Source organism: Gymnogyps californianus, chromosome 5 (genome assembly GCF_018139145.2).
Source record: "Gymnogyps californianus isolate 813 chromosome 5, ASM1813914v2, whole genome shotgun sequence".
Classification (NCBI taxonomy): Eukaryota; Metazoa; Chordata; class Aves; order Accipitriformes; family Cathartidae; genus Gymnogyps; species Gymnogyps californianus.
The window spans coordinates 10,857,570-11,001,748 of NC_059475.1; the positions used below are offsets into that span (position 1 = coordinate 10,857,570).

Genomic DNA, 144,179 nt, shown 5'->3' on the forward strand with positions numbered 1-144,179 from the left:
TATTCTGTGAGCTTAAATTCAGTTAGTCAAGAAGGTAGACTGTGCCTTTTAGGTATCCTTTTAGGGTAAACTCTTCCTATTAGGCACAATATATTATCTAGGGATCCAACCTTAACTCACTTGAGATCATGGAAAATTTCCTGTGTCCCAGCTGGGATCACAAGTATGTCCAGAAAGATGAAGAACAGAGGCCTATTGCTTTCCAGGATATCCTGGCATTGAGTGCGCACATAAACAGAGCGCACCAGACAGATGGGTCATGATTTGTTTGTACTACCTATATATCTCTATGTTTCTTATTTATCTTTATATATATTTATTAATTTGAAGACGATTTACAATGATTCCCTTTATTTAAACATCCTCTAGATTCTATCTTCTTGTTTGTGCCTCCAGGAAAATCAATCTGTGTAGGGTACTGAGCACAACTGTAATAAAGGAGAAAGAAATAAAATAGACAGTGAAATATGACGTGCTCTCTCCAGAAGGGAAAGTAGAAGCCTCAAGCCAAAGTCCAAAGGTTATGTACTGTGGTAATGGTCTTATCTAACCTGGTTATACCTAGTACTTGCAGGTAAACAGATTGAGACATGCTGCAGTCATGAAATGACTACAGCAAAGCCTGATGAGACTCACTGCCACCCCATGCTCTACGTTAGACTGCGTTGCAGCAGCAAGCACCAGAATCCTTCAAGATCTCGCTGTTGTCTTAGGGCCATATCCTTCTCTTGAGCATCCCCAAAGATTTAGGGCACTTCGGTGGAGGGGCTGAGGAGAAAATTTGGAACATGCATGAGCCTCTGGGGCTCCTGGTTGAGGGACTTTGTCAGATGTTCAGATCACAAAGTGATACTTCGTATAAGCACAAACCCCAACTTTGTTATCATATGGAGGCTTAAATCCAGTTATTGTAGGGATTGATACAATTTTGAAATGAAAGGAAGTAAGAATGAATGTTTCTTTTAAAGGCATTTTGGGTTGTATCTTGGTCAGACTTTCAAGCTCTTTTGTTCACTTGCTGGCAGAGAAGTTTCTACTCTTTTGCCTCCTACCGTGGCCTCTCTGTATGTCTGGCATTTCCTATATGATGTGGGGCTGTGCACACTCTCAGCACCAAGGCTGTTTCCTAGTTCTCAGCAGCACTGAGCAGCACATACTCTGAGCCCAGAGTCCCAGCTTCTCGTCAGGTGCTTTTCTAATGGCTGAACAGCATCTTTGTGTTTAACCTTTGAACAGAAAGCTTAAATATTATACAGAATTCTTCTTCTTCTGTTTGTTAAAGAAACTGGACACCCCCCCATTACATGATTACGTGCCTGTTGTTTGGGGACTACGAGGGTAACAAACCATCCACACTGCACAAATTTCTAAATTATATTGTGCAGGTATCAGTGTCCATCGATCTCCTTTGTAATCATGACCATCTCTTACGCATAAATACTTGTCTGTCTCGTCAACAGGCAGCTGAAAACGAGCTCCAGATGACGTGTTGTTTTTTCAGCCATGAGTGTGTGTTTGGAGAGCTGTTGTTAGTCTCACCACTTCCCTGTTCCCCCTGTTTTGCAGACACAAGCACACCACGCTGCCTCCTGCCACCGCACGCTCTTCTAGTAAGGAAGAGCTGGTTGCTGGAGCTGACAGACCACTTCACAGGTCCGTACTGTGCAACTCTATCTCCGTGCCTTTAATCTCCTTGCTCCCCTCAACCTCCCATCTGCCTCCCTTGCAGGGAACCTGTGGGCAGCCCTGATCTTGAACTCTCCACCCCCTCCCAGATCTTTCTTATCTGTAAATCTGTCTACTGCTGCATCCACCGCTTTCCCATGCATCTCACAGGCACACCCGAGAAAGCCTAATTTGTGCAGTAACTTCTGACGTTGGCAGTGGTCACTCACAACTATCCAGCCACTTGAACACACAGAGCTCTGCACGTGTTCTTTCAGTATTTCAGGGATTGTCTGATGTTCTCCCCTTCCACCACTCAGTGGTTCCCTACCAGGTTATTGGCCATATTCATATTAACTCATATTAATGAGCACCCTGTACACTTTCCTCAGGCTGGTCCTCTGGGTTCATTTCTCTTTCTTTGGTACTTTTCCAGCTGCCTCCAGTTGATTAACACCGACTTTTGTCTCTGCTCTTTTATGTGTCTGACCAGAGGTAGTGGAAAAGCCTTCTCCTCTGCAGTTCTCTGAAACAGCATTTACCCTATCTCCTGCTTCACCAGCTTCATCTTCAAATCATGGCTAATTCCCATGGTTAATGCTTCCTTTCCATTAGAATTCAGGTACCTTCAAGCTAACTTTCTCCACTGTGCTTGTACCTGTTTCCTTGGTGCTACAGTTTGCAGGGGGAGACAGTTCTCTTCCCACCTCCTCCCAAGCTGAGAAACCACACTGGCCTAGAGCAGGGCACATGGAGAGAGCCTGCCTGACCACCCGTGGCTGCCCTGTTTGTCTCCTCTCAGTGGCTCTGGAGCCCTTAGCCTTGCTCTCTCAGAGTGGCCGTTACCTTTGTACCACTTCCAGCACTGATGTTCTTAATGGGCAGATGTTTTGTTTGCGTGGAAAAAAATGCTAAGCTGATGCCATAGTTGTGTCTGAGTGCTCTGCATGCCCTGCGGTGCCTCACTCAGAGTGAAGAGGAATTGTGAGCCTGGTGATCCTAGTCTCAAGTAATAGCCTTTTAGAGAAGGGAGCAGTCGGAGAAAAATTCTGCAAAAAAATCTCGAGATCTGAGACCCCCCATTCAGTGTTAGTTCACTGACCGCATCACATTGTGTCCTTTTGTTGGCTGGGAGACGGGTGAAAGTGGGCAGGAAAGCCAAAGGGTTTGGAATTTGCTTGTTACTGCACCACATCTAACTGCTCCTTCGTGCTTATCCAGAGCCTATCGCTGGAGAGTCTTGGGGCACCTCCCAAACATTACTCACCTCCACCTCCCTCAAAACAGGAGATCATTGGAGGAGATAGGGGAGCGCAAACCCTGCTGAGACTAGTGTTCTCTCTCCCACATTATTGCTGTAAATTCTGGAGGTGAACTGCACTGTCGAGTTTCTACCCATCATGGTGTTCTCATGATAAAGCTTAGATTAACCCGTATTAAAAATACAATATAGTCATAGTAAAACCAATACATATATTTTACAATGAAGCCATCAAATTCTCTGTGCTGTGGAATTGTGTAATATGCGTGCAATGTGGTTGAATCTAGTACTTCATTGCCTGAGTTTGTCATATGTGCGTTCAGTTTAAAACTAATGGAAAGGCCAAATGTCACGAAGACACAGGTATTCCCCCCTCCATCCCCTTCAAATAATGTAGAGCTGCTTCAAAAAGGAAGTGTTCTCATAGCGTACTGAAGAGAACAGTTATAACCTGAATGCTGTTCTTGTACATTTTGCCAAGTATAATGCTCACTAGGAAGTTCAACATCACAGGTGAAAGGATAAGAAAAGACAAGTATCTTGAAAAAAGAAAATTCTCTGATAACACTGTAGAGAACATATGATCTTAGCAGAAAGGAATTTTTAAAAGTCTGGAAAAAACCCTTATTCTTTGGGCTCTGCCAACAAAGAAAAAAAATTGAGAAGGATCTTTAAATATGGCTAATAAACTTCTTACATGCTTGGGGCAGGAAAAAAAAAAATCAGTTTGTTAATCCACTGGCAAAGTCAGCTGCACATACAGGTCAGCGTTCTGTTCAAACAGAGAGTAAGTCTGAAAGCTGCTGCCATATTCTGTCTTTGCTGGAGGTCCAGAAAGCAAAGCATTACGGTGCATTGCAAGGTAAGCATGAGTAGTGAACTAATCCCCTCTTTGAACTGAAGTAAGAGGAATGAAAAGGGACATGTGCATATTAATCACAGCTCCTGCACCATTTGCTCTGATGGCCCCAACCTCCACCCTTAGTGGGACATTGACTTTACCAGAGTTAGGGAAAAGCTATAATGCCTAAGGCTCCAAAACTGCTCCCTGTGTGTGGACATCTCTAACGGCTGATAAAGTTTGGAAGCAGACTTACGAAAAAACATTTTTTTTTTTTGGCTTTCTGCTGCAATTTAATAACATCAAGGTTACCTGTTTATGCTCTCACCTCTAGGATAGAGTGAGGGGCATGGAAAGCAACATTTTTGAAATTCATCACCCTAAACCTATAATGGACTCTGCACATGCACCCAAACCCACACATATGTGGAAGGAAGGTGGCTTGAGAAATCACCAGTGCTGGATAAATTGAGACCAGTCACTTGCACTCAAGTGTCTTTGCTCAGCTGATTGTTTCAGATACTCTTCTGACTATTGCTCATGCTCACTCTCTCTCTCTCTCTCTCTCTCTCTCTCTCTGTTTTCCAACCGAAACCAAGCTGACAGCTCTTCATCTGTCAGGGAGGCTACAGGGTGCCTTGCTGCTGAGATTTTTGGGCTTTATTGATTCTCCGCAGTGAGGCACACAAGAACGGAGGCCTACAGCAGCCCTTTCCCTTAAGCTTAAAGAGGATATGTCCCAAAACTGGAAAGGGCTAATAAGAAGCAATACAGGAGAGAAAAAAGCCTAAACGAACAATTCTATTCACTGACCTAGAAGGTGAATGTCTGTCTGTTTTGGTGTAGCCTTTTTCTTAGCCTTAGTTCTCCCTCCTTCTTCTGATGGACTTTGTTGTGGTTGGTAATCTTCAAATGATCCTTTTCCTCCTCAGCTTTTCATTTTCTTTGAAAAGCAATACCTGCTACTCATTTTTCACGGTCACTTGCACTCTGGGTTTCTACAATTTTCCTTTTCCCTCCACTCCTAGTACAGTCTCTCTACCCACTCCCTCCTGGCCTTCCCGTCTTCACGAAGTTTCTAGTGTCTCCAGCACAGCTCTAGCTCTCACAAAGCAACAGCAATCATATCACAATTTACAACCATTAACCAATTAAGTGTCACACCTCTCTACAAGGTAGGTAATTATTTATGAACATTGCTAAGCTACCACTGTTTGGTGTAACAGATTGTTCAGCTGTTTCTGCTCAAAGGGCCCCAGACAACAATAGTAAGGCCGTGAAAGGTCAGGGTTGGGATGAACAGCTAGAGCTGTGTGGGGGAACTATAAACATCTGCTAACACACTGCTTAGCTCTGAACCCTCCTTTTACTCTTGGGTTTGTGAACATTAAATGTGTTCTGTATTTGTAGTGTCAAATAGGCTGCATCTTTAAAAAAAAAAAATCCACAGAAAAGTCTGTGGACCACGTAGAGCTCATCATTCTACACTTCATAAAACGGCACGGAGTAACTGGTCTGTCTTCTTTGTTCCCTGCCCATGCTGCTGTGTTCGCGTAAGCCAGACTGTGTGTAGTCAGGGAGCGGCTGTTCCTTCTGCTGAAGGCAGCTCGTTAATAAACTAATGGTGTGACATTACACGGGGACTCCCAACCTGAAATGCTGCATGACATTTTTCCCAAAGGTGGAAGATTTATAGTTTTTAACCTAAATTAATTAAGAAGCAGACCCTTAATTAAGAAGCAGGTTGCTTCTGAAACAGCTAACCCACTTCAAAGGGCTGATGCTGTATACTTAATGGGGAACAAAGAAGAGAAAACAGGGTCAAAACAGACCATATCTGTGCGTTGTTCCAAACCCATTCATCTTCCACATGGGGGGTGCTCTGCTGGCATTTTAAAAATGGCAGTGGAACATCTGCCACCCAAAAGGAGAATTGGAGTGTGTGGGAGGGGCATGTGGTTTATTCAAAAGCCACTGCTCCCCTTTTGAAGCAGAAGATGAGCCAGATGTACATTTTTTTTTCCTCTGCCAAGTCCTGGTCATATTCTCATTGATTTCAGTTGATCCAGGCTATCCCTCTTATTCTCTTTTTCTTTTCTTTTTTCTTTTTTTTTCCCTAGCTAGGTGAATTTTTTTCTTTTTTTTCCTACTTCATGAATGCGGCAGGCAAGTTGGTCCAGTTTCATCCTCTCATCATACCAGGTACAGCTGCTAGCTGAGGGGCAAGTGGTTTAAGAAAAACAAGAAACCAGTCTCTTGAAAAAGATGTCACATGTTTAGGACCTCAGTTCCCACAGAGCTCAGTGTCCTTTTGGAAGAAACACCTCAACTCAGATAACTACTGTGTTCCTCAGTCAGTTCTAGTTGCTAAGTTAGTGATGTATTTGATACCATTTATCATGTACGATTTTGAATAGGTCATTTCTGCTTCTGGAATAAAGGGGGATGGGTGGCTTTTCCCATTAAAACAGTATGGTTTAAACGATGTTTCAGAAAAATCCACCACTGTTTCTTTAGGAAGACACACAAGCTAGAGGTAGTCACCTTTCTTGCTGATAAAATGCCAGACTGCACACGAACTCATTGCTGAACACGGCTTCTAGATGTGCCAGCCTTGAGTGCCATCCCTACAGGTTTTTGTAAATCCTGCTGGATGTCCATTGCACCTTTAGGTAGATACACAGATATTGCTGCAAGTCTGGCCTTGTGCTACTCTGGAAAATGCTTTTGAAAGTTGCACCGAACATTAAGACGAGATTGACGTAAGAGATTAAGATAAATGCACAAAACACTTTCATTTTCTTTATTTTCAATCGATACTGTATGAATACAAAGTTTCTAGAAAGCTACAAAAATTCTACCACTTTATCAAGAAGGCATCAAAATGTGTCACTTTGCAAAGACATGAAAACACCTGCAGTAACCGACACAAAAATAGCATTTTTAGAGTGATGAAATAATTGCACTTAACTGTCATGGATATTAAAGTTATCACACATATGTACCGCGAAAGCTAGAATACATTTTTTTTTTACAAAGCACTTTATAAAAAAATTCTCTGCACACAAAACCTATAATTTTCATATTACTATCATACTAAAGATAAATTCACTTTAAAGCCAACACTTAAAACATTTTAAACAAAAAAAGGTACCAGTACCTACACACAGACAATAACAAATACAAGAATACTGTACTGCCAAGAGGTTTGACTGAAACTCCTTTTGAAAGCTTCTGCAAATATGTTAAGAAAACATTGGAGAACATTCACTTTTTTTCAAAGAGCCTTCCCTCACTGTCTAACCTAGAGGTACTTTATCATCAAAAGGCAAGTTCTACATCAAAAGTTACCAGCAGCAGTACAATATTAAAGTAACCACTGACCATATATGAATATGCTTAAGTCACAAACCCATTTTATACACATTACACAAATAAACATAAAGTGAGAATTCCATTAAGTCATTTACAAATGTGAACAAATGCACATGGCAAAAAAACCCCAAAACAAAACAAAAACCCAACCTGTTTTACATAAAATGTACTGAAGAATTAAAGGCTATTCAGGCTTTCAATGTTATAAAATTCTTTTGTCTTTTTATTTTTCAGGCACATATTGTATTTTTTGTCTGCAGTCATGAGCCTGAATCAGAGGCCCATAAAACAAAACAAAACAAAAACAAAAACACATATTCTGTAAGGAGGTAACAGGGATCCATCTCCTTTTAGTCAACTGAGTGCATTTAAGATTTAATTTACACACTAAAACTAATTACATGATCTCAGCAAGAATGACCTGAAAAGTTAAAAGATGAAGATGTCCAAAGTGTTTCTTGTACTTTGACTTATCCAGCCTCAATCTTTTTTAGGGGGCTAAGCATCTCGTTATGAAAGATAAGAGGGGGAAAAGAGGTCATCCTGAGAAAAGTACAAAACTGGACTCTATTATACACATCTGCCGTGTGAGCGGGTACGTGTGTCAGTACGGGTCAAGCAAAGGGTAGACAAAAGGTTTCTCAGTACGACTGAGTGAGTGATCCAGGAAAACTATAAGGGGAACTGCTTCAGAAAGCAAGTATGCCCTAGGACTTGCAGTGGAAAAATAAATAGATACGGATTAGTACGTCAAATGTTGTATCTGCCTTGAACTGGCCAGTTACTTACATTCAACATTAATGTACACCCTTCATTATTTCAAATAGCCTATACCGTGGAGGTTTTAACGGAAGAAGCTACTGCCAAACTTAAAGAGCTGTAGCTGTGGTAGAAAGGGAAAGTGAGAAACAGGCATTATATCTGCAATTCCTTCAAAATAGTGGTGCAGTACCTAAATAAAATCATTTTGGAATTCAAGTAAGTAAAACTACCTTTGTTAGTAGTAATTTTTAACAGCCCCAAATGGTACCATTATGCTTATTTTAATATTTTAATGAGACAGAAGTGTAGTTTATCACAAATACTGACTAGTACAGCTGAAACGTTTGGTAATAACTGAAAATATATGCTCTACTTGTGGGGCGAAAGTGTCTTTGCCCTACCTCAGTCTCATTGAGTTCAACAGGATTACTTATCTTATAGAGGTAAGTGAGATTTAGACCTTGAAGGAATAACAAAAATAATATTTTAGAGACAGGTAACTTGAATTATCACAATATTTACCACACAGTGTCACAATATTTCTATATATAAAAAGTTAATCTTAGTTTTCATCAAATACTTTAAAAATCAAGTTAAAATTGTATTCACAACTATATAATCCCTCTGACAGCTTTTGGTTTTGCTGATATTTGTTCTTTCTAACATCGTTTTCGTAAAATCTTGCTCCTCTTCCCATCAATTTTAGTTGTAGTGTACAGTATGGCCCCCGTTCACAGAAGGTATCAAATACAGACACATTATTAGGAGGAGCTAATTTTTTTTTTTCCAAGACGTCATCTGGGAGAAAACCAAAACAAAACAACCCTGTGTTTTGAATCGTGCTGGCCAGAGTTTCTCTAACAGCACCTTCATCCACAACGCTCACACTCAGCATTTCAATGCTTAAAAACACACAATTGCATTTACCCTAGCTATTCTCTGTTCTCCATTTCCATCGTTTCATGCATCTGACTTTCAGCATGCGCAACTTTGTAAACAAAATCTTCTGTCTGAACAAAAAAATCTTCACAGATACCAAAATATTATTAGAGGAGAACAATAAAGTCACATTTGTCCACTGTCTGAAATTCTGCAGTATATGGATCTCATTATGCAGATGCACGACTGGATGAAGAGAATATAAATGTGAATCTTTTTCATTTTTATATCGCAGACAAATCAGTTGCCGGTTTGCAATGCTGTCAGAAATGGCAAACAGTAGATTATTATTCTTCAGCAGGCTGATCATTAGCAAAATTACTTTGCTATAAATGGTGCTCTTTTGTGAATGGAGGCCTGTAGATTCAACTAATTCCAATAAACCAAAGGCATTACGGTGATAACTAAATATTTTTGGTCTCTCTACAAATTGTCATTATTATGGCAGCACTTTTCTAAGCTGGAATTTCAAACCAAAGGCACTTTCATGCTAGAGTGCAGAAGAGTCACAATTAATTATTTGGTCATGAAATTTAAAAAGGCAGCATTCATTAATACAATTCACTTTTCACGGAGAACTAAGAATCTGTAACCTTTCCTTTTGGTATAGGCATTTAACTGCGTAGTAATGGGACTGACTTATACAGAAGGTTGGTTTAGACCAAGCAGTCAAAGAGCGTTTCTGTGGGAAAAAATACAGATATTTTTAAAAATGGAACCAATTAATAAAACAATATATAAAACTTTTGTTAAGAGGCTAAAGGTACTTCTAATATAATGCTAAGGCACTGCATATTGTAATGCTTTGGCAGCTTTCAATTAAAAGGTTCCTACAAAAAAGTAACAGTAACAAGATAAGTACTTCCAGCTTACAAAAGAGCTCACAGTTTACAGGCAGCCTGTTGGACTACACACCCCACACTGAACAGTTGAAGGATTAAGGCTTTTAAGAATTAACATATACAGGGTATGGATCATTTACAGAAGTGTAAAGAAAAGACGATGGAAGTAGTTTCCCTAATATTACATATGTGAACACCAATAAACATTGTGACTTTTTATACCCTATAGTTATGGCATATGTAGTGTGCCAGATTCTATTAAAAAAACTGTACCTGGTTTTGCAAATTGACTTACATACTTTATATGCCTCAAAGAGTTTGCTTGTTATTAAAAAAAAAAAAAATCACCAAAACCACAATTCAAACCCTAAATAAAAGACAACTTTAGAACAAAATAAAACAAAAAAGTAGTTTTCGACTTGTAACACCAAGTGCTTAGAATAAAGGGCTACCGTTAGGCTGTTACAATGCAGTGCTTTTCCTGATGTGATTGTTAGTGTTAAAAATGAATGTTAAAAGAGACCTTACCATGGACATATTTCTCTGTTCATTTCACGGAATATAAACCGAAAGATCACCAGCCCTAATATCCACAAGCAGGTAACAGCTAGACATCACAGCAGTCATCCACCTACTAGAGTTAGATCAGAGGCAGGCTAAGGAATTTAAGCAGTCGCCCTTCCCCTCGGTGATGTTTGTATCGTCCTCTAGCCTGAGTCCTCACCAGTGTTCAGTATGAACATGGTTTGACGCAGACGTACAGCAACCCGCTACCTTGTCTAGGCTATATTCTAGTCTAGATAATTCAGCAATGGGCAATTCTAACAGAAAGTACTATGCACAAATATAATATAAAAAAAATAAGACCGGCTTTTTTGAAGACTACAGCACTGTGCCCGGGAGTAAATTCTAGACTTAAATTGTGCATGGGCGCGTATCGGTAAAGGGCAGGGAGAAGGGACCTGCGAAACGTTAACTTCGATTCAGGACTGCAGAAGACCTTCCCAAGAACACTCTTTGCCGATACCTCGTGACTGATCTTTAAGGTGGCTTGTGCTTGGCCGGGCAGCCCTCAGCCTTTCAGACAAATGTTTTGCGTGGGAACCCGCTGCTGGCCCAGCACCTGCTGAAACAACTGCTGCTGGGGCAACTGAGGGCAGTGCTGGGTGTGCAGCAGAAGGAAAGAAACGGAGCAACGCTCTCTGGTGTAGCCAGGAGGAATGAGACTACTTCTGTCACATGTGCGTACCTCAGACAATCACTCACACCCACATCCATGGTTCGAATCCTTACAGTATTAAAATATCTCCAGCTGTACTTCACTTCCTGGAGTCTTCCCTGAATATATCAGAAGGATGAATACTACCACATCCAGATGCAAAAGGACATCAGACCCCACGTGGTACGTACATGTTTGTTTCATATAAGGTCTTCACCAGTTGGAACTGGAGAGACAACTGGGAGAGGTGTAAGAGCACCATGATAAAGAGGAAAAGGAGAAAAAAAAATCTCCACTTTCCAATCTTCTTTGCCTGATGTTGGTTGTGATTTTCTAGCGTCTCATAGATATTAAAGCTGTTGATCCTTTCAGAGGTGTACGTATTCTTCTTTCAAACACATTAGTGTTTTGCTTTCAGTTTACAAATTACTCGATGCTGTCGCAATGTCAGTTGTTTCCATTCATCTGTTAATTTCAGAGTTGCAAGTTTTTCGCTCAACTTATTAGAAAACGTAGTTGTCCATATAAAATATAACTGCACACACAAGACTACATATAATGCAAGTCTAAATCTTCAGTATTTACCTACTTATTGCAAAATGAGCCATCTTTTTCATTAAATAATCAAATTTTCATATTAGTACAATACAACTTTATACTCTTTTAAAATACACTAGATATGTTAGGGATAAGGGATGACGTTTTCTTTCTCTGCAATACCTGTTTGAAAGTTTAATGGATTAGAAGATTAGTTTTAGCGTTGAGAAAAAAATACAAAATTTGCCTAATTTTAGGACCTGTCTGTTTCTATCAGGCATTTCTTAAGGCTATATTTTTCATTTGGTTTCAAACAGAAAAATGTTTCATTTTAAAAAATAATTTAGTGAATTACATTCGTCCATATCTTCCACCCTAATTAGTTACAAAGATAATTCTATAAAGATTATTAACTTTGTGTACTCATTTACAGTTATAGCTAAAGATTCATTTCAATTTCACTTGCATTGTAAAACAAGTATTTCATGTTGGAAAAAAACCCAAAATAAATTCTTATAAATGCTGTCAGTTTTTCCCCATGGCAAATGCTCTGTCATACATTTTTCTATCAGAATTAAAAATAGGCCTCCACAGACAGAGGCGTTAGGTTCTTAAATACAGTCTTCCCAAAGAAGTGTGGTTTACAAATTTGAAGAACACTTAGTTTTAGAAATAATTTTTACAACTGTACCAGAATTTCACAGCTACAATTATATATGAACACATTAAAAATGACTTCACTAAAACAAGATTTAGAAAAATGTGGGTGAAAGTTGGGCCAGAGGCACTGCCACTTAGTGTTGAGGTTTACAGTCTGTGTTTTGATAAAGAAGTGAAATGAAGTGTATATATAAATAACTGCTCAGTCCTTTACAAGCCTGTAGATATGATGCTGTGCTCCATGTTCGCTGTTCGACACTTCAAATACACAAGCCATGCAGAGCAGGGTTTCTTGCGTATCCCTGTTTGTTACAACCTGTTTGAGGGGAAGGAAGAGGTAGACAATATATTACAAACTTGGAAACATCAGGGCCAAAACAAGAAATGACTGGCTTAATCTAGACAGTCTTTAGAGGTGATGGAAATGTGTGTCCTCTCGCTCCCTCTTTGGCCATTTAAACCGATCTCCGTGACTGTGCTCACACACTGTGCTCTGGGGCTGAGCTGCGGGGCTGTAGCGCCCAGCGGAGGGCACTGAGATTCATCCCGCTCTGGCTGCTTGACCAGGAGCCGCCATCACGTGGCCTTGGCTCAGCCTTCCTCAACCTGAGCCCCGCTTCAGCAAAGGGAAACCAGCGCACCCTTGTCAACTTGTGTTTGCTTGCCAAAAGGCAGCTGAGCGGGGAGCATGTGGCTCTGTGCTCGCAGCCCTACCTCTTCCCCATGCTGCCAGCCCGTGGTCCTGCCTGAATCCTATGGTAGCAGCAGCAGCGCGCGGCTCTAAGTGCTTGCCTGGGGTGCCACCACAAAGCCACAGTGAAAGCAAGCTGGGTAACTGGATGAAACTGGCTTAAAGGCCACTATGTGGACCATTCTTCATGCTTTAGATCACCTGTTGGGTGTACCCATTACTGCATGCTTTCCTGGCCCAAGAACTAATTAACATCACTGACATTTGCAGTATTATAACTGACATTTGCAGTATTATAACTGACATCTCAGTAAGAACACATTAGATGAATGGGATGGTTCAAAGTTACTGCCTCAGGCTCTCTGCAAACACCACAGAGAGACTTGTATGAAAAAAAAGAGAGAAGTAAGCTGAATTTTTGGAAAGTAACAAAGATGTTTGTTCATGTTCTCAGCCAGCTTAGCCTTTTCATCCTTAGCGTCTATAGTGCACAATTCCAAGAGTATTACTCTGAAGTCAATGGGATGATTTGTTTAGTAAGCAATATGACTAAGGGATTCAGAAACTGGTTCTAAATATTACAAGTTAAGCAAGCCATACAAAGCCTGAGAGTATTTTAGAAATGGAAAAATAAAAAGTGAGTCCATACCAATAAAATTGTAAAATTTTCCAACACGCTGTTCATCATGTATTTCTCTGGTAAATGCTTCAGCTTGTGTATGAAGTTGATCATATATTCACACATTGGAGAGCGATTTATTCTGTACACAAATCGGCCATTCTCAAACCTTGCATATTCAGTCTAAAAAAAAAAAAAGCACTTAGAATAAGATAATTCAGAAATAGCAAAAAAGTGTATACTAAGTTTGTTTTTTTCTTTCTTTGTGTACACAGAAAAAAGAGAAAGTGGCTCTCAGACACACACACACACACCTACTTGCTACCTCCCTGCCTGAGCTATGCAGTGCCTTGCTAGAAATTCAAGGGCCCTTAATTATTAAAAGTTATAATATCACTACTTGTTCTCTAACCTATGAATTAAAAGCTGGACAGATGAGGATTACACAAAGGTAAGTCCAAGTCAAGTTAAAATGAATTAAGCAGAAAACTTTGTGGTAAGATGATTTTACAGTAGTTTCGAGGCAACTGTCTGCAAAGGGAACAGCAAAACTAAGCTTATATATTTATGCATAAATATGCACATATAAACATAGCTATGTTATCGCGTGATTTAATAGGCAATTTATGAGTTACAGAAAGATGCAAGACTATAGTCGGAAGAAAACCAGACTGATTTAGAATGCAGGGGCTCACAAGGGGCTGAAGGAGGGTAAGGCTGTGACTCTTGGACTCTTGCTGCCCAGCTACCAATTGCTCAGATGTGCTGCTCAGTGGCTTGTGGGGTTTTTTGGCTTTCTCTAAGCTTAGAATAACGGAAATGATGGAAAACTTTTTTTATGGTCACCATGCACAGAAAACATATTTAATATAACAAGGATATGAACAGTGACCAGGACATCTATAAAGGCTCAACCTGCAGCTCTAGACTAAAATTCCCATACAAAAACTGTATTGCAAATAACAGATGTGGGTGTGGGGCTTAGTACACAGAAGACAAGTTAAATAGCTGCAGTACCGTTGTACAATAAACCAACTAGCTACCTGACCATGCCATACAGTTCTGTGCTTAGAAAAGAAAAGGTAAAAAATAAATAAAGGCCCTTGCATGTTAAGAAAATATGCAACTTTGTATTCAAAAGCTGCTGGTGAGTGGGGAAGGCATGCCTTTCTGTGCATAAAATAAGATAAAATAAGCATGGGTATAGATGAAACATAGCACACCACCCATGGCTTTAAAATGTTTAAAAAATCTAGATGACAGAGAGTAGCTCGGCACTGTAGTATGGTTCCAAACAGGCTACGAGGCTGGCCAAGTGTTTGGAAACGACACCAAAAGCATTTTTGCTTCAGCTTTTTTCTGCCAGGTGATGGAGGTGGCGGCACCGATCTCAGCTGCAGGTTCCCCACCGAAGGGTGCCACAGGCAGGGTGGAGGAGGGTCTCCAATGCAACAGGTAACTGTAGCGTCACCATTCACACGGTGATTTAACATGAACCCAAACACTTCTGGGAAGGAAAATACTCTTTCAGGCAGGATTACAGGAAGGAAGGAAAAGCCAGGTAAAAGCAAAGTGAAGACAAGAGAGAGAAAAGCCTAAGTAAAATGAAAGGGAACCAGAGAATCATCCCACACATCCCATCACAACACCCACCTCTACTTTTTCTACTACTTGCTTTCCAAATGAGCAGACTTTGGTGGAACAGGTGATTGTCATGTTTTCTGAGCTCTCATACTGACTAGTGACTCCATAAAACGCTCCTGTATCATCTTGAATGTTGCAGTTTAAGTCAGCCTGTTGGAAAAAAGTAATAGATGTTGAAGATTTTATTTTTCATTTGACAATGTCAGTAGCATAAACTGTAATTAGCTCACCATTCTTTTCAGAAATAAGGGAGAGGGGGGGAGTTTTATAGTGACAACAGTGTCAGTGGAAAAAGTCTGTCAGGAAAGTACCTCCCTGATTGTTGCAGTAAAAACCTTAGGGAAGCAGCAATTTCTTCAAACTTTAAACAACAAAAAGACAACTCAGTATTTCTCTGGGCTACAGGTGATGTTCTTGTCTGGCAGATAGCTGATGAAGTCCCTGAAGCGAAGGGAATGATCACCTGCAAGGAGCCTGGCTCCAGAGCTGACTCCTCTGGAGGGAACCTGTCCTGCGGCCTCGAATTCAACCGAGCCATCCCGCTCCTGAGGGGCCATAGTTCACTTTCTTCTTTCCCTTTCTTAAAGCAATGAAATCCTCATGGCAAAGGGAGACAGCTGCGCAACATGGGAATCGATCTCTGATAAGACTCTGTCAAGCCATATGTCCCTGATTCAGCAAAATACTTGACTTCACAGAGCTGTATGACGCAACTCACAGGCTTCACGTGAGTTGTGTGCGCATTGAGCCGTGCCTACCGCACCAATAAAATATTACTGAAAGCATTTGATTTCTTTCAGTATTTCTCTGCAGCCTGAATAACTATCCAGCTGCCTTTGATATCTAGCAACAGAGACTGAGACTTGCAGGATCAAGTGAGGAACAGTGCTACCTTTAATTATTTATGTCCAAATCCAAGTCCTGTGCACAGCATGATTAATTTGGCTACAAAGCAACAGCCCAGGTCACATGCTGAATCCGGCCTCCCCAGGCCTGCAGCAGCACTGAAGCTGTTCTGCCACTGTGCTCTTTGTCATCATGAAACCATTTTCAAAAGCCCTCAACTTAAAAGAGCACTAATATGGGTACAGGCAGAGTCTAGGGATATCCACAGCTGGATTTGTTGATTCAGGCATTAGCTCTGCTGACATCTTTGGTGCCCAAGGAGAGAGTGGGCAGGGTTTTCTTTTTATGTGGAAATAGACTGCAGAGTAACATCTAAGAATTGCCTGAATTTTTACCTTACTCTGAGACGAGCATTTTAGCAGGGAAATGCACTTTTGCAGCTGTTTCACTTGCAAGTCTAGTTCTGCTCGTTTTTATTGCTAATACAGAAACGTAACACAAAAATTTTGACAGATACCTTCATGTCTACCTTGAGACTTTTTAAAAACCCAGTTTACAGGTATGTTTATTTACTAGTTAGTGTGGAACCTTTATAATCCTGCCTTCACTATAGTTCAGGCCATTTGTAACTGCTATTTAATTTTTAACTAGGCAACAACTCATTAATTCTACTTAGTGTCTACACTCCTTATTTGTGGTACAACATTCTGAGGCAATATGCTGATAATAGCACATACTGAGCTAGTCTGTGGTACGGAGGAGACATAGGTCTAAGATTATTTCAGGCTGGCTTTGGTAAATTAATCAGTGGAGAAGTCTCCTGAGGTTTACACACAGTAACACAAACAGCCCTACAGTCACGTATTTTGCATAACAGAAAGAAATCCTATTGCTGTTACACCTTGTTTCTTGCACATGTTTTGCATGAGGTCAGCAGTTAATGTTTAATGTACGTCTAAAGCAGTGTGTTCACAGTGAGCTGTAAGAAATTGTTCCGAGCTAATAGTAAATAAGCATTTTGCCATCACAGCTGGCTTGCAATCGAAACTTGACAAACATCTAAACATGACAAACTGTAGCAGCCATCAGCCATGCCACAGCTGCTCCACTGGAATTTCTGAAGAACAGGGATTTCTGATAAAACAATTGCATTGTTGTAAATAATAATAATAGTAGTAATCTCTTAAAAAGTGGTTATTCCTGCTGCTACCACAATTACAATTTTGCTATCAAAACATTTTCTTTTTTTTCCTTTCAGATACGGGCAAAATGTTCAAGAAATCGTAACTAAAACGCTCCTCAAAATTTCACATTGTCAAAAGAGTCAACTGCATAGGCCTTACATTTCAAGCTGCAATAACAACTATTTATAGAGTTAAAAAAAGAGAAAAACTTTTTATCTGCTGCCTTCTGACTTTGAAGCCCACTGAAAAAAATATCTAATTGCTGTATTTATATGCTGACATTTAACCTGGAAAAGTAACACATGTGGCCATCTGGCACCCTGTTGATCACTCCCACAGCTCTTCCAACTCTTGCTGAAATCACCCGGAGTCCTGTGTACACAAAAAATACAGGCTGGGGCCCTGATGTTTGAATGAGGAACGCTTGAAATTATCACTCAAATGTCATGATGTACTCTTATGTAATCACGACGTTGCACAAGTCCCATGATGATAATATAGACGTGAATTATCTTTATTTGCTTTATTTGCTCTTTGATTTTTTTTTTGAGTCTAGCACACAATAAAGGTGTTTTCAAGGAAGGACAGAATTTTCCTTTTAAACAACAGTTTCATATTCAACTAATCACAGACTGCTGAGAGCTGAAGCTTTAAGACTCCTCCAAAAAGTGTAACACCAACATAAAAATCATAAGAGTTGGCAACGGCAAATAATACAAATAATGAAGGCTTCACCAAAGCCTCTTTTAATACTGAAAGAATTTTGTCTCTTCTCACATACTAAAACAAATCTTTCCCCTCAGTCTGGATTCCACTAGGGAGGAGTGCCTATCATTGCGAAGAGGGGATTGTCACATCAAGGAAGTATTCTGAACCAGGTGTTGAAAGCTTTGTTCCATGCTGAATACCCTTAGAAAAGAAGGAAAGACTATCACTGCTGGTAAAATACAGAACTTTGGTTAAAAAATTATGGTGAAGGACTTGCTAATTATATTGTTATGGCTTACATAGTAAGGGGTTCGTCTAAACCCAAACATATGAAAGCAAAATTGTATTTCTTGAACAGATGAAAGCAGGTCACAATTAAAATTCAGGGGTTTTCTTTCTTGTCCCCCCCCAAAAGTTATGAGACTACAAAAAAAAAAAAAAAAAAAAAAAGGCTGTGCTAAAAATGGGCACTGCTGTGGCTATGAGAGTTGTAGATGTAGCTTTGAGCAGGAATAAGGTGATGTGTTACCACGGTATTCATTTTTAGCAGGCTCCTTACTACAGTATTGATTCCAGTTTTTGTGTCTACATTTTAGAAAGGATGTTGGAAAATTGGAAAGTGTTCAGAAAAGAGTTACAAGAATGATTTCAGGTCTGGAAAAGATCCTTTGTAGTGAATGACTAATGAAACTCCATCTACTTACTTTTTCCAAGCGAAGTTTTTCCACAACTTTGTCATAGCCTACAAGTTGCTACAAGGGGAAGAGTCTTCTGCTAGATTAAATCTTGCAGAAAAGGACATTAAAAGACAAAAGGCTAAAGCTATGCAAAAGCTAAATGAGAAACAAGGTAGAGGCTGGTAACCCTGATGGCAATGAAATGCTGGCATAATTTTCAAATGTGGTGGAATCACCATTACTTGGGGTCTTCTTTAACCAAGCTAAATATCTAACGAACAGGGATGCCTTAGTTTAAGTAGGCTTATTGTCCGGAGGCAGACATTACTTAGTGAGGTTCACTGCCTATATTACAGAAGAGGCAAGACTAGATAAATACAATAATAGCAAAATTGAAATATAGAAATTTATCTTATTAACCTCAATTAACCCTCTCCTTATAATTTCCTTTTTCAATGATCCCTGTGAAAAACGTGACAACAGTCAAGCTTCTGGAGCGCTGTGCTTGCAGCCTCTCATGCTGCAACCAGCTTTGTCTCATTATTTCCTTGGTACTCTGTCTCTAGCTGTTCTCTTGCATTGCAGACTCAGATTGCAAGTTTTCCTGGGCTGTAAACAAGCTTTCCCTTCTGTACAGCTTCTCATGCAACTATGCTCTGACCCGTGGCTCCAGGAATTAGGGTTGGTGAGCCCTGTTGTAGCATATACAGATAAATAACCTTTTGAATGGTGATTTCAAATATATTGGCATGATTTCAAATATTATGGTGTTTCAAATATTATGGCATGATCACATGTGATGAACAGGAGTCCATTTACTCACTGAATTTTAAAATACAAGATCAATACAATTTAGGAAAAAAACCCCAACAACTTAAAACCATAAATTGAATTTTTTTTTTTCTTTCAAGAGTAAAACTCTAATTTTGATTTATTTTTAAGAGCTGAGATTTATATTAGCTGAATGCATTTGGAGGCAGGAGAGGCACTCAGCTTTCTGGCACCCTGTCTACAGTGGTTGTGTAAGAGCATGATTAATTCATTAATAAAGCATAGCTTGTCAATGGGTAGCACTGAAAATATTACATATTAAGAGCACCAAGTGTTCGACATGCTGCATGGAGAAGCCTCTGCCAGTGTGCCAGAGCAAGCACCAAAACAGAGCTGGCTGCAACCAAAATAAAGAGTAAAAATAAATAAATAAAAAATCTTCACATTCACTTCAGAAGAGCTCTCAGGCTCTGTGTTAAAGGCGGGGGGCAGAGGGTAGAGCGCTTGTGTAATAATAACAACTTTGGCTAACAAAAAAGCAACTCCAGCAAAAATTGCTGAGAAGAGTCTAAATCCTTCCTGCTGAGTAGAAGGAAAACAGCACCTACTGGAAACAGTGGGATTTGGGGAGGGCCAGAACAATTTACACTGGCATTCAGTAGTTAACATTAAGCACATAAGGTCACTTATTAACAACATATAGGTTTTAACAACTGCTGACTGCAGGGAGGTGTGTTACTCATATGACCGCATCATGCCTCCCCTCCTCCTCTCCAAAGAGTGATCAAAGAGCAGAGATTCCAAATTGTGAAGCAATTTTTTCCAACGGGAGCATCTGGGTCGTTGGCACGTTTCACCGTGCGTTACACTGCAGCTCAGGAATTGCGTCCAGGTCTGCCACATGGTTGGGCTTGTGATGGACAGGCCAAGCTGCTCCGGCTTCCCAGCTGCTCGGCCCCTTCCACTCATTATCCAGCCTCAAGCGCTAATGCCCTTGCATCAATTTGCGAAGGGGTCCTCCATAAGCACCGCGTGAGCTCCCTGCGCCGAGAGGGTTGTGATGGGGAAAAGAAAATGGATGTCTGCTTTCTTCCATATCTAATTTGTTTTGCATACATTTGCATGCTGGCCATAGATCCATTCACATTACGGATCCCATTTGTGAGTTGCAGATCATTTGCCAGTCAAAGCTGGCAAGTGTGCATGTGTGTCTGTGTGTGTGGAGGGAAATCCAAGATTCTAGATTGTGCAATAGAAATTACATGTAAAAATAGAAAGAAAAAAAAAAGGCAGTAGCTACAATTGCACAATTGTGTGTGTGTGAATGAAGGGCACAAAGAATCTCTGCACCTTTTAAGACGGCTGGAGGCACATGGGGATAAATTCAGGAGGGGTGGGAGGAGACCACAGGCACAAGCCATTTCTGAACACTGATTACATGGGTAAATTGTTTGTTCCAGTGTATCACAAAGAGAAGGAGCATTATTTTTCATGCCACAGCTGTTTTGAATAAGAATAGGAATAAACTTAACCATCCTCCTCATGTTACTCACCACTAATTATGGCATATATTTACATCTATAAAACAGTGAAATTTTGGGGGACATAATTTAATGCCCCTTTATTGTGTAGATTCCTTTATTTCCATCCCACATTTGAATTTCAAAAATGTTTAGGACTTCAAAGCATCTTTAAAAGCTTGCCCTAATTATAATATGCATTACTTTCTAAAACTCCTAGTTTGCATTGCAGATTCCTGCAAATAGAGGCATTCATTTTAAACATCAATTAATATCATCCATGCATCTTCAGATGAGTTTGGGTCTTTATTTCAGAGTTGCACTGAGCTCTGACTAAGCTTTCCTCAGTTTGAAGAATAGTTCAAGCTACTGCAAACATTTAAAATTAAGCCAGTGGATCAGATCTGTAGAAAGCCTGACAGCCCAATATTAATTTATATCAGCTGTTTTTTTTCCTGTGTCACTAGTTAGAAAACATCCCTCCTCCCTTCAGATATATTTGTTTCCCATATCTGTTCCTGTAGCCACAGAAGTCAGAGTTCATGTTGGCACAGAGCATTTGGCAGTGTCAGAGACACAAAATCCACGGCCACATTATTGCAAGGTGTGCTTACACCAGCACTAAGGATCCCAATGGAGGCACGGACCCACTGCACAATACTGTAGGTTACATAGAAAAGTCACGCAAAAGGAGAATCCCTGCCTCAGAATTTGCAATCAGGGGGTGAGGCAAAACATGAGAGAGAAATAACTAGCTAAAACAGAAGAATTTAGTCTAGGCTGCAGTGGACAGATACGCACTGCTGAATTAACGTTAAAGGTGCTCCTAGTAGTGAAAAGTGTTTGCCAGATGAACTAGCGCTAGACAGGGGCAAGTTATACAGCCAGCAAAGGTAGCAGGGGCATAAAGGGAGATACAGAGTTGTGTCTTCCTAGAGCAATTCCCTTGCCAGAGTCAATGGAGATGTATGTGATCATAATAGCAGAGTCAAAATGAAGGTATTTGTTGGAGATGTGGCTGAGAGATACTGGATTCAAAAGGGAGGTGGTGTGAGTGGGACAGACGTACCATCAACCTCCTGCAAGAGAAAGTAGGGAGCCAGGGGAGGCAGAGCACTGGGCAATCAGCACTGTGGGCCAAGAAGGCAAGGCCAGCAATAATGTTTTAGACAGACGTTTTGGGGTAAAGCTGGAGGTGCAATCTATCATTTAGTTTGAACTCTTTCAGGAGGCCTAAGTGCATTATTTAGTATTAGATAATTTAAGAATAGTAGTGAGTAATCAGTGGGGATAGCATTAGATATCAATATGAGTAGAATTTCAATGAACAAAAGAAACCAACAGAGGCAACATGTGTTGACTTAGCTTTTAGATAGGCTAATCAGAACTTCAAAGACCAGAAAACTTCGGGGCTTTTCTCAAGTCACAAAAACAGTTTAAGTACAAACTAACCAACAGGTATGTTGATCTTACTCAGATTAAGATTAGATGGCATGAATCATACTTGATTGTTTTACATAGATTGGGCTTATTCTGCTAGTGACTAAGGTAACAGAAGCAGGATTGCGCCCTCAACCTGCACCCAGGGAAAGGTTTCATCTGCAGATATTCTGCAGCCTCATCTGAATTCCTCATCAGTGTTCTAGAAAATAACTTTTACATTTATTTAAGAACATTTATTCTTGTTTTCATTTTATATCCCTGTAATCTCCGGTTTCGTATCACTGTCACACAAATTTCCTGTGCCATATCATTAGTACGTTGTTCCTTGTTTACTCATTGTACTGAGCACACAACATACCAAGTAAAGCTCCTTCTATCTGTTACTGTAAAAGCCTGTCTCTGGGGTGACTTCCCTGAACTCTCTGCTTCCCAGTGACTACCTGGGATAAACAGAAGAAAAGAGTCACTGCATTCAAGGTACAAGACAAGGACCAGGAAATTGCTTTGCAGGGCTGTATAGTTCGTTGTTTGAGGTGGTGTAAAAGGAGAAGTCTCTTCCTTTTACACTTCCTGCACTGTTAGGTAGGAAGAGGCCCAAAAGTGTGACATCCAGATGTGTCACCAGGACTGAGGCCAGAAGCTCATCCATTCTCAGCATCAGGCTGTATTTCACAGGAGATACAATCTGTATGAACCAATAAACCTCTGCAAAGCAAAGCATCACTTTGCTTTGTACTCCATACCTGTGATGCTTTGCAAAGTCAAGTCCACAACTGCCAAATGTCTTCTTGCAAGACCTCAGACCTTTCCCTCCCATTTTTTTGTAATCAAACCTTGTTACCTTTACCACAGGGAAAACCATGCTGCTGAGAAGCCTCAAGCAGAACCAAATGGGAAAGAGCAAGAGGAGTACTCTTTCCGGCTACCAGAGCTAAGCCGCTTTCTGCCTTGGTCATCCTCAATGCGAGTGCTCGTCTCTGGTCTTCCTGCTTCCCATCTTTCCTTTCCACACTAGATTTAATGTCTAAACAAAATACTCTATGTGCTGCCTCCAGCGACACGCCGACTTCTTTTTAAATCTGTTTACAGGCTCACCATCCCTTCTGGCATCAAATCCTCACCTTCACTTTGAAGCTTCCGCATGCCACGACACCTGCCTGCTTTCCTTCTCTGGTTTCCCTTGACTTCTTTCACTCAGAGTCCCTGGTTTTCTTTTGTTGATTCTCCTTGCAGTGCTTTCTCACCTGTACTTATTTGTGCAACACAAATTCATGTTCCTCTTTTACTCACGTTACAATCAAATTCCACCAAAACATGGACTGTCACTGGACACTGCTGCTAGGATGCACAGGCTTACAGCGCTGAGCAAACTATCGATGGTTAAATGATAATGAAGGGAGAACACAACAAAAAGGATAGGAAGGGGGAAATGGTGAAATAAAGGGTGAGAGAGAGTATTGTGAGTAAGCAATAACCACGCAATGTGAACAGAACCTGGGAGAAGCTGAACTTTCAGAGTAGGAGGAGGTAGCAGATGATAAGGAGAGAATGGATACTGATTCAGAAATGGATACTTAATTTAAAAGAAAAGGACAAGAATATAAAAATTAATCTATTTTCATATTAATAAACTTGAAGTTACTAATAGGGTCAAAAAGATTGTCAACAACCTTTGCCAGCTTTACATTGGTAATATATAACTGTTTAGAACAGCTTCTCAACAATCCCCATAAAAATGGGAACAGCATCCTTTTTTCTGAAGAAATGTCCTATTGGGGTGAAAGAAGTTATGGACAGTGAGCTGACAGTTTAAGATCTAATCCTCATGACTAATTACACAGCCATCTTCTGTTTTTCCTATACATATTCCTAGATGGCGGGCACTGGTGTGAAGTTTATTCCTAGAAGGGCATTCATTGTAACTCTTGCTACACCCAAACACTGCCCCTGGCACCTTCCCTCTGCCTCACTCAATGAGAGAGAAAATCCACTGGCCTATTTTAAGGTCATGGCTAGGAAGGCATTCTCACCACATTTTTGATGTATAACTCAGAAGGATGTTAGCACTGTATGTTTTTTAATCTCTAAGTTAATACAACACAAAATTGTATTAAAAGACCATTATGTTGGAAGGTACAGTGAGGTTAGGAAATGTTGGACTGAAGTTGCCTGCACATCCTGACTGCTGAACTGCATCATGATACAGTCTTGAGCTACACGACTGCACACTCGCCCTCTGAGCATCTATACAATATTTCTTTGTCTTCATTATTCAGTATGGCCCAGTCCCTATTTCCTGCACACTACTCAAAACCTGTGCTGAACACAGAATTATTAATTTTATAACAGTTTTCTTCATGGCATTAACTTGATTCTTTATAAACAGCCATGAATTTGATTTCTCAGTGACCACCTGAGGTGAAGGGATGGTATCACCTCCATATTACAGATGGGGAACTGAGGCAAGAGTGTTAAAGGTGTGCACTGCTTGTAGGAGATCAAGCAGAGAAGGCTGGCACTAGAATTTTCAAGAAATCATTAGTACAACACAGACCTTAACGATCCAAAGAAGATCTCTACTGGCTTTAGATACATCTTTGAGCATTTGGCACGCCTGAAAATCAGTTTCCACATTGAGAAAAAGCAGAACATACAATACATCAGTGACCATATCACAAATTTCTGCTGCTTCCATGTCTAGTATAAAGTCTGAGGCTTGTCATTCTCTTTGGGAACTGAGAACAGGGAAGTGACATTCTTTTTTGCCAGTGGGTTTCGCAAGTATTTATTATGCAAAGTGGACTGGTGAGATGATGGTCCTCAGTTCAAGCTCAAGTTTTGCAAGGAAATGTATTTAGTAGTCACAAACCCTTAACCTCCAAGCTCTATTCCTCTGCAGCCAGATTTCTTCTGCCCTTACGCTGGTCCTGTTCCCACCTCTCACATCATACCTGTTTCTGCTGTGTGCCTCCATCTCTATGTTTCCCCGCAGGCTCCTTATCCCAAATGCTCCCTCTTCCCACTGCCTCCCTCTTTTTGACCCTGCAGTCTCACCTGCCTTTTCCAGGCTCCTGGTGCCTGCTGTCTTTCAGCTCCCAGCTCTCTGCTGCCTCCTGTTCCTGGCCTCTTTGCTCAGCCAGCCCTCAAATGCTTGGTCTACAGCACCCATGCCCAGTTTTAATCCCCATGAATCTCTCAACGGATTTCTTCTGCAGTCCAGCACAGCTCCTGCTCAGCGGTTTATCCCTTCTACACCCAGAGAAGTGTAGAGACTCTCTTTTTGAGAAAAGAGAGTCTCCCTCATTTCCAGTTTCCAGTTCCAAATCTGGTGCCACAGAAACTCTTGGCAAGATAAGAAGTCTGGGGTATGTACAAGGTGAAGAGTATTTCGGGTCACATAGACAAACTTGAACTGAAAGCACTAAACACCAGGAGATCTGATCATAAGCAGTGATTCCAGATCAACCTTTTCTGATTTCAGCCTCAACCTGTCCACCCTGTAATTAAACCCTGAATATGCCCCTTTCACTGAGGTTTTAAAAGACAAATTTAGAATGTTTAGATGATAACTGTTGCTATGAAAAGGAGTATACCACAAAAAATATCCCAACAAATTAATGAGTAGAAAAAGCTTTAGTATAAGCATAAGGTCCAGCCTGGAGATTTGATGATCCTTTTGGATGACCCTTTAGCATCACTAACATGAGATTTTGTAAATACTATAAGAAAAATCTGATGTGTCAATGAAATTTATCACAACTAGATCAATATACAACATCTCAGCCTTCCATTCAAATTCTTTTTTCACTCTTGCTCACAACTGATATGAACAGATATAACTTTTGGAGCAGAGTCCCATGGCTGACTAACAAAAAGGCAAGGGGAAAGTAGATGTGCTCTAGCAACCAAAAAATGTTTAAGAAAAACCCTGCAATCCTCCCAGGCTCACAGTCATCCTGCTGCACACTCGGTTGAAATCCTACTTGGTCCTATCTGCATAATTGTGGACTGATTGCAGGACTGATACTTGTACTATTTGCATTTGGCAAGAGTTCAATATTTGAAACACTAAAAAGCAGTCTCCATTTCTGCGGCTTCCCCGTTTTTTCTTGCACCACTAGATGGCAGTTCCCCATTTACAAATGAGGGCTCTCTTTACCTGTTTGCTCCTGCCCAGCAGCTGTGTCAAGCACAGTTGAGGCATGCATCTGCCTTTGCATGTCGTCTGCAACACAGACTTCTTGTGGAACTGTCAACAAGAGTGGCTCTGGGCCAGCGTCCTACCTGAAGGATATACAGCTTTGCACTTTTAAATGACAACAGAAGAAATTTCCACAAGCACCCCGAAGAGTGAGCAATACTAAACACAGGCCTTATTGACAAGAGAGGTTCTCCACGTCATGTCTTACTCACCCAGAATTTTACGAGGAAGAAAGCGTTTTGAGGCCCCTTCCCAAACAGTTCCTTTAGACCGCCCTTCTTTTCAGGAAATTTGTCATAAATCTGACGAATGTCCACTGATTCAAGCAACGGGTCACTGTAAGAATGGTTAGCGTGTCCAATGTGTACGAAGAGGTGTTTATTGTACTGCAAGAAAGAAACAGGAAAATCAGTGCTGTACAAAAGAACAGAGGTTTATTATGGCATGGGTCTGCGTGTGCTCCTGCAGAGGGTAGCACCTTTGATGGATTAAATGACTCGCACATTACTCCTGGGACTATGATTTTCTGCAGTGTGATTTCCATGAACAACTTTAGTTATTGTGTTGTAGCCCATTGTGAACAAGGGTCAACATCAAAAAACCTGTGTCCCTGCTGCAAACCACAAAATGTGGTCATCTTCAAGGGAGTAATTTACACTGAAAGACGCAGCGGCAGCATGGTGATAAAGAGCCCTTCGTAGAGCATAATAAGATGAATATGCTCATGAGGAAAGCCTATTTCTCCCTCTTTAAACCATGCCTTTTAATGTCCCATGTCCTCAGAGCCTGAATTTCTGCTGGTGCCACAGAGCCCACACATATACACCTCCTGTTTGTCTATTTAAAAACCCCAAACCTCTATCTATAGCATATGCTAATGCCACTTAACTAAAAGAGGTGGAAGGGATTTTCTTTTAACTCCAGAGCGACAATAATGAGAAGGCCAGTTACTCTGTGTTGCTGTTACTATAGAAGTGGTCCTCATTGTATGTCCTCCAGTATTTTGACCGATGTAATATTTAAGAGCCAAACTTTTACCACTTCCCTTGGGAGCTAGCTCTATAGATGACCATCTCTGCCAAAACACATTAAGCTTCAATTTCCTATTTCTTAACTTCATCCCATTGCACCTCATTATAATCACGGGAATCACCTCAGCAACCCCTTTCCTGCCTGGGGGAAATCCTTGGCCCTGTGAAATCCACAGCAGCCCCCTGCTGTCCAATATGGTCTTTTAGGGGCTGCCATTTCTCCAAGACGAGAGCACCTTTCAGCATCTGAAATGAAAGCGGAAGGACAAACCCCAAAGACCCTCCGCCAGTCAATCAGCAGCTCACAGTGTCATGCTAGCAGAGTGAAGGAGCTCGAAAGTGGCAGGATTAAACATTGGGGTTTTTAACCATGCAGATCACAAAACATTTTGCTAACTCAATTAAAGGAAAGCTGATATGCAGTCAATGAACACTAGAAAACCCTGTCATATTGAACAGATGCTGTATATAAGGGGCAATTCCCAAAAGCTAAGCACAAATAAAATATTTTAAACCCCAAAGCAGACCTCATTTAAGCTACTTTGCTTACAATATACCTGCTAAACGAACAAATTGAAATGACAAATTAATTGGACATCCACTCAGAGCCTTCCTTTGGTGTAAGCAGTCTTCCCTAGAAGATGCCCAAAACTCTGGGGAAAAGGAAATGGACTAGCTAGATTTCTGCACTTAGGAAATTAAATTGAAATCTATTTAAAAACCATCTAGCACAGTTAAATCTGAATTTAGAATCAGAGAACACTCATCTGTGTACAGGGCCAAAAATGAGATACGGTCCATGCTTTTTACAGGGTTGTATTTCTTTTTTAATTTTGTGGAAGGAAAAAGGAAAGTGTAACACTTTATTAAGGTGTTTGCACAAGCAAGTCCAAGTCTGAGAGCACCGGTTCCACAGATTTTCCCTGCAGCCCTCTTTCAAAATAATGCCATCCCAGCTTCTTCTGTGCACAAGCAGAAAACTTGGCCAGCCTTTAGTTAGTGCATGTGGAGCCCAAAAGGGGCAGAGCTGATCCAAAGAAGCTGTTTCTACCTTGAAGAGGAAAACAGGCATGGCAGAGAAATAAACAGGTGGTGGGGAGCTGAATGCATGCATGCAGGAGTGAGTGTGCCCGCGAACATGTGCCAGCTAGCCCTCACCCAGCACTGGTTTAGCTTGCACGTGGATCATTTACACATGATATAGGAAACCATTGTACTGGTTGGCAACCATGAGTGCCTACCATAACAGTGTCCACGGTCAGATTTAGCATGTTACTTTACTCAGTAGTGGCAAAAGTGGACTAAGGAGACATTTTAACATGACAAAACAAACAAAACAAAAAAATGCAAAGTAATATGAGAAAGCACCATGGCTCCAGCTTCTGGGTTTTTGGCACCGTTGTCACATATTTAGCTTGCAGTACTGTGAGTAAATAACTAAAAGTCATGCTGAACATTTCTTACGTATCTTGCTGCCTACTGAAAAACTTAGATCTCAGTAAAATGTATCAGCACCCCATATACCTGAGAACTGCCAGGAATGCAAGAAAGGGAATCCAGAAACCTGCTCCTGTTGCTTTCCTAAGCTACCAGGAGTGAAGTGCAGGAGGACGGGGCACGGGCTGGGTCACCAAACGTGGCTATCGATGGAAGCCTTTCTGCGATCAGGCAAACATCTTCATTTTTCAAGGAGAATGATGAAAATTCCCTGGTAGAGGTAAGCACTTCAGCCTTCTCCGAAAAATTAAGCAAAACATTTCCCTTACCCCAGCATCCCCATAGCCTGCCTAGGAGTGCCCAGCAGCTGTGCTCTCCCCTGGGGATGCGAGATGCCCCAAAGCATCTCTCTGGTCTCCCTCGTTCAGAGTAAGGGCTTGAAAAACCATCCCCATCATTAGTGACCAGGTTTTTATTTATTTTAGGATTGTTTTCTGTCAGTCTTCTCTGCTGGAGTTGTTCCAGGTTGTACAAATAACCACATTTTTATAGGAACAGAACTGAGGGCTCAGGTTCTCCTGCACCCAGGGAAGTGTCCTCCCCAAAAGGGTGTCTCTCTCCCAGGCCCCAAGGTGGCTGTGGAGTGAAGGAGGAAGGGAGGGCTGCATTTTACAGTTTGGCAACTGCAAATTCCCAAGACAATTCACACACTGTATCTTATTCTGCAAACCAGGAAAATACACAAATTGCTCAATATCCAAACTTTAGTAAAAGCAAATACATTTATAGGAACATGGAGCATGAAGTCTTAATACTGTTTAAATATAACAGCAAAGTTAAAGGCAGCTGTAAAGCTGCCACAGTTGTCTGTGGAGCTCGCCAAAGTACCAGATGCTGCTGCAGCAAAATTTCCGAGCGGGTACAGTAGGACAGATGGTATGACATCACCTGACAACATTCTTAGGACAGAAATGTTTATTTTGATATTGCAACGTGTGATTATTTTCTCCTGATGTTGCTGCAATTCCTATGCTAAGTACAATCATTACTAACCTAATTAGATATGGCATATTTCTATGAACTAACAAACGATAATACAATATTCAGAGCAGGGTAAATGGATACTGAAATGATCCCTATCGTTTTTATACAAACATACTCCATGACAGAAATTTATGCATAGATAAAAGCAAAGAAGCTAACTTTTATGACTATTTTTGAGCCCATTAGTGTCTGAAAAGCTTAAAAACATCCTCATTATATTGAGAATTCAGTGTTATTTTAGACTAAGTACTCCAGAGTCATTGAAGTACATTAGGTGCTGAGGAATTTATTCATGCTACAGCATTTAAAGGATTTGCATCCGGTATTGGGGTAATAACATGCTTTAGATGCTGTAAACCATCATAGGTCAAATCCCGTATTTTCTGAGGATAAAAACTACATAAAAATACAAAGAACATTTTCAGCTGTCTTCAGTGTCTGCATTACACGACATGCCCTGGAGATGGCTGCCTCTTACTGAGCTCCTTTCCTCAAAAAAATTCTAACTATCCAAAGAATGCAGTAAAGCCATGAAATATGACTGTTGTCAAATAATACCACGAGAAAAATTATAATCCACTTAGGAATTTAAAAGAACCAAGACAAATTGCCAATGGCAGGGGATGCAAGCATTTAAGCTGGTGCAGAACAAAGACAAACCACCTACATTCGTTTTATCAGCCAGCATATATATTTGTAACAGCTCCTCACAAATTTTGCACTTATATTCTAAGGCGACAACCTTTCTGGTCCATGAAACGCAGGTTTGCAAATTGCTACAGCTCTCTCTGCGGCATCCCTGTGCTTCCCCACGCCTGTAGAGCTAATGCCAAGCCTTGACAAGCCTGTATAGGACCAAGTTTTTTATTAAACAGTGGTGGCCAAGATGCACATGGCAGGAAGCCAATCCTGTCACTCCTGGTGCAGGTGAGCTGGGCATGCTGAGCTGCTGGGGTATCCACTCCGTTGCCGCTCCTGTCCATTGGGGCTGTGCGGCCCTACATAACCATACTGAGCAGGATGCAGGGGGCAAGTGGCTCCCCGGGCCCTGCTGAGGCTGGGTGACATGGATGCGGAGCAAGGTGGAAGGCAGGTGGCCTGAGAGAGGGCCCTCGGCAGCTGCTTCTGCAGGGATGACCTTGCTTATGGGCCCAGCACCCTGACTGCAAGGGTGCCGCACCCTCCTACTGCACCCAGGGGCACAGCCGTGATTTAACCCCCCCGAATCACACTCACATGCCTGGGAGTCACGCTCGCACCGGTGCGGGCGGTGTAAGCTCCTCTGTGAACACCCCTGGCCCTGCAGCGGGACAGCAAGCTGGTGGCTTGCTGGACCTCACACACCCATGGGACAGTTGAGCAGGACAGGGAGGTGGCAGCATGCCGCTGCCTTGTCTGCCCTGCAGAGCTTAATAACAGCACCTTCCTAGGTGGGCTGCTTCATGAGATCTGTAGGTTCCTGCAAATTTCAAGCATAACAATCACAAGGGTGAGGCCGTCTATATCATTACTTGCAGCAACAAATCCCTATGAGAAAATACCATGTGGAGAGGCTGGCAACTTGAATGGATCGTAGTCTTGTTTGCCCAAAGAAACTCCACCACCCAAAGGAGAAGTACATTAAAAAGGCTCTGCTGCAGGTCTTCTCTTTCCCTGACACAGAGGGACAGCCTCTCGGCTCTCTTTGGACTGAATATATTCTGTACTGGAGGTCACAAGGACTACCGCCGCAGCTCAGAGGGACAGGTGAGTGGAAGGCGGGTGGGACAGACTGAGCTTTTGCTGAAATGAGAGAAAACAGCACTGCTCAAGTGCCTGGCACCGTGTAGTGATTCCCTCTGTACCTCCACAGACCAGTCCAACCCATCTTTTAAAAATGTACCGCTGCCTGTGCAGCAACTGCACTTTTGGAGGAAAAAGGAGCCAGGTGGGCGGACTGATTAAAAAACAATTACTAGTATATCAGCAGTCTGCATGCGGCTCTAACCTGTACCCTACCCAGCCTCAGCTCTGCTGTCTGGCTGTATCTGGTAAATCTGACACTCTTTAATTTCCTGCTGATGTAAGAAAATCACTTGCTCTGCCAACAATTTTTCTTATTTCTACCAAAACACTAGTAACTGAATATTTCATTCCTGTTGTTGTTGTCCTCCACTGAAGCAGCTTGGGAGTTACATTTATAACATTTTAATGCTGTAACTGGAGTCTGTACCAACTCCTGTTATTAAGGTTTTTAACACTTTCATGTGAAATGTTAATCGAACTCTCTGTGCTTGTATGCTACGATACAACTGCATGGTCAACCTAGTCTTTCAAGAACCTCCACCCATTCAGACTCCTGCCCACATCTGCTCAGGGATTGAATCAGGAATGTCAATTAAAAGGAGATCTTTGGCTACTTTATGGTTGCAGAAATGGGGAGGTGATGAGCGAGGGCAGTTCCCAGCCCTGACACATTAATGTTGCCTAGCACTTCCCAGCTACTGCCACAGGAGTCCCAGTGTGAAACTGGGACTTGCTGGTTGGGCAAGGTGCTCGCACAACATTTTCATCAGCTTTCCTGCAACAGTGAAGATGCATCCTGCAGTTCTGGCCTGTCTGATTTGAGACCCTGCGGTCCCAATTCCAGAAATGCTGAGTGCTCAGATGGGAAAATTATGCCTGAAAATAGGAAGCTCTCAATAACGTTAAGTATTCTGCAAAATCAGGCTCATGACAAATCAAAAGGGACCCTCAAAATCAGTGGCCCATTCATTCTTTTGCACCTGAACTTCTTGGTTTGTCAAATGTGAGTAATAATGCTCCTTCATCTAAAAAAGGACTGCACTAATACATCTGTGAAATGCAAATGGGGGGAATTATTAATTCCGTTTGGAGGAGAGGTTAGACAGTGTGCAGCGAGCAGGGCATGGGGCCACGCATTTCAACAACAGAAGAAAACAAACTACTGAATAGTTGCTTATCAAAGAAGGGCCATCTACATCTACACTGAATGAAGCAGGAACAAATAAATGCGTGAGCATGTAATTAACTGCTGCATTGTAGAGCAGACGCACGAGGACATTTCCCAACTTCTGAGAGCTTGACTTTGCAGCCCAGCTAAGCAATTTTGGGGTGGGTGTGTGTGGGGGGGAAGCTGCAGTGGAACAAGATGGGAAAATGCGGGGCAGAGGTACAGCCAGGTGCAAAGCCCCTTGGGGCGAGCACGAGGGTGGACGCTTGGGGTTCAGCACACAGGCAGGGCAGGCAGTGCAGAGGAGATGCACAGCCATAGCCCACCGCACTGCCAATGCCAGCCCGACCCACGCATCCCCCCACTCCTCCTCCCCACAGGAACAGCACAGCACTGTGCAAGGCTGTGGGAGGCAGAGGGCCCCCCACTGTGATGACTCCCCTGATTCTATGGCTCTCCTGGGCTCATCGCAGGGGCTGCGCGCCCGGGCTCTGCTCCAGCTACCCCACAACCTCACTCACTCGCTCCTTCCCTCCTCCCCGATTTCACGTTTCCTTGGTCAGATCCGGTGCCCTGTGTAACGTCGGGTAACTACTCCCACCCTGGCTATTTTCAGCGCCCTGGCTTTGTGAGAGCGCAGGCTGGGACATGGGCAGGCTGGGGCACCGGCTGCGGCGCAGGGCCCGGCAGAGGGAGCTACCATCGCTGCTGGCGCCGGCGCTCCTCTTCAGTTATGCAAAAGCAGCTCTTTTAATTTTGCTGGGAAATTTCCGGCAGCACTGGTGAGTTTTGAAAAAAGAGAGAGAGCGTGCACGAAGGCAGCAGCGAGAGCACAGTCAGGCCCCAGCAGTCTTTCCACCCGTCCTCAGCACTTAACATGGGCTGACTTCGAGGAATAAATTGTGCTCAGTCTCTCTACCCACTCCACTGCGTTTTCACCCCAGGACCCTCCCTTGAAAAGCCCATGTCCTGACCCTACAACTGGGCTGGGGGAGCTGGCCAAGGCCTCCTGCCACATCTCCATGGGGTCCCCCGGGAACACCGCCAGCCAGGAGGTCTGCTGTGACGCTGCAGTTTCAAGATTGGAGCCTGTGTCAATACTGGACCCCCTTAAAGTGGTTTCTTGGCACTTCTAACTACGAACATCTGAATATGAACTTTTTACAGAGTATGACATTCGCTTCCCGGGGCCAACACGCAGCTCTCCAGCACTGCAAAACAAATGCCCCTTGCATTTAGTTAAACTTTGTCTGATTTCAGACTAAGATGACCTCAAATCCTGAGTCTGCCACTCCAAGATGTTCATCCTAATGTGGGTTTGCTTCCTCGTCCTTTCACATCACAAAGACGCTAAACCAAGGACTTCCTTACAACTGAAATGCTGAACTGCTTTTTATACTGTTTACAGGGAACACAGAAAGGATAAACAATGCTTGTAACAATGGATATTGTTCAAAGATGGAGGGCTTGTTTTGAAAGATCTCATTTATTTTTCATCACTTAGGTGGTTTGATTAACTTTGGTGAATTTTACTGCATTTGGCTAATGATGGCAGGCTGGTTTTATGGCCCTTGAGCAATTGCTTTCACTTTCTGGTTCTCAGGCACAATTCTCCCTGGGCTCACAAAGCCCTTTTACAACAACAATAAAACCCGAATTAAAACATAAAGAATATTTTATTTCTTCACCACTTTTTAAAATACATTTTGAAATTTGGACCAAACACAATCTGACAGTTTGGATAGGTGGATTAATACTGAAAATGCCCATCAGCCATGTTCTTTATAGCCCTATATAGGTATTTTAGATGTAAAGCTGTCTGAAGTGCTCACAGTTGAAATGAATGAGGCAGCAAGAGTGAGAAACCTCAAAGAGGAAGAGAAGAAAGGGCTTTTTTTGTTGGGTGGTGGCAGGGTTTTTCTCCTGATTGGAAAGCAAGCTTGAATGTATATATAATAAAATAATTGGAATTATTATCATTTCAGTGTTATAGTCTTTGAATTTTATAGCTACTTGTGTAACAGTCAATTGCTTAGATCTCTTCTAATCTGCTTGCATACTCAGTCTATGTTTGTTAGGGAACATGGGATTACTTGGTTTAAGCATTTGTCCTGAACTTTCACAGAACAACTACAGTAAAACTGGAAAGCCCCCATTAAGGAAAACCTGTCTTGAAAGCAACAGATGGGTACATAAACTTGTTAATCTGTTGAGAATATAGTTATATAGGGTAGGCAATAATTAAAGGTAACTAAAACACTGGTGCTTGGACCTACAAGGGCAGCTTCTATGCACCATTTAAGAATTGTACTTGAGCACAAAATGCCACAAAAGGAAAATACAGCTCGACATTTGTAAACTGAATTGATTTTCATGTAAAAGGAGGAGTAATTTTACCCATCCTTAACTGCAGAGTCAGTATTCCAAGATTTTGCAACTGTGCCATCTTATGTCTCCCAGACTATCTTCTGCCACGCAGAGTTACAGTGAGGGTTGCTTATTGTTTCCTTTCTATATTTTTTTCTTTTGTAAATGGAACAGTTTTGTGGCTAGGCAAGGGAAAAACAGTCACCAGCCCTCCACAAGTGACAGGACTCTATGGAGCACATTTCCGATCCACCAGAACACCCACTCTAAATTAACATAACTGCCTGACATTGAGGGGCTTTTGTACTTTTGAACACCAATTGCCATTGGAAGAACCCCAGATATGTTTAAGGCCCCACTCCTACAATGAATTCCCTGTGGGTGGACCTTTGTGCCCATGCACAGCCCCAGTGAAGTCGCTGGGAGTCACCACAGGCAGACAGACCTAAATTTCTAATTGCTGTACAGGAATACAGACTGCAAGGGGCCTCCCAGGATCATCGAGTCCTGGCCCCAGGTGCCACGTCAAATAAGCCTTTTTCAATAAACTTGCAGGTTACATTTTAAGGTGGAATTGGTCTATTTGCCCCCGCTACTATGAGGCTTTCTGGCCTGATTTGGGGTTGGGGGAGAGAGGGAGGAAGGGTCATCTTTTTTTAATATGATGTTGGAAACACGTTTGATCAAAATAATATTTTATGTCATTTTCTCTAAAAAGCCAGAAGTGTAATGAACATATAACTATCTTTTTTCAGAAAATACATGAGAACTCTTTCACAGCTCTCACATAGCAGTGTACATAGATACTCGTTTCTCAGGTCAGCAAAGGTACCAAGGCATACAGGAGATGCTGCAACCACAGCACATGCCTACACAACTTCATATGCACACTGTGCAAAACACACATCTTGCCTGGCTTGCTGATTTTGTTATTTAAAAAGTAATAAAACCCCATCCTTTCTGTGCTGCACAAACCGTATCTGCAATAAAATGTCGTACCAACACAAAGAAAGATGTACAAAATCACAGGCAGAATTCACATTTTCTTCAACAGCACTAAATGAGGCTGGGGGTTGGCTCTCACCTCCAAGAAGGACTTTTGGTGCTTGCTGGAAAAGTCTGTGCATTGGAGACGGGGAAGGCTGGCAGGAGGCAGGGCCCCTCAGAGCTGTCCCTGCAGAGAGGCGTGTACCAGTGCCTCTGCCCAGTGCCCCTCCAGCAAATGTCCTTCTGTGTTTGCCTTGGGAACTGGTCACATTGCCTTGGGTTTTTTTCTACGCCCTTGTTTGAGATCCAAATAATGAAATTTACTTAATTTGATCTAAACAACGCTTCCCCTTCTCCTGATTCCCCTTTCCCGGGCAGTGGTGGTGACATGCTGCCCATGGGGGCTCATCCCTCCACTCCCCACAGCACCTCCTCAGCTGGTCCAGACTGTCCCCCCACAGCCCTCACACAGCACTGCCCCACTGCGCTTGCAGCGTGGGTGTAAAGAATGATCTAAATTGGGATTAATGCATGACTGGGAATTGACTTTTCCTCATGTCTCATTTTTGCAATGTTACAGCACACAAGTAACTGTTTTTTTAAAAACAAGTCTGGGTAGTTTGATGCTCTTGCTTCTCTAGTAAACCTCCTGCATAAAAGCTCTGCATTTAAAAGGTGAGTTTCTCAGCAGTATGCTCACAAGCTGGGACAAGCTCCGGTGGGCCTCGCTGCACCTCTCAGGAATTCCAAATAATATTAGTTTACTACAAAAAAGGCTTTACAGTATTTATGGGGCCGTCCCGTGTAACCGTGTTTCTACTCAGGCCTCCACTCTTTCTCTGCAATGCAAGGGGATGTGTTGCATTCCCCAGAGCCTGCACCTGCCTGAAAAATGAAAGCCCCAACACGTCCCCAAGCCGCCGGCCCACACACCGTGCGTGAGCACAACCAGCTCCGAGCTGTGCCACCATGGCAGAGCAGGACCCACAGCTCCTTCCCCTGCCAAAGCAGCATCTTTTCATTTTTGGTCTGTCAGTCATGTTGCAAACATATTCACATCACTCAGCTTGTTTCATGTCGCAGACACTAGTGGTGCGACAGGCAACCACATGTTACCTGGTAAGAGTGTACTTAGTTTGAGGGAGATTTTTCTTAGAGGGAAAGACATAAGAGTTACTTAGTTGCTGAACTCTCATTCACTCTCTTTTACATAAAGCCATGCAGATACACAGAGGCTCTACACCATGTAAGCCCAAGGGTTTTGCAAATAGTTTTGCATTATAAAAACCTATGGAAAAAGGATAATTAGGTGGTATACTAGCAGAACAGTAAATCAAAATACACTGAAATACCATTTCATTCACATACCGCACAGTAACGCTGAGCGTTACATGGCCACATCCTGTTTTCCTGATAACCCTGAGGCACACACATAACATCCTGGTGTGCAGCAATCTGGATATGGCAGAGCCCATAAATCAGCAGGACACGTTACACGGGGTCAGTGAGCCAAGGACTCCAAAAGCTGTGTATCGATAAGGCTGCCTAATGAGAAAACCTGGATGTTGTGTTTCTGCATTGGAAATACAAACCAACATCTGGATGAACTCGGGGCTGGGGATGGAGAAGGTGTTCCAGCTGTGTATTAGTATGGAGGACACTAAAGATGAAACTTTAGCCCACCAGAGCCAGGACAGCTGGGAGAGTGTGGGAATGAGGGTCACGGGAAGACAGGGATTCCAGGGAAACCATGCGGTATCTAACAGTCAGGTAAGTGCTGAGATAACTGTACGTGCTGCCAAGCATTTCCTCCCTCAAAGTTAATTCAACCTGGCAAAACATGACACTTAGCAAACCAACACACTGCCACATATTTAGTATATGAATAGCTGAGATATGGTATATTTTCATTGGGGTGTTTCTCTGCTAGGAGCATTCCTCTGTTGTAAGGTTTCTGGGCTATGTCTCTAATCTCCATTATGCAGCGTAAACACTCCCTGGATAACACCCCTGGCCAGAGCCCATAAATGCTATGGTTTCCAGTGCTGAATTACAAAGAGCAAGTGATAGCTTCTCTCTGCTCCAAGCTACTGTATTTTACCAGGAATCTGAACAAGAATGGCCCGTCTATATCATCCATTCATGACAGTATTTGCTTTTCAGAAATTATCTCAGTAAAAATTCTCAGGTTCGAGATGAAAGAAGCTCTTTTGATTTATTTGTGATGCAGTAGAAACAGTGCTAGGCTACTGACAAATGTTCTTGGTAAATATATGATGATTAATATCAAGGTTCAAGGCTTAGTGGAGTAAATGAAACATTACAGCCAAACTACCCTTGCAGGTATAGTATGCAGACTAAAAATCAAAACAAAAACAAAACCAAAAACTTCCTAAAAAACAATCCCCCCAAAATCCAAACCTTGGATTGGACCCTAAGACACAATTAACGATCAAGGAAGACTGAATGATTGGACATTTAGATAGGTAACCTCAATTTTTTTTAGAAAAAGTGATACAGTTAAATGGTACATGCTTGGGACACTGGAACCAAAAGGGACAATCTTGATACTCGGAGGCTATCTCAAATGTCAGATATTTAAAATAATATGCATAGTTTCTATGCAAGTCCTTAATTTTTTTTCTGTTAGGAAATAGATTAGGCTTTAACTTAAAGTACTGAATTATTGCCAAAAACACAATGCAATTTGGTACAACTGCTAAACTAGGTCAACAGTGAGACAGGCGCCATAGTGAACCACACCTGCTTTCAGAGAGGCCTCTCACTTCTCCAAATGGGGAAAAAGAGTGCAAGAAAGGAAAATAGAGTACTGCAGTGAAAGGAATATTACACTGAGCAGTAGCGAATGCAGAAACACCAGGTGTATTCCATCAGGCTTAACCCTGAAAAGCATCCTCAGAGGGTGGGGAGCAACAGAGAAAAGCGGAAGGTTAGTGGACACGAGGGCAACACTTACTGATTCGGGATCCCTCTGCTGTTCAAGGAAAGCCGAAAACTCCACCAGCCTGAGCTTGGTCGTACCAATTGATCGGCCCTGCCATGCAGGGACTGAGGGAGCTGGAGCTGATGTAGGCTCAAATCCTAAAATAAAGGAACCGTTTCCATGAAGAAGTTGACAATTCCTCAGTTTATATTTTCTGAATTAAATATAATCAGGAATTATGCATGTAGCCCTTGGATGTTTATATTAATTTCAGCAAATAATGAATTCAGAATGAGTTAAAATTGGAAAAACACAGAACAATATGTAGGAAAAAAGGTCCCAACCCAGCAAGCTAATAATGGTGCAAATAAAAGATCTACTTTGTTTCCTTGGGGCTGTAACTCACTGTAGAATTTTTGTTTAAATTATATACTAGATTATAGAGATTTATAGAGACTTCGCATAGACTTACAGCTGACCCTTCCGCAGAAACTGGCAGCAAGACTCACAGGAGATATTACTGCCTTGGGAGTCAAGAGAACTGGCCTCCATTTCTGGCTCCTAATGTGCCACATGTTACAAGTAAATCACCTCTCTTTTTGCCTGTTTCTTCTGCCACTCTCAATTCCTTTCTCCTATTCAGAGTATAAGGTTTCCAAGGCAGGGACTGTCTCTTACTATGTATTTGCACATTGGGTCTTTGACTTCTTTTGGAGCTTTTAGGCAGCATTATATTACAGATAATAATAAATAATTACTGTAGAGAGCTGAATCATAACCTAAAAAGAAAAAGAAGGTTTTAAATTGATAATAAAGAGGGAATGACATGATCTAGAGAGAGAAGGGATGTTAACCACCATCTCTAATTCACCTCCAGAGAAGGAATAAATGCTATCTCTTGCTCCTCATTGCGGAAAATTAGATGAGAAGGAAACAAAACAGTAAAGAAAGAAGGGAAAGGCAGCAACTCAAAGGCAAAACTGATTTTGGGAGAGACGCGGGCACAAGGAAGGCAGGGGAGGGGCACAAAAGGTTAGAAAACAAAGATAATCCTGAACTAGGTTGAGAACCAGGGAGAGGTCACAGGTAGCATGTGTCCATACCCTGTAATGGGAGTATGGTACCTGACTCCAACCCTCAAATTTAGGCAATGAAGCTGTGAGGCTTGTATGAAGTAGGGAATTACAAATGTGACTGGTTAGACATGAACAGGAATTCTAATGAAGCAAAAACTCATGCATGAGTTTTGACTGATTTAGAGATACTAATAATCCTATTCTGAGAGAAAACATGGAAGAATAAAAGAAGATGATTCAAAATGTCTGCCTTAGAAAACAATGTTATAAATTAGGAATATCAAGAAAAAGAAAATAATCAGGGATGCAGAAAGATAGCCTTAGTTTTAAGCATTAAATAGCAGCAAGTTAGAAAATCATAAAAAACTGGGTAAGAGTCAGAAAACTGCAGTTCAGAGGCAGAAGCATGGTGTCATTTGGGAAGGAAGACGTAAAATTAGTTATCATCTGCAAAGAAATAATGATCTTTCCTGAAACTAGCCGTGAAACCAACTTGGGAAAGTAGCCATGGGAAGGGCTTGATCAATTTGAGCGATGGAAGTCAGAACAAACATTAGGTACAGATTGCCCAGAGAAGTTGTGGATGCCCCATCCCTGGAAGTGTTCAAGGCCAGGTTGGATGGGGCTTTGAGCAACCTGATCTAGTGGAAGGAGTCCCTGCCCATGGCAGGGGGGTTGGAACTAGATGATCTCTAAGGTCCCTTCCAACCCAAACCATTCTAGGATTCTGTGATACTATGATTCTACTTATCAAAGTGGTACCAGGCAGAGCAGAACCTTCAGGAGGGAGAAGAGTTATCAACAACCAGATACACAGAGATGTTTTATACTTAAGGCTAAACATATATGGGTTTGGAAGACTTTTTAGCCTCAGTTGAAAATAAATTAAGGCTTATTCTCATTACAGACGGAAGGAAAATTTAGCTATTAAAAAAGAAACATGCATCCTATTACTCATTTTTTACAAAGCATTTTCCTACAATATGGAATGCTGACTGGAGATCACGTATCACAACTGCTTACGTATGTATTGTGCTTCCTACGAAAAATGTAAAAAAAAATCCCAAAAACCCTAAACCCGATGATTTTCCCTCATATATAATCAGATAATAGGACATTGGGACTGGTGTTTGGTTTGGCTACAGGGAACGTTAGATATGGAGTAGCGGCTCTGTCCATCTCAGGAATTAATACATCACATTCAGTACACAATTCAAATCTTTTTAAAGGAGAGTATAAATGGAAGAATTACCTGAAATGGGAGCTGTGACCGATGGCTGTATAGGATAGGCCTGCTGAACGAATGGCTTTACACTGGAATAAAGAGTTACACAAAAATCATACACCATGCCATCCACAGTAAATTCCATTAGAGTCATATAGGATAAGAAAATACATGGTTAATGACCTTTACCTGCTAACATATCTCTTTCTTGCATAGCGTAGTTGACAGACAGACAGTAAAGAGGTAATAGAGAGAGAGGGGGATGAGAATTACACCCAACATCTTAAAGCGAGGAGCTCATCTGCGCTCAGTCACGCAGCAGGAAACCTGACCCGCCCGTCGCAGCAGACATGGATGGTGACTGCTTTGACTCCCAATAAATCCAGAGGACACCGAACTACAGGGGCACAGACTCCCATGGACCTCAAGGGAATAAGGTGGGGAGAAGCTGAAAAATAAGGCTGGGAAACATTACTCCAGAGACCACTGCAGGGCTGAAAATGTAACACCTCACAGAGGGGCAAAGGCTTCCTTCTCCATATGGTGCTGTTGCTACCACAGTGCCAAAGGCTGGTAACCCCAATGACCCCTAACGGGCCTCATGCAGTCATCTCCTGTCCTTCAAGAAAATATGTCCCCCTTGCCTCCAGTATTGCTCATATATTTAAAAGAAGATGGAAGTATTTGTGCTGGAAACATATTCACAGGCAAAACCTTACCAGCTGCTTCCCTGGCATTATCATTGCATCTCACCATGCAATGGGAGAAAAAGGAGTGTGCCCGTTAGGTATTCAGTCTCAGCTTTGAGGTCAGGGATCCCTTATAACTTTTTGAATGTGAGTTCACATCATTGTAAAGGCTCTTGCTTTACCTACAACTATCTTTTCCTCCTTTTTAGAAAAATTTGCAAGTTCTTGCCTCATTGATATCCTCTGGCAGCAAAGTGCACAAGCCAGACCATTGCATATAGAAGCATATTTTAATTTTCAGACTTACTCTTGTGAGGATCCAGGCTGCCCCGTTTGAATCATGCCCGGCCAAAACTGAAAGAGGAAAAACAAACAAACAGACCCACAATTGTTTTCTTTGTTGAAAGATTTTGGTTATTTCTGAACAAGCATGATTCCTTTTGCAAACACAAGTGAAAGCATTAATCCATTCATTCAGCCTTAGTTTTCTACTGAATATTGTTAGAGAATACAGGGATTTTTTTGGGACTCAGCTAACAACTTACCCCAGGTGCCCCAGGAAATGTAGGACGGGGAATTCCTGGCAGGCCCAGCTTGTTGTGAATAGCAGTAGCTGAGACTATCTGAGCTGATGACATTGCTGCCATGTGCTGGAGTGCTTTGTCCTTTGCTGTCTGATCCTTTAACATGACAATTACATGGAGTCTTAAAACATTTGGCACAACAAATGATGTTAAGTAACTGCAGCTACAAGCACATAACTAAAAACTTTAAAAGCCACACAGAAAATGCAAAATAGCAAACCATGCAGGAAAAAAAAAATACAGCACAGAGGCTAACACTCAAACTACCTCAAGGCAAAACCTCCTCTCAGACATGCATGGTAGACCTGAATTCTCATAGTCTGCTCTGCCAACACGCAGGAAGCTCTGGGAGAACAAACTACTGCCCACTTGTTTATCTGGGCAAATTCTACTGATTTTAAATCAGGCTGGACTAAACACGGTCTGCTACTAAGGCTCTGCCTGCAGGACAGGGAGCACCGAGATTTGAGCTCTATCATTTAGATCTAAGAGAAGTTTGCCTTTCATATTACACTGTAAAATGAGAACACAGAACTGCGACTGACTTGCAAACAATGACAGATTTTTCTTCATGCTTACAGGTTTAGAAACATTTTTGATTCTGTTTCACGAAAATTGTTTTAAAACTTCGATCACAAAAATGTAAATAACATTTTAAATTTCCAATTGTGGTATTTTACTGATTTACAGTGTTCCCAAAGAAAACAATCAGCCATAAAATTTCTGCTGTTTTCAAGCATAGAGGAACAAGTTTAGGAAAAGATGGGTTGCTATCGATTACTTGTATTAGAGCAGCGCTTGGAGTCCTAGTCACTGCCAATCACGTATGATCACAGAATAGAAAAGGAAAGCCTCTTAATGCAACAGAGTTAACTAAGTGGATATCTTAGGTCAGGTAAAATAAGTAAACAACAAACTGTTACTATCTGGTAAAGTGGGGTTCCTCATCCAGAAGTACTGTATTAATAAGAGCTAATATTTAGGTACGTGACTTAGAATGAAGGAACACAAGCAGTATTAGGCAAGGAATTTTTTTGTTTTTTTCTGGTTTTATTTTACAAGCAAAGTAGCAAGCATGCTGGCAAGAGATGCATGCTCTTATATATGATATATGACTTTGCACATATGCTCCCTCTAAAGCTTGTATGTAGTAGTACTATAGGTGAGCAGTTTCTTCCTTTGAATAGCTCCTTTAGAAACAGCACAGGCTGAAAGTACAGGAAAAGCTAGCCAAAAATTCTGCCAAGCACAGCTAAGGTACATAATACTTGGTTTAGTTAAAATACTTACCATGCTTGTTACCTGGATACAACAACAAACAGTTTATTAAAATGCTTGTGTAGAATAGCAGATTCTTAGCAAAATACGAACAAGATAGTAAGAGACAAAGGAAGAGCAGTTTGCTCAACATTAAATATCAGCTTTAAACAAATGCATTATTTTCACCTAGGGACTGATTCATTAAAAAAAGGATAAAAAACTAACAACAAAACACTGGGGGGAAATAACCCCCACCTCCCTGTGTGAAAGCTGCAGATACTGAATGAAGGGGATTGTGCTGAGCTTGTTTCCCTGAGCTGTGCAAGGAGCCCCTGCGGGCACCTCTGTGGGATGCAGCCTGGGAGAGCGGCAGGTGGAGCAGGGGAGTAGCTGTTCCAGCAGCGTCCCCCCTCTGCACCTCACAGGATGCGAGCCTGAAGTGCAATCCGCTGCGGTGTTGCCTGCAGCAGCATTAACACCTGCAGACTCACCCGCGCTGCCTCCCGCGCAGCGGCACCGGACACTGCTTTCTGGCCTGTCTAAGCCTCGGGACTGCCTCGCCACAGCTGATAGTGCATCTACGGAGCAGCTTCTGCCCTGTTGCTGTGTGGTGGGTGGGAGGCAGAGGGACACGGTATCCATCAGTGCGTGAACAAAACTTGGTTGTTTCTCCAACTTGTAGCTTTCCCATATACCCACAACCAATTCACTGGGTAAGAGCCGGAATTCAGCTTTGGCTCTGACAGCTACTGGCACTTACCTCTACCTGCCCCAGGGTAGGAGGGTGTGCACAGGAGGTTTGCGCACACCATGTTTTACTGGCTGCTTTTGGATGTCTGCAGACCACTGGGCTAAAAAATGCTTTGGTGGGTGCTAAGAAGCGGCAGTATCCTGAGATTCATGCAGCTCTCCAGACAGCCGACCCCTCTATCCTCTTGCACAGTAAGAAGGACCCTCCATCATGAAAACATGAAAATGAGGAGATGTCCTTAAGCAAGATGGAGACGCTAGCCCCACCAGGCTTTTCTGTTCCTTTTCCCCCCTTTTTTTGTTAGGTGAGCTGGCTTGGAAATGCCAAACTATACAAGTCTCACCTGCAGTCTGCTGAATCATAACAAAAACAAACATACAAGGGATCCATATCCTGTGTGTGAAATGTATGATTCAAGAGACATGTGTGCCTCTGGGTCCTAGTAACCTCCAAAATTACGTGAGTGCTGCTTTTGTGACTACCTTGTTATTCTCCAGAACTGCTGCGGCACTACAGCCTCCTCTCCTGCACTGCCTCCTGGCTGCAACCAGCCACGCCAGTGCCACCACATGAAGGTGCAGCCAGTGCCTGCGCTCCTGCCAAGTTCCCAAACTCATACTGTTCTGCTGCAATAATGGCCTTACTATTAGGTGGATCTAAACTAAAGGAGAATGTAGAAGTAAAAGCTTTGTTAGGGATATAAAAGTCCACACCTGGGAGTTGCATGAGCCCAGGGTAAATTATATATCTATGACATAGTTCATCTTGCCTCGCTTTAGCCATCTAAAGCCTCCAGTCTAAGGCTAGCTAACCCCCTGCTATTCGTAGTGCAGTAAGCACCTACAGGACACAATGTATTTCTTCCTTACCAGGCATGGAAACCAACTGGAGCGCATTACTTTCTGTAATGTTATTGCTGTCCAAGGACTAGAATAGGAGCCTGGACACCCAGCTTCTACCTGGCAACAGTCATGGCAGGTAAATCCCACCATAACAGATGAACTAAAAGAAAAATTTTCGAAGATTTACACTTCCTTTAAGACCTTCTGTTCACAGAAGGAAGGACACTTAGACTGTCCTGTGGAGCTCTTAGCCGCCATTAGCAGTGAGTTTGATGATCCTGAATTTTAGGAGCAGTGACAGGGATTTTTGGAGGGAGAAAACATCTTTTGTTTCATGACATGAGAAGGGATGTGCCTTCCTTCTTGCTAATTGCTGCTTTTCACCCTAGAATGTTCTGCATTTTGTGGTGGCCATTCATCCCATCCTCTTTGAGGATTACATTTTCAGGAGGATGGAGAGAAAGCAAAAATATTTAGGATGACAGCTCAGAAATACAGCCCTTGCAATAGGGCTAGTCTTGAGGAGTTTCAATGACTCCTACAAAGTTTCCCAATGATGACAAATCTGCCAGCTCCATTGGACATCAGCAGACTCAGGACAACACACATCAACGGGAAGTTTCACCTTTTGCAGGCTTAGGAACCTCTGCATAGTTGGAAGATCAGTTTTTCTCAAAGTAATTGTAACTTCACATTCAAACATGAAAGAAATCAAATTCAAAATCAAATACAAATACATAAGAAGTCCTGACTTCCATTGGCAAAAGAGCACCTTCAGCTCCAGGAACGTTTTGGAGAGCTGCAAGGTGGTGGCTTATGCTTGTATAATCAGGCAGACTTCATAGTCTTCAAAAACAAATGGGAAAACCACATTTTAAAGCTGTTTATTTAAATTGAAATATTAGCTTGTCTGGCACTTAAAAAAACAAGTATATGTTGGGGTTTTTTTTATGCCGTAATGGAGAGCACTTGTAACCAGGAGGGAATGAGTCTTTCTACCTATCACTGCAACGCGGCCACTTCTGGGATGAAACTTGGTAACTGATTAATAACACACAATGGTATTACATCACAGTTTAGGCAGCAAGAGAAGTAATATATCCAATTAAAACGGCAGGGGTAATTTAAACAGGCAGATTACAGTAATTACCCAGGCTGGAATTTGGCCAGGACAAATGGGTTAACACCCCTACTCTAAACAGGAACGTTGTGGGATTTTTAATGACCGCAAATAGTTAAGACTTTGATTTCCTATCTTGTCCAAGACAGAAAGGGTTTGGTTTTGCTCTCACTTGTGCTGCTGTGTAAAGCTGGAATAAATCCTTTCGGGTCAATGAGGTTTACGCTGATGTACGTAAAATAAAAGTTTGGCCCAGCGTGCTGCAGAGTCCCATGCTGAGGTTCAGCAGAGACTTGGGGGGACAGTATCTCCTACTAAATCATTAAATCCTGCTGGAGCTTAAGGTATTCCTTGGATAGGTCCCATCTGGCCCTGACCTGGCTTGACCCTATTTTATTTATGAGCTCTGATGGGATTGCTGCTGCCCAGGAATGACACTGTAGTAAGTAACAGACTGCACTCTTAGACTGCTGCCTTCCCCTCCCCTTATAAAAGTCTTCTGTGCTGTGGTACGTAATTAGTAATGAATGTTACCGAGATGGATTTAGAGTACAATCCGTGGAAATCTGGTCTGGTTCCACTAAACCCCTAAAATATCATCACTGTAATGGAGATCAGGATCTGCCTCATGTTTTAGCTGACTGTTTCTGGCTGCATTTGCAAACACTTTGTTTTTGGAAGGCGTAAGCGCTAAGAATCTAGTGCAAGGAGACTATATAACTTTTAATGAATCAGGCCCTTGAGGTTTACTTTTCACCCATTAGTTTTGGAATGCAAAATACATAGTTAAATTAGATAATAATAATTCTGCAGTATCATCCAATTATAAATCTTAATATCTATAAAAGCCCCACATGAAACAAGAGTTCTACATGACAAGCACAAAAGGATTTGTGCTTGACTTTCTTTTAATCCAACATAAACAGAAGAATAATTCAATCAATCAGTTCAAACAAGTTCTACAGCAAAAAATAAAAACTGTTATCCTAGGATGATAAATGGGGCTTTGAATACCATGTTATCTATGACTTTGGGAGAAAAATATCTAAGACAATATGAGGAAAAGTAAGCACAACAGAACACTATTAATTCAAGAAGCCCTAAAACCTGTACCAATATTTAAAATACAAAACTTTTCTTGTAAGGAAAAAAAAAATTACATAAGAGAAGAAACAACAATTTGCTCACAAAATGGATATTACAGTAACACTAACATAAAATAGATTCCTAATAAGCAATTTTGCAGATGTTATTTCTGCTCAGATCTTGTATTGATTCAAATAACCTTTGCAATAATTAGCTGTAGCTCAAAAAAGATAAACAAATCATGAAAATATACAATTGTTCTGGACAAAAGATAGAGAGCACTTCAGTGTTTCTAGCCCTGATCTCCAATTTGCTTATTATTAGAGAAGACAGGAGTAAATACAAAAGCTGGCTATTTCAGCCAGGCAATAGCTAATGCCAAGAAGAGAATGCGCATTCAAAGCTGTCCCAACTTGCTGCCTAATGAGTAGCAATTAATCCATCTTATTGTATTTCAAAATGCTGAAGACTCCATTCACATCAAAGGGAATTTTCAAGGCTTTTATCATTGTTCATTTAAAAAGTATAGAGCTATCTTTAGCATTTTATAATTGACAACAATATTTTCTTTTTATCCCTCAATGCAGAATGTAGAATAATGGATTTTAAAACATGTAATATATGTGAACTGTAGGCATTTTAATGTTTCTTTTTGTCTCTGTCTAATTAATCTTACACTATGAAAAAATATCTGAAATGAAAGTCTAAGATAGATGTATATCCTGCTGTGAAGACCTTTACTCTCTATTTATGCACAACTTCCAATCCATCTTTTCTCCTGAATGGACAGAGGTGACTTTGGCTCCCTGGCAGTGCAAAGGTGGGAAATGCTGCAACCTAACACTATGGACTGGTGTATTTGACATGGAAATACAACATTAGAGCGTAAAAATTCTGCTTTGCCTCCTCCAGTCTCTGCATGAGAGGAAATGTCATGAAGAGGAGCCGCCTTTTAGATCTGTCTCCAAGGACAGCTTTATGTCAGCCTCTCTTTCCATTTTCATTAGATGAAATTTCTCTAACTTCAGGAAGATTTTAATAACCTCAGAAAATTAAGATTAAAATCTCTAAACCAGGAGTATTTTCCTGCTGTAAAAAGAATTAAAATGTACATCCCTGGAAGGGCTGATGGGACATTCTCTACTGGTGGTCTTGAAATGCAGCAATAGCATTTACAGGTGAAACTTCTTTTTCTTGCAGGCTAAGGATCCATCCGTCCAGAGCGACTGTAGGCACTTATCCTCAAAGAAGAGGGACTTTGCTGGACCAAGCAGACTTTATGTCACACAGGTGAGATTTCAATCTATTAGGTAAGCTTCAGTAATACTCTATCCAACGCCACGGGTGCATACAGCTCTGAAATCCTTCCATCCATTTGGATTTTTGCAGAAGATAAACACAAGAAGACTTGCCCAAGTCCTCTCCTCGCCATGAACAGGATTCAGACCAAGGCGAGACAGAAAGATCTGTTGGTATAAAATAAACTCAGCAGGTACTTGGGGAACTAGAGTTATTTGTTATGCCCTTCATCAAAGTAAAAGACCAGGAACTGAGGTCAATGGGACAGATCGGCCACATTCCGAAAGATTGATAAGAAAAGGCATTATGAAGAAAACTGCTGGCAACATATGTCAGCTGGGGGACAAAAGCCTCCACACCGTGCCTCTGCAATCCTCAAGAGCCTGTCCATGATTATTTCAGCTAAAGCAGCTCTGGCACACAGGGAATGACCAGCTTCTCTGCAATACCCTGCCTCGTGTACACATGGGAGGTGCGCAGAGAGCATGTCTGGTGGCAAAGAGAAAGAAACATGGAGATGGAGATGGCCTCAGATCAGAGCTGACTGAACTCATAGCTATGGACTGGAATGAAGGATCTCTGCATTAATCCACAGAGTGCTCTCCCCTCACGCTGTAGGTAGGTGTGCTGGTTTTGGCTGGGATAGAGTTAATTTTCTTCATAGTAGCTGGTATGGGGCTATGTTTTGGATTTGTGCTGAAAACAGTGTTGATAATACAGGGATGTTTTCATTATTGCTGAGCAGTGCTTACACAGAGTCAAGGCCTTTTCTGCTCCTCACACCACCCCACCAGCAAGGAGGCTGGGGGTGCACGAGAAGTTGGGAGGGGACACAGCTGGGACAGCTGACCCCAACCGACCAAAGGGATATTCCAGACCATAGGACGTCATGCTCAGCATATAAAGCTGGGGGAAGAAGAAGGAAAGGGGGGACATTTGGAGTAATGGCATTTGTCTTCCCAAGTAACTGTTACGTGTGATGGAGCCCTGCTTTCCTGGAAATGGCTGAACACCTGCCTGCCGATGGGAAGTAGTGAATTAATTCCTTGTTTTGCTGGGCTTCTGTGCGGGGCTTTTGCTTTACCTATTAAACTGTCTTTATCTCAACCCACGAGTTTTCTCACTTTTACTCTTCCGATTCTCTCCCCCATCCCAACTGGGGGGGAGTGAGTGAGCAACTGCATGGTGCTTAGTTGCCAGCTGAGGTTAAACCACAACAGTAGGAAACTTGATGTCAGATGCATGTCTTTTTTTTAAGTAGTAACTGCTCCCCTAGATGCCACCAATCACAGGTTTTACAGAGTAATTGCAAGTGCCAGCTCATTGTTAAAAGGGCGAGATTGGCCCAGGTCGGAAGCAGTGCTTCCCTTGGCTATCTTCTTCTTGGTCACCCCTTCACCAGGAAACACAGGCAGCACCCGCTCCAGGAGAACGAGAGCCCATCATCTTCCTGAGGAGGCTGATGGGCTGCTGCCAAAATTGCCCCCATTGAAACAATGGGCACTCATAGATGCCAAAATATATTCACCTTGTCTTCCTTTCACATCAGTGATGTCCTTCTCAGGCAGTTTTCAAAGGACACTGGACCATACAGATGGTTCAATACAGGAATAATAAGAAAAATGGGCAGTAGCACTAACAAAATGTCTGGAGGAGCGAGGTTCCATCTTGGGTCCAAAACCAGCGGGTTCTCCCACTTCCAGGGAGTAATTGCAGCTCCCTGGCAGAAAAAGCGAGTGCTCTCTTTCTCATAAAGGCAGATCCCTTACGGCATCTTCTTGCATCAAAGTTTCATCTCTTCCATGTGGGGAGAAAAAGGTCTGTGGAAGCCTGCAACTTCTCCAGAAGGGGCCTGTGCAAGGGGGCAGATGTGCCATTGCACCTCGTTCCCTGAGACCAAGAATGGCAAGGAAAAGAGGAGGGAGATGGGGAAAGCCTGGCTCCTCCGCCCTTTCTGGGCACCCTTCAGGCTGGGGGCCGTGGAGGAGTCACCAGGGCTGTGTTGGGGCTCCTGGGGGAGCTAAAACCTGGGGGCAGCATGAGTAACCGGGAGGAGGGGCAGGAGGAGCAGCCCGGGACCCACTTGCCAGGAAGACCTGCTGGGGAAGGGCTGGGGCAGCTTTTGCCGTCAGTGATGCCTGGAGGGCAGCAAGGCCAGGGGCCGGCAAACCTCTATCACCAGTGTGCATTCTGTCCTTGCTATGTAGTTGTAGAAAGTTGAAGCAAATGCCCCTGCAGAGTGTTGGGTGTGTGGGAGATTTTTCCTGAAGCAATCAATACCTTGCATCAAAATGGCAGCCCCCCACTTTCTGCTCAGCTCTGAGGGAGCTGCAACCCACTGATGGGTGGGAAGAGGCAGCAAGGTCTGAAGCCCTTACAAAATATTTTGTTGCCCTAACAGATCTTTCCTTCTTCAGGTGACTCCTTAAAATCAAAAATCCCTCTGGATCTCTATTTACTGCAAATGGCATCTAGGCTAGAGGTCTCAAATATTATTAGGGTTTAGCTAGCTTCTTTTGTCTTTGGAAAGCTTCAATAAAAATCAGGCAGCAGGTGCAGTACTTAAAAAATATTTTTTGCTTTGTAAGTGCCTTCATATTTTAAGCTATTTTAGGCATTCAGAAAGGGAAATATTTTAGAACAGTAAATCCAATATTTTTGTTAGGCTCCTAGGCCTGTATTTTGGTATTTAAGTGGGCTTCCTGATTTTTGTAGCCCTGAGCGCTCACCAGTCCTACAAAACTCCCTGAGAGCTGCTGGTGCTGAGCACCTCTGAAAGTAAGGCCACCTATTTACATACTTAATTTTAGGCATCAAGGATTGACAATTTAAGCTTAAAATGCTACATATCTCTGTATTATTGCACCCTCGGTTAAAAAGCAGTATGTTTAAGTTGTCTTAGTTGTTCTTTACGAACCCCAACTGCTCAGCCAGTGCAGCTAAAAAGCCAGCCACCAACAGCCATACAAGCTTGCCAGCATGCTGCCCACTGCGGACGAAAAACCCAGTGCTTCTGTCAAGGAGGCCTGTTACAAAGCCAGGCTGTTATTTATATGCTGCAGTTCCAGGATCGTGGTAAGCATCCGCAGTGCTCACCACTTAGTATTGTGAAATTACTTTCTGAAACATTTCGCTTTTCAGCTAGAACAAAAACGTGATTTGTTCTCATCTGGAAAAAATAAAATGAACAAAAAGAAAAAAGGAGGGAAGTAAAAGATTTACAAGTTCCTTTGCTTTTTATTAAAAAGAAAAAAATCAACAGCAAAAACTGCAAAACCCCCTCTTCCACTTTTAAGTAATGTGGAAACAAAATAAAAAGGGTCCCAAGATCTCCGCTGGAAAACTTGAAAAAACAAGCAATCCAAGAAACCCCTACTAAGCATTTCCAAGAGTTTCTTTTTAGCCTTAGAATATATTTTATGGAAAGCAGGGAAAACAGGGACACGTACAATTCATCACGTCAGATTAAGCAAACATACTTAATATTCCCTGAACAGGACTCTGATTGAGGCTCTCCAAAGATTAAATGTCAATATTTTACTTTAAAAAATAAAATTTCAGGGAATCTTGTAAATAGTACATAACTTGAGGTGATACTAGATTGTACTCTAGAAACACCTTACAGTTAGAGCAATCTTGATAAGCTGTGCTCTCTGGCACTTGGAATAAATGATCTGTTTTAAGTATTCTTGATAGCATTTCAAAAGCACAGACAAAAAACATTTGGGAATGGAAAACAATTACCCCAATTACCCCTCTGGAAAAAGCAAAAAAGAAAAAGCGTCTACACAACTGCATAAAACTCCCGTGTATTTAAATACACTCCTAGCACTCAACTGTTAAAAAAAAAAATAGACTAGCGGGTTAAAAATCAGGTTTAGGTGCTGAGCTGTTACAAAGAGTAGTTCACTTTGCATTCGGACAGTGTTAAAACAACGTTTTTAATGTGGATGCTAGTGCAGAAACTGGAGATTAAACACGAAGAGACGCAGACAGCTACCACATGCAGGAAAAGGAGGTTACAGGCATGGCAGCACCCTGCGCTCGCCCATCACCGCGGGGAGGAGGAAGGGACAGGCATAGCAACCACAAGCCCAAAAGCAGAAAAGCGCATACCTTCAGCTTGGAATGAAAATCACGAGATTTCCTTCTGGCAAGAACCTGAATGTGACTAGACACCTGCAGGGTAGGGGAAGGGAGGAAACAAAGGAAAAGCCTGTAACCATGGAGATGAAAAGCCCCCTACAACTGGGCAAGCCAAACGTACCTTAATGGCGGCTTGAATTTCTCGAACTTTCTTTCTTGCTAAGACCTGTATGTGACTAGACACCTACATTGTTCAGGTTTATAGGGAAAAAAAAAAAACAACAAACAAAAGAAAAACAAAAAGCAAATCAAATTTAAAATATCTATTTTTTCTTTTTAAAAAAATAACTTTTCTGAGGGGAGGAAGTTATTTGCATCTTCAGTAAGCTTTGCTATTAAAGATACCACATTCCCAGCCAGATACCAAGCTCTTAGCACTGAGGCTTAACAATACAGGTCATCACTGCAGTGACTTGATTAAGGAAAAAAAAAAAAGAGAAAAAAAAAAAAAGTGTAACCCACCAGGTCGTGCATTCAGCTAAAAGATAGAAGACACAGCTCACAGTTGGACGCAACCCACATGCTTTGGTACCAATCCCATCCGTGGCCAGGCCCTGCGCGCTCACGCGGGGAGCCGACAGGATTTCTACCCCATCTGCCGGGGATGCAGATGCCCACTCTGATCATTTGCCACTAGGCTCAAGACATAACTTGGCACCAAGAAGTTTTATCCATTATTTATTGTATTCTGCAGCTCCAATGAGGAGCCTCAGGCTGTGTTTTGACCCCACTGAAATGCTTTAAATTCTGGCACAAATGATAAAATACTGGCACAACATAGGTCCCTGAATCTGTGCTGGCTTCCTCAGTAATCTCAGCATCAAGTCTGCCCACAAAACACTCGTGTAAGTGGGGACCAGTAACCTGACATCAGCTTGAGTGATGTCCAGGTTTGGCCCATCATCATTACATTTTGGTAAGAAATTTGTGTAAACCCAGTCCTGCACTAGACCAGTTATTGGTCAGAAGTTGTTGCCTGTGCAGTAACGGGTCTGGGCCCAGATTGACATTCCTGTTTACTCAGGCACGTACTGAAATCCATGCTACTGATGATGAGGGTCTAATGATGCTGCCCAGCATCGCTCGGTAGTGCTCAGCATCCTACAGCCCTCTGTGTGAAGGTTTAAAATGTGCAGTGATGGTAAAAACTGCTAAAGAGAAATCTCTTATTCTTGTTTGACCCAGGGCATACCATATCAGGTGGTGTACATTTTTCCTAAGTTAGTTACAATTCCTGTCTGGGAAAGGACAAAGCAAAAGAAAAGGAGAAACAAAGCTTGATTTCCTCCCTCTATAAGACTATTCCATGATAATAGTACCAAAAGGCCTGTATTTTTAGTAGGGAAGCAAACAGCAATGCATAAATGAGCACAGCCCCTGAAGGCCACCTTCAGAGACTTCATCGGGAAGCAGCTCAGGAACCAGTTTGCAGTAATTCAGAGTTATACTGTTGCTTACTAAGCAATTTTGTAGTCAAACACATAGACCAAGTTTTCACACGTGTTCATTTGTTTTGCTTTCAGTGGGATATTAGTGGTGTTAAGGTTATACAAGAAGCACAATCGTAACGTTTAATTGCTCAGTTGAAACTCAAAAGTAACAACAATCAAACTTTTCTAAACACACGGTCTAAAGTGATTTATGGATTGCTATAGAGGGATGCACAAGTACGGAGGCAGAAAATTGCCATATGTAAGCCATCACAGCCCTCTTGGTTTCACTGCAGCTCTACCAGCACATGCTGGCCAAGGATCTAGCCCCAAGGTCTGCATTTTGACTCCTGATGCAATTTTAAGATCCCAGCATAACCCCCGACTCTTGGAGCTCGCATGGGCATAGCAGGGCAGAATTTGGGACTTTGTCTCTTGTTTCAGATTTCTTTGCCAGTCTTTTGTTTGTTCCTTCTCCATGCACTGCAGTTTCTCTCCTTTCTCATGTCTTTTTTCATCCCTCGTACATATGTTTTCTTCCTAACTGACAAAGGACACCACCCAGGGCAAAATATCACCCAGTTCAAAGTGCTTTAAATCCGAGCGCTGGCAGCAGGCCATCTTTGTGTGTGCCAACTCAGCATCACCTTTCCCTGCGCTACAAAACACACGTAGCATGCAAGCGTATGAGCCTCTGACTTCCCCTTTGTCACACACGTGGATGGGGAGAAGCGGAATCTTGCACTTGATGTTAGAGAAAGCGAGGGGACTCTGCGATTTGCGAAGCATTTTGAAACAGCGCAAGGGTTTAGTAACCACCGCATAAACTACACAGAGTGTGTGCCTTCTGTGAGGCTGCTGATCACCATGTATATTACAAATTAAAGGATTTAGTCATATGAGATAAGTTAATGGTGATGTGATAATCATCTGAAAAAGACTTAAGACTGGTTAGAGGTTTATTCTGACTCTTTGATGAATGAAATCTTACCGTGGTCACAGACCAGGAGCCTGAAGGCTCTTAGGGGAATTTTTTATTATTTTTTCATCCTGTAGCAAGTACTGCCCATGAGCTGAGAGCATGATTACGATCAGTCCTGCTAGATAGTTTTTATTTATTTACCTCTCATATCCAAGGAACATAACCTCTATTCTATAGGCAAATTGGCTGGACTTTTAGAAGTTCCATTATTCACCATCTCAAAATAATCATTATATTCTGTAATTGTCCTTGTAGAGAAATAAGGCACAATGCTTTATGCTTCTGCTTCAACTTTTGAATTTTTTTTTTCCCCACATACGGGGGATAACAGCTTCATGTACACATAGGTTAATAAAAAATGCATCCTCAAACCGCCACTGAAATGAAGCACAACATAAAAAAATGGAGTTTTAAATATTTTCTAGACAGCATGTATTTAATCTGAACAGTGAAGTCAATACATCATCTCATCAGAGCTGAAGCACAGACAACCACTGCAGCCAAAACCGCCATGTTTTGTCATTCACTGACATGTGTACTTCCCCACTGGGTTATTTTACCTGCTTCCTGGTCCGTGTCTTCCCTGTTCTAAGTTTGATGTATCTGGCTATCAATTCATTCCTACCTGAAACAAAGAAAAATTCATGATAAGGGACAAGCATCCATAAACACCATCAAAATACCACATTTAAACATACGAGCTCCATGCATATGAGGCTTATGTTTTCTTACACCTACTCCACTTTTCCTTTGCAAACTATTTATCAGTATTTCTCATTGTTCATCAGTATTTCTCTTCCCTCTCCTTAACAGACATTGTATGTGCCACGCGAACTATGCAGAGGGCTACAGGTTCAGTGTTTTCCTACTGAAGTCCTGCAGCTGTTTGCAGGCAGAGAGGCACCTCCTTGGCCAGCGGTGGTGCCCAGGACGATCTCTTGCTGGAGAACCCCCCATGCTGGGGGCTGACACAAGGTCTGGGTCCCTCTGGTTTTACTTCTGACTGCGCCGGGTGGTGTTTGCCCCCCTCACCCACCTGGACCGCTGCTGGGAGGAGCAGCTGCTCTTGAGAAGGTTGTGTGCCATCCAAGCCGAAGTGCCAATCACCCAGATGTTACGGTTTCGCATCAGCTTTTCTGCAAGTTTTAATTCTACGAGGAGCACAGCAAAATCTATCCTTCCTGCCAGGAAGCACTCTGCCTCCTCCACTGACAGAAATCACTGTCCCAGTTCAGCAGGTTATCAATCACACCCTTAACTCTACGCACAAGAGTGGTCACCCTGCGGTGCCTGAGTTCCTGCTGCAGTGGGGCCAATCAACACGGTGGTTTGTTATTCAGAGCTCTATTTCTCTTGGAAATGTATAGTATTTCCAAGTTTCTAAAATGGCTATTTGACTCTTCTTCAGTCACACATTATGCTACCTAATACAAACTAACATTTTCTTTCCAAATAATTTCCTTCCTAAATATTGCTGACATGGAAGATAACACAGTTTTATGTGGTGCTCTGTTTATTTTCACTGCATATTATGTTACTTCTCCATGAGTTGTAATAACTTAAATATACTTGTTCAACAAGTCCTAAGTTATGGAGTTATTTGCATTCAGCACAGGGGATAAGCAGCCCGTGTGTAGAAAATGAGAAAACTGATTTAGCAGCAAGCTGAAAACGGGGAGGTTAAGAAAATAACGTATCGCTCACCAAGTTATTTTAAAGTGGATGAGTACATAGCTGGGGAGTGCAGAAAGTTATTATATCAGCCAGGGACTCAAACTCTTTCAGTTTGATGTTGTGGGGGAGAGACAGGGAAGTTTTGAAGTAGTCTGACTATGTCTGAAGGGCATTTTGTTGACTGGAAGATTGAACACAATTAGTCAAACTAGACCTTTATTTTCCTTTTTTCTTCTGTCTCCCCCTCTGAGCCTTATTTTACACCCTTTGTATCAAATGTCTCATGGTTCCTGTCTCTTCTATGGTTTGTTTGCTAAATGGGTACTAGAATATGAAATATCAATGTGCTTCAGAGTAGAGCTGTGTTTTCTCCGATTCTCTTTTTGTTTTGGTCTGGACTGTGTGCCAGGTTTCCCGCAATGTGCCACTGTAATGGTGACGTGAGGTTTGTAACTCTTCAGCAGGTCTCTTCAGGACAAAATTCAAGAGGTAAATTTTGCGTGAGCAGTTACACAAACAAGCAACATTTCTGCACACAAATGAGGGATTTCTGTATGCAAACAGAGGAGTAGCTAGTTACCTAATTTCATGCAAAGACCTTGTCTTTTGGCTGGACAGAAGTTCTGCAGCCTGTCGTGCCCACGAGGTACTTGCCATTTGCAGTGAACAAGAGCCTTTGTGTTCATTGGGTGAAACTAGGGAATGCTCAATCTCTGTACCTCTCTGTTCTCATGTTCCTTCTCATAATCCAAATAATTCACTTCAAATATGGAGAACTAGTTTTCATAGTGGTGGCTGTCCCCCTATGTCCTTATGCTGTAACAGCAGCTACCTCACAGTGACAGGACTGCAAATTCACTTGCAGGTGTTGGGCATGGACAGAAATGGAGCTGCTCTACTCTTCATTAATATTAGATGGAAAAGTTCTACAGTAGAAAAAGGAACCAACAAAGAGGTCAAGAGCCTGAGGCCACGGCAACAAGAATGGAGAGGAAAAGGTATACAACAATGGCACATCATACTAAATGTGCTTTGGACAAGAGTTTTCCAAAACCTTCTTGCTTGGTACTTTTTATGTCTCTGCAGTGTCCCTTTAATGAGTACTAGGCTAGCAGACAGTAGAGAGGTGCACAAAAGTTAAAAGAAAAACAGGAAGATGCATTTCACCACCTGCCAACAGGGAGCCCGAAGGGGTGGTAGCCTGCAAGAGCAGCCCTCTGCGATCTGGTGAGATTCAGAGATCACCGTATTCCTGCAATCACCGGTATGATAGGTGGTATGAACATTTTCATATTTCTAAATGCACATTTTGATTTAATTGGGGAATGTCCCCCCTCCATAAAGAACCTTCTTTGCATATCTTTAAGTATGTGCATACATTAAGCACTCAGAATAGTTTTTTGGTGCAAAAAGCGTTGTCAGGTTGTCCTTGTCAGCAGCCAGTGACTCTGCAAGGTCAATGACTCTATATGGTGATGTAAAGGATGCGTTGCCATCTCTTGTCCCTCTGTCTGTACTGAAGATGTTTCAGATACATGGTCACAGCATAGGTCACTCCAGCCATCCCTTGCCCATTAAGGCAGTCCTATGCAGCCCTCAGCTGTGGCTGAGGAAGGAAGAGTTAAACCTTCTCATGGTTTCACAGTTTTCTTCCCAGTCAAGAGAGCTAAAAAACTATTTTTAAAGGAAAGCTCAGATTCCCAGGCAGCCACTTGACAGGAAAAGCAGCTTTATAAAAAACATCAAGCACTGAAAGTCTAGACTGTATTATTCCAAATACCAGTCAAGTGCTGTCTCCAGTTCATCCATGAAGTGCTTTGGCTTGAATTAAGGGGGGTTTCTCTAGCCGCTATCTAGCCTGGCAGGGGTATGACTAACAAGACTGTGGTTTTGCAAAGTGATCGCTTCCCCTTAAGGTGAAGTCTAGCTGGAACCTAGCTCAAGAAGAGTCAACAGGGTGGAATAATTTGACTTAACTTACAGGGAGAAGGAACTCTACAAGGAACCATGCAAAATGGCCAAGGCAACAGCCTTACATTTTCCTTACATCCATGTTTTCAACACAGCAAAGAAACATGCATCAGGTTTAGCCAGAGCAGGAGGTACTGTAGCCTCATGAGGCTCACTAAATACCTTCTGCCCAGCCACAATGATCTGAAAAGACATAAATTCTTTTTTGGACTACCAGAAAGCCATAAACACAAACATAAGCACTGCCTGACATATACAAGATAGATGCCCCTGACTACAAGTTTACAGTCTTTATGTTATCTACCAAACGCTGGTGCTTTTCTTTACCAACTCTGACAGTTACTAACAGAAAAGATCTTATCTCCCGATCAACTAAGGCCCAGAGAGGATTTTAAAGAAAGGAAGGCTTAATAATCCTAAAAACATCCTTTCCTGTTCTTGGGAATAAGAAGAGTCTGAAACAAAAGGAGGCTCAAGGAACTTCTTTAATTGGCCATTACAAACCTTAGGGTGAAAAATGCTCATTAATAAATAGATATGTTTTTGTCTAAGAAGAGCTCAGCTGTGGAAATACTTTCCATACACACCCTCCCTCTCTCTCCCTGTCATATATATCTGGGAAATTGCCTGGCAGAAAAGAAGAGGTCAGGTTTATGAACTGTAAATGTTCAGCTCCTTCTTCTTGTCATCCGCTATGACAGTCTCCTACTTTGAATGTTTTGGTTCAGGTATCAAAGAGAGGTGTGGGGAGGTGCCCAGTCAGATAAAACATCTTCACAGCACAGGAATCTTTTCCAAGGATCTTGAAAAGATCAGGAGAGGACCACAACAAATATTCTATATAGGCTGCTTCTTGTGGTTTTTTTTTCCCCTTTTAAATTCAGGCTTTATCTGTCATGCCCTCCTGTACTGTCAGTGCAATTGCAAACTATAATTCTCCCTGGACTGATGCTGAGGAAGAGGCATTTTACACAACAGAACATGTTTTTTAATCGTGACAGAAAGTAAAAAGGGAGTTCAGCTAGAAAACAGTGCAGATGCTAGAAAACCTGCGAGGCTTCGCGGGGTGCCAAAGTCTCACTGTGGCCCCTCTGGGGGAATGGTCAGGCCCCCAGGGCGGCCCTGCTCCCGCCAACCAGTGGGACACAGGCTCCCTCCACCTTCCCAAACTATTGCTCCATCCCTGAGGAGCATGACCCTAAACAAGGGAGTGTGCGGTGATCCCAGACACCTCACAGGCAGCATGGAAGACTGACATTTCTGCTCTTCTTGTTCAAAATAAGTAGAAGCAGCTGCAAAGTGGGGAGGCTCCCACCCGCCTCTCCCTGCGGGAGGCAGTTGTTGCTCTAACAGAGGGCCCTTGTGTGGGGAAGCCTCCCCCACTAAAGTTATTTCCAAAAACAGCTTAAAGCAGCCAAGCATCAGCCCCCACAAAGGTCTCCACGAGGATCCCAGGTGCCACCCTTGGTGCTGAGGGTGGGTTTGGCCCCACTCACCCACCATGGGCAAGGCCCCTGAAGGTGAAAATCACCCCCTGGGTGAGAAGGGCATAACCGGCAACCCCTTCATGGGCCAAAAATCGCACCACCACCTCTGCACAAGAGCCACCAGGCCACCACAGGCAGCTCTACCAGGACCTATGTGAGCTGTGGACACGTCCCCAGCCATGCCAGGTCCCTTTCCCTGGGTCCTGGACACAGGCGTCGCTGCTCAAACCTGGTCCCTGCCAGCAACGGGGCAGCAAGCCGGTGCATCACATCCCTGTGGAGCCGCCGGCCGCGTGGCGGGTGGGCGTCTTTATTTAGAACATTAATGACACAAATTAAACCTCCGCCCTCCCAGCTCCCAGTAATAGGCACCATCCAAATGTGATAAAAATAGGCAAGTGTGTGAAATCAAGCCGGTTAGCAATTTGAAAATGAACAGCTAATTTGAAAAAGTTTTCATACTCAGCAAAATAATTCAAGTAATGACCAAGTAGAAAAGCCTGCTCTTTTCAGATAATGGCATACTATGAATTTCTCCAAATTCTATGAGACTGTGGCTCGAAACAGGTATTTCACATCCTGAGTGCAAAGTCTGGGGACAGACCTGCACAAACATTTCATCTCCCAAGTCATGCTCATGGCCGTATTTTCACCATGGCAAAGCTTTTCAGCTGGTTTTGGTAAACTCCGTTTCTGGTCGCCTCTGCTCGAAGCTGCTACGACGGCCTGGTGATCACAAAGTGCTGCATATGTGCCCAGGGCCGAATTTGTAGAGCTAGTGGGAATTTTGCTTGATGAGGAGCCTGCTGACGAGCTCGCTGCACCTCAGGCAAGCACTCTCCTGGGACAGCCCCTGTGAGTAGCACTGAGCCCTTTGTCTCGCTGCTGAGCATGGGCCGGATCCAGATCCCACCCGACGTCACAGGGGTCCATGTGTGGACATAATCAGCAGGGACAGGCTGGTTTGAACGCTTTCCTCCATCAGAAGGTGGCTATGGGGCCCTTGGGCAGCCAGGCTTGCAGCCTGTGGAGGAAGAGCCACTCCGCCGCAGCGCTCAGCCCTGGCGCTTTTCTGCTCCATTTTGCCAGCAGAATATCCGGTTTTGGGAGAGCTCGCCTAAAATTTGCCGGTGCTGCTTTCTGAAGACGCTGTAAAGCTAAATTGGCTAACAAAAAGCCTCTTGTAGATAAAAGAGCTCTGCAAGTCAACAACTGGCTAAGCAGTTTAAACCCCTAAGTAAGGCATCCTCTATTTAAACGTTATAGGCAAATCTAATTTAAGCTTTTAAAAATATTATGGGCAGGTGTTTAAGTCGTCCGCACACTGGGTTTTGCAAGAGCTTCGGAGGGGGCTGGGCGGCGCTTCCCAGGCGGGCAGCATTTTGTTCAGACAAGCTTTCTGCAGAAGGCCACGTGACACAGGCCAAATAAACAGCATCTGGGGATTTTCAATTACAGACCTTCACCCAGCATGCCTGCACTGTAATCTCTACCAGATGAGGCTCAGGCCTCACTATTTTCAATAATTCACACACTGTGTACACATAACATGACAATAAGGGCATTCATGCAACCGCCTGATTCGCACATCAAAGCTCCCAAATGGCCAGCTGTAAGCATGCTTACTGCTGAATAATTCATTCTTTTCACAGGCTTGAAAAAACGCTCAGCGGGAGTTGGCAAGCTTGTGTTCTTTCCTGTGTGGTATGCTAAACTCAAATTTTGAAAGAGGTACAGCCCCACTAAAAAGAGTCAGAGATCCAACTATTTAAATGTGCATTTGTGAGCTTTCGGATGGCTGCTCACAAAAAAAAAAGAAAAAAAAAAAAAGAAAAAAAAAGAAGCGCTACGTTTCCAAGTGGGTAGCGGAGATAAGATGAAATAGCCTACATGTTTTCTGGGGCAGGTGTTTAATAGAAATAAAATGATAAAACTGTTTTCCGGATGGTAAAATATTTTTTACACATATTTTTCCTCGCTAAATATCTTAGATATACCAGAGGCATAATAGTTAACAAGTTCAGCAAACCTGAAATTTCCACATACTTAGCATAAATTTTCTACTATATGGCAAAGAGGATTTTAGTTAAGACTAACACATATGAAAAAGGCAAACACAGAAACACCAGAGCTAATTCTGTAACTCCTATTTACTGTTCTCACAGATATGGGTTGAATACTAATTTCTAGATGATATTTTAACAACTCCAGATTTGCAGCTGTGTCTCTGAACATTTAGCTTGCAACCGGTGAGTGTTCCAGATTTTGAAAATACTTTGGCTTTACACAACAGAAGCATCATTTCTTTAAGAAAAACAAAAGGGGGGGGAGAAAAAAGAAGGGTCTGCTTCATAATATCAAGTTTTCTTGACTGTCAATCAATGCCAGAACCAGCAGGATCAACTAGTCATGACCTCTCCTTATAGCAAACACATGCTGCTTACCAGCTGTGGACTGTGTTTTTTACACCCTTTTCTCTATTATTCAGAATGGCTTCCTCCTAATCACAATAATCCCAGAAGTGCTAAAACATATCAATCGTCCTTTAAGCCCAGCCTACAAAAGGCCAGCCGTCCAGCCTTTATGGGCTTGTCCAACAGCAGCTGATACTTCATTCAACTACAAATCCAATTTAGCAGTTACAAGAGGTTTAGCATCACTGGAAAAATATTGGTGTTGATCCTGCACTCTTAAGTCAGCAAATATTCCTTTGCCATATTGTTTAGCTTTTTCTGCCATATTTACACTTCTGCTGGATTTCTCTGAATGACTTCAACAACAGCATTTAACCTCTGAACTGGTAATATTTACAGTTGATCAAACAGCGATTTTTAAAATATGTTTACCACAATTACAGAAACATAAGCCTATTTGTATTCCAACTGTTATGATTCTGAAAAAAAACCCCAACCAACAACCCTAAAAACAAACACAGTCATTTCATTCAAAACCATAGAGCACACTTTATGTACTAGTTATGCAGGATATTATTTATTATAGCCCTTTGGGCAAGTTCATGGCAATTCTTTCACTTATGTATTTTTAATTGCCAAGTGAGCCAACGCAAATACTCCCTTGATCCCCCTCCACTTTTTTTACTTTTTCTTTTTTTTGCTCTTTAAGCAGCAGTATATGTAATGCCTTAAAGTAAAGAGGGGAGACCCTATTTAGGAAATTTACTATTCCCTAGCCCAAATCTGCAAATCTGTGGGACCACTCAGTTTTGGCAGCTTTTAATAATGAGAGTATAAGGCAGGAGATAACTCCTCCAGCCCTGTGGAAGAGAATGGGAGCTGCTTTTCACTTGCTTTGTAGTGAAAATAATCAGCTTCAAACCTTCATCAGGCACAGGATTTCCATCTCTCTGCACGGGCACTTGTCAGAGGGCCGGGGCCGCCCAGCTCACCCGCAGCCCAGCATGCAGGTAGGTACCCACAGTCCCCCAGGGAATGGGGTGAGGGCAAAAAAAATAAGCGAGTGTCTTAGACCTGCTGGAGCTTGTTGCTTAACTCTGCACTGAGTCCTTCAAGAGCCAAGGCTCTGGCTCTGAATTTAGGTAGGGGCCACGCACAAAAGTGGCCATCCCAGGACAGGACTGGGAAGAGACGAAGACCGCAGCGTTCCTAAAATGGGTTATAAGGGCTGCCCGAGTGGTGTGTGTGTGTATGCAGACACACACGCACAAGATTACAATACGTCACTTAAGTATTATTATACACAAATTAACTGCTTGCAAAGTGTACTGTAACTGGGTTGCCCAAGAGGACAGGGAAAAGAAAAGATCCAAGAAACAAAATAACCTAAACAATCCCTTTGGATGCTAATGAGCGAACAATTACAATGACTCATTGAAGTTATATCATAATGATATTTCCAAAGAAAAGAACTTTTTGTGTATTGTATTAAAAACAACAACAATAGAATGATCCCAGATTGAAGCAATACCATGATTTAATTTATACAGCAAAAGGGAAATGAACTAATAGTAGCATGGAAAGATATTCTCCTCATGTCAAGTCCTAACCTTTTGGGTTTTATCCCAGCTTCACTTTTAAAGAAAACAACGGAAAAGACCCATAGACACATCTGGGTCTTCACTGACACTAATGCAATGCATTAGATTCTGTTTGGCAGGTCTTCATACTGGGAAATATTCCACATAAGCAATGTTTATTAATTTTCTTCTTCTGAGTTTCTAAAAACACAGACAGAACATATTTCAAAGAGAGAGGAGTGATCCAGAGATCTCTCTGAATATTCATTAATTAATATTTTGTCAGTGTCAGTTGTCTCAACAAAAGAAGGTTTTACAATTTACTCTAAGCCCCATTTAATTAAAATTTAAATGTTACAAAAATACATGGAAATTTTTTGCTCCCTTGTAATTATATTATTTTCTACTTACTATAAACTGTATTTTACTGCAACCAAAAATGCATTTCAAAACAAACAGCAATTTTTAGGCTTCAGAATATACAAAGAAATGCCTGTAGGAAAAAAAAATCCCCAAACTTGACCTTTGCCATCTCTCTGGATCAGCTACAGATGTTTAGTAGATTATATAAAAACCTAGATATCCTTAATCTGACATTCTGGGTTTTTTCCCCTGCTATGATAGTAACTCTTAGTAACCTATCTGCGAAGACCCCGTGTGAATTCCACGTGCATATATAATAGCTGTTTTGTTTTCCAAGGTAGATGCAATTTTTCAGTGACATGAGCACTTCAGAAAGGAGAACACTCTTGCCCAACGCTACTGATAGAAAGTCTGATTTGGACAGGAATCCTTCAAATACACAGACAATGGGCTGGCTGACCTGTCATGCATGATGGATGAGTTAAGGGGATTAAAACCACTATTTGCATTAGAATAGATAAAAATTAGCAAAATAGAATTTCTCAGTAGGTGGCTTCAGTTCTGTTTGTTCTCTTAGGCAAAATGAAGTTCATTTTTAAAGGAATTACGATTGTTTTAAGTAACGGTCATTTGCAGAGGAGAAATTTTGGATGCCGGTTTGCTTTCTATTGTTTATTTTTTAAGAAATCCACATTAACTATCACTACAACAGTATCCTTTTCTCCCCATGTTTAATATTAAAACATTACACAACTACAATGTTCTAGCCACTTTAAACTGTATGTATATCTTAATGCTTACATGTTTCTAAGCTGCATATACTCAAAAAAGTGTTTTGAGTTCAGAGATGATCTAAAAGACCAAAAAATTACTTTAAATTGTGTATTGATGCTTCACTGAGGTTCTGAGTATGAACCTGTGACTCAAGAACTGTAAGAGGCAGATGCTTGAAATACTGCATGTTTCTTTTGACTAGATTCATATTGCACACAGTGATGGTATTTAAAAGACTCGGAAATGGCTGCACAAAGTAACGTAATGAAATAGCTTATGTAATGAACGTAATGAAACACCTTACAGAATAGCATTATATTATTTATACAGTATAACTTTGAAAGAAATCTGTATGAACAAGTCAGTGCACATAAGTAGGCAAACAGATGTAGAAACTCCAGAAACATCCATGGACCATCTCCCCTCACTCCTGCAGAGAGCAACCAAGATTTGTCTGTCTAACAAGAGTTGTAGAAGTAATGGAGGTCCCCTTCTTTGCAAGGCTCACACATCCAATTTGCAGACAGCAAGCAGCCTCCAGAAAATCCAGCACAGTTTAAAAAACGTCTGTGTACTGCGAAATGTTTTTGAACTCCTTGCCCGTTTTAACGGCGGACTGCAGTCAGATTGGTGATATATTCCACTATGCCCTACAGCAGCATTAATAGAAAGCAAAGCTGAGGCATTAAGGAGGTAAATTTCTTCCACTGATGACATTACAAACGGGAAAAGCTGTGACATGATTTCTCAACTGAGCATTTACTATAATGAGATTTTAAGAGAGCAGGTCACTTCTCTCGCTCAGTGATGGGGGTTCTGGCCAGATCCAGAGGCTGTCTAAAACAGGTCAACGCCAGAGCCCGCAGCCAGGGATGGGGTCCCACCATACGGCTCCCGGGGAGGGGGTGTTCATCTGCAGGCAAGGGAGGACCCCATGAGCTGCCTTCATTTTCAGGTCCGCAGACCCTGCGCTGGCATTTTGTGCAGCTCTTTGCAAAAACTGTTTATTTAGCTTATGAATTATTTGGTGTCTGTGTCCCATGCAGTTAAGATGCTTTATTTTCACAGCAGGTGCAAAGAGGTATTTAAATTTGCATTATGTCCAGGGTATTTGGACTCAGTTAGTGTTAGATGACAGCTTCTGACAGCAGATGGGCCAAGTGGAGAAACGTTTGACCGGCATATGAAATAGCTTGGGATACATCCAACACTAACCTTGGTTTCCAAGTTATTTCACAAGCACAAAGTAACATTTTGTGGAGATTTTATAGCTAACAATGTCGTTCTAGCTACAGTACAATATTTTGCTCCAATTACCAACCCACAAGAGAGACCCACAACATACTTGAGCTACAGGGTAAGTCATTTCTTGCAAACCTAGTCTCAAAACATGCTTAAAATTGGGACTTAACAATTTTTTAGCCTAAAGAAAGATCTGTCTGTATTTCCAGATGTGATACGAACCTCTCCAGACCAGTTGCCCATTCCTGCTTCCCTGCTGATCCCATATGGGTCACTGATGTTCGAGCTAAAGTGGAGGAGAACAATATCCTTGCACTTCTGAAGGACCCCCAGGACACCAGCCCAAGGGGACAAAAAGAAACCTTAATCTCATCCTGAACTCAGGTATGAGAACACAACTGGCTGTTACAGAATGGAAGATACTGCTGCTTATTTTGAAGCTCAGCTACAAGAGACAGCAATGAAGAGCTGAATAATCAAATAATACCGCACCATGATGTATTTTGTTTGAATTTGGAAGTGTTGCTCATAACCTACTCATTCATCAGAGTAAAAAATGCCTGCCTGACTCTTCCTGCCCCTCTGCCCCAGGCTCTACAGCCTCCAGTGACTCCAGCAGTCCACAGTACATCCCAAGCAGTATAAATACCATGTTGCTGATTTCATTATCATTTGTGAATGGCACCCATTTGTGCCTTTCAAAATCTACAGGATTGTCTTGGAGAATCATAAGAAATTTTTGCTTCATGTATCCGCCAAATGCATTAGAGTCCTAACATTTTTAATTTTCGTTATAAATTATTTTACTTAAAGTGGTTGCTTTGGATGAAGGAAGGGCTCTTTTAAAAATAATTTTTAAGGGGTAGGACATGCCAGAGAACCAAAAGAAAATTACAGTTAATTACAATCTTTTTACCACTTATTTGTTTCTATAGTAAATCACTACTTTCTCTTGCTTCCCAGCTCATGCCTTTACTTTACATAACATTTATCCAAAAAGTGTACATTTGGAAACCTTTTCTTTGTTTGTTTTGAATAAATGAGTAATGGAGTGCAGACATAGTTTCATGTGTAATTCTTAATCCCACTTTCTTTAGGCCTGATGCAGTAGGAGAGAAACTTCACAGTCAGGTTGTTTTGTGGCTGAGTACCGTTGACATAGGACTAGGAGAGGAGACTGGGCTTCCAGCCGCAGCTCTGCCGTGTTTCCTTGTTGAGTCCCTATACTCTCTTCACAGTTTTTGCCTGTTACAGAGGTTAGTTCTCGAAAAATTGTGGTGAAAAAGGTATGTGAAAGGTCAATCCCACTTCCTACCTGATGTGCCTCCTCTCCACCTGCATGCATGCCAGCACAGTTATCATACTGAACAGCCTCCGCCACCAGTGGCTTCTAGTCCTGACAGCAACAACAGACATTTCAGGAGGAGCAGAAGGACTTTGCTTCTCAGCTCCAACATGCCTCACTGGGGGCTGCGGGCCCAGGGCTGGCATTAGGACAGGGGCAGGGGGGACATGTCCCAGCGCAGTCCCCACAGCTAACATGACTAGACCCACGATGGGTACACTGACAGGAGCTGTGACCACAGCAGCCTCATGCAGCAAAGAAGGAAAGTTTAAATACACACAGATCTGGAATTGCATTCAACATTTATTAATGTCACTTAGAGATTTCTACCCCTACCAAGCTCTCAGTTTCCTCATGTGACTTTATCATCTGTTTAGTCTAACCTGCTGATATGGTAACCTGTAGTCTCCGGCGCATAAAATCATTTCATTTTTCTTTTGAACGATGGCTCTTTATGCACTTTTCTCTCCTCTCTTTCAGTGCGCTCTCACGTTCTCTCCCTCCCTGTCTCCCTCTCTCCCCGCCCCGCCAAACAGTAAGGACAAGTAATACCAATCCTTCCCCTTCCTCAGTTGTTTCCAGGATAACCCTCCATCCCATATTGGTTCAGCTTTAAAGATCACTGCCCTTCTGCCCAGCCCATACCGTACAGACTCTATCCTAATGAACACACAGGCTGTCACACACCACAGGAAGGTTATTTTGCAGGCGCTACTTCCTAATGGGCAAAGCCCTGAACAAGACTCCTGCATCTTACTTCTAACTTGGCCAGTGGCCAGATGGATGCATCTTGACACATGGAGAACTGCAGTATAGAGTGAGGGAGCGGTCCTGAGCTTCACCGGTGCGCAGCTGAGACCAACAAATGAAAAAGGTTTTTAAAGTGTTAAATACTGTATAGTTGGTTTCAACCTTCTGACACTGGTCTGAATTCAGATGAGTCCCTTGGCAAAAGGGTATTTCAGATCAGTGGCAATGCGATCAGCATCTCCCTTCCTAATCCACAAGTTTCTGCCTATGCATGCACAGAAATAGTCATCCAATGCTTTGCTAAAACACAGGCAGTGTACAGAGTACTATACTGTACCTAAACTTCTGCCAAGTCCACTTGGCACCAAATTTCTTAGTTTTACAAACCTCCAAGCACTCTACTATATTTTGATCTTTTTATAGTATATGTATTGGTCATGAAGGCATTTTCACTGAGGCAACTGGCAAATACATCCTGAACCTGGCAATCACACCATTATCAACATTTTAGCACGCACTAGGTTTTTGCTATTAAAAGACATAAAGAAATGGTCATTGGGTCGGCCAAAGGAATTCCACCTGACATCAGGCATAGCTATAACATATGCACAAAGAGATTAAGTTAGTGCTGCAGAGACTTACCAAGAGTGCTTGCAAGAGTGACATCCCTTTCATCTTTTGTGAGATGCATATGAATATATCGGTACTCACCCCTCCAGACACTAAATTGAGCCATAGGCTGATAGCCATAAGGACTGGTGGACTTGGCAGTGTTAGGTTAACAGCTAGACTTGATGATCTTAAGGATCTTTTCCAACCTAAATGATTCTATGATTCTATGACATAAGAACAAGAAGTAAAAATATACTTACTTACCTCAGAGGCTCACAAATGTTTATATGAAGCTATTAAAAAGCTGAGATTTAAAACAACACACTCATTTAAAAGAAAATGAAAGGTTGTTTCTGGTATGGTTGATGCAGTTATATATTTTCTTTTGGGGGAAATTTATAGCCACATTATTGCTGTCAAGAAGCGTAGTGAGCCACAAGGATTTCCAGATGCCATGTGTGAAGTTTCTCATTTCCCCTACTATACTAAAATACATTATCACCCAAATGCAAACAAGCTTTAAAAAGTATCTGTCATTAAAACATGTGTGGCCCCCTTGCCTGGACTTAAGAGATTTGGTTTTTTCCTTTTCCTTTCCTTTCTTTTCAAGCCAGATGGGAGACTGTACTGCAGCACTCCCCAGGGGCCTAATACTGATCATACTGATGTCGACAGTAATACTTTGGGCTGCATCGCTACTGCACACTGCACCCTGTCAGTGACAAAACCTGGCTCTGCCAAACAGTAACATTTCACTTGTAGAAAGTCAGTCAAAGGAGTGGAAGAATTGCTGCCACGACATTTCTCAGAACAGTTATGAATGTGAAAACAGAGATTTAAAAAGAACACAGAAGATAAAAGGAAAAACATGTTCAAGTTTCTCCTGTACCTGTAAATGCAACTTGCCACACCAGCAGACAGCCGGGGGACCTGTCACACTGGTATGGACACCAGTGAGCAGCAGGGACAGATTCCTGTGCAGGAGACCACCCTCACTCACATCTAGCAGTGTGTTCGCAGAGATGACAACCCCATGCCAAAAGGACATTCAAAGGCAAAGACCACCTCCAGGACAGTTTTTGCAAGCCTGAAGCAGAACAATTTCTCTTATGGCGGTCTGGGATTGCTGTACGCTCAGGCTTGAGGATTTCAAGTGGGAATGGGTGCAAAAGAATGCCTTGCAATTAATGACCTTTCCAACTCTTACTAGGAGAATGGTAGGAGAATCAAAACTAGAAAATTTTATGACTGAACTTTTGTTCCCAACAGGATTTGTTTTAAAAAAAGGAAACAGAATTTATGCAAAGGTCCAGGACAATGGTGCTGAAAAAAAGATAGAGGTGGAACCGTCAGAAGGCCGATGCTGTATAGTCCCCACTGATCTTTTATTTACAGTGAAAGCCACAGTCTCAAAGCAGGTGTTTTGTTAAATGATGTTAACTTGAATCTTTTGCTGAAGATGAAAACTAAATGGGAGATGTTGAGTCCAAAGCAGAGCTGTCCCTTCTGTCTCACATCTGGAAGCACACCAGCAACAAGATCTTGAGTGGGAGTATGAAAAACAGTTTTGCTTAAAACCCAGAATGAAACAGAAAGTCTATTAAGGAAACAGGGGCATGCTGGCATCCATCACTCCAGCTGGAGACCTTCCCCACTTCTACAAGGCCACGGGCACAAAGTGGTACCCGTTTCTGAGGTATGCTTAGCAGAATGAAGGCTGAGACCACCATGCCAATGCCAACCGAAATGATTGTATGCCAGTTTTATCACATAAGCTTTTGTCCGTTATCTCAAGAAACAGTTTCCATGTCTTCAAATCTTTCTTATGGTCCTCCCAAAGAGGGTATATACAACATAAGCCTCAGATATCAAAAGTACACTCTTAGAAGCATTAAAGCAAATCTCTGAAACTATGTTTTCTTAATCACATCAGACACTTGGTTTGCAGTTATACTATAGCATTTGCTGAAAGAAACATAGGTCTGAGTAACAAAAATGGTCCCCCAGAAACTCTCGTGCTCCACATTAATACTTCAGAAGAGAAGAACTGAACCTCTGCTACAGCAACCACTGCAAATAGCTGAAGACTCAAGTGCAGAGTGTGCACATTTGATGATACAGAAAACAGCCAACGCAATTTCCACAAACTTAAGTCAAGACAATATGGACAAACTCCTTTCAAATCTATACAGGGCAAATCATTGCCTTGCTGTAGTATCATGATTGAAGCTGAATCGCCTGAGTCTTCACAGCACTCACTTCTAGCTAAAGAAACTCATCCAGAGTGCCTACCACACCTGTTGGTACTTGATATTCCAGTCTTGTTAAAAACCTAAGCTAATACATTGGAAACAAGTGTCATTATAGTGCTTTTAAAACGATCACTCTGGCTTCTTCTTCATCTTTTCAATTCCACTAGATTAATTAAAAACTTCAATTAAAATGTAAGCCAATTCATCAAAGTTTTTAAAATTCAGTAACTTGGATCTTTCCATCCTAGTATTTATTTTCTATTGTAACATCTGCCATTACGGCAGGCTTTTGTTTGCATCTTTTCCCTTTCTTACCTGGACAAAGGGCTCTTTTTTATTCTCCAGATTAAGAAAAAGTGAAGATATCAGACATTTCTATGTGCATAAGTGAGGTCTTTCAAGGGTGAATATGAGCTAAATAGCCTCAGCAGCTCTAAAAATTAGTTCACAAACTTATATGCTTGAATTATTTGCTGATTCTCTGAGCACTGGAAATGCTTTGACTTGTGCATCTGAGAAAGTGAATCTCCACAGAAACCAGATCTCAGTCTGTCTTCTTTCTGTACCTTCCCAAGCAAGACCTCCAAAGGCTCCTGCCTGCCTGTCAAGAGAGGTGCAAATATCCAGGTATTTGCACAGGAGAGAATGCAGTTGGACTCATCTACGTCTACCAGGCAGGCGCTTGGTGGTGTACATACGCATGCTGCACAGGGGAGGCACGGGACCATGCTGTGGCAGGATCAAGGTCTCTCACTTGAAAATACCTTTTCTTAGTCTCTGCCTTTGCTGAAGAGCTGCTGACTGTTATCCTCTGCCCATAGTCCATCCTGCCAGCATTATCTCTTAAATTAAGAGTTTTCCTTGCATTGCTGCCAACAGTAGGTTTGAACAAGTACTTCTGCAAGCAGCAGAACCAAGGAGGCCTGGTTTCCTATGGCTCTGGGTCCCGACAATGAGCTTTTGCATGGATCCTGGTGCCTCACCTCCCGAGAGAGCTATGAGAGCTATCCTTAGCCTTTCCCCAGCAAGATGCTCATAGGATGTCTCTCCCATCTACCCACTTTCCTGTTTTCAAAGAGCTTCAAAAGGTGTTTCCTGAAGAGCATCACCTCTCCATTTTGGTTAACATTGACCAAAGGATTTGCTGAAGTGACTGGGGAGAATTGACAGGCAGACATTTGTGGACTGCTTTGGAGCTGTGGACAAAAGAAAAGTTCAAGAGAGAGAGTCCTGTTTCACTGTTGTATTCAAATTTGAACTTAAAGCTCAGCTGCTTATGACATTTGAATGTGATTGCAAACTGTGGGTGAAGAAAACTCATCTCAGCCATCTAGATCCTCTATCCTTGTAGTCAGCAGTAAAGATCACAGGAAAAGAACAACAGAGACCAAAGTGGGTCAAGAAGTTTTCCTCTTCAAAAAGATTTTCTCCTCTAAACTTGTAGTTTCATGGCTGTGCTTGAGCAGAGAAGATAACAGAAACCTGGGATAAAGCTCTTTATGCTGGAGACATTAGTGGACAAAAATAACAAATGCAATCCCAGTTCCTACTGGTCTTTTATATAGCAGATGGTTCACATACTCAATACATACTTCTTACTAAACTTGCATGTAAAACAGTTTAGGATTACGTAGAAATTATTAATATTTCACAATGCCAAAATGTTTATGGGTGAAGAGATTGAGATAGTAAAACTGTTGACCTTATAACGTTAAATAAATGTTTATCTGGCTTTAGAAAGAAGTAGCTTGCACTAAGTTATATTAACTATTATAATTTATTCTAATTTGAGAAGCTTAAAACCAGTGCAAATTATATAAATTAGGCACACTTAATCCCTGTGCTTAAGCCTGCTTAAGGTCAATCGTGTTCCTTGGAATTTGAAAGGTTTCATTGAAGTTATTGTCAGTGCCATCTTAAGGTGCATATATAATGAAGAACTTGATTTTAAATACAGAGGTTTTTTAATTACTGTCATAAAATAAAATACACTTTAAAAAATCCTGTTTTCTTTCATATAAATATCTTTTCTTTTTCCTAAAATGTGGGAAGTAAAACCATCTAGCATGCAGTACTGGGCTCAGTAGAAATCATTGGCCCAAAAGTTCAGCATTGCTTTCTACAACATAAAATCCAATACATCCAATAACAGATTATATTAAATTTGACCTAACCAGTGGGCAGGGTTCTCTATCCAGAAATAACATCCCTTTGCACAGAATTGGTATTTTGAAAGATCATAATCTTAAAGTGACCTATGGAAATACAACACCTCTTATATTCCCAAGAAGATTACGCTAAACCAAAGGATGGTATATGCTTACATCCAGTAAGGCAGAAATACCTACTGAGCCATGCAGGAACAGGCCTCAAGTATAAACACCCAACACTTTTTTCAGGAACAAAGAAACTATGCCACTTCATCTAGGAACAGTCTCATCTGAATGTAGTTCAGTCTGTAAGAACAGAGAAATGGACCCATTTCACAAGAAATGGACACATTTCCAGACTTTCTTTGGTCAAGATTTTCCCATTTTTCCTTTATCAACCCACTCAATCTGCAACACAAATGCAGGTTTCAATTCCAAAAAAAATACCAGCATGCTGAAGGCATCTGGAAGAACAGTAAATTACTAGTAGATTGGAAAGATTGATTTGTGAAGAAGTTACAACAAAGTGGAGACATTGCAATCAGCATGTACATGGTGTAAAGGCCGAGTCTCCCAGCAATCTCTGAATGCCCTCAATTCCCACTAGCAGACTGAAATCAGTGGGAGCTCAGGACATTCAACAATTCACAAAAATTAAAGCAGGGCAACAACTGTTTTTATTGTTTGTTCTTGGCAGTACCATCTAAGAGCTAGACGCTGAAGGAATGCATGATCTATGTTGTGACAACTTCGCAATTTAGAAAGATTTAAGCAAAAGGGATAGGGTAGTGAAAAGGGGTGTAACAAGTGAATAAAGTGATCAAAGCTGATGATGGCTGAGATTCTCTATTAATACAGCAATCTCTGTGTTACAGGTAGAGACTATTCCCAAAGCAGCTCAACCTACCTGTTATTGACATACTCATTTCCTACAAATCACAGTAAAAGTGCTTCTTGTGTGCTTCAGAAGGCTGTAATCTAGAGGGCTGTGGGTATTGTATGTGGAGAGGTGTGCGGGCCAGCTCCGGCACTACATTGCACTCACGGGGGAAGCACGCAGCAGGACGTACCCACTGCAGGTGGGAGTGAAAGGGGCTGATAAGCGGAGGGAGGGAGAGCAGCACAGGGGGCCAGGGGCTGCTTCGTGGGCACAGGCAAGAGTGCTGCAGTCTGCAGTGCGAAGGAAGACATCTGAGTTGCATAAAGACAGAAGAGAAGCAGAAAGAGATTTTTTTTGACCTGATATGTGAGAATATACACAGAGGGATGATCTTAACAAAGCAAATTTTAAATATTAAGCAAGAAAATATCTTCCAGATTTAAAACAAGCTCCAAAGAACGTCCCATGTTGAGGCACTAAAAACTAAATTGGGCAATACACTAGAAAATATACCAAAAGGAGGAACCATCCACCAATTCTTTTTTTTCCAATGGATGTATATTTAATATTTTCTTCCTGTATGGTCTAAAAATCTACACCTATAACAGAGCCCCAGGTGACAGACACACCATAAACAATGCGATAGGCCTGCAACACAAATATCCCTGAACCAGCCCAAACTCAAAATCCCTACGGTACTAGTACTGTTATTTACTTCAACTCATATGGTTTAGTTTTAGGTAGTTCTGCGAGGACCAGGGAGTTGGACTCGATGATCCTCATGGGTCCCTTCCAACTCAAGATATTCTATGATATTATGACTCTCTTCAGTTACATTCCTCTAAACCTGAGAGTTTAATAGCCACACTCAGAAGGCACTCCTTGCTTATCTTTCTGGTTTTCTTACACAAAACAGAGAGTAAGAAAAGCAGGAGGTGATAAATCACGAGATGATTCCTCTCCAAGAACAGCTGCGGCAAGTTAGTATTGTATTGACGTCACTTTTCTTGTTTATCTCACTTTTTCTAACAAATTACACTTTTTATTTAAGCATAGAGTCTGCATTTCTTATACACCCAGAATATGCCAAAATACTTCCACAAGTCATCTCCTTTTCTTTGAGGGAAAAATAAAATAAAATAAGGACCTACTGTAAATGCAAGGGGCTGTCCCACCTTTAACTTCCTTCTAACGCTTAACACCAGGCTTAAAATTGTACCATATAAACACATAGAAGCTGAAACACCACAAGCAGCCCTTCCATCTACTTTGCTTTACACATTAAACCACGATTCAAACAGAGTCCATTAAGGCATCTAAATGTGACTTACCACATGTGTTAATTGGGTGGGGAAAAAAAAAGAAAACACAACCCTCGAATGTGGACATTTATGTATTCCCATTATTCAGACCCTCTTGATGCCACAATCTCCCACTTCTATAGTTTATAAATGTTTGATTTAAAATATAGCCATTTTATCATTTGTACCACATTTACCTCATCTTACCACTGTTCTGACTGGATGAGAAGCTAATGTAGCCTGCACTGTCTGGTCAATTATTGCATGGACACCAGGGACCAATTAATGCCATCCATAAAAGCCTGAATCATTCTGTCAATTAACTAGAACTAACTATGTCATCAGATATATTACTGGTGAGCAAGTCTATTTGGTTGCAATATGTCTTGAAGGAGAGCAGTATCAAATGAATCACAATTGACTTGGACAACTGCTAGCATAATTTCAGAAGATGAAAAGACAAATGTGGTAGTTATTAGTGGTCCCCTGAGGAATTACGGCCAAGCAATTGTAATGTGCTAAGACTGTACTAGCAGGTGCCCACAGCACAAATCAGGCAGAGGGTTAAATCAATATTTTCAATTTCTTAGGATCAATCCAGTGTTTGAACAAGATGGAAACTTGTTAGCAATTGGCAGAATGTGTAAATGAAAAGTCAAACTTCTTATTATTTGTTAAAAAGGAATCAGTGCTCTGCATCATGCCCTTGGCACAAGGTAATGCTTTCATGATCCAGTTGCTTGGGCATTCACTAAAAATCTAGCAGTTCTTAAATTTTAATAGAGTGCAAAAGGTTACTTTAATACATGCTGAACGTTCAAGATCTTTAAAAATGATTGAAGTGTCAATAGGAAAGTTTTTGAGCTGTGACAACAGCATAGTTATTAATGATTAGTGCAAGAAGCAGAAGAAACCTTGATCGCTTTAAGAAAGTCTCACCAGGAACGCAGCTTGACATCTTTGGTACAACTTCACATTTATTCTGTTTCATATGGAAGAATCTTGGGATCATTAAGTGATCCTTTACCAATTAAACAAGAAAGAAAAAAGTGACCTTACAAATTGATTTCATTTATCACTGCTGAGTTTAAAGATGCCTATAGCAGGACCCAAAGCATTGGCATCATATTCTTTAGTTTTAACACAAAGGTATCAAATGCACCCTTACATCTTATTATTGTTTTACAGAAAGAAGTCCCTAGCTACCCTGACAATCAGGGTTTGGATAATACACTTACATTTGAGTTAGGGAAACATACCCTTAAAATGACATCTTAGACAGGGCACAGCCAAATCTCTGGGATTTGGAAGTAGAAAACTGGCAAGTAACAGTATTGTACCTGGGAAAAAACAGGTGATGACAGGGAAAGCTATTTCCATGATGCACACCCAACTCTTTAAGCCCATTATTTCAAACAGATCAAAAACATGAACCATTTTTCATGTTAAAAAACTAAAGCAATTTTTATTAGGAAAACAAAAAGAAAGCCCTGATGGTTAATTAAAAAGTAGAAACACAACAAAACACAGTTTTGAAACACATATGCCTAAAGAAAGCACCTATGCTTCAAACATGAATACATTTCTCTATATGTTTGGCTGGTATAGGAATTCTTTGTATTGTCTTTAGTGTTTGGACTTCAACTCATGGGCACAGAAAAGTGAAGAGGTAGGGGAAGCTCCTCTTTCACAATTGCCAGGGATAGAAATATTGGTTTTAATGTTCTTTGTTGGCTGTTCTTTAATTGTGAAGATAACAATAATTACAATATTGGAAAAATGGTTCATCTGACTGGAGTGCCTTTCATCCAAAGGATCTCAGAGCACTCTCAGCATCAGAGCAGGGAAATGATCTCTCGCTCAGCATATGGTCAACCTGTGAATTCACTGCTACAGAAAGTTATTAGCAACACCTCTCTAGCTGCTCTTTTTAAATAACAGTTGCAGCCTTCACTGATACAGGCCAAAATAATAAAGAGCACTTGAACTTCAAGAAACTGCAAACCCTTTTAAAGCTTTACATTAGATGCTGCAGATGAAGTAGGAGTTATTTCTTCTTTCTCAGCCTTTTCACGGGAAAACAAGGGTATTGAGCCAAATGAAATTAAAAAAAAATCATCAAAGCAGATTTCCCTGTTTCAGGGTTGGCCCAGCTAATCTATTACCAGTGTCTAACTGACTGTAGCTTTGTCTGATTTGCGCAATACATTTGTCAAGAAGACCGTTTTCTTGATGTACATTTAACACAATATGGGGGGGGCCCTCCACAACACAGAGCATTGGGTCCAAAGTACACAGATACGCTATCAGTGTAAGACAAGTACGATAAAACTATGGGAATGCAAAACTTCGCAGTACTTCCTACTAAATTGGCTCCTATTAATTAAAAAAAAAAAAGAGAACTCCTTATAGTAATGATATAGTTACTTTTTGAAGAATAATGCAGGGAAGATAAGTCCTTTAATCCAAGATACACAGCCAATAGATTTTTTTCTTGCCTAACCCCTCTATCTATGCACTGTGTGTCAGTAACAACGTGTGTTTTTGGCTCCCTGTACACACCCTCAGGTGAAAACCATTAGCTGGCTTTATGGAGGATGCAGTGTACATGTACTTCCTTGTGTTGGACTGGGGGAGCTCGAAGAACCTACACCTTTAAGAAGCACAGTGAACAAGCGCAATCATTTGAAACCAAGGTTCAGCAAATAGGAGACAATAAAATACGGAGTAACTTGAAACCAGCCCACGCACTGCCCAAGAGAAATCTCCAGCTTGTCTCACTCTCAGACACACCCTTGCAGCTCTTCTGGAAAGCTGTGCCCTGTTCGCAAGACAAGGAGCTAATTGATTCAATCGTCTTCTGTATGCGCAACTATAAAATAAAGTGCATAAAGAACAGTGAGGACATACAGCTCAGCTGACTGCATTAAAAGACTCTGCTGTCTAACAACGTGCTGATCACAGAACAAGTGCTGCAATTGTTCCAGCCAGACGCCACGGGACCAAGAATGCATAATTTCAGTACTTGTGTGTCCAACAGTAGGATATATTGGCAGCAGAATAGCAAACTGGCTTTAAGTTCAGCTATTGTTAACATTTTTCTCTACCATCTATGGAGCTACCGAGACAGTATAGAAGTGGGGCTGGTCCATCCTCCGCCACCAGCTCACACACCTGCCAGAACGCCTCCTCTCCCTGCACACAGCAACAGATTTTCATCTTCACAAAGTGGCATTTTTGTTCCATCTAGAAATTATATTCTTTAACTTCCTTTGTAACAACCTTTGAGTTGGGGTTTCCACAGTCCGACAGAAACTGGAGAAAACAAAGTCAATCTTTTCAAACTGAAACTGATATACCACTCAGTACCTCCACTTGATTTCTTTTACAGCATGATTTATTTCACAGACTTTCTGATTCTGACCCAGTAAAACTCACCAGGCTGGAGGGAAACTCTGACACTGGATCTATGTGAAAGTTCCCGATGGTGAGAGGGGAGGGCCGTCTGCCACAGAAACATAAGAATACCTCTGCTATACTCGGCCCAAGGTGATGGATGTAAGGGCTCTACCATTTCAAATCTTCTGAACTATATGCTTAAAAGCAAAATGGCATGAGATGCATTTCAAGCACAGCAAGAAACGTGTTGTCTTTGTATTCATGTGGCAATCTTTCTGCTAAGCTAAGGCATCAATCAATTCCACTAATGATGAAAGGGAGAAATTCTATGTCAGAGCCCATCCTGCAAACTCTGAATTCAAACACTGCTCTTGGATCTCAAACATAACAGAACTCGCTATTAATTAAGAATGAGCTATATAAAGCCGGATATTAAAGAAGTCTAAAACCACAAGGATCGTGATAGCTTTGAAATGTTTTTTTTTTCCTCTGGAAATAATGATATGAAAAAAATATTTAGAATATATACTTATTTCCTGCATGAAAAACCATACTGAAAATTCTGAATGTCTAGGAAAAATCATACAGCGGGAAAATAATTCTAAGCAAGTTTCAACACAGTCATTGAGCTTCTCATATCAGTTCTTCTGGTTTAAATATGGAGTAATTTTACCAAACAGGGCAACAAAGTCAAACTGATGTAAAACCAGGGTCTGTCTAAGGAGAATCAGCTCTAAAGTATTTATCAGATTCCACAGATTTTAGACACATAACTTATAATCCCCATGAATGCAAGTTAGCGGGGAACCAGCAGTTCTCTACCACATAAACAGGAGCTATAATTTTGGTCAAGCTAGAAATTAATTTCCAGGTCTTGGCTAGATAAATTGAGCAAATCAGAAAGATGATAACAAAATAGTGAGCCCATGAACATCAAGCCCTCTGCTTTCTGACAAAACCAACAAGAAGCAGTATCTGGCCATGTCTCTTCATGGACTTCAAGATAGGATTTCACCTCAGGGTCTCAGTTGTCCATGCCCCACAAATGAGTGACATCTCCTGAAGTTGCCAGCAACGCCATGATTCATTTCAGTCACATTCTTGCACACGATTAAATTCATAGAAATTCTTTCTGGAATAAAGGCAGGGTTTGAGGATCATATCACAGGAGGAAATATTTACATGTTGCATCTGATTTCACATTGGTTTAAGTTCACTGAATTCAAAGGACTTAGTGACAATTTCCTCACAAAAAAGTGACCCTGTGTTTTTCCTTTCCTTACCTTATCGCTCAAGCCCGAAGACCTACACTAACAAAAGATAACGACCCATACAGTCGGCCATACACTTGATACAAGAACTTGTTAATGCTCTTGTCCTTAACTTGTCTTTAGTATTCACTGATCTTTAACATACCTGAGGTCTGACTCTCCTCCCATCCCCCATTTTATGACTCTAACTTTGTGATGACTCAGAACACCCACAACGAGACTTCTCCTTTCTTGTCAACCAGCCTTACAGACCGACTTCTTTTCAGCTCCCCTAATATCAACATGATCCATCTTGATCTTGCTTACAACATCTTAGTAGTGTGTTTATAGAATAATGAGTCTAGGGGACAGAAAAGGCAGGAAGCAGGATTTCTCCCCAAGGCCAGAGCGTGGCACACCAGCCCTCAACTGCACCTTAAGAGGGGATGAGGTGATCACCTCTCACCCGTCCAGTGAGCTGGGAGAGCAGCTCCCCTCATCACAATAACTAGCAAATAGGTCTCCACATTAACACCCAAAAGAACATTTACAAAGAAAATAAAGGCAAGATTCTCAAGTCTGTTGCTACACATAATCTATTATTTCTCATATTTTTTATTATTATTATTACTATGGTTTCCATCATGTTACCAGTATATTTCGGCCATATAAAATATATACTCAAATAAAAAAATTTAAATCATTTCTTTCCAAAGTTACATGCTTTGAAAAGCAGAACCACAACTCTGTACATTCTTTCTTCAACTAGAATTTTTCTCCCACAGTGCTGTGAAGTAAGGAACAATATTAATTGTCAATGTTTTGCTTGGTTGTGATGCTGCTGTTAGCCAAAATGGAGGGCCACAATAATCGTGACTGATCGTCACTCCAGAAAAGACACCAGAACGAGGAAAATCATTGCAACTAAATAACAATATGAAACTAAACGCAATCACTTTGTGATCAATTTTATGTCATACATTTAATTAGAATAGTCATAAAAATGTATCTGATTGTTTACAATTCAAATCCAGCATGCAAGGTCAAAATGGAACCTAGTGCATCCTAAACTCTGCTTAAAGAAAGAAAAGGAGACCTCTGTAGTTTTGAAATCAGTTGAGAAGTTACTCATGCTCCTGCATAACCGATTCTGAACCCTGCATAGTTTTGTTCAAGCAGATACACTGAACAAAGGCACTCAGTATACAAATGCTGGTTAATATTTATTTTATTCACAAGGCAGTGTCAGATTTAAAAAAATGTGTTGCAAATTTATTCCATGATGTTGATGAAGATGTTGAATTGCTGCATCATGTTGATGATGTTCTGTAAGACAGATGTGTATAGCCTGCATGATTTAGGCTTAGCATAATAAACATTATACTTTTATGTTAGATCAGAGTAAATCAGTGAAATCTATTCTAAGTCTATCTAAGGCAATGAAGTTGTCTCCCCAGACTTACTCACAGAAATATGTCCAATCACTTTTGTCCGGACTCATGAAGATTTTCTGTTTATACAGAAGAGGTGACTTCCTGCTTAAACTGAACTTTGCATAAGTTAAATCCCTGGGGAAAAAAAATCAATTATAGGTGCAATATCATTTGCTGAAGGTCAAGCTCGAGGGTGGTGATTCTCCCCCGCTACTCTGCTCTCGTGAGACCCCACCTGGAGTACTGCATTCAGCTCTGGGGCCCCCAGCATAAGAAGGACATGGACCTGTTGGAGCGAGTCCAGAGGAGGACCATGAAGACGATCAGAGGGCTGGAGCACTTCTATGAAGACAGGCTGAGAGGGTTGGGGTTGTTCAGCCTGGAGAAGAGAAGGTGCCGGGGAGACCTGATAGCAGCCTTCCAGTACCTGAAGGGGGCCTACAAGAAAGCTGGAGAGAGACTTTTTACAAGGACAGGTAGTGATAGGACAAGGGGTAATGGCTTTAAACTGAAAGAGGGTAGATTTAGATTAGATGTAAGGAAGAAATTCTTCACAATGAGGGTGGTGAGGCACTGGAACATGTTGCCCAGAGAAGCTGTGGATGCCCCATCCCTGGAAATGTTCAAGGCCAGGTTGGATGGGGCTTTGAGCAACCTGGTCTAGCGGAAGGTGTCCCTGCCCATGGCAGGGGGGTTGGAACTAGATGATCTTTAAGGTCCCTTCCAACCCAAACCATTCTATGATTCTATAAGAGCACATCTTTTCAAATTTAATTATAAACCCTAAACATACTTAGCTAATCGGATCAATTGCAAGTCACAGCAAAGCACATTCTAATTTTCAAGACAGATGAAATTTTGCCACCTCTTAGCTGCTGTGAGAGCCAACATCAGGTGAAAAGTAAGATAAACCAGACAAACATGTTTTCCAAGCACCACATTACAGCAATTTTTATGACTGTGTTTGCAGAGATGTTCCCTGCAGATCTTTGATTTGCTAAGGCTGGTTTTATCTTGCTGAGCCTCTGCTGAGCAGCAACCACCCTTTTGAGGAGGCAACAATACCTTTTTTGACAGGTCCCATCGTCCTTTCTTGTCCCAGGAATGCAGCAGGCCAGTTCTCAAAAGCCTCTTTATGAATTTATGGGGGCAAAACTGAACTTCTACATATAGAAACACAGGTGAAATCTCAAAATAGCTCCTAAGAGGTCCTGCTCCAGACCATAATTGCTGCACTTACTCTAACAGACCTGCAGCAGAGACTGAAGTAAAGTCTTTCTTCAGGCACTCGCTCCAGCAACATGACTTTGCCACCATTCTCCCTCCGCTGCTGAGCTGGGGAGGCTGTAGTGTCAGTCCAGCTCTGTGGGATCTCTGGTGAATCTCTAGCCCCTCACAACAGGAAGGAGCTGATGTGTTGTGACTATGGATCATCAAACCCTTCTTGCTTCCTTTATCTTTTCTGTAATATCAACCTGTTCTCTTTTCTGCAATGGTGAGTTCTTTCAGATGGAGACCACCTCCTCCTTGTGACTGTGCGGTGGTTAATATAATGAAAAATAAAGCTTAGAGTACTGCAAGACAGTAATATTTTCAGTGCTTCAGCTAGGTAACAAGCCATCAGACCATGCGATATATGGCATCTTTCTTCACAGGCCTCTGGTAATTCTGCTGTGGTTGCACATACTGTCATTCATATGAATGGTCTTGAGGGTACTCTGGGCAAAAAACACAAAACTGAGCCCAAAACAAATGGTTTGCAAATGCTAAGATCAATATTGCAGCCAGTCTACTGTAAATAGAAGGCAAAAATTAGCATATACAATAATTGCCAGTTTGTTTCATTGTTGTGTTTCCTTTTATTGTAAACATCATCTTAAAAGCTCCTGATGACACAGCAGTTGCAAAATGAACTGCTCTAACCATAGCACACTCTCAGGTTGACAAAAATGCACTCTTAAAAGGAATTAGTATCGCATTATAATTACATAGGTATAATATTATTTATTATTTGCGATATTTGCAGTTACTTTGAGGTCTCAATTCCATGGTACTGGCTGCTTAAAAACACAGCTTCTCAAAGAGCTTGCTTAGCACAGAAAATCATAGACAACAGGTAGATGTAATGGGCAGGCGAAAGGCACAGCAGAGAGGTAAGAATAGCCTGACAGCTGTGCCAGATAAAGTAACCAGTATTTTCCTCTTTTTAAATAAATTTTGGCACACGTAGGGGCAGGCAAATCAAAGCAATTCAAACACTGCCAGAGCCCTATTGACATCTATACAGTGTGCTGCTTCTCTATGAAAAAAACGAATTTCCTCTAAAACAGTCCACAACTGTCCAAGGACGGGGAACGTGCCCCAGCATCACCCTCTCTAATCTCTAACAAACAGAGGAAGTCTGGGCTGGGAGAAAAGCACTGAGAAGCACGAGGTTCCCAAGGAAAGACAAACAGGTGGATGATCAGGAGCAGAACAGCAAGGAGACCACCAGTTGTACAAGAAAAAACACTGAAGAGCAACATGGTCCCAAACGCATGAGATGGGGTGCCAGCCCTGGCCAAAGCCCAGTGAGGCCAGTGTCTCACCCCTCAGTAAAGGAGAGCGAATGTGGGGACAGCTCAAGAGAGTTCTCCCAAATTCAAATAACTTGCAGCTCAACAGTGTCCTGAGCCAGAAGCAGTGCCTCTGGATATAACATGGCCTCTGGATATAACATGGCATTTTTCTCTTGTCCGTTTGCTTTCTGACCCTACGTAAGCATTTAGCTTCCACTATATCTTCCAAAGAGTTTCATAGCTGAACTAGATCTTGTATCAAGAGTTATCGCCTTTTTTTTGCTTTGACCCTCTCACCTAAACTTTAAATTGCTGCAGAAGAAGCAGTGAGCAGCTGCTCCTCATTCACCTTCTCTGTGCAACTCGTTTTTACAGACTTCAACCCCATCCCCTTTGAGTCACCTCCTCTGGACTGAAGAGGTGCAGTCCACTGAGTCATTGCTTGTGCTGAAGCTGTTCATAGGGAAACCCTTTGGTCCTCCTTGTTACCCTCTTTGAATCTTATCCAGGTCTGCTGCTCTCCTTTTTGAGAGGAGGAACTGAAGTGCACAGAGTATGCAAGGCTGCCCTGGCTTCCACACACAGCAAACTACCTCAATCCTGCAGCACCAAGGAAAAGCCAGACTTCTTGAAAAAAATCCTGGAGCGCTTTGTGCAGTGCTGCCACAAAGATTCTCACTTCTATGACCTAATAAAATTTAAGGCTAAAAATCATATAATCACTTGCCACTTTTATTTCCTCGTATTTTTTTGCTTACTTGCAAGTATGGGAACATTAGCATGGACTGGATTGTTTCAGTTTTTGAAATGTGTAGTCCTCTCACAATATCTTTTGATGTTTTATGGACATCCAGACATCCACAGACCACATGCTGAGTAACACTGCTGTTCAGTGCTTTAACAAACAGCCAAATGGGAGTTAAGGGGACAAAACAAATTTGACTCAAACTGCCCTCTATGGTACGACTAACTGCTCAGGAATTTTCTGTATATATTCAAAACCACTTACACATAATCTGATGCTCATTTCCCATGCTATAAATTCACACGTGTACGCTCGAGTGTGGTTCACTGTTTTGGACCTGAGGCATGAGAGAGATTAACACTTGCTTGTGAGGATGCTTCTTAATATGGAGGTAAACCCAAGAACCATGGGGTTCATAGCTGAACTAGCTATGAACCCCCAGACACAGCACGAAGAATATGGCCAAAACCCTGTGAGAGACATTGTGCCTGTGTTTTTAGGGCAAATACTAACAAACATCAACTATTTTCTCACAGTAGCTGACCTATGTGCAATTTTTTATGACTCACTGAAAACTTGGAACAGCTGTAAGAAATGGTCAGTAAATTTAAGCAAGACCAGAATGGATCAGCAATTGTACTGAAACAAAACGTTACAAACCTGAGTGATAAATTGCATGAGATGCCCATAATGGAAGGCTTGCAGCTGCTGTTGCAAAGGATCACCCATGAAGAGGGAATCACTGGACAAGAGACAAAGTCAATATATTTCTATGGATTTAACCATTTTATTGCTTCTAACTAGCCCTGCCTAACTTTGTAGACCATAAACTGGAAAAATTCTGACTGAAAGAATGAAAATTTCACATTTGCTTGAATTTATTACTAACTGACATCACAATTCCAGCAATTAATAAATTTCCACACTGGTCAGCAAGCTATGACCTACACGGAAAATATTATGCTGACCTCACTGCAACAGCAATGCTAAAACCTAGAAGACACAGAGTTATCAGTATTTTAGCAATGGCATTTAGATGGATACAACTAGTTGAAAAACTAGTTTGATACTCAAAGGTAAATGTTGGAGTTGTGGAAAAGAAAACGATTGAGTCCATATGTTGTGGAAAAATACATGGGATAACAACTCCTTGGGAGAAAGGCTGCAGAGACTAAATGTGATACTTACAATCTACATAGCTAGAGATTATAAATATTTATTTTATATTATTTAGACTTGTCGGTAGATCTAAGGAAGCCAAAAAGAAGAAGTTTATACTGAAAGAAAGTCTGATGAAAGAAAACAATCCAAACAAAATCCCCAAAACTCTACAATGGAGGAATATGGCAACATTTTTAGCATTTGATATCATGTAGTCCCTTGGAAACATAAGAACTCCTATTCTGCCTCAATCAGTAGCTCACCTAGTTTAATACCCCGTTTCTGTCAGTTACGAGCTTTAGATGTTCCAAATAAGGTTCAAAAACATGACAGAATAACTTGCCCACAGCTTATTCCCAGAGTTTGTAACATGAAGAATACAAGTTTATATTCCTTATAAAATATTTATTTCCTCTAACATAGTTGCACATTCTTCCTATCCACATAAATATCTGATCTTCCCTTGTATCTCACATGCTACAGAGTCACAGTACTGAAGAAGGACCTGCATTTCCCAGGATTTCCACTGGGTCCTTTTTAAAGAAAATCTGCTTCCTTCCAGCTCTACCGTTCAGCAGCTAAGTCTGAAAGAGTCCCCTCAAAATATTTATGTGCACATGTGACTTGTTTTCATTAATGACCCAAGTATTCTATTCTGCAGTTCCATTTTGCACCTTCAGATCCAGTTTTACTGACTTGGTGGTAATTAAGACCAATTTCTGCTTCCCCCCTGCATTTACTTAACTTTACACATTAAATTCAATGGGATTACTCCTATGGAGCTATTCTGTTCTGTCTGTCCCAGAGGCACAAGAAGAGAAAATGGGTGAAGGTGCTCAGTCATGCCTGAACACCCTTTATTCCATCTCCAGGGCACTGCAGGGAGTGGGAAGGAGACTAGCAAGACTTCCCACCCCAGGGAGTCACGCAGCATCACCACTGCGGGTGCTTTATTGTGAGTGCACACCAACAACCATCAAGCCATAAATAGGGATGATATCTCAAATCAATGAGAACACAGACACATCCAGTAACAAAGTAGCCATCCCAAATGACAATTAATTAAACACCACCATCAAAATTGTCTTTGGGGACTGGGGGACAGAGCCATCCTCATAAGCTCCTGGACATACGCAGAAGAGGGTGAGAAGGGAACTGTGGCCCACTTGCTCCCAGCGAGCCAAACCCCAGAGGTGTAGAGAGTGGGAGCACCCAGCCTATGCTCCAGCAGTGCTGCGAGTCTCCATCAGCACACCTGACCCCAGCCTTCACTGCAGGGCTGAGCACCACGCTCCCCTTTCAGGAAAGTTTATGCATATTTAATTATAGGCATGTGCCAGGAGAGAGCTCAGCACTGAGTTTCCCCCTTCCTTTCCTTGTTATAGTTGCAATACTTAATATTCCCTAATTGATTACATGCAGTCTGTGCCAGCTGCAGCTACAAGGTACTGCAGATTCACTTTGGATGTAGAGGCAGTAACATTAGAAACGCTCAGGCCACCAGTGCAATTCAGTGAATACGTTTGGCAAGACAGAAACAAAGAATTAGTGCACTGGAGACTAACCTTTCGGGAACAAGACAGGCTTACTCTGAGCATTCTGAAAGGAATGAGGTTGTGGTTTCAGTTCAGTCTTTAATAGTATTCATCATAAAAGCACTACAGATAAAACCCCATAATCAGTGATTTCTGATCAGGAGAGTCCAATAAGCAATTTTCCAGCACATACTGGAACTAAGCTACTGCTGTAATCTGAAAAAACAAAACAATGCTCCAGTCTACATATATCAACAGAAAACACAGGCAAAACAATATTTTGGCTGTCGAGCCATTTGAGGGTCCAGCCACATCTTCCATTAAAATTAGCAGCCAAAAACTCCAGTTCTGCTTTGAAGTGCTCACGTTTAGAGTTTTCTTAGTATGTACAAAACATCATCTTTTATTGTTGCTTAGCAGTGGTGACTCCCTCATTACCAGTCTTGGTCCAGAAAAGTAAAAGTATTCCAATTTAATGCAAATCAGTTTTTTATCCGTTTTGTTGGAAAAACTGTTGGAAAAAACAGTTTGAATTAAAGCAGTTCAGCAGGAAAGTTCAGTTTTATATCCTCTCTTTAAAATTAGTGTATATGGTTATTATTAATTTCTGAATCACACCATGTGCTCTTTCCTACAATAATTGCTAACTGAAGTCAACAGCAGTACTGTCATCCATTTTAATGGGCTGGGATCACGCCACAAGACACAAAATAAAGACACTTCTTGTTTCAAAATGCTTAGGATCAAAACAAGAAAAACACAAGAGACACACTGGGAAACCCAGAGGGTTGAATGACTAGGAATTTAATTTCTCATTTATTGCTAATATTATTGTTGACTTGCTTGTTAATGTAACGTAGCACTTACATTAAGGGATCTGTGTCAGAGTGACCCACTAATGATGATTTGTATCTGCTGCCAGGATAGGCAGACATAGAAGAGACTATTTCAGTGGTGTTCAGGGGCTATTTCCCTGTCATTTAGGGGATTTAAAGCTCTTAAGCAGTTACAGGCTTGTTTATTTTTTAGTAATTAGAGCTGGCTGAATTGTAAGTCAAAGAAGACAGAGGCAGGATAAGGGGCCTCTACTATCTATAGTGCAATCACAGCACAAAGGAGAAAGCAGGAGCTACAGGGATGTTTTTCCTCCCCTCCTCACCAGGTGGGGAGGGCGGAAAAGCCTCCTAATTTTCTTGCGCAATGACCCAGCCAGCACAGCTATGTCCCTCTGCAGGTAAAGGCAGCTCCTCATCACCAAAGCAAAACAAAGGACAGGATTTCCTAACCCACAGCTCTCTCTGAGTTTCTGTGACTGGTGTTTATTCCTCATGCAGGACTGACCAGACCTCCCTGCTGCACTTTTTCTGTACAGCTGCGTTAGGCACCGTCACTAGCTGTGTACTTGGCCTTGTGCTCACAGAGCAACCAAAACAGTCTGCTGGAACTGAGCTGCCACAGGAGCACACCCTGGAGCAAGCAGCTCCCTGCTTATAAATATAATATTTTTTGTGCCATGCTGACACATCATCTTGGCTTCCAGGTTAGCATGGCCAGCGCTGTGAGGCCCTGGCAGCGGATCAAGGGCGGCTGGGGAAGGGGCCATGGGGGGAGAAGAGGGAGAAACCTCAACTTTGCATAACTAAACTGGACCCAAAATTGGATCTAGTGAAGCCATAACTATCTAGCAAAAAAAGCGCTACTGCAGATACACCTTGTCTAAAGAACAAGCATCAGGCAGTGGCAAATGTCCTCTTTTGCCAGAACAACCTGCATTCCCCTTGGAGGGCTCATCAGCACAGCTGTACTAGCAAACCTCTCCTAGCGTACACAAGCCTAAGAGTCACAGGGATACAAGTCCAGCCCAAGATTTTCAGACACCTTCCACCAAATCTATTCTTTATTAGGGGTCACTGATTATGATTGCATAACAAAAAGCACAAGGGGAATACATACTTAGAAACCTCAATTTGGAGGACAAGGAAAAAACAGCTGCTTGTAATGGCAGGCATGGATGATGCGCAGGGAAGACTGCCCCAATACCAGTTTGGTTTGGTTTTGTCTGGTTGCTTTTCAAAACAGTATACTTACTATTCCACCTAGGAAACTGGTATCACTTACTGATGAAATTTGTAACCCTTTACTACAGCGAGCATTCATGGACACAAGTGTCCAAGCAGAATAGGCTGATTAAAATAGGCAGAATACAATTAAAAATATTTGAGTGGCAACTAAACAACTGCTGCTTTTAATCATGGGTGATGTTTATATCTGTGCAAGTGGGTGTAAAATTCTTCTGTTATTAAGGCAAAGCAGTGGGGAACCAAGCCTGTGGCTTACACTGTAACGGCAATCACGTTATCCTGTCTCCCATCCTTGGCCTCCACTATATCTATGAGAGCCAATACCAGCGATAAATCAATAACTCTCTACTCTTCACATCTGGGTGTTTGTTTGTTTTTAAATCAGGATCATACAGAAGCCCTCACATATCTATAGCAAACACTGGAAGGAGAACCGGGCAACAGATATTATCCAGGCCCTTGCAAAGCAGATGCAAACCAACAGTGTTTCTTGCCGTTCTTTCCTTAACTGGGCTGGTGCTTTATCCACTCCATCTATGACTATTTAGACTGCAGGCTCTTCAGGCCAGGGACCACCTACTGTGTGCATGCTTCTACAGTCTCCGGAACAAGGCTTCCATTTTTGCTGGTTCTCTCTAGGCTAGACAATAATAAATATGATTACTTTAACAATAACATACATTAATAATCGTTAATGCATTGCTTGAATTTTCCTTTGAAACGCAATCTGTGCTCTCCTCCCTCTCAGCAGTTTAATCGCTGGCTGAACTTTTCTCAGTTAACTGAAAGTGCCATAGGTAAGATTTTTTCCATTATCAGCACTTTTAATCTTTGAGTAATTTAAAGCAAATACATCTTTCTCTGTGATTGCAAATGAGCCCAACTGTTGGGGGTTTTCTTTGTGGTTTTTTGGTTTTGTTTGGGTTTTTTTTTTTTACTTTTCTGAACTTTTAAGTTGTTTTCTAACAGCAACCTGTCCTGGCAGCAGTAGTGAAGACATGACATAATGCTGGCTGTTAATGGCTACCTAACCCTGACTGTCAGCTCTCCCCATTTCGATGAGTGCTCTCAGACCCTCTTGTGCCTAGCAAACTCACTGTGCTCCCGGGCTGGGCCAAAGTCATAGCTCTGTATAAAACAACCAGCTCCTTTCAAAGCCCGTGTCCTCCTGGACTCAGAAATGGGGCTCCACCTTGTTTAAGTGCACCAGGCTGGCTACTCTTTCATAGGCATCTTCAAGTTCCTGGGGCTGTGGGAGGCCACACCATTCTCAGCTTTCCAGCACATCGCTGTGGGAGCGGGTCCATGCCGGCAGCACTGAAAAGTGTGTGGGGGCGTTGGGGGGGTGCTGGGGAACAGCTGCCTGGTGCAGAGCGATCACCTTTCTGGGCGGGCGTCCGCCAGCCAGAAAAATCTGTGTAAATGTTATGAGCTTCGCTGGCATGCTGAGGAAAGGAGAGTCAACCAATGCCACCCTGGCTCTGAAAATAACCCCACTCCCAGGGCTGCTGGTTGGCATCCGGCTCCTGCGTGCCTGCAAAAGAGCACAGCAGTGTCACAGGGCTGGCTGGGTCTGTCCATGCTCTCCCACCGGGGCTGTGCTCGCAGTGCACGAAGCTCTGCCATGCCCGTCTGTGCCAGCGGCCAGCTGTACGCTATAAGGAGAAAAGTCCAGTCCCCTCAAGGAGAAAAAATCCAGCATTTCAGCTGGCTGTTTAGGTTTTAAAGAACTATCTTCCTTACACAAAGAACTCCTCTCATCTTACTCCACATCAAACACAATTATTTATAGGAGTGGTATGTATGACAGAGGGACCGAGGGGCCCCATCACGGACCAAAACCCCACTGTGCTAAGCACTGTACAAATACAGAGCAAAGAGATGATCCTTTCCCCAAAGAGCTTACATGTAAGCATAAAATGGAAAAATCTCATTATTGACAGATTAATGACAATCTGTCAGAGCAACCATTCCTATTAGGAGTGTCTTGTGCACAAAAGTAGTACAGGGCCCTTATAATTAGCTAAGGATAAATGCTAAAGGCTGATGCGAAAATTGAACAGTTAAAATTAAGGACTCACCTCCATGGTAATAATACATTAAAAATGGTGTGATATGAGTACACAGAAACATTTTAAACAGAACATGCAGACGGGTAACTCCCAGGGAAGAGGCCAATGGATGGATCTCTTTCGTGAACTTCATAAAAACATGCAACACATATGTCCTTAGAACTGGTGTTTTTAAATAACATCTGTGGATTTTCCTCTTTCAGCCCAGTTTACTGAGCTAGTTTTAATACTAATGCTACAAAAATAAATCAGTCACTGACAGGCTAAGTGTTGGGGTTTATTGCATATTAGTGCCACCTTAGATATATTTGTGAAAAGAAGATTTTCCTCAAATTAGTGCTTCTTTTGCTTGATCATCTATAATTTAGTTATTAAATATTGGCCAAACACAGTGCTAAACTTCCTGAGTCACACAGCTTTCATAATTACAAGAAGTTAGTACAGAAAAGGTCATAAGTATTTGTTCTGCCTGTACAAATTGCATCCACACACAGGCTTGCAACAGCCTAAGGACAATTTCACACTACTCTCGTTCAGTCTCACAGTTGCCATCTGAGATGGAGAAGCCTTTTGATATTCAATACAATATTTGACAGTGTCGGCACTTAGATGATATCTAAGTATATGTCAAGAAACACAACTAGAAGGAGCTTGAGAAAAAAAGATCTTACATCCTCATGTGGTGTAAACGAGCACGCACTCATGCATGCCAGTGAAAATCACACTGATTTACAGAATGTGAGCATCTGGCTCTTTTCCAAGGGTAAGGACTTACCGCCCAAGGGCAAGAAACAGCCCATGATGCTATTTCACGTGGGCACATGATTTTCCCTGCATTATTACTGGGTAACTCCCACGTGGCTTCTCCCACCCTCAGGAAGGAAAGATTCTGACCTCGACTTCAAATGAAATTATTCAGACCAAAATTACCTTGGTCATAAAATGTTCAGGCCCCCAGCTAGGGCCCAAAGCACTACTGTTGTACCATCAATGTCTAACTTGAGCATTAGGACTTCTGAATTTTCACACATTTATTGTGACCAGTTCTGCTATTTACTCCTGTTACATGATCACCAGGATACACACAGTGTTTAGGTCTAATCCTGCAGTCCTGATGTTAAAAGACACCCCAACGACCCAAAATTCAGTTTCAATACTGCATGAAGCCCTTCATAACAGACTTGTAAAAGGTGTCTAAAACCAAACATCACAGCAGCAAGCAAACTCTTTTATACTGAAATGCAAAATATACGCATATTCAGTAGTTTAATAAAAACAAGGCAATTGTTCCAAAGTGCTTGCTGATCAATAGGATGAAATGAGCATGCTAAATATGAGAAGAGCGAGCTTGGAATTAACTGAAAGCATATGACAGAACACAAACAGGCCAATTCAAACTTCTCTAAAAATTAAGATTTGTCAAATTTTGAAATGACAGCCATTAGTACTTAACGAAATCTATTTATGGCTTATGCACTGCTTTAAGAAACTTCCAAAGATGGAGAAACTGTTCCAGATTTCATACAGTTAATGTATTATACCAGAAAATGCCTATTTTTGATGTTTTTCATTGACACACGCTGATATACATTATGCTATTTGAAAAAATGGCAGCTTTGTCTGTACTTAATAACTACAAGGCGTGGGTAAGAAACAGCTAAAGCATAAAACCCTAAGGACAAGGCTTCATTGTGAGCATTAAATAATTATTACAATGCAAAATTAGTCAGAGTAATATCTCTGTTTTACTTCAAGTGATGTGAGGTCTGATCCAGAGCTGAATTTACTGTCAACTCTAGTTACGATGGCATTTCACACTGTATTTTTTTCTTATAATTAAAGGGGCAAAATCCATTTTATTTTTTAACCAACCAGTTTCATTTATTAAGTCCAGTTTCTGATATTAATTCGTTTTAGACTTATAACTTGCCCTAGTTTTATTTGTAAGTGTATCTGAATTTGTTTCTTCTTATGTAAAAAGCTCTTTACCGTAAGAAACTGACTACGCAGGGGAGAAACAGTGGGGTTTCTGTCTGTCTTCCCTCAAAAGTGACAAATAGCTATTATTAGGAATTTTGAAATTAATAATTTTGAGAGGAAAATAATGTTCTTTTAACTACCATTATAATTTTTACACAATAGTAGATGCAACATAGGGTCTTGCAGCTGACACTATACTTTCAAATAATGCCTATATTTAAATTCAGTCAGCTTCTATATTTGCCAAAAGAAACCTGGTACATAAATTCTCCTTGGTAGAGGAGCTGTGGCAATGATTCATAAAAAAATGCTGCATTAAACTGAATGTTAGCATTAAGAAACCTGTTACATAGCTATCTGATTATTATCTATATTGAGTAGCACCCTCCATTTCAAATCCAAGAGCAGAACCTCGCTGTGCTAGATAAAAAAATGAATGAATAAATAAATGAATAAATACACTGCAGCAGGTCCAATTGGCAGGGCCAGCAGGGCTAATTGCCTCCTTCTTCTGCCACGGCTATAGAACAAAAAAGCCCACACCCAAAAACAAGGCAAAAAAATCCTGTTGGGGTCTGTCATGTGTGGCCCGCCACCCAAAGCCTATACTGAAGGGTCTTCCCCTCCTGCAGCACAGGTCTTTTCCTTGAGGAGAGGAAACACTTTTTTTTCCTGGAGTGTATGCAGATCCAAACTGACGACAGCTGAAATATATGTCATTCTAATGGATTCTGTCATAACTGGGCAAAACACAGCAATGTTAGAAAGCATTTATCAAAGATATGACAGGGCTTTCAAATTATGCTGCCTTTCAACCCACTGCTTAATAAAAATGTGCGAAGTGATAGAACACTTTACCTCGTCAACATCACTAGCAGCAATAGACTTATTTTCTTTGGGAGCAGCTATTCAAAACTAACTTGACTGAACTTCAGAGTCATAATTATAGAAAATACAGTTGAGAGATTTAAAAAAAAAAACCCACCTGTGAGACAAAGTAATTATATAAACCTATTATCTTTAAAACAAACATTTCAGCTGTAATAAAGTTGCTTGCTTTCCTTTCCCAAGATGAGCAAAAATTCCCTTGTTCACATCAGTCCTGCAGCTCCCACGAAAGGGGAGTCTGGCCTGAGCAAGGGCTGTAGCACGGACTCCTGACACCTCTGCTGCACTGCTGCCATTTGAAAGACGATTCAGCTGAACAGACTTGGATGGTAAACTCTCTCGAGCTTTCTACTCTGCTCAGTGTTTCTTACATGCTACCTTAATACAAGTAAGAGTAAAGAATATATTACTGTAAGTTTTCAAAAGCTTGCTATGAGGACCACCCCTTATGCCCTGAGAAGTCAAGAGAAATTTTTGCATTGATTCGAGTGGGGTCAGGAGGAGTCGGAGAAGCTCATGTCCCACTGAAGACGCTGACGAGTTTTCACCAATCTCAGCTACAAAAACAAGCCCCCATCTTGTGTCACCCTTCAAGCACACACCAAACATCGCTCAGTTTTTACACAGACACAAGAAACCTCCTTCAAAGTCTGCAGATTTCAATGAAACCAGGAGCTCACCAACAGTGTTCAATTTTGATAAACTGCAGTTCAGCAAAGTATGCAAGAACATGTCTAGCATTACTTGCTTGGAAGTTTTCTGGCTGGCTTTTGGGATGTGAAGTGTCCTCAGCTGCAACCCTGTACGTAGCAGTTATTTGTAAAGCTCTGGTTATTGAGGTGGCACAGCAACTCACTGTGAGCATCTCTGACAGGCAGGTCCTTTTTAGTTCTTGCCTGTTTATGGATTTAGAGGTCTAGATTTAAGCAACCAGTTTTGTATATTTTGCCTTTTGGGTCTGAATCTGGCTGTTATCACAATTATTCACTGTGACTTAAAGTGTTAAGAAATACAGCACATAAAAAAAAATCTGTTTATATCTTAGTTTTTACATATGAGGGACTCCGCTGCTTACAAATACACTTACATTTCCTTACCTAGTAACTTTGTGCATTATGGACATCTTTCCCTCTGTCTGTTACTACCAACCTAGAGTCAAGAACCCTAACACCAAATTTCCATTGCTTAAGCACCAAATGCTTTACATTTCTCTGATGGCCATTTCACTCCCTGTCTTCTACTTGCAGCACAGAAACAGATCCAAAATCCAAATTCACCTCAGTTTCTGAAATTTCCTCCTCCGGTTCCCCATTTCTTTATTTCTACAGCGGATTTTTTCAGTTTGTTCTTATGTTCCACACCTGACAAAGCAGCCATTCCTGTTTAAACCGCTCTGCCTGCTTCTGTTAAAGCCCTGCCATCCAAACTCCGCAAGCCTTTGCCTCACTGCTCCTCACTGGTTGTAAGTGAGAGATGTGACCCGTCAGCTGTTGCAGGGCTTTCTGCAGGCACCTGTGTTACCTTGCTGCAGGAGCTGATGTACCAAGCTGCCCAGCATGGATGTCCTGCCATGGAAAGAGGTGACCTCCCTGCTGCCATGGGTATGCCAGGAAGCTGAAGAGGACAGCATTGTTCTGAAGGGGCAAAATCTTCGCTTTGAACACCCTTTCAGAAAACCATCAGGAAGCCTAAAATCCTACTGATGACCCAGAAATCTGTGAAGCTGCCCATGCCACGGAGAACTCAGGTACTTAAACAGATACCAGCATTACAAGTTTTAACTGGACTGGTACTAAATGATATACAGCCTTGCTCTGTTTCTACACATAGGCTTGCATTTCCCTGTAAGTCAGGCACCAGTGCAGCAAACCGAAACACAAAAACTATGTCTCTCCCTGGGCTTTCATTTCTTCCCCCAGGTACCAACCCCTCCTGTCCCAGGCTCACCACACACACAGACCCAGGGATTCACTTTTTGTCTCACCACACCACCACACTTCAGCCTCCACCAAAGTCTTGGTATCTTACATTATGAATCAAGAGGGCAATGCTGTAAAATAAACTCACCAGTCGCATGCCTCTTCCTTGCTAATTTCTCCCAGAGCTCCTAATAAAACCCACTATGTAAAAACACACACAAAGTGGTCAGGCGCATACAGACACACATGCACGTGTGCTCCTATTTATTAGGCATTGTGGCTTTATATTTAAGGCAGTATATCAGATCCCTGAACAGAATTTTTAATTCATATATTAAACAATTATTCCTTTGCAAAGAAATTAATTTGAGCCTCTGTTTTCAACAAGTTACTGATTTTGTATGGGTTCTCCAGGGGTATTCAGACTAAACCATGTATGGCACAGGTGTTCAGCCCCAGCTGCCCAGACAACAGGATCACCGGGCAAATTGTGCAGAGTGGGCTGGGTTTCTCATGCATGCAGCACCCTCATATCCACAACCCTAATTTGGAGGGAATGCCATTAAAAATAACCCATGACCTCAGTTCAACCTTCCATGGCCCCACAGTTTTGCCTGAGAGTGGTCTTTTACTTATATTCAATATACGAAATAAAATAACCACCCTGCCAATTTTCAGTACAACATGAAATCCTGGCTTGTGACATCGCAAAACAGAACAGTAAGAATATATGCAAAAAAACCCTTGTCAGCACTCTCCTGACTGCAGTGGCTATGGGCCAGATTTTTCATGATGCAATTTCCCAGAGGAGCTGGTTTTCAGGCCAGAATCTCACCTCATCTGTGCTGAAGAAACTCCAGTGGAGCTGCACGGGCAAATCTGACTTTTTATGTGTAACCTGCTATCACATTTTTGTCCAGAGAATTTTGTTCTGTATTTTAGCATCATTCTTCTTAACAACCTGCAAGACAATTTTCTTCTAAGAAAGCTCTTATTAGGCTTTATATCTATGACCTTAGGTTATCTTTTATAGTTTAATCTACACAAGCTTAGAAATCAAGTTTTGCCTGTGGTAGCCAGCCCATCAATTCATTCGATTGTCCAGTACAACTTCCAATTCTCACAAGCAATTTCACAATTGCGAGTATTTCACACTGCATGTTATGAAGTCTAGTGCTGCAAAAATAATGAGACCTGGAATTACACACAGCATTGCAAGTCTACTCATTTAACCATGAATTTTCAGGTAATTTAGATGTTTCGATAACAGGCATACTGTAGGCCAACCTGTCACATTACTCTTATCACAAAAATGTCATGTGCCTGTCTCCTAGCTTACACACATGCTGACTCTCAGACTCTCATTGAACCTTCCCTAATTCACAGGATACATAAGCAAAATATATTATTGATAATGGATGGTTTCATAAATAGCAGAGCCCTCCAGCCACTAAATAGTGTTCTCAAGTCATTTACTAAGGTTTGTAATTTATTAATAGGGGATATATGAATCTTCCTTGATGGGAAAGACAGAAGAAACCTGGGTCAACCTGGCCCACTAGAGGCACAGAGTTGGACTCTGCTCCTGGTGACTTCTGTCACGAGCAGGCAAGGAGAGGGTGTCACGCCTTTTCCCCTCGGTCCCGCATGAGAAAGGCCCCTTGCCTGGCTATCTTGGAGTCAAATGCCAGTGCAGGCTGGAAAGCTGCCATCTGTGGCTGCCCACTCCAACCCTTTGCTGGGGGTTAGGACACTTGTCATCAGCTCCTGACAAGCAGACTGGCCACAGCACGTCTTGCGCACATCCACTGCTGAGAAAATAACTTTCCGAGGGCGAAGGTGGTCCATGAGGCAGGAGGGGGCAATGACTGCAGGAATGGCTGGGGCATGAGTCACCGTGGCAGGGTAGCAAGCCCCTGCTCCTGCTGGGAACTGGGGAGGAGGCACCTCGCCCCAGCTGCTGGGACGGGGTGCCCAGGTACCCCTGGTGGGACCAGAGCTCCTGGCAGCAATGATGCTGCAGGTGGCAGCATCATAAATAACATAAATCATAACAGATCATAAATCACATGATTGATGGAATGTGAAGAATTTATGAAACATCATGTAATTATATGAAATCATGAAATAAATCATAAATAAATGTAAAAAAATTAAAAAGGCAGCCACTCAGCGCCGGCAGACCAGAGAGCGGTCTGGCCTGGCTGCACCCACGCAGTGGTGGCTGTCTGTCCTGCATCACCAGACACAATTTCTCTCCCACTTTCTCCTCCTTCATCTACTGGCTAAATCACCACATGCCCCGGTGGGTGGGAGTGGAGACAGGCTGCCCGTGCACAGCTCAGCACCTGCCCTAGAAATGTGACTTCACAACTGTTTGCATGGCCCAAGTTTAGCAACCTGTAACAATATCTCAAATCCCTCTTACTGCTGTATTTAAAGTTAGCTTTACTTCTTACTGCTTTTATTTCTGCAGTTAATCTGCAGCTTGGAGCCAGTGAACTCTGAAGCCTTACAATATGCTGTAGTATGGGGTTAACCTGCAGTATCTCCTTAAATTACATGGATGGTTTAATTCAAAGAAAAATGAGCAGGTACAGAAAAGCCAGTCTGAAAGTAGATTGTAAACACTGCACCACTTTCAGCAAGTTCAATTCACTTCTAATTCTGATCTGATATTTTTATAGATTTAACGAATCTGTCAGGTTGATACCATGCAATGGGATAAGTGAGCAGTCAGCTTTGTTGTTCAGGCTTTGTTTTCATGTTTCCAATTAAAAACAAAAAACCCCAAGCAATTAATGGGAAACATTAAAATGTAAGAATGCAACAGCTTTTAAACATATGGGAGCTTTCATCTGAGCAAGAATTTTTCCTGGAAAAGATTGAGGTGAGCTCACAACTTTCAATCAAAGATCTCTCAATTTCTAAAAAACTTAGTTGAGGTTGGTTAAGGTTATCACATAATAGGTGAATTTACACAACTTTAGAGACTGGCTTTACTAGAATGAATTATTGATGTCTTACTTTCATAAGGGAATGACTTGCAAAAACCAGCATACAGTACATTTCATCGCTGCAAGCTCTGCAGACTTAATGCAGCTCTGGGAAAGCGAGCCGAATGCTTCCTCTGAATTGCACATCAATGAAAACAAGACTGTAAAGGACACAGTTATTTTGGAAATGGATCAGTCTTTAAAATGTTAAAAACAATTTCTGTACCTGAACCCCATTGATAATTTATGCAGCCTTATAACTGTTTTTCCTGTTTTCAGAAGTTTTTCTCTTCCCTCACTAATTGACAGAAGCTGAACATCTATTTCAGTGGAGCTCTGCCAGTTTACACAAGCTGAGGATGTGGCCCATATTTTTAAAAAGGGAGATCCTTTCCACTGTTTTGCCATCTGCCAAGCTCTACTTTAAGCTAATTAAATAACGTCAAGTTCTAGCAGGCATTTTCAGGCCATTAGAGTTTTCCATTTCTGGACCCCTAAAGGTACCTAGCAAGTTTGGCTTCAGAAGAACTGAGCTATAGATTCAAAGGTGCTGACAATGCTAAATGCCTTTTAAAAAAGCAGAAAATATCCTGACAGTTTGGGCACTCTCTGTGGTTTCCATCCAAAGTGAGTTTGTGTAAAATCTGTGAATGTGAGCAAACAATCTTACACACTTGGAGTTACTGGGGGATTGCCTTCCAGTATCTGTTGTTTCAACTGCATCAGTCACTAAGTTGGATAGCATGGGAAACAAACCTGTGTAGTGCCCCGTGGTAGACTGAAGGGTGCAGACAGCTTGCTCCTGATAAACAGTGAGGCTATTTATCACATTGAATTGTTCCCCCCTTCAGCAGTCCTCGTGTTGCTAACCTCACCTACCCTTTGGTCCAGCGCCTCCACAAGTTGCTCTACCCACTGCCTCCTCCTGCCCCGAGCCCTCAAGCTTCCTCACAGTGCCCTATAGCTGCAACGCTGGCTGTGAAGATGAGCAGCAGCAACTGCCCGTGGGGGAAAAAGAAAAGCATTTTATTTACCTTCTACTCTACAGTTACAAATGTAACAAACATCGAATGTCTCAGAGATACCTAAATGAACAGTGACTCCATGTAACCATGGATTTCCTATCATTTGTAGCATTTTCTTTCCCTCTCTGCTATTCATATGATAAACCCACTTACGCTACTGGGCTTAAAACAGACTGTAAACAGCCGGAGCAGAGATTGTGTCATCTTGTGTGCACAAGACCTACTACAATGGAGCCTTTATCCTGCCTGCAGACTTTCAGCACTGCTATAATTCAAATACTACTAATAATGATAGTGAATGTGGAATAGTATGAGCAAGACATTAACATGAACAGAGAATAACCCTCTATCAACCAGAAGCTCTATAGGAATAATGGAGTACACCAGCAATACTGGCAGGGTTTGCACGCATCCTGCTTTTTATCCTGAAAGAGCCCAAAACACCTTCTCAAATCTATGGAAAGACTGTTTCAAACACATCATATTCAATGAAGCCTTTTTATCAAGATGCAGCAGCCTCACATGCCATATGGGGCTAAAAAGGAGAATGACCTTTGCCAGCTGAAACCATCACTGGAAAAGGGAAGGGAGGCCAGTGCGTATCGGCATGGCTGAACGACAAGCTCTGGCTTCTGGTCTGCCTAGGATAAAATGAGAATTACCCCAGTCTTAAATCAGCCTCTCATCCATTGTACTGCCCACTAAGAAAAAAACCAAACCAAACCAAAACCCCAACAAACCAAGCATTAATAAGCAAAATGTCTAGCAAACAAGAAAACGGTACTTCTCACATACCCTCTCATGCCAGGAGCATCCTGGTTTCAGGCCAGACATAAATGTCAGATCAAGACACCATTAAGATTTCACTGCCATTTCAATGACACACTCACACCTTCAAGTAACCTCTATAGACGTGTGTGCATATGTGGACACATCTCTGTATAAACTTCAAACATGATTTAAGTTTGTCATCCTACACCAACAAAGTCATATTAGTACAAATCTGGGCCTATTGTAACTGTCTGACTCATATGAGTACATGGCAGATATTTTAACACCACTTTAATGACTAACATAAATAAGCCTAAATCTCCAGCCTACTTTGATTTATATGACCACAATAGCTCTTCTCCTTCCCTTTCTAATTAATTTATCATATGGAACCAACACTCACAGATTTCCCTTGAAACGATGGATGTAAAGGAAAACTAATAGGACTGCAATGTTCAACACAGCTGACCAGTGTACAGAGATGTCCTCTTAATGAACAAGCTGGAGCTGCCTAAAATGGCCTGGGTTTGGAGGGAGGCAAGTTTCCTCACGGACCTGGACGAAGGTCTGTGCCTGCGAGGCTCACAGGCTTGAGAATGTGTTACGGGCAAGGGAACACCACGTGGGGTAGGCTGCAAGACGCTGTAAAAAAGGCCCAGAAGTAAAGCAGTATTTCAAAATGCACAGTATTTCTGGCAAGTCACATGCTTTAAAACTGGATGTAAATCATTGCAAACTTCAACTTTTGTTTCCACAGAACTTTTTTAATGTTTTTGCTTTCACACACAGGGCCCTGTTCAGCATCTTGCTGCCACGGTGTTTTTCTATCTTGACAATTCACTTCCGTGAGCAGGCATGCAGCCAACTCAAATGAGACTCAACGCAGTGAAAAGCCCTTCAGGTAAACAGTGTGATAAGCTAAACTGCAAGAACGAGACAATGTTTTTGGACTATGAGGCAGTTGCTATGGAGACGGTTGCTAATTAACTGCATTCAGCCAAGAGAACAAAGGGTTTAAGGGCAGACAGGACTCTGTATCTTAGAGTGAGCAATGCATAACGTCTTATGCAATCTGCACATCTATCATATCTGGAATACCTGAGCCTTTGCTTAGGTTGCAAAATACCTCAAGAAATTACAACAGGGTGGTTTATTCCTTTAAATTTGAACTGATTTTTAGGTAATTAATGATCTATCGGTATTTAAAAAACAAAATCCATACTTAGAAGTCACAGGTATCATGAATCAATGCAACAAGTCAGGACTGTATTAAACATTGAAATTATTTACGTTCATTCAGAGTTACTGCATTCACAGTGTATTGGGTTTGTGTGGCAAGCTTTTGGTAGTGGGAGGGCTACAGGGGTGGCTTCTGTGAGAAGCTGCTAGAAGCTTCCCCTGTGTCCGACAGAGTCAATGCCAGTGGGTTCCAAGACAGACCCACCACTGGCCAAGGCCGAGCCAATTAGCAGTGGTGGTAGTGCCTCTGGGATAACATATTTAAGAAGGAGAAAAAAAACTGTGCAAGGGCAACTTCAGCCAGAGAGAGGAGTGAGAATATGTGAGAGAAACAACTCTGCAGACACCAAGGTCAGGGAAGAAGGAGGGGGAGGAGGTGCTCCAGGTGCCCCAGCAGAGATTCCCCTGCAGCCCGTGGTGAAGACCATGGTGAGGCAGGCTGTCCCCCTGCAGCCCATGGAGGTCCACGGTGGAGCAGATATCCACCTGCAGCCCGTGGAGGACCCCACGACGGAGCAGGTGGACGCCCGAAGGAGGCTGTGACTCCGTGGGAAGCCCGCACTGGAGCAGGCTCCTGGCAGGACCTGTGGACCCATGGAGAGAGGAGCCCACACTGGAGCAGGTTTGCTGGCAGGGCTTGTGACCCTGTGGGGGACCCGCACTGGAGCAGTCTGTTCCTGAAGGACTGCACCCCATGGATGGGACCCACGCTGGAGCAGTTCGTGAAGAGCAGTAGCCCGTGGGAAGGACTCACGTTGGAGAAGTTAGTGGAGGACTGTCTCCCGTGGGAGGGACCCCACGCTGGAGCAGGGGAAGAGTCCTCTCCCTGAGGAGGAAGGAGTGGCAGAAACAACGTGTGATGAACTGATGGCAAGCCCCATTCCCTGTCCCCCTGTGCTGCTGAAGGGGAGGAGGTAGAGAAAATCGGGAGTAAAGTTAAGCCTGGGAAGAAGGGAGGGGTGGGGGAAAGGTGTTTTTAAGATTTGGTTTTATTTCTCATTATCCTACTCTGATTTGATTGGCAATAAATTAAACTAATTTCCCCAAGTCGAGTCTGTTTTGCCCAAGACAGTAATTGGTGAATGATCTCTCCCTGTCCTTATCTCGACCCATGAGCTTTTTGTCATACTTTCTCTCCCCTGTCCAGCTGAGGAAGGGGAGTGATAGAGCGGCTTTGGTGGGCTCCTGGCATCCAGCCAGGGTCAACCCACCACACAGCTAATAAAAATGCCATTGAAAAATCACTTCTAAGACAATATAATGTACCTGATCTATTATTCTCTCTTGCATCTTAAAAATTATTAGCTTACAATGCTTGGAAAGCTTAGAATAATTAATTCTTCAACTCCTTCCTAAACAAAGTTCTTAGAAATATATCTTGGACCTAAGGGCCAGGGCATTTGCCGAGACCTGATGAGCCTTGCCAGTGGGCAAGAGCTGCACAGACTGTGCTCGGGCCAGACCAGGCACCTCTGTACGGTATATGGGCAGATCCTCACTCACTTTAAGATGAAGACTTCAAAAGTTGACCTCTTTTCCTAAGTGAAAGTTGAGAAAACCAATAAAGAGCCAGTTGCTTACTAGAAAGCCCCTTCCATTAGAGATGAAAAGCCAATGGATAAAATACATCTGTGCTAACACAAGATTTCTTTAGGTCTGGATAAATAAGGCAAAATTTTTCCTTTTTAAATCATTAAATATATGAGTTAAATAAAAACAAAACAGGGATTTTTTTTTTTAATGATTTAGATACTGTTAGGATTTAAAAGGTCACAATCAATTTTGAAGTTAAGTCCTTACTAAGGGGAACAGGATGAGTTCACACCTCATATGAGGGTATTACTTCAGCAAAGCTTGCTGCACACTGAACAAGCAGTATATTAATTTACTACACGAAGGCCTAAGGTTTGGGGTTTTTTTGACATTTTAAATTATGAGGCATCTACAAACAGATCCTAAATCTGAATTGCACATGGATTTTCCACACCAGCCAATTCAGATTGCCCCTAGACATCCCCTCCAGCATTAATCACTCACCCACACTACTGTAGTTCATATTTCTTTTACAGAAACAGAGGTCTGCGAGATTCTTAAACTCCTGCCTAGAAAATAGAAATTATTACTTATGTGGCAAACTAAGTTTTAAACATAAGGGACCCAATTCTGCCTTCAGTTACACTGCCATAAATCTTTAACAACTCCATTAGATTTATAACAGTGTAACTGAGGAGGAAATTGAGCCCAAGATATTTTCTAAATCGGTAATTAAATAGCAGAATTTTAGCTTGGCACAGAGTAAAGACCTCTTAGATTATGTCTTTGGATAAGGCTACATACTTTTTTGTTCCTTGAATAATGATGTTATGAACAAATTAAATCATCTCATTTTCACCAGCCTCTATATTACTCTGTGGAAGGACCACATCATCTCATGGAGCATCAACATGGGGCTAAATATTGCCTCACTTTCCCATCCACTTCCCCTCTCTCTCCTCCATATAAATGGAGACTCTATAGCTGTCCATTATTTGTACACAGTATATAGCACCTCAAGGACCTTTTCTTGTTCGATTTCAAGGAACTACTATATTAAACAAATGTCTAATAATAATAAAATGGCATTTAGCCAACTCCTTTATTAGAGGTGCGAGGCATCCTGTGGTCATATTATGCAGAGATTGTACTTTTCTGAAGATGCAGCCTGCTCTCCCAGAACACAGGACATGGTGCAGGAAACATGCTTTTGCCACAGTAGCCCTAAGCTCCCCAAGGGTCACTGGATAAACTGTGAAAGGGGCCCCTTGACCATTAAAACATAGATGGCACTGGGGGGAAGAGGGCTTAATTCCCAGCTCTGCTATAAAACTCCTGATGACATCGACAAAGTATTTAATCTCTCTAGACTTCTTTTCTTCATTGGGATAAAGGCAACTTGTAAAACTTCCTGTCTCATAATTTTAATAAAAGTGTTTGTTCGTGGCTATTTTACCTCATTTTTATCTTTGCTCAGTATTACCAGTTCTAATGCATCTTTCCTATTATTTCCCACTTTGCTAACCTCATACACCAGAGTCCATGCCGTCCCCACCAGCTCTGTGCGTGTCACACTCACAGAGGTCAGTGGGAGGCTGTAACTTGGGACAACTGCTACCAAATGGGGGCTGAGAGAGATCAATAGCCTTTGAGGCGGCCAGGCCAGTCCAAAGGGTTTTCTGAACTGTCCCACCTGCTAATGACACTCCTCTGGCAACCCAGCTATATAGCTCCAATACTCTTTTTTCACTGCCTTGCAGGATGGAAAATTCTGTGGGTGGCTCCTCCGTACGCTGTCCCTTACAGTAACTCTCCTCAGCACTTTCATAGCCTCTGGTGATTAGACCTCCTATAGCTAAAAATACACTATGCAGTCTATGTAACAGACAATATATGCCTGCATACCTCACCTATCTAAATATATGCCTACATACCTAGCTAATAACTACTATGAATATGAATCTTAGTATTTCTTTGCAGATAGCTCTCACCGTAGATTGCATTCAGTCGCCAAAGCAAAGAAGGAAAGTCCCAGCCAAGAGGTAGCCAATTCGTTGTGTGTAGACCTCCTTGCTGAGATCTCCTAAATACATTTTAATTGGCTGGAAGGGAACACATTATATTCACACACGCACACATATTTCCATATATGTGTGTGTGCATATATGTACGTAGCTATTAGTAAGCACTTATTTCATCATTAATTGTACTAAAAGGTTTATTGCTGACAGTCTATCCAAGAAAGAACTAAACAAATGAAAATGCAATTCTTGTTCAAAGAATTAAATGTTGAAGTTACTAGATCACATGAAGGCACCTGTTAAAATGATTCAAAGACTAATTTCACTATGGAAAATTATTTGACTACTTATCTACAGTTGTCAACAACACCCATAAACAACAGTAAGCCTGCTGTCCCTGACCACCTGGATTTGGAACCATTTGGGTTAACATTTCTTTTTCCCAATGTCTAAGACAGTAGTGTTACCTGTTAGTTTAGGGGTAAAACTGACGCTGAATCCAAGTGGCTGAAGATGCTCTTTTCATCTGTGTTCCCTACTCACTTGCATAGCTAGCGTGACATAAAAGGCAATTTAAACTATGATTTCTATTTAAGTAATGCTTTTCTTTTCCATTCTGACCAAACATCAGTTAATGTTAAGGTATAAGAAAGCAAAAGTGAAGCAACTTCAGGCAAATAAGCTTGAAATGTTTTAGCTTTGCTGCAATGATTAGGCATGCTGAAAAAGCATTTCATTCCTCATCTGCACATGTAGTATAATCTACCTCACCTACTTGCACTTCCAGATTACTGGAATATGCTCCCTAACACCCCCAGGCATATATTCTGTGCTGCTGTCCCCAAAACTATCAGACATCAAGTCTGATACTGTTGCCTACAGACAAACAAAGATTCATTCACAGCCCAAGCCAAATCCATTGCTGCTGGTTGGGTCCCCTGTCTATCCTCACCAAGGAGGGCAACCAAACAAGGAATTGGGTTGATGATCTGATCTTTTTTGATGGCTCATACACACAGTACCCTCTGGCAAGCTTACTGCTCCCTTACAAAGGCAGGCCAGATTTTGTGCTAACTTTAATTCTGTGCCAAGTTCCTAAATTCTATCAGATTTTGTGAGTGCAAGACAGCCCTATCTCTGGATTTCTCTTTTTTTTTTTTTTCTTTTTTTTTTTAAACAAGACAGAAAGGACATCTCAATAAAAGCATGAAATCTGCCTACAACCAGGAAAATCCCCAGGAGGCTTGACCTAGTTGGAGATGGCTGTTGTAGGAAGGCTGTAATTAAGCAGTTGCGATAGTGACACTGACTTCTCACACCAGAGAATGCACGTGTTGACCACAGTTTCTATTAACAGTGCTTATTTGAGTCCTCTGTAGATAAAATTGTAATGGTGTTTGACTGACATCCCAGCAACTCCCATGGTGTGCAATGCTTTCTCAGGGTTTCAATTTCCTTGTGAATTTGGGATGCATTGTTGTCCCTTTTTACAATAGGTCTAACAAGCCACGCTACTTCCCTATGTTTAAAAGAGCATTCATGAGATGGAATTAGCACATTTATGTTCATGTCTCTCCTCCTTCCCCAATTCATATTATTTTTGCTTACAAAAACATGTCCTTTAATCATCCAATGTAAAAATTTTAGTACGTCTAGAACAAAACTAGAAAAGCTTCAGAGGAGCCTTTTTCTATTAGCTAAACCATTACTTCTACTGAAAGTCTGTAAACTGTTAATCCATTAGCATCCAATTCCTTAAACTATATGGTCAGACTAAAATCATCTCGAAGCCCAGACTCTGAAGTGTTTCTCTGATGTTCCAGACCAAGTGTCCCACATTAAATTGTTTGTAGGATAAGAAAATATTCATACAATGGTATGACTACAACTTCTCAAGGGCATCACAAAAAAAATCCTGCATGCATCTGTGAGGAAATCCCTGTAAGACACAGTTAAGATACATATTAATTTTGAATAGCATGGCCCTCAGGGAATTGTGTAAGACTCATGTCACAACAACCACAGCATTTACTCTCCAACAGTTAGTCCAGGCTCAATCCTGTGAGGTGTGGGGTGGGATATAAGCCTACTTCTCGGGAGACTGCATGTCCCCAGAAAACCAAAGATGCTGTAAAAAGTTCTTTGTGCTGCCACTGCTCCTTGTTCCCTGTAGTGTTATTTGTGATCACACCCACACTGAACAACTCCCCACTGGGGGAAAGGAGGAACATTAGGATGAAGTTCCCCTCTCAACGTGGTCCAGATGCCTGGCTTTCACCACTCATCTCACTGGCCCCAGCTCCGCCTGGCTTGAACAGCCAGCTAGGAGTCTCCGATTCCAGCAGCTCTTGGATGCTGGTGTGAGCCATGGTGATGGTGCTGACTGTGGTGGTGGTGGCGCTGCTGCTGGCAGTTAAGGGGTCAATTTTTGATCAATTTTTTTCTGTTACTGGTCATGTAAGATGCTCTCTGCACTGTCCAAGTCTCTCTCCTTATAAAACAACAGTTTCTATGTTTTCTTACCTCTTCTGCTTCCATAAGGATGCCCAGAACAGGAGTGTCTAACATGAATATAACTCACCTTCCACATCCCCACATAAGCACTTTACTGGGGATGTGGGTCAATGGGCTTCTGCTATGATTGTATGAGACAATTCAGCTGCTATTTGAAGCTGGTAAGAAAGGAGACACTTCTACCATAATCTCATATTGGTCTCATGAAGAGGAACCCAAACCTGACAGCCCGTCGTAACCCCCAAGAGCATGTGGGCCTTACTTGTCTAACTCAAGTTGTCCCCAGGTTGGCTGAACCAGAAGGTGTTCACTCTAACATGCTTCTAGGAGGGATCCCAGTTCTGCAAGGAATGAGATCAAATAAATGAGTACATTTTGTTTTATGCTATCTACATGCTGGATTTTCAATTATCTTGAGCTCTCAGTACTGTGCGACCAACTAACACACTACATCAGCCTGATCAAGGCTGTTTTAACTACCTCCTAGTGCGACAACCCTATTTCTTAAGGCTGCAAAACTATGCCTTCTGCAATTACAGGATCACAAGTTCATCTTGTGAAATCAGTGCTGGAAGAAAAATGAGCTAATATAAATCATACTAGACAATCACCTAAATGTATCCTGGATGTTCTAGTGAGGTTGCATCACTTCAGTGCTCTTATGCTAACATGCGTCATTTCTAAACAAGGGTTTTACTAAAGGAACAATGTCATAAAGGAAAAATATCCTCTTACTCTTTTCAGCATAGCCATTTGAATAGGACTAGCCATTAAATGACTCTTAAGTGGTCAGATGCCTGATCTGAACCTGCCCTTGTAGCTTCCACTTAGTTCCAGGCAAGAACTAATGTTAACAGTAACTCCTCTATACAAGGGTACCTACTAAACACTGGAAGACTTGGGCAGCAGCCATACAGTTTACTTGACATCGTTTCCCATGAACAAGCTATAAACAACTTTCTGTGAGTTCTTCTTTATATGGATGATTGAAGAGAACATAGTAGAGAGAGGACAAAAACCAAAGTGCTAAAAAGCACTTCCAAAGGATGTCCTGCTCTTTTTGGTGCATAATTTTTCAGCAAAACTTTCTAGTATAACTTCCCATTTCCTTTGGAATACATCATTCTCCTGACCCAACACAGCCAAATGGAGTACTTGATCACTGTGCCATGTATGACCTTGCACAACATTACTCACACTTGCAGATGTGGCGCTTCCCACAGTCTGCTCTCTTCTGCCTGCTCCCCAGGTAGGAGCTGATACCCTTATCATGCACAACTCTTACAGTCCCACTTAGATTTTCTCTTGAGGATGATATAATATTCTCTATCTTGTGAAGACTCTGCCACTTTATCCCAAACCATTGACAATTTACTCTTGAAAGCCCAAATAGAAAGATTAAACCCTGTTCCCCCACATTTCAGAAATCCTCGACAACAAGTAAGCCCAATACCCTTCATTTCTAATGACAGCAGTGCCTATTGCTCAGCTTACAAAACCAGATTGCCTTCTTGCAAGCACAGCATGGTGATGTTGCAAGAACATCACCAGATTGCAAAAATGTTTATAAGCGGATTTGTTCATAATCTGAGTAATGTAAGTAGTAACTTTTCAAACAGACACTGTATCTTTGGACCTTCATCTTCTTCACTTTTAACTGATAGCTCAGCACACGCTTGCAGCCTGCCTTCATGCATGCACTGTGCCATGACGTAATACAGTGAACGATCACAGGATTGCAAGAATGTTTCTAGACAGATTTGTTTACAATCTAAGAAACCCAAACAGTAACTTTCATAATAGAAGTCCTATCTCCAGTGCATTTTGTATATGTTGCTGTGAGACCAAAAAGAAAAAAAAAAAAAAAAAAATCAAGAAAATACAAGAGCGTTATCTTTGTACAATGATTGCAATAACAGATGAATAAACATGCAACCTGATACTTCACATCTGGTATTTCATCACTACAAATACCTTATTCGCATTCAAATATATTTAATACTGTGGAAACTTTATAAGGTAGTGATGTCTTTATAGAGGCAGTAACTTGTATGGAACTTTTAAAATTAAAAGCAATAGTAAAAATAATTTGTAACCTGTTACTGTGTTCTTCATAAAGCTAGTTACCTTGCAGTTTCCTAATAGAAACCCAGAAAGACACCTAATAATAGCAGTTAGCTACATAATCACACAAGCCTACAGAATAGGATTTCTTTTGCCAATAAGTTCAATTTTTATATTCAATTTATATAAGGTGCTTTGGAAATTAAGACTATTATTAGTCATCGTGCAAAAATTCTATCATCTGAGCAGAAATTTTTATGAAAGTATCATTTTCCCTTTACTGTCATGGTAATGCAGGCCAAGAGATTTTTATGCATGACCTAATAAACATATACAACAATTTGAAAGGCTGCTATGCACCTTCTCATGTTAATTAGTACTCATTCCTCTGTAAAACAACTAAACACGCTACAAAACTTCCTTTTTAAATAATCATTAATCCACTCTTAAGTAGTTTTGTTGCAGAGATGAATACCTCCAATGCAAATCACGATGACTAATTTCATTCGTAATTGAAGAGCTGTTTACAGGTCTCAAAAATTAAGATCAAACTATTTTCTTGTCTTAAAGGCAGAAGCCACCTTTGCTACCTTGAGGCTAAGTTAGCAATGCTGATAGTAACAAGTCTGCATGCATTATTACACTTTCTAGCAACTCATGTTACTTTGGCATTGTCCCTAGAGCTGCACTAAAGCTACGTCTTGCTATAGCTACATTTCAAAAAAAAGATGAAAACATGCACACAGGGCCAAATCCATTCCTGTGGTAACTCCAGTGACTTCAGTGTCACACCAGGGATAAAAGTAGGGCTGCATTTCACAGCAGCTTTCATTCTTGTAATCTTTTCCAAAACACTCTCCCAGGAGCAAAGACAAGCACAGGCAAATATCCTGCCAATAAGTGAGTTCACAGGAATTGCTACAAGTAACTACACTGTCAGCAGTAAAAGACCAACAATTGGAACAAAGTACAAATACAGGACAGCCAATGCCCTCTAATGGGCTCAAGCTTTACTATGTGCTGGATAAACAAGGACAGAGAAATTCATCAGAATTGATCTCTGAGAGGGGAGGCAAATTATAAGGTGTCCCACTTTGTTCTAGTGGGTGATATTTGTGTTTTATCAATACTTCTTTTGAAACGGTACAGATGAAAAGAATTCTTACCAGTAGCTTGCAAGACAAATGAAAATGGGTCTAAGAGTCGAGTCTTTCCTCCATGGGCTATGCTCAACTGCTTCCACAAAGAGTGTGAGCATCAATTTATAGATGTGTCCCTCTATCCTCCTTCAAGCTTTCATATTTATTCCCTCCTCACCTTTTTTTAATTTTATTTTATTTACTACTAGTCAATACTGTACTAGGAGCAAAACCAAAACTGTAAGACCATCACAACCACACGCACACAGGAAGGGGGAAAAGGAGTGACGGATAGTGCTTTCCTGCAGAAACCTTATCACTGGTCCCTTGGCCTTACAGTGCACTCCCTTTCTCTCAAGAATTTCCAAACTACTGTTCCTGGAATTTGCCCCTCTGAACCAAAACAAGCATCTTTGCTTCTTACCCAATCGTTCCCTATAAATTTAAAAACAAGAATTTCATTGAGTTTTTATTTTGTTTTCTGAGTGTTTCTTCAAGGAGCCATAACCCTGTACTAGTGGCAGGGTCAGCAGCAGCCTGAAATGCTCCTGGTCTCGCACAGGTCACGACTTTGTCCTTACAGCCCAAGGATGCCCCAGGGCCAAAAAAAAAGTCAAGATATCCCCTTCCCCTTCCCCCTCCCCAGCCACGGGACCCTGCAACCCTTTTCTGTGGGGGTAGGATCGAAAGTCTTTGTTCTCATCACCCTCTGGTGCCGTAAGTTACTTTTTTGGGAAGGCAAGGGGAGAGGAAAACGCCCTCCCCTTCCCTTCCCTCCTTCGTTCAAGATCACAGCTGTAGAGGAACAGCTGAAGCAATTCAGGCTGCCCGGAGAGGTCACAGATGTCCCTCGGTACCACTGGGGCGGCTCTGCCAGCGTGAGCCACGCTGCTGTTGCCCAGGTGGCACCGCAGGCAGGCGCCCCTCGGCCACCCACCCCGCACACCCCCCCGGATTTCAAGCCCCCCAGTCCTTTTCGAGCAATCCTCTAGGTCCCCTCGAGCCAACCAACCAGGAGCCTGTACTCAGCCCTCTTAGAAACGCCACTTTCAAGAACGATTTTAGACCACCACAAAGAACAGTGAAGAAACTCTGGCTTCTGCTTACACGAATATCGCAATTAAATCAAAGGCAGAGACTTAAAATATTTCTTCAAGCAAAATCTCTGCTCTTCTCAAAGTCTCTCTCCAAAGATAAAAAACTACAATTGCTTAACTTAATCCACACAGAGTGATCATTATATTTGCCTCCGTAAAGATCATATTTGTTCTAGTACCTATATCTAAAGGTAATTTCAGTTAGAAAATGAAATGGTGCTCTCTTGACCTTTTGTCTTACATGGCTCATGAATTACTGACACATTACAATATCCCCCAACACTATGGAAGCTTAGAGATATTGCAATGTCTCTCTTGTAAGTGAAATAAACTCGGTATGCCACTAAAAGGCATTAAATTATTTTCATTATGCCACACAGAATCTAAAACACTTACACTGTTTTGATTTCAAAATCCTTGGAGAACAATTATGCTCTCAGGGCCATAAGACTCTATTAGAAAGTCCTCAGAAACATAGCATGGTTTCAATAAATCCTCAAACACTACAAAGCAGTTACTCAGCTTGAAGAATGAAAACATGAGTTCATCCACTGCAAAGTCAGGATGTAAATTCTGCTCATACAGTACCCTGCACTTCCTAACACATTTTTTTCTTCCCAATCAGGGCAACGCTTTAAGTCAAGTTTTCAGCATCAAACACACATACCTCCTTTTTTGATTGAAAATAAACAATATCTGATTCAGGATGAGCATAAATATATAAGAAGTGCGTATATGCTTATGGTATTACTAGCTAGCAGTATTAATCAGCAATTAGATATGCATAAATACTTTTATACGTATATAATTTAACAAATGTTAACATTCAGGATTAGAGAACCATTAAATTGAATCAGTGATGGTCGAAATGAATGGATAAATATGTTAATTTCTTTAATTTATACAACGGCACAAAGAATGCTTCAAAACACCAAAAATCAGATTTCAGGGGTGATTACTGTGGTTGTAGGGATCCCGATTTAAAAAAATGCAGCCACCCTTATTTTGGCTGATGAGGCTGTTCAAGCCTAAGTAGAGCTTTTGAGCATAAATACACAACAAGCTTGTTTGTATATACGTGCTTATGTCCTCCTAGAAAGAGCACAACCTTCTAATTAAGCAAATCATCTCCCCTTTTCAAAGGAAAATAACAACACCAAAATGCAATCAAAACAGGTGGAAATGGGCAAGAAGGAGAGGACAAGAGAAATTATATTCCCCTGTGCAGGGAGAGAAGGGGAGGCGGGGAAGAGAGAGAGAAAAAAGCAAACACCCAGGCAGGAAACCGGGGCCCGGCAACTTTCTGCCAAGGGCAGCTGAGATGCTTCATCACAACTCTCTTTTTCCAGACACGACGTTTCGTGTGGCCGCCAGGGTCACATGGCAGCTGCGAAGGGAGGCCGGGGGGGCCGGGTCCTGCCCGCCCTGACCCCCCCGCACCGCCGCCGCCGGCAGCAGCAGTGTCCCTGTTTCCATGACCTCAGGCGGGGGGGCGCGGGGGCACAGCTGGTGGCAGCTGCAGCACCATCTGCTCGGGGCTGCGCCCCCGGGCCGGCCGCCCCCCCCCGCCGCCCCCTCCTCTGCCTCGGGACAGCCCGGCCAGGTAGGGGCAAGGTCGCCTGTACGTGTACTCCCCCCAAGGCACAGCGACCGCCCGCCCTCGGCCTCCCGCGGAACAAGGAGCCGGAGGAAGGGCTCCGCCGCCCGCGAAGAGAAGTTTGTGAAGTGGAAAAGAAAAAGCGACAGAGCGAGAGAGCTTGGACGAGAGGGACGAAAGCTATAGAGTCCCGGATAGTGCGATGTCAGTATCCCTCCGCGGAGCATATATTTATGGAATCCTGTCAGCACGTCATCTGATTTATAGCAGTTTGCACAGAGGGAAGGGGAAAGAAAAAAAAAAAAAGAAAAAGAAAGGCACAAAAGCACCCCTAACTTGCCTCTTTCGTCGAGAGGCTTCTGGATGCGACAAGAACTTTATCACTTTGGAATTTAATATTGCATATTCTGCCACGCGATCACACAGACTGTATTTCCCATTTCCCTTTCTCCACCATTTATTGCAAAATAAAGAAAAATGCTTACTTTTTTTTATGCTCAAGGAGTGACACATTTAAAAGCTTCTTTTAAACATTCCCATTCGGCCACAGCATAGCATTCATTAAAGACACAATTCTGCATCAATATTGCTTCCTAGTGCCAGTGGTGAAGGGACTGGTTCAGACAGTCCCGAGCAACACATCAGCCAGCTGAGCTCCCTCAACTTCACAAATTTCTTCAAGATTTACTCCAAAAGTACCAAAATCAGAGCCAGGGATTTTGCGTAAAAACAAGCTGGGCTTTACAGTTCTCATTGGGACAATTATTTCCAAAGGCTAAATGTGTACCACTTACCATACATTTTGCCTTCATCTGATAAGATGATTTTCCTCCTCCCACATGGTGGATAGATAGCTAGAGCCTCCTGAAAGCTCTGTTCAATGTCAGGGCTCCAGACACCTTCTGCATCATTGTCAATAGGTTTATCTGCAGAATCACTCATTCTTTCAATATCTTCGGCAGGACTCTCGCTGCCGCTCCAGCTGCTGGGCTCAATGGTGATGGCTGGGGTCTCCAAGCCTAAGCCTGGAGTCTTAAAGGAAATAAACCTACAAAACAAACAAACAACCCCAAAAGGCATTAAAGACATGGAACTTCAAGGAAACATTTCTGTCTACTTCTGATACTAAGTTAACAGCAGCTGAGCAGTAATGGCAATAACATAAGCATGGGAAGCATCCAGGAAAAGTAAAAAATTAATAACTGTTCTACCTCAAATCAGCAGAGGTGGAGCAACAAGGCTGTCAGAAAGGGAACTCTTTACCACATTTTCTGTGTGCAATTACATGAAGGCATAGAGCATCAGGTTATTTTTCACAGATAGTCAAAGTGGGTCTTAATACTGGGGAAAACTCTGCAGCACGTGACACATTTCATCTGGCTGAAGACTGGCACCCTTAAAATAACGAGCCAGATCCTCAGGCGGGGGTAAATCAGCATACTTCCACTGGCTGGAAGGAAAGCACACCAATTTACGCCGCAGCGACCACCAGAGCCTAAAACCACTTAAACCTAAAAACGAAAGCAAAAACTATTGTTCACATTCATCCGAATGTCAGTGGAGTAAATGGAATTACACTAGCCATGACACAGCTCAATGTGATTAACTGGAAAAGGCTGTAATTTTCAGATCTTACTCAAATAAATAATACAATCAGAATCTGAGCTACACACAAACAGAAATCTTTAAAATGATAATACCAGAGAAAGGAATTACGAGAAAAGATACATACTTTGCCTGTTTTAAAAGGTTTCTGTCACAGAACCATAGCTGAACAAAAATTACAGGCTTCAAGTTGCTGAATCAATTTAATAAGAAATAATTTAATATAGCTGCACCTGCTCACACCACCAGAGCTGCAGATCTGTCAGTGTTCCTTTTATATTTTTGAGAGAAATACAACTCTGCTATAAAGACTTGCTCCAGGCAAAAAAGCTGCTATACCAGACCAAATTCACCTCTGGTGTAATTCTTTGGGAAGTCAGTGAAATAACACCAGGAACAGATTTGGCTCAACATGTCTAGGCATAATGCAGTTTTATTTTGAAAAACGAAGAAGTTTGGTGACTTTAATGATCTAAGTGGATGGGAGTGTTCAAACATGCATGCATGAGCTGCACACGCACATAAAAATCCAGTTAGTTGGCTCGACACTCAAAAAACCCTAAACTATAACATTTTTATTCTGCTGGGGGAGATGAAAGCAGGCCCTTTCCGCATGCAGAAGAGAGGGGCTTCCCCTTCTGCACACCTCCATCCTCACGCTGATATGCCTCTCAGTGGGGTCTCAGTACATCATAAAATAACAGGTGAGAGGTGGCAGAACAGCATTCACCCCACGGGGAAAGAAGGGGAGGCTGTACATCCGAGGCCGTGACAGCTCTGATGAAACCCCTTTGGGCTGGAGAACTCCCTGAAAGAAGAAATATTTACAGCAGCCCTCACCCGAACTAACCAATCAACCAATCACCAGAGATAACCAAAACCTGATAGTCCGGTCCCTCAGAGGCTACAGTGCCTTGCAAAAAAAACAGAGCTGAAACTGGGGAAACGGGGAGTAGTCTCTCAGTCTCACTAACCAACGTTACCGGTCTGACGTCCAAAGTATGGGGTATTTCCACTTCTCCAGGCTCTAACAGGAGCTCGGAGGGATCAGTACATGTGAAATGGACTCCCAAGAACTTTATTTTCCTTACTTGCATGTCTGTCTCTACAAAGAGGCATTTCTTAACTTCGCATTAGTTTGAACATTTCAGCACAGCTTATGAAAATGTTAGTGCCTACCCACCAGTAATCTCAAGGCTAATCAGCGTCTCGAACGCCTTTTAATAACTGATAATGAGGGAGCAGATGGATTCACAGGGAACCACACACAAATGATAAGTGGGTGGGAAGTCTGGCCAAATACACCACTTATTGTCTGGGAAATCCAAAACGTGCAAAATTTTTAAAGTCTCATCACAAAAAGGGAGATGTAAATCTTTGTAAAACAGTGAAACACCATCCTTCATAATTCTCAGAAGGCTGAAGGGTTGATTCAACCCTTGCAAGATTTGAACCTTGTACGCAAGATTTAGCTAAAACATAAACACAGCAATACTGAGAAAGAACTGACAAAAACAATCACGTCCACTTAAGCCTTCAAATACTGGGGGAATTTTAGGTAAACAAGAGGTAATTGAATGTTTACTGGGATAATTGGGGGGGGTCAGTTTTACTGCCACAGTGCTGGGAAAAATGGCTACTGGAGATTTTATTGGCCTCACATGATCGAGAACACAGTTTAGCATTTCATCAGAAAACAGCACCAAGTGGGACTGTTTACTGGGTCAGTTCTTCAAAGGTGACTCAGGGAGGAAATCCTTCCCCTCCCTGATCCCAGGCATGATGGCATGCAATGCACAGCACAGCCATGGGCATCTTTGTTGAGCCCAATCACCCTCTGCTTACAAAATCTGACACAGTCATAGCCTCAAGTCTTATTATCGTCCTATAAGCCAGCCCTTGTTATTACATTATGCTGAAATAATAATTAAAATGCACACAAGGAAAACAGAGAGGCTCTAAAGTAATTAATGTTACTTGATATTCATGTTAGATCTTGCATTGTGTTTACTGGTGAATTTTCACTAATGTGCTATCTCCCTTCCCATTCCTTCTTACCTACTTGGATATCATCTTGAGGCATTAGTAGCTACTATTCCAGCCTCTAAAATGTAAGACAACCAAGTGTTTCTTCCAGAACATCTGTACAATAGGGGTGGGGAGCAACCTGCTGGAAAAAAAACCTCTCATACTAAAGGTTGCTTTTAGTGATTTCCATTTCAGTGAATGCTGACACTGCAGATCAAGCTAGAGGACCAAGGAGCAAAAAACCTTGTATTACAACCACTAAATGGCTCCCTCTTATTTCAGGAAAATAATGAGCTACTCAGTTAATCACTTCCAGCTCAGCTCTACGTATCAAAAGGCAATTCCACCTCCTTCTTAGCTTGAATTCTAAGGACCCAACTGTGATGAAAAATTTCAGACCTGTTATGCTGCAGTTCAACGTGATTATCAAAAATAATACAAGCTGTCAACAGATGAGCTTTGTTGCACATTTTTAATGAGCTATAAATCTCATGTGAAAAATGTGGATTTACTGTCCAATTTAAATTTATAAAAAATTAAAAATAAAAATAAAAAAAAGCAAGACTTCCTTGTACTAACAAACTCCAAATCTTACAATATCATCTTTCAGTGGAGGAAGAGTTAATCTCCTGGAGGCAATTAACCCCACCCCCCACCCTCCCCAAAAGCAGAGCTTGAACATATGACAGATCAAGCTGAGGAGTTCTGTATTTGCTTTTTATCATGTTAACTTTTAGAGAACCAATTTCGTGCTTGTACTTTCTGTTAACAAAATTAAAACACCTCAACACTACCCAGAAAACCAACCAAAAAACCCCCCAAAACCAAAACCAGATTTTGGCTAACCTTTTGGTACTTTCCAAGATTGCTTAAAGCACACTGCTGCAGTTTAGGAGGTCTCTCTTCAGAGTTTCCTTTTTAACACCAGTCTCTCTCTCTCTCACATATTTCAAGACAGCTTCCCCTGTGCATAAAGCTCTTTTAGTTGCAAACCTGAATGATCTTTCTTGCAGTTGCTTTCTACTCTCTCCAGTTAAGTCAATTCTAAGTATGTCTGGTTTTCTCACATAGTCGTTAAGACAACTTTTTCTATGCATGACAGAGGTATGCTCCCCCCTCAAACAATGCAATGTTACATTTAGCAATGGAGAAACTATTAGAGACAATACTAGATTTTATAAACACATTTTATAGCCAATCCATTCAATACAGCTTCATGAGGTACAAGATACAACTTATTTTATGTTCACTCGGTAGAGTAACTTGAAAAGTTATTTTAAAAATTCAGAGAAACAAGGATAGCTATTGTCAGAGCTGATCAAACCAATTAATTTAACTAAAACCAAATGATAGTCTGCAACATCTTATCAAGGAAATGATTTCTTTGCTTGCATAAAACATTCTCTCATGCCTTCACTTTATGAGCAATGCAAACCTGGACTTGCCCAGAAAGTTGCGGCTCACAGACCAGCAACTGAGATCAATAGCTGTTCACAGGAGTGTAGGACAAGTGAAGATTTAAGGCCTTGATATGTTTCATATCCTTCAATACTTGCACAATGAACTAACATGGAAACACTGTCTTTCAAAAGTCATCAGAGCTGAATCTTATTTTACAACAGCTTGCAAAAGCTAAACCATTTTCTCTGTTTGTTCAATTAATTTACTTTCTTGAATTTCAGTGTACAGGTGCCGAATTGTGCCTTCACTGAGGTATCACATAACCACTGGAAGATGATTCATACTCTGCAGGTATAGGTGCAGGAACACAAGAAAGACTAAAAATACGCCTTGATTCTGAGAGATGTCTGAGAAAAAACTATTATGTCTCCCCAGTCTTCTAAATTGTGTCTGCTTGAAGGGGAACAAGTGCAGATATTTTTGAGATAATCTGCAATGGCACCTGCAAGAATTTGCAGGTGAGAAAGCACCAGTGTTGTTACCCACACTGATGTTCTGGCTATGAATGGCTGCAGAAGGCTACCAAATAATTCTTACAACCAGCCCAATATTTCTAAAACAGGTCTTTCAGAAAAATCTTAATTCTTGAGGTAAAGATTTCGAGTGTTGAAGTGGTAAATTATACTTTTAAGAATACATTTTATTTTTAGTTCATGAACAACTTTGTCTTAGCTTCAGTTATACAAAAACAATGGGACCAGGAATCCAACAAGCTTTTTATAAACATCAAGACGATAATGAGCAGATGAGTAAAAACCAACTAATTCTAAATTTGCAGATAGCAAATTTTCTCTCAAGGCTTGAAAAGTTACAGGCCCATGGGATTTTCCTTCTGCTTTGTTCAGCAATGCAAATCCACATCTGGAGTGCTAAGGCTCTGGAGAGAATCCAGAGGAAGAAAGTTATCAGATCTAGAAAACATGACCTACCAGGAAAGGAATTAGGTTTGTTTAAATTTAGAGAAGACTGATGTGAGAAGATAACCACTTTCAAATAAGGAAAATGTAACAGCGAAGCAGAGAAGCAGCTCTTGGCCATTTCTACCAAGGATAGGACAAGAAGCAAAGAACTTAAGTTGCAGCAAGAAAACCGTAGGCTGGGCATTTGGAAGACCATTCTGACCCTACCAACAGTCACACACCAGAAACGATCAGTCTGGGGTACTGGGGAACTGCTGAGGGGAGAGAGGTTGTTAAGAACAGGTGACACAAACATTTCTCAGGAATGATGCAGCTATGCTTAGCCCCGTCTGAGGTAGAGGAACAAACTAGATGATGCCATGAGACTCAGCAGCCAAGACAGAATGTAAAACACCCCAACAGAGGGAAATCTGCAGTGGGAGCACATCCTTGACTAGGCACGGTGGAACCCAGATGCCCAAGAGTCTTCACAGATGTCCTAGTGACCAGACAGCAGGGCAGAAACCTAGGGGGAACCAGTCTTCCTACCACTGATGCCTGCGGAGCTACACGGTCCTTCACTCTGCATGGTTTCCTTGCACAGGAGCTGGGCAGTCTGCTATGTGAACATCACTGGCAAAAGCCACCTGTGAAGTAGCTCATCAAGACAGGCAGGATGGGGAGGGAGAGCAAACCACCAGGCCAGGGAGAAGAGGGCTCCTTCTCCTGCTGGTGCTCTCCGTGGGAGTTTCGGGAGATGAGGCTGCCTCATCCCCAGCCACCCCGTTCTCCTTCCAGATACCTGTCAAACTGCCTGACCCTCCATATCACATCTGGATTTCTCAAGCTCTTACTGCACTGATTAAAGGAAATATGGAATTGGTGGAAAGCTTGAATTTTACTAGGATTTTATGTTTCTACTTTGCCAGTAAAAGTATCTTTGCAGTGTTTATGCAAGTCAAGCAATATGGTCAAGCCTTAAAAAAAAAAAAATTACTTTTTTATTTAAAAACAAATTCATATTCTGGATTTTGTAGCTGCGATGTGTAAGTGCGTATGGATTTTTCTGACTCTTTGAAGCGTTCAAATGGCATTACTTTCAGGAAAACACTATATATATTCAAGCCATTTTATATATAATTTAGTTTTATGAGGAAAGGATATAACACAGTATGAAGAATAAAAATGTAAATCATTTACAGAGCATCCAATGGTGAAATCATTAGCTTAAAATGACTTTATATTGTATTTCTGTTAGAAGGTCTACTTATCAGCAATTATTCCCTCTAAGAAGAAAGAGCACCAGGAGAGAGAAGCAGCCCATTTCTAGGATAAAGTATTCCTCTAAAACTCAGCCAGACTAATTCAGCCATTCACTTTTGCCATTGAAATGAAATAAAAAGAGTTTTTCTCTGACTGCATGAACACTTCAGGGAGAAATTCTGATGCTGTGCTTTTTTGGTGATCAAATAGTTGCATGTAATGATGCTACCATGTACTTCCTATCATTCATATAAACTAGCTCTGTTCTCCTAGGACTGAAGTTACCATTTCTCGCTTGGGATTCAACCTATTTAGTAACTGCAAGCTACCTACTTCAGATTTGTCTTTGGGATCTGTGGAGGAATAACATGATCAGTTCGTCTACAGCTACAGTGCACCTGTGAAAAGCAGCACAATGTTTTTTTCTGAAGCAAGTGCATTATGCAGTGAATGAATTCAGGCATTACTTTCTTCCCCTCAACTACCACACTCAGGGTATGCATAAAAGTAGCAGGAAGACAGACAGTGCCATGCCAGTGTGTAAAATACCAAAACCATGTAACTTAACATCAGTAAAGTGATAGTTTCCGTCAAATATAACTCTGTACCCCACTCATCTGAGAAGATTTACACGTGTATTTTCAGAAATGGTGAGGAAACTTACTGAACAAAGAATGACTTAGATCTGCAAGAGTAGGCAGCATATAAACCTAAATGTGAAATTAGGATTATATGAACCATTTCTAAAAAGAAACAATGCATTCTCCTTGAATTGCTCGGGTTTTGCTTATAGAAACAGATTACTCAGCAAAGAGTGGGCTGATGTTAATACATGGGAATTCTTCCCTTTGCAAACAGCTTTCATCTCTCTGCATTCTTTATGCAACTGAAAAGAGTATTTCGTACCGCTCTGAGGGCCTAAGATATTCTTTTTCCCAAAAGCTGCTTTTGTTGATATAATTATTGCTCTGAGGATGCTGAGTCATTGACTCCAACCCAATTTTCTTTTCCATTACTTTTAATTTCATACAATTAATAAAATGGTTCATCTTCTTAGTGGGGATTCTGACTGTGACTACACCACACTTACAGGCTCTGTCGGCTTTGTGCTGGCTCACCAGGACACCTTCTACAAGCAGCTACAGCTTCAAGCCATCCACAACATCTAGGTAGCGCCTAGCAATCTGTGTGCAAAGTGCTTTGTAAGGGGCTACACATTACTCATGGTCCATGGTCTGCACTGATTACCAAGTTATCACCAGGTAGTGAATCTTAACATACCCGTTGTGAATCCCTATCTCATTACAGTCACAGCTGTTTCAGAAACAATTCCTTCCTCATGTGATACTGAAGCAGTCACATTCGTCCTAGGTGCTAGTGCTCATTTACACCCAGCTGGTTTCAATTACAAGGGTGTTCCTGGGATTTAACCCAGCTCAAATACTGCATTGTGGTGGTAACCAACAAAGATTATTCTAAATATGACTTGGCACTCAGTGGAATGAAGAATAGCGAGCATCACATCTGACTTGCTTTTGCTAATTACCAATATGAAGCAAAGGAAAGGATAAAATATTTACCAGCTCTCAGAAGGAGAAGCCACTCTTCCTGCAACTGCAGGAGGCGACTGTGCAACAACCCAGCTGCTGTGCTCTGCGGGGGGAGCTGATCATGCACCTACCGTCACCCAACAGGGATGGCTTGTGAAAGGCAACGGCAACATCTATTACCAGTGTAACGCCATGGTGTGCTTACCCCAGCTGTTTTCCAGCTGTGACTTTTCTACGGCAAGAGCTGCTATATTGCGAAGTGGGGATTATTAATATTTCACCCATTCACCAATTATTCAGCTTTTACAAGGATGCTCTGTGACTGAGGCAGGTCTGCCCACACCTGGCAGGGCTCCACTCCTAGGGCAAGTGAAATGGCTTGGGCTGGCCAGAGGACAATTCTTTGGCACTGAAAATACCAGTCCCCCAACTACTGCACTGCAGCTCTGTAAGAAACACTCCCCAGCCCCGAGACCCGTAAGTAGAGGCCATAGTATAGTTCCTCAGGGTAAGGTCTGCAGCCACTGCTTTGCTTGGGACATGTTTATGGAGCATGTATTTGGCAGTTCACTATAATTCATTCTGCTGCCAACACATGTAAACAGAAAATAAAAACTAGTGTATGTAGCTATCGGGATAATGGGCTTTTTTTACATACAAGACTGGAAAAAGGGACACAAAAATAGATGCAGTTCTTGCTTATATGCAACAACTGTCTATTCTTTGAATGCCTTAAGTTCAGTCACCCAGTGGAGGCTGAGGCAGGGGTTCAGTCTGCACAGAGGCTTTGTGCCTTCCCAGTGACTCCACAAATTACGAATTACAGCATAAAAGCCCAAAGAAAACAGACACTGGCCCTCTTTCAGCTCCAGTGGTGTTCATCATTCCCTATCCCTCCATACACATAACACCCTGAATACCTTTGGAGCTAGCCGTCTTGTGCATCTAATGCTGGTTTTGCCACTGTTTCAGTCCCATCTACCTGGGAGTATGTGAATGATGTAAACACAGTCAATGGTTTTCATATGAGCAAACAGACAATCTCGTCTTTGCAGTTTGTTGTAACTGCCTTCCCACAGCATCACTGAGCATTACTAGTTATTTTGTACCCCAAAAGCCAAACTGGAACTATTAATACCACATACCAAGTATTATAAATATTAGAATTAGGTACGTCCTTGATCTCTGGTGTGTTACTAGCTTCCTGCTAGGACCACATACGATCCGTTGCTCACACATATGACAGACCTGGCAGCAAGTTGTTCTGTCTAGATGTGGCCCTGAAACCGTTTGTTACCCCGATTCCATAAGCCTCCCCAATTTTATTGGATTTCCCATGTCACACAGACATTTGCAAAACCAGATCCAATCCTTCACGTTCATAGCTCTCTTATTCTATTCCTGGCATATGACTATCCAGTTTTTTACTCCAATATTAGATTTTTCTCTTTTTTTTTTTTAATAACTTGTTTTCAGGATGAAAGGTTTTTTTCCACAATGGCTGCAAAAACATGAGTGTTCACTCTAACAGCTCTGAGTGAGGTAGGAAAAGGGACAGAGAACCACCTGCTTGAACAACTTTATGTAAGTTCGGTCAGGAAAGGGAAAACCAATGCTATTTGAAGGGTGGTCCAACGTCTGACTGCTTCATGTGTAACATAAAACTTTCGTCTATATAAAAAATATTTTATATAATGATTTAAGTATTCTGTTAAAAAGGTACAAAAAAGGCACAGTAAAGTAAAAGGTTCATTCATTTACTCAGGTGCATTTGTTTAAACAAGAAATAGCCACAAGATTAACCCTTTCTCTATTCCAAGCTGAAGAAAGACCTTTCTTTTATGAAGCAGGCGAAAGGTAAGTTTTGGACTAACTGCAACATCCAATTGGCCAAAGCCACCTCTGGAATCCAGTGCTGGCACCTTTTATTCCTCAAGCCCACTTGTTCTCTGCTTTGCAGATGTTATACAAACACTCCTTTGCGTAAGTGCAAACACACACATACACATGTACTTTCTCAAACATTCGTTGAAAGAGCTAAATTTTAGCTAAAATTCATTTTACAAGTTAAGAAACTCTGCCAAACACCATCTATAAGCTTTACCTCTCCAAAGCTACTACAGAAGGTTGTGAATGCCTCATGCTCACCTGAATGTGCTGATTTCGTACCAGGCAAAACCAGAAGAAAACAGTTTTATTCTGCTTTGGTGTTACTACTTGAGCTACTGCCCCGGGCTCTGATTCTGCCAACACAGAGCCATTTTATACGTATGAATAATCACTCCAAGTTTAATGAAGCCCTTCACATCTCCATTAGCAATTGTTTTGGCTGGAAAAAGGCCTTGCCTATCAGCCCTGGAGGAGCCTGGAAACAGAGGACTGATAATACTGCGAGGCTCACTTTGGGAAAGGCTGTGGTTTTCTGGTGATAGGACACAGAATCGCAAGACAAAAAAAAGGAAGAGGTGAAATCACAGCACCACAGCTCTCAGCAGGGCTGGGATTTAATCCCAGGTTTCTGGCCTTGTTCTCACCAACTCTAAACAGAAAGAGATTTCAGAAACCAGCATGTGAGATCAGATAGGACTTGGGGTCCATGTTGGCTAGTCACAATATGTCTAATGGCTTGTCTTCATCACAAGCCAACACTGGAAACCCCACCTTGTGTTTCTACGTATAGAGAAAAATCAAAGCAACAATTTTGTTTACAAGTGCAGTAGCTGTCAAATAAAAATATTTTAACTCATTTTGTTTTCCAACTGCTAGCAGTAGTGTTATGGGCAAATTACCTGCCAAATTAAATTTTAAGTCTGAATTGTTTATCTATGTAGTACAAAGGAAGCCTCCTATGTAAGGAAATGAGCATTACTAATACAGCACTCCAACTTCTTTCTTCCATCTCACACTTGCCTCCAACACCTATCCTTCCGCACGTGGTGAATGCATTGGCATTGGCTTTACTTTGTCAGTATGACTGTCTCATATAGATAATGACAGATCTATAGATTGCATTTTGTCCATAATGGAAAATTTATTTCTGACATCTCAAATAAGATTCACCTGAGAAGTAAGGATGCTTTTATGCAGCAGGACTTACATCTTCTACAAGAGAGTAGAAAACACTCTCCTGCCGAGATACTGAAACAATCCCAAACCGTGGCAATCTTTAATTGCTAAACATAAGTAAAACCTACAATGACTGGCTATAGCATTTTTGAAACTCAATATAATAGTTATGTAGTTATTCTGCACTTCTCTTGTAGTTATCGCCTGTTGAGGAAGCAATTTCTGTCTTAAGCTCCGACTTATGTTTCCAGTATATTTCAACTCCTTGTTCACTGTAGTTTAATCCTGCTTCAGGAGGTGTCAATTTTCCACAAAAATAACTTTGCTGGCAACCATTAGAATTGTGAATTCACTGGACGCCGTCAGAGTTAAAGAAGACATGGCACGGTCCAGGCAGCACAAAACAAAACATATGTAAAAATCCAAACAAAAAGTCCAAGCCTAGGAACTAATCCTCATAATTCTACTGGGCTTTAAAAATCTTGAATTTAACAGAAATACCGATTTCACAGCACACTGTCATTTCTGCCACAGCACCCCTTCCTCCCCTCCGCTCACCGTTCACAGTTTCACGGGCAATCATCACCTGCCTCTCACTCTGCCTGAAGAACGGCTTGCCTGTCCAAGACCTCACTTCTTATTTCCAGCTCTGTCAGCAGGCCCAAGTGCCTCTCATGAGCCATCCTGATAAAGGTGTGCATGCCTTCTGGTGAGGCAGAGACCGTAATACCGGGATCTCCCTGAGCTGGCTGGGTGTGTGGGAGCAGGTCCATGCCTAAGCTTAGCAGACCCCTGCCATTTTCCCCCACTTGAGTCACCCTTCTGCTGCACTGCAGCTGGAGCTGTTTCTTGGAAAGGGAGCGTTGGACTCATCCAACCCCACACAGAGGTCTGTGCTGGGGATCTTCACTGCTGTCTGCTTGCTTATGCCCAGGACTAATGTCTGTCCCTGCCACATGTGGAAGAGGGGGGTGGGAAATGAGCACGAACAGAATGCCTTGCAGAAAGGAGCTTGTCCAAAGCAATGAGAGAAACCCACAGAGTATATTAGAGAAACAGAAAGGAAACGCATGGACACATGTTGTCCCTTACTGCTCTTCACTCGGGACCTTCCACCTCCTCCCCGTCTGTCAGTCCTCCTCCGTTTGGCAGGAGGGACACAAAAGGGGATCGTACCCTTGCAAGGCTCATTTTAGTTCTCTCTGCATGGGCAATCGCCCCAACAGTTGGGTCACGTTTTCTCCTTTTTCCAGACCAGAGCTGTCACTGTGCCCTCAGCCACCTGCAAGCTGCAAGCCCAGGGCTGCTCTGTCACTCACTTGTGAAGGCCACGTGTCTGGCCAGCCTCCTGTGGCCAGAGCACACCCGGCTCTCCCCCTCAGCACCTGCTCCTGCATGGAGAGGCAGCAACCAGCTGAGGTGCTCACAGAGGATCCACGGGCATATCCAAGCTGGAGGACCAGTGCTGTCACCAGCATGATGGAATCTGCCTACTGTAACTAATTTTACTATATGTTTTCTCCGTAAGACTCTGATCAGGTTCAAGAAGACTTGAAGCGGTTGTGTTGGCCACACATTGCACATGCTGCTCCTGAAACGGCACAAGCACTGCAGCATCCATCTCGGTTCTCTGAGCAACATGGGCAGAAACACCTTCCCAGAACAATGCTGTCACTTAGACTGCAAGGTCTCTGAAGAGGACAGAAGGTGGTTTCTCAATATTTTTGATATAGTTTTACCATCCTAATTGGGGTCTTCAGGAGATAGTTTTGTAGTAATATGAAAATATATTAAATTCTACAGATTCCCCAGGGGAAAGAGAGTATGCAATAAAATGCCAATAACGTCTTCAATGACAAAAGAAAAGTGTCTCTGCCCACAGTGGTCAAGAATACCTTGCTAAAACTAGCTGATAGTTGCACTGTCTGGTATAAATACAATGTCTCTAACACAAGCATTATTTAGTATCTGAAGGTTAGACAGTATCAAAATCTGTTTATGAAGAACAGTTAATGCTCATGCATGCATGCAGTTCTGTACCAAAATGTTTTATCAAGCTCTGAAAAAGACAAGAAGACTCAATTATTTATACTTTTAAATTACATTAAATCACATTTGCTCTTCAAAATTACCTCTGTTTTTCATAATGTTGTCTATACACAAAAGTTCCTTTAACTCAATGGATGCTTTTGTTGTAGGGAAAACCGAACACTTGTAGCACGGCTTCTCCAATACGTTTCAAATTAGAGGCTAAGGGTGGTTTCATGTTGACAGCTGAGACTTCAAATTTCACAATTTAATTCACCACCACAAAACACCACTAAAAGCCTGCACTTTTTTCTTTTTAAATTCAAGGTTGCAGGCTTTCCAGTCCTTGAAGGGTAGACCTCTCTTTAAGCTAGAACAATTTCTGGACTCGCACAGTAAGCAAATGTCAAAATGGCAAGTCTCTGGGAGATCTGACTATCAATCTTGAACTATCTAGGGGCATTTCTAGTGAATCTAACACTTCAAGAAAAGGATTAGAGTGCTCTTGATTCTTCTCCTACTTAGCCATTGACTTGCTATATGATTCTTTAAATCTTCCTATGCTTTACCATTTGCCATATCCTCTTCACTGAGAAGCTCAGTCAGGCTGTGATCCAGTGCCTTCAAAACCAAGCAGGCCTTTTTCTACTTACTGCCCGTCATATCCTTGGAAATACTAGGCAAAAGTATTTCATTTGAGTATTTTTGTTATTATTATTATTATATATTAAATGAATATGAAGAAGAAGGAGAGAGTGACCCAGGCAAAAAAGAATGACCCAGAAAGGGAATGAACCAGGAAATGACCCAGAGAAAAGAAAGTATTTTGGCTTTCTTCCTCAGACTGGCAGTTGGTTTCCTCAAATGACATTTTTTAAATTTTATTTGAAAGTATAAAAAAAAAAAATGCTGATGAGCATTACAATAGAAGTAAGCTTGGCTCTTGGTAGAGAAACATTATGACTTAGAGCCAAGGACATTTATTTTTCATATTTGAATTATTTTTGAACAGCATTTCCTGGCTCAATGTCACTGCAGCACAGACAGATATGATAGCAGGTAAGTGTATGAGATTTTAGATCAACAAGAAAGTTACTTTTACAATGAATACATTTGTAGTCAGAGCTCAAAAGTGGTTTTATTTCTGCTATGCATGGAAGATGTTGTATTACACGCTGTTCTACTAAGACACTTTTCTTTTTAAAACGGAATGTAATTCAAATTTTCTGATACTGCAGCTGCAATTCGATAGTGGGTTTTACTAACCATGTGGATTTACAGTAACAAACTCTTCAATTTTCTTTCCCTCTCTAGCTCACCTTTCTGCCACTTTGATTTATTTCTGTTTCACAGCTGCGCTTACCAAATGATTCTTACTCTCACTCCACACTTTTCCACCTCTTCCTGCAGCTGATCCAAACTAAAGCACAATTTTTCTGGGAATGTGAAATTAAAGAGCTCTCACAGCAAGAATACAATGCCCAGAACTGAAGGGAACAATTTATCTGGGGTGGGGGGGAAATACCTGAAGGCTAGAGGTTCAAATTTAGAAAAGTTAAAAAATTCTCAGTTTAGATTCCACCATCAGTAGTCACTACAGCACACCAATAACTCTCCCACAGATTCTACGGAATTTATCCACCTCCGGTATTTACAGCGCTAACCACTGTAAGTAGTAATTGCTTGAGTTACATAAATATAGTCACAAGCCCCAAATATCCTGCTTTCAAAATCAGTATTGCTGCTGTTAAAACTGGCACCAGAAAGCCTTAGTAGCACAAATATGATCCAAAATACAAACCAATCCAAATAAATAATGAAAAACAGATCAAAACAAAGCAGAGAACAAGCGAACACGGAGGACGGACAAAATGAAATTAATAGATAAAATAATGAAGAAAATTGAGGGATCCTGCTCTCAGCTTCTTCCCCTGTAAGACCTCTCCACAGTAGTACAGTTGTGAAGGAGGCCTGTGTGCAGGCATAGGCCATGCTTGAACTTTGCGGGCTTGTTCAGCCCTGTGCCCCATCCAGCAGAGAGCTTCCTCTCCATAGTGTTACACAGGGATTCAAAAAGGCAGAGCCCAGGACGAAATTGTAGCCCTGTGTTTACGTATTAATTACTGAAAAGTTACTTAACCTTGAGCCATATCCTAATGTAATGAGCTTGGGCATTCTTAAGTCTCTTGGAAAGGGAGCTGAAGGCAAACCGTCTGGTTTGTCTTTACTTCCAAGTAGCCCTGCCCCTGGGTCTTTTCTTTATAGGTACTCTAGACACTACCCATTAAAGGCAGGCTCTGACAGACCAGTAAAATGCGCAAATTTCAATTACAGGGACTGTGCACTTCCAGTGCAGCCCAGCTGCCAACCACGCGGAGATCTGCAGCGATAACAATTATACTTAAAAGTGTCACTACATGTTCGAATGCATTTACACATTCTCCTTTTACTCTCTATTTATTATTAATGGCAACTCAACTAATATCAAGACCCTAGTGTGTTTGGCACTGTAGGTGTACAGAAGGACAGCAAGTTCTTGCTCTGAGGAGTTTACGGTCTAATTATAAATGACAGCAGATGGAGGGTAAACATTATGAGCTGTTCTGTTTTTCGTCAGGAAATTTAACTCAGGTAACAACTTTTAACCAGATATAGAAACAATTACACATTAAATCATGTACCATAGGCCGGGCTGCAGGCATATCCTAGTCAATCTTATACACTGTGGTGACAGTGGCCACTTCTAAGACAGATAACATGGTCCCAAAAGATTCAGGGCTTTACTGGTGACCACCTGTATGGAGATTTTGCAGGAAGCAAATGGGAAATTTAGCTTTGTTCAAGTAAGTCACACTCATGCTTACACATAAGCATGTATTTAAATCCTTGTCTATTCACCAAAGGACTTAATGTGTAAGCCCAGCACAAGCATCTGATGGCATTTTGCACTTCCTCCCATTTTTAGGTGCCATTCCTAAGTCGACCATAAATTAGCTGCCTATGTAACTTCATATTAATCCAGCTGGGAGGTCACAAAAGTCACAGGTGACTGTTAACAGATCTCCACAAAAAAGGATTTTGAAGCTGTAACTGATAAAGTTTGTCCACCTGAGGACTATACTGGCCATTCACCAGGAAACTGTGGCCTCATCTGTTTTACACACATTGAAACTTTGCACCCATCCTTGCTGTGGTGGCACAGTCTGCAGATCTGTATGAGAGGCACCAGGCTCTGTGTGGCTGGGTATGAGCTGCACACTGCCATTTGAGGATCCCCTCAACAGCCATCATGCAGGAAAGTACTGGGGGCTGAGCTGGAGATAACAACAGTGTGTGGGGGAACAGCTCTCATGGAAAGCTCAAACATTAGGGAATAGGCTACTACAATACAGAGAGGCCCTTGTGGCTGTAGCTTCAGAAGTGGGCCCAAGTGAGCAAGGACCCTTGTATCTCCTAGACTGCGGCTGAACTTTGCTTCCTAGGTGGCAAACACAGCTCTCATCTCATTGAGATGACTGGAGCAGAATGTCTGCATTCAGCTCTCTTGGAGACCACACCTCAGTACCGAAGAGCACCAGAGACTTATGAGCTGTGCTTTAGATATAAAAGATTAATGTCATGCTGAGACTTCATCTGCTGCATTTCCTACTGCTTTACAAGAAGATTTGGACTTTGACTCTGCAGACTGTCCTGTAGGACCGGGGCTTGCTGAGCCGTTCCCAGGGCCCTAGAAGGGCTTCCTGCGCAGAACCTCATGCTCGCCCTTGTTCGCAAACAACTGACCCACAAGTGCAGGAGGTCCCAAGCACCACATGTTCCACTGAAGCCAACTAGTATCACGGAGGACTCACCAACCCTTAAGGACAAGAACTGAATTTACTACTGTGAGGTACAGAATCATAGGTGCTACTTCCCGGATTTGACAGAAAATGGATATGTAAAGTTCAGATTCCCACAAGCATGCAGCTGTTTTAGGAAGCCAGAAGTACCTAGCAAGCTACTGATTACCAGCCACCTCCATGTAGAAGAAGAGTTATTTATTGCACCACACTGTGGGAATGACTGCACCAGCTAAGAGTCCTGGGCTTAAGATTCATTTTGTTCCCACTAGTAAATTCACAAACAAATCACAGAACAGGAGCAAAGGTCTTTATGGCTCCCTCATTTCCAAGGCATCCCCAGGCTACCTTCGCCCACTTTCCACAGCTAAGACACCTAAGGCTACTCTGACCCTTCGCTATGCAATGAGAGCACTATATGTCACACGTCGTCAGGAGAGATCTCTTTCTCCAGAAGTACAGCCGCAACACATCTATGCCAGCTACGGATACTGCAAGGACCAAACTTTTTCTGGTTTTCACTCTCTAACACTCTCAAATACATGAAGGTTCACACAGGAGGATGTGCAGATCACCCCAGAAGTCCCTGTCTACCTGTGTCCTGCTTCCCACACTGCAGACGCAGGCGGAGGGGAGCCTGGTGTTCAGGCACACTGAAGCACTCCAGCTTCCTGTGCTCAGCCTGCTGCGTGCATGGAAGGTTGGCTCTACACTCAGGCTTGTAGTCGTGAAGTCCAGACACGGAGTTGAGCTATTGTTCTTGAGTAATAGTACAAATAGGGGATACACTTCACAGCACAAAAGGGTCAGAAAACCATTTTGCTACCGAAAAAAATAAAAAATTGACTTACGGCAGAATTGGACAATTAATCTTTTAGGATCCAGTCTAGTCAAAAATAGCCTCTGTGTCTGATAGAGATTCTGCAATCTTCTTTACTCCATGGCCACAAAAAATGATAACTCAGGGAAAAAACACATCGTATTTCAGACTTCCCCTTCCTCAAAAGCAAAGTCCTTGATAGAAGGACTTTTGTCCCAGCCAGACTCACAAGAATGACATACAGGGACAGCAGAAACTCTGAATGTCTCTGAGTATCCTGATGATCCTCCCTCAGAGAAACCAGCTAAAGAAGAAATTTGAGGAGACAGCTGAATGTCCAGATTACACTCCTTCCTAGATACTATGCAGAGAAAAAAAGTTCATACCCTTGAAAGACAGAATAATAATTTGAATTATAGGTCCCTCCTCCCAGGTAACATCAGCATTAGACAACTGATGTAGAAGACAGAAGCAGAAGATCTGAGAATGACTTGAGGCTTTACTACAGTAAATTTACGGTAAATTTTGAAAAAATCCTCAAGCCATCCTTGAATCTTCTATTCCTTTCTTCAAATGATTTCAGATATTCTAGCAGGCCAAGGGAGAGGACAGTGAGTACATGGGCATTGGTGACACCAAACAGTTGGCTGCACAGCAAATCAGCACCAGAAACAGAGGGTGAAATCTCAAAGACAGAAGGGTGTTTTCTATCTCCCACATTTTATTTGTGAACTAGAGGCTCCTGCCTCTGCTCTAACACACAAACCAGCTCGTGGCAGTCCAGCTCATCACTGGGACTGATCCGGAGGCAGTGTAACTTCACTTCAGCAGCTGTGAGCTACGAGGGATTTCTCACCAAAACCATAAAGCAGAGCTGCACAGTGGGACCTGGTGATGCAGATTAAGGAAGCCACAAGTGGCTTCTTGTTGCTCTGCGCCCTCCACTACATCAGTTAGGAGCTGGCAAAAAACCTTCTCCTCCGGCTTTCTCAGGCTTTCAGCATACTCCAAGTAGGGGAAGGGCACCTTGCCTTGCAGTATCACATGCCTGGCCTCCTCTCTCTTCTCAGTCAGGTAATGAACCTTCTAAAGGACTATCGGCAGTGAGTCAGGGCTAACAGCATAAACTGTATAACAATGGAAGAATTTGGACATGAGCTGTCTGTCGCCAGGTGTTGTGGGTCAGGGAGAGTCGATCCTGAATGATTCCTACCAGTTTCAATGTGAATTCAACAGATGATACAACACTTTTGAAAAGCAGCCCAAGACACACACAATACCCATATGAGTGGCCTTAGTATCGGACACACCACACCTCCACTTAACCCAGGAAATGGCTATCGAGGCACACAGCATTGGCAACGTGTAAAGGTTTTCCTTAATATGTGGACTGATTTCACAGGAATATTAAGGAACAAAGGAAAGACAAATACATACACACATTCATGCACAGCTGGAAAATATGATGAGTTTAATCCTGCAAAGTGAAGAAAGTGTCAGATCTTGTCAGTGACTTCATACTCACTGTGGAGCACAGAACATTTAATTTCTACATCCTATTCCAACAAAGTTGCTCTGATTTTCAGGGAGTTTGGCTTTTACAATTGGATGGACGTGATTATGAATGATTTGCATGAGGGACTTTCCCAAGCATGCTTTATAAGCTCACTAAGACTTCTGAAATTGTGTCAGTCTTTTCTGTCTCACAGTAAAACTTTAAGATCTCTTTCCTAGGGACTTGGAACTGTCTGCACAGTATTTTGCTATTAAGTGAAAGCCTTTTCTATAAAAAACATGCCAAAATCAGAGTATCTGTATCCCTGCATCTTCTGTCTTTCTCATCTTTCTAGTGTCTTTCTCCCACAATTTTAGCGTTGTAAGTTCTGCAAACATCTATTCTTTGGGCAAAAATTAGGAAATGTTCTTTCCAGGCATTTAGCACTGAATCTTTATCTGTGTCTATGAGCCCACCGAGAGTTTCACATAAATTCCAATTGCTTTTCCACTCCATTCTTTTTTCCATTCTTGAAGATGGTTGTTGCATAAAGCACTGTAGGATTCTGTTTTATTTTATTTTATCTTATAGTTATTTTTTCTGCTATATAAATTATCTGTTTCTATCTGGTACTCTTTTCCTTTCAATGATTTACTTTCCTGTGAAGGAAGGGGAAGGAAAAAGCAAGTTTCAAATATGCAAGTAAATACCTAGATAACTGCAGGAATAGTCCAGTAACTTCGCACCATGAGATGAAAATCAGAAATAAAAAGAACAGTACGCAGATAATAAAAACTATCTCTTGTTAGAGACATCAGGAGGCTGCTGTGACCTCAGACCTGTGGTCGCAGAAGCCAAAATCGGTTAAAACCTGCAGAGAACATTGCAGATTCTATTTAAGATTTGCACTGAGATCCCCACATTAGAAACTCTGCAATTATTTTCATTTTTGATTGATGTTTGAATGTTTAACTTAATTTTGGCTTTTGCTTTTTTTTAAATGAACACTAACTAATGGCTTCATTACAGTCTTAAGGATGGCTTTGTTTCATGTGCAAAGCAAACATTTAGTGAAGGGTGCGATTAAAGCCAAACAAGTAAATGTTTTACAGAGATAGCTTAGAAGCTACAGCACAAGAAAACAAGCAGTTTATTTAAATGCTGAAAATCTAACCTGCATGCATAGATGCCCATCTTGACTTCCCCATCTTCTTTTTTTTGTTCTATTCTTTTGCTTGCAATTTTATTCAAAACCACAAAGAAATATATTGGGAGCAAAGCAATGTTTTCAGCCCCAAAACAAGTTCTGGTGCCCAGTTTTTCAAGAGGATGTTGCTAGTAGTGAGCAGGCTAAACATAGTTTACTCAAACTGCCTTCAGCAAGTATGGCAGGGTGTAAAAAAGGGGTAAGGGGAAAAAATCCGTATCTTAAACTCCTAGCGACTGCTGAAACAGCAGAGCATACTTTTACCTCAAGTGTTTACACAATAATTCACCAGGAAGTAAATAGAAATTATCACCACTCAAATGGACATTTATGCCCAGACATCAAGCTATCAGAGGGAGGGAAGATTTCTAATCCACTTCATAGAGGAGTATGCAGTCATTGTTCAAGGTGCAAAGCCACGGAGCCAAAATACAGAGAGATGCAGCAGATCCGGACTCTTCTCTGGCTATTTTAGTCTGCCCCAAAGCAGGGGACATTTTGCCAGCACAGCACATCCCACAGCACGGGGTACACCTCCAGAGCCTGGCACTCAACCCCAGGGAGGGGGCGAGGGGCTGGCAGCATTTTGCAGCGGGAACGCTCCCGGCACCAGGTGGTGGCTGAGCGCAGGCCAGGTACCAACCCCAAGCCGAGCCATCTGTGTGGTGAAGATACGCCCATTGTATGGAAGCAGCGACCCAGGCGTGATCTTTCTCTGTAGGAAAACTACCCTCAAGATAAAAGAGTGGTTTTCTGCTAAACAGGGAAAGTAATCATTGGGAGCAAAACCATACAAAGCTATTTACTGCGCTTTTAAATCCAGGGGGTTTTCCTCTCTCCTCAAAAAAGTTTCCAAAAAATTCTTGCTGTTCCTATCTGTAAGTGATAGTTTATGGAGAGGAGGGAAAACACAGGACAGGCAGTAAATCAGCCTACTAACTGATCCAGAGTCCATTACCAAATGTTTTTCATTACAAGTATGGCTTCACTAATTTCTGCAATGCATTGTAGGCTATTTCTGGAAGCTTTAAAAATGCATGATGTTTCTGCATTTTAATACTTAACAGTATAGTTATTTCAGTTTATTAAACAAAAAAAGGGGGAATCTGCTTAACTGCAACTGGCTTTCATGTCACAAAAGGACTAAGCCAGTGCAAAAGCAGCCAAGCAGGAACCCTATTTAAGTCCAGCATGAAGAAAACCTTTCCAAACTCTTACACCAATTAGGATAATCTGGGTCTTTTGATGTTAAAATCCCCAAGAATCATATGGAAATCATAAAAAGTACAGTATTTAAAACAGATTCAGAATGCAGATAAAATCATTTTTCCTTCTTAACACTTCCACCAGAGCTGGGGGCACCATCAGCTTACAAATTCTTTGTAAAGCTTATGTCACTTGTACTGTAATGTTTGCTTTCGGCCAGGGGAGATGAGGGAGGCCATCTCTAAAAGTAGCCACTCATAAAACAACACCTGGGAGGCGAAGCTGGAACACATACTGGAGCTGGGCTGGGCAGACACCAGGGCGAGCGATGAGGCCAGCCCCAGGCCCTGTATGCAAGCTGCTCCCAACCAGGGGAAAGGAGACCGAACAACTACACAACGCGATCCACCGGCCAACTTCTGGAGTCTCAGCCCTTGGATGCTTTGGTGGGCTTTGTACAGACTTCCCTAAATAAATGGCGTCCTTCACGAACATAAACAGAAGCTACAGGCATTGAAACAACATGCTTGAATCTGTGCAATGAGTTATCTGTAGGTGAAAAGCACTTAAGCCTTGCATTTCTTCTTTATATTGGACTCTTTCTGAAGCATCCAAATTTCTCTAAGTGTCCTGCTTTCAAGGAAGCTCAGAGCAAGAATTCTGTTTGCCTTGACAATTCAAAAAAAGACCATGGGCAGGAAAGCAAGGTATGTTTTGCTGGATGCAGAATTGCAGAGCTGGAGGGATGTTTCATTTTCTTTAAATAAAATTCTGATCAACAGTATTTTGCTGTGAAATCTGACACAGCAACAAACCTTTGCCAAAACCATATACATATATACGAAGAGAGAGACAGAGAAGGTAATTTTACAATGTTCTTCCAGACCGTAACACAGTATTTTCTGTAATGGGAGAGGTTAACACACCTTGTGCAATATGAAGCATCAATATAGCCTCCGTATGGAACTAGTTACACACTCCTACTACATGTCCATAAGATGTCGTACAACATGGTTCCCTAGAGGCAAGGGGACGAAGAGGTGAAAAGACTGGGGTGGGGGGCACACACACGACTCAAGAACCTTACATTGGCATTTGAATAAATTGAAAAGTAAGCAAAACTGTTCGTGTTTATACAAGCAACTTGACTGTACTCTAACAGAGGACAAGGGTATGAAACTATGTCCTTATAAAGTAACGCTCATCTTTTACTTATCTAACAAAAAGAAACACAGGAGAGGGTCAGAGGCTGCTGAAGGAAAAATACCCAAGTGTTAAGGCTAGAGAAATGGAAAACAAAGTTTAACAAAGATAGGAGTATTTGCAGATAGAGCACACAAAAAACCTTAAACTTTGCTTATTTTTCCATAAAAATAAACACTGAATATTGTTGTCAGTGGTATGCACACCTCTGTGAGAACCTGATATTTAAATTGTCAGTTTGACAACCAATAAAAATTACATTAAATAAAGATTAGCATTACAGTTCTAGTACAGCTATAAAAAGAAAATTGGTAGTAGTGTTACATATGAATGTGAAATCAGCCTTTCTAACTAATCATCCCAATTTTCAGTTATGTGTTACAAAATTCTCATACAGATTTTTAATTTCCTTTTATGTCTTACGGTAATACTAGAACTATAATTAATATTAATTACAACTTCCATAATTCCACAGTGCCTGAATTTCTTGCGATTCCTAGTAGTTGTAGGAAACAAGCCGTGCAGTTCCTGACACAAATATTATTCCTTATTAGTTTTGCAGCTGAATAATATTCAGCCTGTAACAGAATCCTCCTAGGACTGAAAAGCACTCTTGTGCACACGGATACACGCACAAAAACAACAACTAAAAGCTAAAAGTAAACTTGCTGAGAACTTCTGGGTCAGCTTTTGACATCACCCATAGGAATGAAATCAGACACCAACCAATCAGGCACCATGAGGCTGGCAGCACAAAATAAACAAAAGCTGGGCCCAGGGCTCTACAATGAGAGGGGGAAGTGGAAGAGACTATTGTTCCAAAAGCTTTTAAATGATGTTGCTTTATTTATTTCTTTTGACAATGCCTGAACTGAATCTTTAAAAAGGGAAAGGACCCTCCCCCCTCAGGATCTGCTCAAACAGAGTTGGGGAGTTTCTTTTCCCTCTTGCTATTTGTTCTCTTTAACAATGTTTTGCGAGCCCTGTAAAGCGAACAGCACTATCCCGGCGCGGCGTGTGGGAAGGCAGCGTTCTTCCCAGCATCTCCACAGAGGCTCAGCACCGACACTTGGTGCCAGATTTTCTGAAAAGCTGGGCACGCTGGGTGCTAAGCTCTTTTCAAAATCTGACCCTTATTTAGGTGCCTTCCAGGAAGCTGAGGTCTTTAGAAATCTGGCAACGAGCATAGATACTGGGCATTTTGGGAAGCTGAGGCAAGAACTGTGCGATGAAACCACCTATCTGTGTGATCTCCCCAGAAGAAAAGTGTCAGCTCTTTTGGTCTTTTTGCACTGTGCATTGCTGAACCTGCCCAAGCCGAAACTCCTGCGTGAGACTGCACTTACTTATTCACATGAGCAGGCTGAGGAGGACAATGTCCCACGCAGCGTCATAGCTGCGGCTAGTGTACAGCCGATGATTCACTTCTTGGACACTCTAACCTGTCACTGAACTCAAAAGATTTAGGATTAGGCCCAGAGTTCACTAAAAGCACACATGGTGTGTTTTTTCAAAGTTCAGCTCAGCTGAACAAAGCTAGCTGAATGACTTCAATCCTCTCAGTGCTTCCCCAAGGAAAAAAAAGCAACATATGTCTACAGTTTGGACTGGACTTGCTGCCCCTTTCCTATTTCTAACCACACCGCATAGTCAAGTGTATAGGGACAAGTAAATGCATTCCAGAAGTAAAAGATAAACTCATGGATCCTGGAGTTGTACAGGTAAAGAATATCAGTCATTCTTACATCTTTAATAAAACAAACCTTTTTCTACTCTTGCCAAGAAAATTAGTCCTAAGGTGCACACAAATAATTACATATTGTGGAACAGTAAATTATTACAAATGCCATAGAATTCAAGCAGCCCCAAGTCTGGGCCAGATTTTCAAATGTTTTGCAGATGTTTATGGTTTACTGCAAAACTTTTGTCAAGTTACCCACACAACACAGCATTTACTGAACGATTTTGGCACATGGTAATTCATTTTCTTTGCGCAGGTGTTGCATTCCAGAAATAGTTTGTCTTCTTATAGAAGACTGCTGGAATTCTACTTAAAAAAATCATCATGAAAGAAACCAGATCCTCCTCTGATCTGGGAGAGAAAAAAACCACCCCTCAAACTCAGTTCATTTGCCTTTTCTTTCTTTCAGGTAAAAGAAAACCCCCTTACAGGTAAAAATCTACTCAAAATATACTACAGATGTCTGGTATTTCTGCAAAACTCACAAACTGGAAAGCACAGTCCACTACAGGGTGAAGCCCCAGGTTGCCTCTGATAAAGATACCAGGTTATCAAGTCCCAGGTAGTGTTTCAGTGGCTAATTTTACTTACTGGAAGCTCACGGTTTGTGGGACTACTAAGGCCTAACCCTTGACTGCAGTAGAGTCACAGAAGGAGACTTTGTCCAGCAAGCCCCAGGCAGAGCCACAGCGGGGACCTTGCAGGCGCACAGGCACAGCTAGCGTAGGCAGCATCAGCATCCCCACATGCATCCGTCGCCGTCCCCCTCAACCTCACCACAAAGGCACCACATGCACCCGCAATGGTCCCTTTTGTCTTGAGCTTTTATTCCACACTGCGTGGGGCAGGAAGCAAAACACAAAACGGGGTTGTGCAGCACTTTGGACCTTTCCTTGACTGATAAGTTGCCTGGAGGCGAAGCGAAATGAAACCCTTGGGATTTAACAACTTTCCCTTTTAAGCATATGGAAATTAAACATTAAGCCTAAAAAATTTTCCAGGAGCAGATACGAATCCAGATATAATATCACTTTGTAGATATGGAAAAATACAACCAGCTATCTTCGACTTCCTAAACATGCAAGCCACTAAGTTTTCCTTCAGGGTAGGAAAGCAAAGATGAAAATGCCAAAGGACTGTTAACCTTTAGAGACACATTTTAAGAGATAACATGACTGAACCCAGATAAATTGGAATTAAATTTAATCAACCTCCCACTCCCTAGCTACACTATCAAAGAAGAAAAATCTACAATTAGGAAAGAAACAGAGGGAAATTCAGACATCTTAGACTGAGCAAGCTCCCATCTCTGGTGTGCAACTTCCCTGATGATACTAAATACTGCAATTCCCACACGCACTGTTAAAGACTTGCTGTCTTAACAGTCCTCTTACGAGTAATCAGTGGAAGGGAACATTTAAATAATGTTTTGGAGTGCCTATTATCTAGATTTGGCTGTTGTTCTCTCATTCAGAGCAAAATGAATCTAAACTTACTATTTAAATGCTTTGCGTCAAATCCTTAAATCACCCTTCTTATTCTGTGAATGGAGGTGTTCATATCTATGTGGTAGCTATGACCCACTAATTCATGTGCTCCAATATAGTGGCTAAGAATATATAATCCTTTAGTCTTTTGTTCTGTGACTCCACCTACAATTTCCTGGCACTAATTTAAGAATACAGACCATGATGCTTCTAATGAGCAAAACATTAACGTAAGATTGAGTGTCACAGTCAGCAATTCGTTGCCAGAAGTGTCATGAAAGTTAGATAGGTGTGAAGGCACGTACAACAGGAATCTTAATTTTTAAGTGACAGATGAGGAGCGTTCCAGCATGAATATAAAAGCCTATATTAAAAAGAACTTTAAATATATATTATTAAAATACAGATCCTTCTATTGAGTGCATTTTTTGTCTTTCTACATAAAACCATTAAGTTATGATAACCTATATTACATTTTATCTTATTCTAAACTTTTTAAAAAATGTTCACGTGATTTTATTTTATATTGAAGCTGTATCTGTATCACTATTCAATCTGTTAATTTTTCTGGAGAAAGCTAAACCATTGAATTGATAGCTTTCACTGCCTAGGCATCTAAAACAGTTTGTTGAAGCTTTACCCTGTTTTTTTTTCCAACAGCATTTTTTTCTGCAAGTTACAGCAACAGTTTTCTTCATTTTCAGCTAGTTCAGTTTATAATTAGTTCATTGTAAGTTAGGAAAACAATTAGGAATTCAGAAAGCAGGAAAGTTTGTTTTCCTCTTTCCATTCATGAATAAAATTGAGATGTGCAATGATAGACTACTTAACTAGTTCAAAAAACTTGAAGTACTTGGTGTCCAGAAACAATCGGCATAACACACTAGCTGTAGATACTAGTTTTGTGTAACAATTGGGTTTAAAAGCACAGCATGTTCCAATATAAATTTTTGCCTTGTATGCCAGAACATCAAACAGTTAAGCCACTAAAGGAGTTTTGAAATGTCACTTTTGTGTATTTTAATTGAATTCAAACTACAACATTTTGCTACACATGAATTACATGAGATATAAAATGTCTATTATTTCTATTAAAGAAATGTGATTCACAATTTTCTAGCATAAGAAGAATGTAAAAATTTAGAACGTGAGTAAATGTATGTAAGCGGTACACATGTATTTAGAGAAACCCAATTGTGTACAACAAACAGCTCTGGTTAGCAAATGATATTGACCAATAAAACTGAGCCTTTGTTTAGGAAAGTTACTGGAAAGCAAAAATGCAAAACAAGATTACACTTAATTATTTAAATCAAAGTGCTCTGCTTGTTGATTTAAATTGTGATTAAAATCAATCCACTCTGGATTGCATAAACATCACCTTAATAAGAGGGAGCAGTAGCTGCTTCACCCAAGAAGTCATTCAGGAAAAGCATTGTGACGGAGCGCAAAGGAGGACTGAGGAAGTTCATTAATGGATATCCCTCTGCTGCCCAAACTCTCTGGTTTCTCCCACAGAGAGAAAAAGCAAAGGCATGAGTGGGAGGAAGTGTTTACAGGAGTGTGCATGCATAAAAACATGCACAGGTACTATGAGGTAAAATAATGATGCTACTTTTTCATTAAAAGCAGGATTTCTCTCCTCAAACCTAAATAAAGTAGATTACTCATGCATTCTAATTATTCTTAATTGTTTTATTACTAGGGTCCCTAGAATAGTCCATGTCCATAGTTTTCCCCCATTAGCAGGAACATGGAGCATACTCCCTGTTTACCTGATACCGGCATTAACTAATGTGTCATTTAAATAG

At 41.7% G+C, this 144,179-nt stretch overlaps 1 protein-coding gene across 2 annotated transcripts; it reads right to left on the reverse strand.

Annotated features, from left to right (window-relative positions):
• Nucleotides 1–6,555: 6,555 nt before the first annotated feature.
• TEAD1 (TEA domain transcription factor 1) lies at nucleotides 6,556–116,482 on the reverse strand. 2 transcript variants are annotated; one of them, XM_050897105.1, is made up of 12 exons: nucleotides 116,265–116,482; nucleotides 56,219–56,283; nucleotides 53,368–53,430; nucleotides 53,217–53,279; nucleotides 42,713–42,838; nucleotides 42,466–42,512; nucleotides 41,497–41,558; nucleotides 39,202–39,326; nucleotides 26,618–26,791; nucleotides 15,065–15,205; nucleotides 13,442–13,594; nucleotides 6,556–12,417 (listed from the first exon to the last, which is right to left on the reverse strand). In XM_050897105.1, the coding sequence occupies exons 1-12, from the start codon at nucleotides 116,410–116,412 to the stop codon at nucleotides 12,304–12,306; spliced, it is 1,281 nt and encodes a 426-aa protein (XP_050753062.1). In that variant the 5' UTR covers nucleotides 116,413–116,482; the 3' UTR covers nucleotides 6,556–12,303. The 2 variants fall into 2 exon arrangements, with proteins under 2 accessions (XP_050753062.1, XP_050753063.1); XM_050897106.1 differs by lacking the exon at nucleotides 53,217–53,279.
• Between the last annotated feature and the right edge of the window lie 27,697 nt (nucleotides 116,483–144,179).

Bases quoted from the DNA above. Each gene is read 5' to 3' on its own strand.
- TEAD1 (XM_050897105.1), bottom strand. From the start codon at position 116,412: ATGAGTGATTCTGCAGATAAACCTATTGACAATGATGCAGAAGGTGTC. The intron at 42,513-42,712 runs GCACCTGGGGTA...TTCCTCTTTCAG, and splicing joins CCCGTCCTACATTTCCTGGG to TTTTGGCCGGGCATGATTCA. The intron at 15,206-26,617 runs GTGAGTAAGACA...TTTTTCCAACAG, and splicing joins TCTTCCTCGTAAAATTCTGG to GCTGACTTAAACTGCAACAT.